At 42.7% G+C, this 144,179-nt stretch overlaps 1 protein-coding gene across 2 annotated transcripts; it reads right to left on the reverse strand.

The window, feature by feature from the left end:
* Window positions 1-1,186: 1,186 nt before the first annotated feature.
* On the reverse strand, window positions 1,187-85,144 carry cep120 (centrosomal protein 120). Of its 2 annotated transcripts, XM_067983038.1 has the most exons (21): window positions 84,978-85,144; window positions 82,932-83,088; window positions 82,478-82,592; window positions 80,692-80,833; window positions 71,720-71,880; window positions 69,359-69,556; window positions 67,857-68,081; window positions 66,039-66,261; window positions 64,921-65,028; window positions 62,409-62,583; window positions 58,725-58,874; window positions 57,733-57,915; window positions 53,820-53,916; window positions 47,196-47,357; window positions 46,100-46,189; window positions 30,374-30,466; window positions 18,243-18,404; window positions 15,659-15,781; window positions 12,536-12,634; window positions 5,542-5,687; window positions 1,187-3,913 (listed from the first exon to the last, which is right to left on the reverse strand). In XM_067983038.1, the coding sequence occupies exons 1-21, from the start codon at window positions 85,024-85,026 to the stop codon at window positions 3,679-3,681; spliced, it is 3,093 nt and encodes a 1,030-aa protein (XP_067839139.1). In that variant the 5' UTR covers window positions 85,027-85,144; the 3' UTR covers window positions 1,187-3,678. The 2 variants fall into 2 exon arrangements, with proteins under 2 accessions (XP_067839139.1, XP_067839140.1); XM_067983039.1 differs by lacking the exons at window positions 82,932-83,088; window positions 84,978-85,144 and having other exon boundaries at window positions 80,692-81,312; window positions 82,478-82,567.
* Between the last annotated feature and the right edge of the window lie 59,035 nt (window positions 85,145-144,179).

Below are 144,179 nucleotides of genomic sequence, written 5' to 3' on the forward strand. Positions count from 1 at the left end.
TCCACATGGTTGAGGCAAGACCAAGTATGAGGCTAGTTACTGAATAGTACATAATCCTCCTCCATGAAGTTGCTGAGTCAGAAACTGCAAATAAATCAGCAGACAGGTGCATGCAAAAAACAATGAAATTTGCCGTTTTACTAATCTTTTATAAAAATATTTAAAAAGTAGACTGTAAATCAAAATTCTACAGCATTGTTAATTCTGGGAAGGATTTAATTTTTTTTAAAAATGTAACTAGCGTAGCAAATTCTATAACAGTGATAAAGCCAGCATCGTAGAGCACTTCTGAAGATAAAGTTTAGCATCAACTGAACTTTATACAAAACAGTGGCAAGTATGCATGTCCTAGGACAAGAAAGTGCGATCATTTTGCTCTCTGTGATAACTACTTGTCCATGAACTATTAATATTAATGATATAGTAAATGCTGAATGTGTGAATTGTTTTTAATGCAGTAATTCTGTTGAAGGATTCCACCCCCACCGTGGACGATTTAGAATGGTCACCAAATTCATACTGACGGAGACCATTCAGCCTCTTAGCTCACCCATCCAAAACAAAGAAAAAATTACCCATCTCCATCCCCTCTGCCCCAAACATCATCTACCACTCCCTTGAATAAACTGAATCTTTCGTCTCCACTACCCACAGACCATCCCTAGTGTCGATCGCTCTTTGTGTGAAGTGCTTCCTGACATTGGTTCTCAATTTCCCTTTCACCAGTTTTAATCTATGTCCCCCTGTTCTGGTATCCTGACAGAGCTTTGAAGTAATGCTCCGTCAGTATGACTAACTGTATGCTGTTTTAATATGTTGTATATATCTATATGGTTCCCTTTCAGTAACCTAATTTCCAGGCCACAGAACCCCTGCTGCTTCACGCTTTCTTCATAACTCAATCTTTTGATGCTGGGGATCAACTTGTGCCAGAGATTAGATTATAGCCTAAAATTTATTCCAGGATATAGTTTTCAAATACACTGCAACACTCCATGGGATGATTTTATTCATCCTTGATTTGCCATCAGAACCAGTCACCCCGTATGGATATTGTCAACTGATGTCTGCCATGCCTTGAATTTGTGGTTAAGAATTAAAAGATTGTGAAGCAATCACTGCAAGGTTACTAGGAAGTAATGTAATCAGCTTATAATGATTTTAATTTAATCGATAAAATGTCTTGCACAGTAAAATATTTTATTAAAACTGACATTTATAAAAACAAAGACCAACTCAATAAAAACACAAAAGAAGTGCATTGAAAATCTGCAATTTTAAAATTTTGTTCCGTTATGTTAAACGGTATCAAGTTTCAAGGAAAGTGGCAAACATAAAATCAGGATTAAGACATTGAATTTCACATATAACAATCCTGAAAGACAAGATGCATTTTTTGAAGAAGCAGCTCCCTCTGCTGCTTGGTAATGGAATTTCAAATCCATCATTAATTCTAAGGAGATTTTAATAGCAGGTTTATTTTTTCTGCACGTACTGATTACTTACATATTCTGGTTTCATTGCACACACTCTCCTGTTCAATGCTATAAATGTTAGTTACAATTTTGTAGAATGTGTTTTTATTTTTTTTTTGGGGGTGGGGGGTGGGGGTGGTGAGGGTTCACATCGGAGAATAATTTTAAGTCTACTGTGATGTGCACCATTTCCTGATGGTCAGCCATTTGCCAGATGTCCACTAACGCTGTTCTAAGGTCAGGATAACATTTTCCATTAATATCCCCTTCTTCAACATATGAAATCTAAATTGGGAGATGTATTCTGAAGAATCAGCAAGCTGATAGTATCTAGGCTCATGAACTATTTTTTCTTTGATCAAACCTTTTGTCTGCCTACAGGTCAATGAAGAAATAAAAAGTGCTGGGAACAAATTATTATTTGATAGTCAGTCAATTACAGAAAGTAAGCCCAAGTTTTATAGGAATTGAATTCATAACTGGAATTTTCTTGTGCACATGTGCAAATTTTTGAGACTGACTAGTACTTAGCTGGTATAAAATTATTTTGTCCACATTCCAGCTATTTTTCAAAAGTCACAAAGATATGCTTTAAAATCTTGCAACAGCTGAGGAGGTTAGGGGTAAAGAGTTGCAGTAAAGGAGGAGTTGGTGCTGCTGTAAATGTTTCTATCAATACATGCAGTTTATAATTTCCAGTATTGAAATTGCTAGCAGGATTTACAAATATAAAAGTACTTCCTCACCTGATCATTGTAAAATTCCAGTCAAGAAATTCTAAAGAGCCACACCTCACCTTATTAAATGACATAAATATTGATATATGTATTTCTTAAATTGAGTTTTGCAACAACTGTATCTGTTTTTAAATTGTTAAATGAGTGCTAAGATTTTGGCAAAAATCTGTTAAGCAAAACATATCATAAAATGATATTTTCATTGGCCATGAAACAAAACTAAAATAACTAAATGATCAAAAACATTCAATCTTCATTAAAGACCTTCATTGTGAAATATGTAAATATGTGTAAAATATTCTCAATAGCACAAATGATGGTGCATTACCATCTCCTCTGTGAAATACCAAATATAGTGAGCACCAAGCAATGCTAGTGACTGCTGGGCCCTGTAAAACCTCCCACAATGCATTGATTTGATATCTTCTGCGCAGTAAAAACTAATTCCAAAAAATATCAATTTAACTATTTTCTAGTTAGCTTAACTGTAGCATGTAAGTTATTTTCACATATGACACAAGCATATTTAAATGGTTAGGTGTCTCCTTTAAGGCACCTTTATGCTACATTTTCATATCACACAAGGGAGTCACACTGGAAACATTTTAGAAAGCTTTATGTTAAGGGATTCTATGCTGCAAGTCACAAAAATGGAAAATAAACTAAAACCAAAATAGTTGAATACATTAACCATATAATGTACATGACATAAAAGACTGTTCGACATGATTGATAAGGCAGCTTGTGTCCCAAGTGGAGTTTAAGTCAAATAATAAATACCTGTAAATGTATTGGGTTATTCCTTCGAGATTTATTTATTTGTGCCTTTCAAATCCTGATGATTTAAAAATCTTTTCAGTACTCTGTTCACAACTCAATTGAAGATAGAATCAAAAAGTCTGCTCCTCACAGTTGCAGAACTTAAATGGATTTGAATCCCTGATCATGAATTTATTGCTGTTTACTTTGAAGGAACCTGCTTTGTCTGTTATCTCATATTCTATTACCCTACTTCAAAAATGCATGTTTTTTCTAGATTAGCAATTGTTTTTACTGTGAGGCACTATTATCACATCTGTTCTTATTGACAGCTGATTTTCCTACATTTATAGTGTAAGCTTATCAGCCTAGTGGTGCCTTTCAAGAAAAATGCATAAAATTTACTTGTGTTTAAAGAATTTGAATAAAGTTTACTCTCCAAAATAGCTATTTACAGATCCATTTAAAAATGACTACACACATCTGTAGAAAGTTACTGTACATATAAAACAAAACTTCTAGTTCACTATGAAGCCATTTTTCAAAAACACCCATTAAAAGTTGCATAAAAGTTAAAAAGTAAACCCAATCAGTAGCAAAAGTTTGATTGAAATATTCACAAAATATATGCTATTTTAATACCAAAGGGGCAGATGGAATTATGATTAGGGATTATGCTTTACAAAAATTTCACTGAAGTGTCATTCTCATCTATGACCACCTCTTTTCGCCATAGCTTCACGTATTTGTCTGTCCAGCTCACTGATAATCCGATCCTCATGAGTATATACTCCTGTCCTTAGTAAAGTATCCCTCTCTTCTATGAGCCGTGCAAGATAACTGTCTAATGCCTCATCTGGATGTTGAGTGTGATCTCCAGCATCTCTCCCACAGGCAGGGGCTCGCTGCTCTGAAGGTTCTTTATCTTCTTGTAGCTTTAACCTGATAAATCAACACAAACAATAGGTAACAGAGAATTTAAAAGATCCATGAAAGTAATAAACTGAACTTAGCTCCTACTAGTATTTCCTGTGAGGCAAACAAAAAGTCTAAGAGCTACCTAAAAATACCAAATACGTAAAATAGAATGATGGGTGCAATGAGGCAGCATAGGTTGGAAGACCAATTTACAATGATATACAATGGTGGGAAATGGATTTGATTTGTACCCATCTTTCACCAAGTTCTCGATCTTAGCCACAGCACTGTGGGAAATGAGGGGAAAAAAGCCACCCCATGTCACATTCACATACCTCTTAGCTTGTAGCTTCACAGCAATATTAGCAGAAGCCTGGCATGTTGGCCAAGAATGTAGAGGCTAAGAAGAGGAGAAGGAAATTTTAAAAAGGGGAGTCTCTTCCAGCCCTGTCTGGTTCCCAGTCATGTAAAGCTTTGAATACCCTCATAATGGTTTACTAACCTAAAACACAAATCATGTCCTAATCCAAATATTCTGATGAAAGCCAGATTATGGAAAGATACAGTAGGGGTATCATTCATGTACACAAATTGAGGAATGTCACCAAAATTTAATGTTCTTGGTGTTAACACCAACAACACTTTCCTAGGAAATGGAAGATCCCAGTGCAGCACTCACTCTGTGGGCCTTAAAAAAGTGGAACTCTGACAGAAACAGACTGGAATGTGAAGCAAATCTTCTTTGTGCAAATGATATACAAGCAGCTTGCAATCTACATTGGAAAATGTTATTTTTACACATCTTGCTCAACACTCACCATTGCACTTGTACAAATAGTTAACATCCAACGTCTTAATTTGTCACCAAAGTGGCTGCTTATTTGTACAATTTACACATGAATATTCAGGGTTATAAATCTAGGTCACTATTAACTAAATTATACTCCTGAGCTGTTAGAGAATTTAAACATTCTTATTAGTATCAACAATATAAGGTGGTAACTCGACCTATTCTGTTAGTTTTAAAATGTATATAGCCTCTGGTAGAGGCTGAGGTCTTCATGCAAACTCTTTAAATGAAGGTATTACAGGACACAAGACACTAATACACATGTTATTCATTATTGAGAATGATGTAATTTTAATGGTTTTATTTTGTTGAAGCCCCTATTTTGGACATTGGAAATTTCAGTTATGGAGGAAAAATAACAATTTCTTCCCTAAAAAGAGTTCAGTGATTCATCTTTTTTGTAAACAAAAAGTTAGGTTCTCCTGATTACCAATTCTAAATAACCAGTTTTCATAAATCCTTACTGATTGCTCATCGGCAGTTTTCCAGCAGGTTACCTTTTCATTTGTACGTTCCCTATGGCTTGTCCTGATTGGATATTGTTTTACTTTAAGCCATCAACAAAGTGTTAGACAAAACTGTGACCAAAAAAGCGCACATATACGAGACACTCAATATGAAAGAGATACATGGATAACTGTGTACCTTTCCATTTCTAAACAATTCAGCCCAAAACTTGCTCACTGTGAATGATATGAAAAGAGAACCATGTTCATGAACATTTGCATAGATTGGATGTTTTAGATTTTGTATCTTTAGCTCAAAATAGAACTCAAAATTCTAATGAGATACTTTCTGGTACCTGTTCAGCTCATTCCTAATCTCTTCCAATTCTTGTCGCTCTGTTTTAACTACTTCTTTCTCCTCAGCTGCCAGGTACCGCAGCCTCATATGTTCCAGTTCTTGTTGTTGCTTCCTAAGTCGTGCCATAGCATTTTCTTGCTCACGCTGAAACGAAGAGAATAAATATATTAAAAACATTTAAACTTTCAATTAATGAATTGCTTTTCAGATTCAGCTACTAATAGCACATGAATAATTAACTGGGATTTGGATTTATTCAGCCACCTTTTCATTGGTAGTCTAAGAATTTTGTATTTTTAAAAATCTGAATTACCCAACCTGCTGCAGCTTTTAGGAAGCAACATTATCAGATTTTCAGTATGTAGTAATGAATCAAAAAGTAAAATTCCAATTTTATTATGAGACGCTCCTATTGCACATTATTTCTGAACCAACACAATAAGCAACTTCATAGCCAATTAGATAGGCAATTATCTTAATCGAAGTCAATAATGTGCAAATGGCTCGACATTTTATTCCTGATAGAGTCTATTCATTGTTAAATTAAGCACAAGTCTACAATGAATTCCAAACAGAAGTGAGTCTGTTTCTGAAGTTATTCCACGGTTACAATGGAAAAATAAATGAATAAAATCTTTTTGGTTCTAGTTCTAAGAAATATCAGAAAATAATCAGTATGGTAATGTAGTTCCCTACCAATCAAAAGGCATGGGGGATCAAGTCCCAAGTCTATGTTAACTTAATTAGGAATGCTTGGTTAGTTAAAACACAGTGCCTTTTGAGAACAGCCTGATGGGTATTCATTTCAGATTTTGGTTTGGTAGCGAGGATGGAGAGTGGAAGAGAAAGAAAAAAAAGAGACTGCGTGAAGCTCAATCTTAGCAGCAGCAGCAATGATATTCCAGTTGGAAAATTGTCTGGCCCTTCCAGCACAAGGTTATTAACTAGCAAAATCAGTCTTTGCTAGAAGGAGAAAGAAAATGGAGAGCAGAAACATCTCACATTCTTAACTTTGTGTAACTTATGCATAATGCAAGTCACAAGTTTTCAAAATGAGGTGTTATGGGGACCCAAGAGTTCTAAATGCTGTCCATCTGGGATGGTCATTCTATGCACTAAGAGCACACTAGAAAATTCTATATTCTGTGTTTGTATTTTTCAGATTTTTTTTTACTACCACATTATTTCTGTATATTAATGAGACACACTGTGATAACAACAATGATTTCCTTTAGGCAGATGACACTATCTTTCAGAAGTTCTAACAGGGATTAACCAAGATTGTGTCAATGTTTGTAGAGGGGCCCCAACACTGAAAAGTTTGAAAACTGATTTAACAGCTGACAATAACCTCAATAGAGATAGTAAATTTCTGTAATAGGTGATCTGGGAAAAATATTTAATCTATTAATGTACATTGAATGACACCATCATTATTTCAAATAAACCATCCAAGTACAGAATTACATTACTTCATCTACAGCACTGAATCACACTGAAATGTTGCTTCAGATTCACTACAATCTTAAAGAATGCACAAAGCAAGCTAGAGTGCCATTAGACCCAAGTGTTTGGTTTTCTGTTTTTGGTGGGGGAAAAGATGAGGTCAACATTTTGTTTTCTCACTTTCACCACCACAGGTGTCAATGCTGCTGAAAATACAGTTGAACAGATGACTTAATACATTTAACCTCATTAACACCTTTAATTATTAGTAATACTGCAGTTACTGGATACATATGGACCAGAGATGCAACTCCAACTGAAAAGAACTTATTTAACAGCAAAGTCAGGGGAACCATATATGATAACAATATTGGTACCTAGTTTATTTTCCAGCTCACATAATTCACCTGCATATGCATCATTTCTTACTCTCTTTCCCCATGTTCATTCACTCACAATATTGACATTTATATCACTATGGTTCTCTGCCATGACAATATTTTAATACTTCATTATTTCTTACATTTAAAAAAAAAAGTTGCTCAGTAAAAATCCCAAAATATTTTCAAGACCAACAACAGTCAAATCTGTTCCTTTATAGGAAAACTTTCCAATGCCCTCACATCACGTATTACTATTTCCATGAAATGCAAACACATCACGCTTTTGGCAGGGAGACTTTTCAGGCCTCAACCAAGAAATCTGAAACACTGGCTACCTTTTTAGTATCTGTAAGGATCCAGAGTTACTTCAAAATAACAAATCAGAATAGTTAGCAATAGTAAATTAGTTGATATTATTTCCAAAGCATTGTGAAAATAGTTCATGCTGTACTTTTTTGAAATGAGAAATTTAGCTCAGCATCCTATCAAAATGGGCAAAACATAATTTCTGCACTGTCATTTCTATGATTCTAACTCAAAAATCACTACAAACCTCTAGGCTGCAGTTTTCAATACTGTGGATTTAATCATTTCACAGTGGTAAAACCCCTAACAGAATGTTGTTAACCATACAACTCCACCAGCTGAATTATTTACATATGTTTACAAACAAAAATCACAGTGAATGTGCACACCATACTTAACATCTCCAAGACCACCCTCTTCAAAGTCTTACAGTAGGAATTGCCATGATGTTTGAAATGGTTATAAGGTCAAATTTTTATGTTGAGATTTATTTAATTCCAAAAATGTTGTAGAAATGCAATGTAACTGATACTAGAAGACATCTGCTGGTGTTAGAAACTCGCTATTGAAATGTTCAATCACCAGGCTTTGAAGTCACTGAATGCATTAAAAAAATGTTTAAAGTAACATTAACAATTAAAACACAAGACTGTCACTACATTAAAAAACGGAATCCTCGCTTACAGGTGCCACTGTTAAGAGGTCTCTCTACCAAGTAAATAAACATCTTTACTTGACAGTGCTGCCCATAAATCTGAACAGGAGATGTAAACATGCGCACATTAGACTAAACAATGGCCAAACACTGGCCATTGCACACTGATTGCTGTGCTGTGGGAAGAACCCTTGGCAGAAACTGAAAAACTCAAGTGTAGTTTTCTGAAAATAACCCAGAGTTGACAAGTGGGTAGGAGGGCCTGGATGACTTCAAGACATTGTTTTTACATAAAACTGGACCTTAAAGTGCTTTTTAAGGAGATTTACAACAGATCTTTGGCCAAATTACTCAGAAATTAATCAGTTTAATTATTCAGTGGAGAAAGTTTGGGGGGGGGGGGAAGGGGGAAGAGAACAGACAAGATATTAGAGCTGCAAGGAAGGAATATTTTCAGTTTTCAGAAATCACTGCTTGCAAATTCACTTTCTTTTAAAAAAAGTGCACTGCAGGAACAAAAGTAACACACAAAATAAACAGACTACTCCACCAGCATACGGTATACACTGTTGTGGTCCAAATAGTTATTTCAAACTAGCAATTGTAACAAATTTGCCTTCATATTGATGTTATGGCACAAAAAAACCTCAAAAATACATCACATTCAATCTCAAGCAGGCTGCAGCTGGATATTGTCATTAACATTTTATTAGGAAATTGTGATATTTCCTTCTTTGTGCAATAGTTTATGGAAATGTTTTGACAGAATACCGCAAAGATTTGGGAGTTTCAAGACACTGGCTGAGATTTCAGACCTACCGCGGTTCAGTAAGAATTTAATGGCTTGTGGGTGTTGTGGGGAGAGAAAGGGGCTAATCTTGTTTTGACACTGTTTTCATAAGAAAATTAAAACAAGATTTATGAAACTCTTGAAAGCACAAGCCAAATGAGAATTCTGTAGCTGAAGAAATCCTCTTTTAAAAGAAAATGTTGCAACAAATACAAGTTTTGTGGGTCTTAATCCAGAAAACATCAAACACTTGTTCATATAATGCATACTAATATACTGTCTGCAGTGTGGCCACAGTCAGTTGAATATCATTTTTTTACACAAACAAGATGGTGACAAAGTTGGGAGACACTTCAGAAACTTGCTCCATGAAGTCACCTGGTGGTCAGAGCCTGCAATTATACCGTGACAAAGCAAATAGCAAAACTGAAGGGGAAATATTGACAATTGAGTGATGAAAAAAAGTGAGAAGAAATAATATTTGTAGACCAAGTGTGTGATGTACATTAGATTTTTGGATCTATAGATACAAACTATAAAAGGACGCCTACTGTTCCACCACATTGATGTTTGGCCCAGATTTTAAGCTGACAAGGCAAAACGAAAACTTTTTTCCCCCCTTCCCCTCCTGAAGGCATCAACTGCTTGCATGGGTTGTGTACCACAAGCACCATTCATCCTTTAGTACTTCGCTAAAGTGCCTATTATGCATGTGAGCCTGGATCCTTGTGTTGGTAGCCCACTCAACCACATGGGAAGTTAAATCACAGCTGAGCCAATCATGTCATCTTTTGATGTTCACATGCATGGACATTCCATAGCTATTGCTATGCAGCTATCAAGTTATCAAAAGTGATATTTACGGTGATTTTTCACTCCTTAATCCTGGAGTCGTAAGGCCAAATGTAGCTTGTCTACTGCCACCTCAGCTGAGGTAGCTACCTCAGCACAAACTGGCTATGCAGTGTAAATCCACTGACTCATCAGATTAATATATCTTACACTTAATTGAAGAAAAAAGTCATAAAAACTATGAATAAATGTTTAAATACATCCACCGTTTTTAAAAATCAGAATGTTGTGGTGTCCATAAACTAATTCTTGCATACCTCAGTAGCTGAACGGTCTATGCATTTGCTCAAAAATATGAACTACAACCTCACAAAACATTGTTCACCCAAGAAAAAAAATTTTTGTTGCAGACCCTGAAAATATTTTTAAAATTCACAACTTTTTTTTTAAAAAATGGAACACACACTATTTTTCTATAATTTGTAAATGTACATCTGTTCTAAAGCATTTCAGTCTTTGCAGCATTTTACTGCACCAAAAACACTCCAATTGAAGGCTGAATCCTCAAAGCCATCTTCATTAATGACTTCCTAAGGCAGAAATTTGAAATTAAATCTTAAACAATATTTATCAATTATATACAATGCTAATCATTTTACAAATGTAAGGAATCTTACAACATCAGGTTATAGTCCAACAAATTTATTTTAAAATCACAAGCTTTCGGAGATTATCTCCTTCGTCAGATGAATGAATGAAAAGGTTCTCAAATCGCATATCTTATACTATGTTGGGACAGCATCACACCAATCAAAAGGTGTCGTTGTTATTCAAACAGGCCAGTCACGGAGAACAGCACGTCCCAGTACACTAGATATACATTGTGTCTATTACACAGGCAGGCAGAAAGAAACTCAAAATGGCAGAGAGAGAGAGAGAGAGAGAGAGAGAGAGAATTTTAAAAAACATATAAATTTTTTCCCCCTTTTTGCTGGTGGGGTTACGTGTAGCGTGACATGAACCCAAGATCCCGGTTGAGGCCGTCCTCATGGGTGCGGAACTTGGCTATCAACTTCTGCTCGACGATTTTGCGTTGTCGTGTGTCTCGAAGGCCGCCTTGGAGAACGCTTACCCGAAGATCGGTGGCTGAATGTCCTTGACTGCTGAAGTGTTCCCCGACTGGGAGGGAACCCTCCTGTTTGGCGATTGTTGCGCGGTGTCCGTTCATCCGTTGTCGCAGCGTCTGCATGGTCTCGCCAATGTACCATGCTCCGGGGCATCCTTTCCTGCAACGTATGAGGTAATCAACGTTGGCCGAGTCACAGGAGTATGAACCATGTACCTGGTGGGTGGTGTCCTCTCGTGTGATGGTGGTATCCGTGTCGATGATCTGGCATGTCTTGCAGAGGTTGCCGTGGCAGGGTTGTGTGGTGTTGTGGACGCTGTTCTCCTGAAAACTGGGTAACTTGCTGCGAACGATGGTCTGTTTGAGGTTGGGTGGCTGTTTAAAGGCGAGCAGTGGAGGCGTGGGGATGGCCTTAGCGAGATCATCGACACGGATACCACCATCACACGAGAGGACACCACCCACCAGGTACATGGTTCATACTCCTGTGACTCGGCCAACGTTGTTTACCTCATACGTTGCAGGAAAGGATGCCCCGGAGCATGGTACATTGGCGAGACCATGCAGACGCTGCGACAACGGATGAACGGACACCGCGCAACAATCGCCAAACAGGAGCGTTCCCTCCCAGTCGGGGAACACTTTAGCAGTCAAGGACATTCAGCCACCGATCTTCGGGTAAGCGTTCTCCAAGGCGGCCTTCGAGACACACGACAACGCAAAATCGTCGAGCAGAAGTTGATAGCCAAGTTCCGCACCCATGAGGACGGCCTCAACCGGGATCTTGGGTTCATGTCACACTACACGTAACCCCACCAGCAAAAAGGGGAAAAAATTTATATGTTTTTAAAAATTCTCTCTCGCTCTCTCTCTGCCATTTTGAGTTTCTTTCTGCCTGCCTGTGTAATAGACACAATGTATATCGAGTGTACTGGGACGTGCTATTCTCCGTGACTGGCCTGTTTGAATAACGACGACACCTTTTGATTGGTGTGATGCTGTCCCAACATAGTATAAGATATGCGATTTGAGAACCTTTTCATTCATTCATCTGACGAAGGAGATAATCTCCGAAAGCTTGTGATTTTAAAATAAATTTGTTGAACTATAACCTGGTGTTGTAAGATTCCTTACATTTGTCCACCCCAGTCCATCACCGGCATCTCCACAATCATTTTACAGTGTAATTGTTAGTTGAAGCCCTGTTTGGAGCGGAAAAATAGATGACTATTTTATTTGACTGTTTAAAATAGTGCAGACTTCATAAAAAAAGCAAGGAAGTTACCAAAAGTGTTCATGTTGATACATATTAAAAAATTAGTTGACACTGCATCAAAAAGGATAATTTTGCTACAAATCCAATACCGACAATCTTGGTGGCAACTTTCCCAATTCAAATAGATCTTTTCGCTTCGAAACATGGAACTTAGAAATGATCACTTAAGCCACAGTTTACACATCGGTCACCTTTGAAAGGACGGAGAAGTAGGTTACCTGTTTTAACCGTGCTAACTCTTTCAAGGCTCGCCCCCACTGCTGTTTATAATGCAGCTTGGATTTTGTGGCTGACTCCAATTTCCTCTCAAATTCCACCTAATAAAAAGGTCAAAGATTGAAATAATAAAGTTGATGTTGTGATATCATCACCAGAAAACTATTTTTGCCTTCAGAAAGGATATCTTAATATTCCAGGAGAATCGACATTCTGGAATAAATGGGATGAGTTTTTTTTTTAAACTTTTGCATACCATCCGCTTCAGAAGTAATGAATTTCTTGTAACTTCAGACAGCTGAAATAAACATTTCACAGTCAGTAAAGCAAAGGAACTATAATCCGATGCATTTATACTTGGAGGCTCCAACTGTTAACATTCCAGATTAGTAATTGTTTTCCAACCTTAAAAGCTCTTGAAATAAACTTTAGAAATCTGCAGAAATTGGAACTTCAGCAAAAAATTGAAGGAGACTGCAATATTTTTGCCCTCAAGGCTGGACATAAGTCAAGCTGGGTGCGGCAGATCAACGATGGATAAATGTGATGATGTTGATCTAGAGACCAGCTTTTTCTTAGTTTTCATCTTTGGAGAGTTTTTTTTAGTTAAAAGTGGAGAGAAGAAAAGTCTTTGGAACAGCTACCACTCAGTACATTAAATTTGGCCTGAACTGAAGCAGCAGCCTAAAAGGTGGCTGAATGACTTCCTTTTATCAGTTTGCTCAGAAATTGTATCAAATATAGAAATATATTGCTTACTGCATTTCAAAATATTTCTACACCAAATATGTTACAAAGATGGGATGTGACACTGCTATTAATTGAAACAGTAAACAAAATCATGATCATAGGTACAATACTGATGACATAAATTACTATTCCAGAGAACAATTCCATTCCTTCCTACAAAATGCAAGGTTACTTTAAGATGTGCAGGTAGAAAACAATTCAGACATCTCCTTTGGAACTTAAACAACCCTTCCCTCCCCCACAAACCACAAATTTATCGTGGCTGGTAGTGATAACTCATTTTACTCCAGCAATGACCCAAGAATAGATGAAGCCTTCAAATCACTTCATTTTCTTCATCTACATTTGTTACAATTTAAAATGGGTAGCAACATTTTATAGGAATGCATGGAACTTGAAAATGGAGGCATAAATACAAGCTTTACAGATGCAGTACTATAATGTCACTTGGTAAAATAATGAAACATAATTACACTATGCCTCAGAAAGCACAAACTATGTGTAGAACAAATAGGAAATCAAAATATAACAAATTGAAGCATGATATATAAAGTTGAATATATCCTTCTAAAATTAGGGAATTTTCATTCCTCTATCAAGATTTTGGCAAAAGTGAGCACATTTCTAAACATCTATACAGTGCATAATTAAAGGCGAACGTAAAGGGAAACGTTAATGATGAACTAATAAATTGCTCAGGTAGTCTGGAGCCTGGAGTTAAGTCTCTAATTTTTACTATGGCCTACAGTGAGGTGCTGGAATTGCTGTTCCCATTCTGAAGCAGCATGCCCTCTCTGGTCCCAACTCAGATGGTGGCAACATTTCCTCAAGTGGATCCGAGAGTCTTAACTAATGAGGAAGTAAACTAACCATTGTTCAAAAAACAAAAATTGATGGATGCATAAAACAGACTGGAATTATACACCACCTGATACACAAGAATGCCTGGAGTGAGTTTTAATCTTGGGCTTAGTATGCTTTGCATTCAAAACAGGACCTGTGTCCAGGGACATACTGGCACTTTTTCATCATTGTGTATCTGAAACAACTTTGCATCACTCTGAAGTTGGCAGTGTAAGTGCAGCCTTATGTTGGTGTCCAGCTTCTGTCAGTAGTACTGATCACATGGAGGAACAAAAACCACAGACAAGCACTAGAGAAGGACCATACATGTGTAGTGTCCCAAAAAGATTGTGAAAGAAGGAATGAGTCAACAGTAGCTCCAGGATGAGAGCAAAGCATATGGCTGAGGGTTGGTGACGGGGAAGAAATAGAACAGGAGACAGGGGCAGGTTGGGGAATTAACATTTCCATGCTCTAAGTTCCTAAAATGGCAGGAAGGGGAATTTTTTTTTAAAATGGCGGGGGGGGGGGGGGGGGGGGGAAATGGAAAACTATCTTGGTATCTGACAGCTTTATTACATTTTTGTTTTGAGAGATATGTTTTTTTTTATAAATGTGGATTTTTTGAGAGTGAAATGCATTGCATTTTTGGTTTGCCTAAAATTTCACATTCTCTAATAAGCAGCCAATGAGCATGCTTCATTCCCGTATAGGCAAGTAAGGCACCTTCCCACACTATACAGACATGTCAGACAAGCGCTAGATGTAAAAAAAATGTTCCATAAAGAAATTATTATGATTCACCAAGTCTTTCAGCCCTAGATACCAGCAAAATGCATTTGATCAGCTATGCAAGAGGAAAAATATATTCTGGAAAGTGCTCAAACCTAAACGGAAATCTAATATTCATCATTGTTAAATTGCAGCTTCTTGGAAGAGAATACCTACATTCAGTTTGCTTACATGATCTGTTTTATGAATAACCTACACCTGAAATGTAGTGCACTAATTTCAAAGAAAAAATGTTTCATGATATTTAAAATGAAAAATAGAAAACAAAATAGCTATTTTGAAAAAAACGGCACTACGAATTCCAAATCTCCTTAAAGTGGAGTGAAAATCAATATCCTTATGTTCATCCCCATGAAGGGTTTCTTTATATCATTCTAAAAATTCAAGTCAATCTATCTGGATTTTATTCTCCAGGGAGATAAGATTTAATGAATGTAAGCACAAAAATGTCTAATCATTTGCTGTTACTTTAGTTATTTTCCTATCCAGCTTGTCTCATCAAGAAATGACATTTTGCAGAAGCAATTTAGTTCAATAGAACATCCGAAAGAAGCATTTTTGAAGTTTAAGTTAATCACTCCCTTTTTAAAAATAAGCCACAAAAATATGGGCTGGTTAAAGATTTCCTAAGTTTAGTCTCTGAGCAAAAATATATCATATATATTATATTATATAATATAATATGTACATGCACACACACACGCATATTTGTAAATTGTAGACATCCAAATGCATTCTACCTTTTCAAGAGTTAAAAGATTGATCTCTGACTGAAGTCGAATTTCAGGTTTGCTGCTCTGCTGCTCCTTGTACTGATGGAACTCTTTTTCAAGCAGTTTGTACTTCTGTTCTGCTTCATGGAGCTAGATAGAATTCATGGAAGGAAAAAAAAACTTTCAAGAAACTAAAGGAAGTCAGCTTATCCTTTAGACACTAAACAGACTCTCTAAAAATTCACATTCAAAATAAATGGACTTTTAACTCAACTAAAGTACATACAGACTAACAGCAAGAAATCTGAACACCGATCAAGCTCTGGTTTGAAAATGGGTGAATCATTTCTTTGTTTACATCCTGCTGACAATGCAGGCGAGGATACAAAGCAGCGACACATAACTGGCTAATCCTTCTACAGCAGATCATTATTTATCCATCTATTCAGCTAACACTTTTTGTCGGTTTACACAATATTACCATCATTTTTAACGTTTGTACTGTACAATATCCAAGTGTAACTTAATCAAACAGACCAGCTGATATACTGAGAACATGGCTTTTAGAATGTTATTCTTCTGGGAAAATGAAAAATTGTTCTTCAGCCAACAGTTGAGCAATAATTTAAGAAGTGGAGCACAAAGATTTTATTGATTAATGACTTAATGCTGAACACCTCTGACCTTATAACATACACGATGAATTCCAGAAAAAGAACCTGTTTTTGAACTCTTGGCAGCAGTTTAAAAACTGAACTTGAAATTAACGCACAGTTTGCAGAGATAAAAATCTACGTTGCTGGAAAAACTTTCTGCAATTTAGCAACCATTGAAATGTATCTGAATACAATCCAAAACAATAGATCATCTGACAAAAGTATCATGTTGAGCATGTTACCCAATATGTGCAGCAGAATTATATTTTTAAAAATGTAGTTAAGGCTATAAATCGCACTTCTTCACATTTGCAGCAAGCACAATGTAATTGCCTATACTAATCGTGAAACCCAGAAGGGAACAAGAGCATTTAGATTCGGTTCAAAACAGTCAGAAGCTGATTTAACATTCAAAAAAGTACTTGGTGAATAACCTGACATTTTATATCCAAATGTCACAAAATAAACTGACACTGAAGACAAGAAGTGAAAATGTAACCAAGGCTAGGGCAGCTCAAATTTAATTTAATTTCCGGTGCATGCAATCTGGATAGCAGAAGCTTAAGTAAGGGCACCGTAAGACTCTACTTCCTAACTGCATAAGAAAACAACCTGGGCAAGTCAGGCCCATGTCATAGCAACTACGCTCTGTAGAGAGGCACTGACCTGATCAAAGAGCAATAGTGTAAGGCTCTGTTCCAAGTAATAAAATACAACTTTTAAAAATGTTAATTGGGATTAGAATTTTATTGCTTCACATAGCAATTCTCTCATCTTGTGCTGACTACATAGTAGCAGAGAGCTCTCCTGACAACTACATAGTAAAGCCCTCTATTCCTTTATAGATTTTTGTACAGTAGGTTAGCCAATTTGATTTTTCTTAGTTACTTCCTGGGTTGGGTAGAGTCTGCACAGTGCCTTAAATACGAACTTCAGATGAAGGTGAAGAAAATAATTTTGTCCCATGACAAATCTGTGGAGCTCACTCACACTTGATTAATGAGAACTAACTCGCATTTATATAGTCCTCAGGATGTCCCAAAGTGTTACACAGCCAATGAATTACTTTTGAAGTGCAGTGACTGTTATGTAGGCAAATGTGGCAGCCAAGTCACACACATCAAGATCCCACAAACAGCAATAAAAAACAAGCAGTTAATCTATTTTTAGATAATGTTGGTTGATGGATGGCCATTAGCCAGGACACCAGAACTCCTATACTCTTCAAACAGTGGCATGGGATCTTATACATCCACCTGAGCTAGCAGACAAACTTGGATGAAACTCCTATCTGAAAGCTGGCACCTCGATAATTCAGTACTCCCTCAGTACTGCAACAAGCTATAGGCCTAGAATCTGTGCTCAAATCATGGAGTGGGACTTGAACCCATGATTTTCTGACTGGCAAGAGTGCTACCTCTAAGTCAAGATGATACTGAACCTACAGAATGTTGGTTTCTCAGGTGAGAAATGTTAATGACCGTACTGGGTACAAATGTACAACTAAGTTCTGACCTTAAGATTAGATATTGGTATAAAAGTAGTCTGAATGTATCTATAAACCTAGTGATGGTAGTCACGGGACAGAATGCTGAAGGTACTCTGGTAGACTAGGTATTAGCCCTTCATTGAATAGGCATTGAAGATGGGAAAGGCTTGGGGAATATCAGACAGTGGACATTGACACCATGCTGTTGACATCAAGCTGCATGCCAAGCTGATTAGAGCAACTGAAACCTCTCAGATCTGGATAAATAAGGACAAAGTAACAGCAAATTCAATTTAAAAATGGAAATATGGAAGGAAGAAGGTACCATTAATAAAAGTAATACCCATAAGTACGACAAAATTCAAATTGTATGCTTGATTGACAAGAAAGATGAGAATAAAATATGAACTTATCATAACAAACAGAATTACTAATGCCATAAAAACTTAGCAACCATTTTTCTTACCTGCTGCTGTAAGCGTAACTTATCTTCTTCCAAGTGATTCAACTTTAATCTTTCCAATTCCACCTGACGGACAGAATCTTCAGTGGTGCGTCTTGTGGTGTCTTGCATTTCTCGCATGCTCCGATCGTGATCATCTTGTAACTCTTTCTTCAGCCTCTGGAGCTTTACACAGAATAAAATAATTTTTATTTTGAAAACGCTGATGCCCATAAAATGACAAACAAGATGATTCACAAAATACATACTTATTCATACATCAACCTACTGGTTAGGTAAGCTGTCTCCACAAACTGCAAAAGGGAGTCAACCTACAATCCCAGATTCTAAACGTCAAAAGGTATATTGGTTCCTATACTCTTCTTCCCAAATAAAAACAATGTCAGGCAGGAGAAATAGCCTTAGAATTGCCCTAAATGTGTCCTCAAAATGGAATCAGTAGTTAGACTGAATGCTGGGAAAGGAAAGGTCTAATGTTAATTAAATCACAAAGGCTTAATCTAACAAAACATCTGATTTCTTCAATAATTGGCAAGAAAAGGTAAATTCATTCACTCAGTAGCTTAAGCAGATGCTGATGGGAGGTTGGTGGTATAATTACTAATATAATCTGAACTGATTGATGTAAGCTCTGATCATAATATAATTAGGTTTAATCTTATTGGCCAATTCAAGGCTACAGCCAATCTAATGCTGGTCCCAGATTTTAAGAGGGCTAACTTTACAAAAATGGCTGAAGATCCAGCAAAAGTTGACTGGGCAACAATCAGAATGAAGCCATGTATGTCGCAGTGGTTAAAAGGGTACATGGTAAAACAAAACCATTATGGTTGACGAGGAATATACAGAGGCAAATTCAATTGAAACAGAAGGCATTCGACACACAAGGCATTTAACTCGCAGGAGAACAGGGAAAAGTATTGCATGCAATTAAGGAAAACAAAAAAAACAGCAGCTTACATTTATATAGTGCCTTTAACATAGCAAAACATTCCTGTGAAGCGCCTTGGGATGTTATCAAACAAAATTTGACACTGAGCTGAAGGCACAGCTACCAATGGTGGAACGATTAAAATTGGGGATGCGCAAGAGGCAAGAATTGGAGAAGCACAGAGATCTCAGAGTTGTAGAGCTGGAGGAGAGTACAGAGAGAGGGAGGGCTGAGGCCACGGAGGAATTTGAAAACAAGAATGAGAATTTTAAAATTGAGGCGTTCGCGGACCAGCAGCCAATATAGGTCAGCGAGTACAGGGGTGATGGGAGAAGGGGACTTGGTGTGAGTTAGGATACAATCAGAGTTTTGGATGGAGGAGGGAGCTCAAGTTTATTGAGAGTGGAAAATTGGAAGCCAGCCACAAAGCATTGGAATAGTCAAGTCTAGAAGTTACAAAAGGCATGGATGTGGGAGCAGGAGGTGGATCTCACGGTTAAGATGAGCTCAGAGAGGGTATATGGGGAGATAGGAGAGAAACTAGAGAAAGATGTGAGTTCAGGGTTAGAGCAGGGGGAGAACCTTAGGAGAAGTTGGCCTTGGTGGGCTAGGAGAAGGGAAGGAAGCAGCAGAAGCTGCTGAATGGATGGTCTCAATCTTAGTGACAAAGTAGTTCATGAGCTCCTCGCAACTGTTGTTGTAGGTGAGGATGGAGGAGGCAGGGGAGAGGGATTTAAGAAGATGGTTTGTAGTGGAGAAGAGAAGCCGGGGGTTATCCTTGCATTCCAGGATGATCCTGGAATAGTGGGCAGTATTGGCAGAGGAGAGCGGGACCCGATAGCGCTTTATGTGATAGCCAGATCTGGCAATGAATGGCTAAACCAGTTGTCTGCTATAAACTTTCAAGTCTGCGTCCCTTTGACCTAAGGGAGCGGAGATGAGGGCCATACCAGAGGGAACCGCCAGGGTGATGGTTTTAATGGGGACAAGGGCATCAAAGGTGGAGGTGAGGGTGTGATTGAGTAGATTGGTAGCTGCAGAAATGTTGGATTGCATGTGATTAAAGACGACAAAAACAGCCATAAGATTAGCCAAGCAATCTCTGAAAAAGATGATGGTGGAAAATTGTGGCAGTAACCACAAAAGTTTTTTTTAAAGCTATGTCAGTAGTCAGAAGACTAAAAGGAACGTATAGGGCCACTAAAGGATACTGTAGGGCAGATTCAAACTGATTGTCAGGTTATGCCAGAGCTGCTAAATGACTGCTTTAACATCAGTCTATACTCCTGTAGATTATGCTTATGTTCCAGATGAGGGGTACTTAGTACTGAATAGCATTATTATTAAAATAAAAACTAATGTTATTTTGGATAGATTAGGAAAGCTCAAAATTGATAGGGCTCCAGGTCCGGATAATATCTATCCAAGGGTGATTAAAGAGATGGGACATGTACTCTGTGAGCCCCTTATCCGTTTCTTCAATAGATTCAGGGATAGTTCCCGTAAACCGGAAGCTAGCTCATATTGTCCCCTTTTTTGAAAATGGGAACTAATCAGAGTCGGAGAACTACAGGCCTATCAGCCTGACATCAATTCTTGGGAAGATGCTAGAAGGGGTTGTAAGAGATGCCCTTTTTGATCACTGGGAAAGGGAAGGGGCCATTACAAATTCACAACATGGCTTTCGAAAAAATAGGTGGTGCCTGACAATTTTGAGTTTTTTGAGGATGTCACTAGGGTATTGGATGAGGGCAATCAGGTAGATATAGTCTACCTGGACTTTCAGAAAGCCTTTGATAGGGTACCTCACACCAGGTTACTTCACAAGATAGAATCTTGTGGTATCAGTAGAAATTTGACAAGCTGGGTTAGGAATTGGTTCCAATCACACAGCCAAAAAGTTGTGGTTAATGATTATGGTTCAGCATGGAGACATATTACTTGTGGTGTCCCCCAGGGATCGGTCCTAGGCCCACTACTCTTCACAGTCTTTACTGATGACCTGGAAAGTAGTGTTGGGAGTATGGTAAGTAAGTTTGCAGATGATACCAAAATCTGTGCAAAGATTAAGACGGTAGAGGAGTGCAATCAAATCCAAAAAGATTTACATGTGCTAGGGGAGTGGGCCACACATTGGCAAATGGCAATTAATTTAGATAAATATGGTGCCATGCATGTTGGTAGGGCCAACACAGAACACACATCATCTGCAGGGAACAATACTGAAAGAGGTTGAGAGAGAAAAAGATCTTGGTGGTGTTGTGCACAGATCACTAAAGGTTCACGACCAATGTAGAGACCATAAGAGATAGGAGCAGTAGGCCATTCGGTCCCTCGAGCCTGCTCCGCCATTCAATGAGATCATGGCTGACCTGATTTTTACCTCAATTCCACTTTCCCGCCTTTTCCCCATATCCTTTGACTCCCTTGCTGATCAAAAATTTGTCTAAGTCAGTCTTGAATGTATTCAATGACTCAGCCTCCACAGCTTTTTGGGGTAAAGAATTCCAAAGATTCACGACCCTCTGGGAGAAGAAATTCCTCCTCATTTCCGTCTTAAATGGGCGACCCCTTATTCTGAGACTATGCCCCCTAGTTTTAGATTCCCCCATGGGGGGCAACATCCTCTCAGCATCTACCCTATCGAGTCCCCTCAGAATCTTGTATGTTTCAATAAGATCTCCTCTCATTCTTCTAAACTCCAATGAGTATAGATCCAACCTGAACGATCTTTCCTCATAAGACAACCCTTCCATACTTGGAATCAACCTAGTGAACCTTCTCTGAACTGCCTCCAATGAAAGTATGTCCTTCCTTAAATAAGGGCACCAGAACTGTACGCAGTACTCCAGGTGTGGTCTCACCAGCACCTGTACAGTTGTAGCATGACTTCCCTGCTTTTATACTCCATCCCCCTGGAAATAAAGGCCAATATTCCGTTTGCCTTCCGGATTACCTGCTGCACCTGTATGTTGACTTTATGGGCTCGATTTTAGGGTCGGGTGACCTGCGGGTTTCCAGCGGGGGGGCCCCGAAAATCCCGATCTCCGGTCATGTGACCGGATCGCGACGAAATCCCGGCCACTTCCGGGTACCGCGCTGACGTGCGGGGCTGCGCGCGCAAGCCCCGCTGGTGGGAATCCCGCAGGCAATTAAAGCCAGCGGGGTTCCACTTGAGAGTACTTAACTTGCTCGTTGTGGTCAGTTAATGAGCTGAAGCAGCTGTCAAAAGAGGAAGTGTGGGATTTTAGGTTCAAGGCAGTGAGTTTCCCACACTGGGGGAAACAGTCTCCATCCAACCAGGCGTGTTGCAGCCAGCAGCCTGTGGCAGGTGCCAAGGTGCGCTCCACGGGGGAGAGCCCTCACCCACGCAGGAGGCCACCCCGTCATATAGGGCAACCCCTGCCCTCCACCACCCCCCGCCAAGCCAGAGGACAGACCGACACGAGACCGCAGCCCCAGTCCGAGGAACCACACACCTACCCTGCACAACCCCTCAGACCAACACCTGCCAGTTGGGTGGTGTGTGGACACCCTCGGAGGACGAAGAGCATGACCAGCACCAGCAGCCTCGCAGTCCACGCCGTCCGCCGCAGAGACGTGGATCCCCCCAACACGGTGTTGTTGCACGCCCACCTGCACAGCAGGAGGGAGGGCTACCGCAGAGAGACACGCGTCGCAGAGGGCACTACCCTCGCCACAGGGTCCACAGACAGAGGCGCAGCTCCCCGGACCTCTCCGAGCAGCAGTGCACAGGGAGGCGCAGATTCGCTCGACATGTAGTCGTGGAGATCTGCAGCCTCTTTCATGCCGAGCTGCTCCTGGCTGGCCCCAGCACCAACTGCTTACCTGTCGCTGGCAAAGTCACCACTGCCCTCCACACCTTCTCCTCCGCATCCTTCCAGGGTGCAGCCGGCTACACCGCCGATGTCTCTCAGTCGTCTGCGCGGACGAGCCCTGCAAATACACCTGCACCTACTCTGCAGTAACACGATGGGTGGCATCAGTGGTGGGTCCTCATAGTGATACCCAGGAGCGGGCATTATTGGACACAACGGACAGGATTCGCGGAGACATGGCAGTGGTGGTGTCAATATAATGTGTGCTGTTTGTTGCTCTGAAATTCAATATGGGTAACACCCATGACAAACCCTCAGACACCCTTGTGCACCCCCTTCATGCTGACGCGACGTTTGCCTTACGCTGCCTACTGCACATATGTGATGCATGCCCTGTGGCTGCAGCACAGGTGGTGGCAGGTTGAGTGAGGCTGGCCGTGAGGGAGATGCACGAGAGGGTGAGTATGGGATAGAGCCATGAGATTGTATGAGGATTGGGTTGCGTGTTAGTGGCAGGATGAGTACTGGCGAGGTGAGTAGGTGGAGGTAAGATGAGGACGGGGTGTGAGTGGGTATGAAGGGTGATGTGACAGAATAGTGTTGGCGGTGCTGAAGGAGATTTGGGGTGGGGGCAGTGTTGTGGCAGACGGAGTGTAGGGGAAAGACTTTGTGTTCTCACTGTGGCGGACCTACTGCGGTCATTGCAGCGCCTCCTGCACTGTATGCAGGTGGGCCATATGTTGGTGGCGCAGGTGACCCCCTCTGCCACCTCGAGCCAGGCCTTCTTGGTGGCAGAGGCAGGCCGCTTCCTCCCGCCCGCCGGGGGGAAGATCTGTGTCCTCCCCCTCCTCCTCACCCCATCTGATGATAGCTGGGGTGAGGCATCATTAAACTGGGAGCAGCCTTCCCCCTGGGCTGCTCCATGCTGCAATTTGTCCCATTGGTTGCAGCATCTGTCAGTGGAGGACTGCCCCTTTAACTAGAGAGCCTCCAGCTGACAGATCGTACTGCGCAGGCCAGCGCCGTGGACCCCGGAGGAGCAGGTAATTGATTCCGATTAGTGTGTTGCCTGCTACGATCGCGTGGGCAACCCACTAATTTCGCCGTCCGCGTTTTCGACGCTCCTGGAGGACCACCCGCTGGGAACCCGCAGGCCTGCTAAATTCGAGCCCTATGTGTTTCATGTACGAGGACACCCAGATCCGTCTGTACCGCAGCATTTTGTAGTATTTCTCCATTCAAATAATATTTTGCTTTTTTCTTCCAAAGTGGATGACTTTACATTTTCCCACATTATATTCCATCTGCCAAATTTTTGCCCATTTGCTTAACCTGCCAATATCCCTTTGCAGACACTTTGGGCTTGATTCTACCGGCGGGTTTCCTGTGCGTTTCCAGCGGGGGGGGGGGGGGGGGCCCCGAAAATCCCGATAACCAGGCACGTGACCAGATCATGCCACGATCCCGCCCACATCTGGGTTCCCCGATGACGTGCGGGGGTGCCTGCGCAGCCCCCGCTGGTGGGAATCCCGCAGGCAATTAAAGCCAGCGGGATGCCACTTGAGTGTATTTATTTTGCTTGTTCAAGTCATTAACTGACCTGATTAAGGGACTGTGTGTGATTTTGGAGAAACATGGGACTGTTTCACACACTGGGGGAAACAGTCCTAGTTGAACTGGACGTGTTGCAGCCGTCAGCTTGTGGCAGCTGCAAAGGTCCATTTGAAAGGTGGGGTTGGGGGGGGGGGGGGGGGGGGGGGTGGGGGGAGACCCTCACCCATTGCAGGAGGCCGCTCTGTCACTTAGGACAAAGTGTGGCCTCCACCACCCCCCTCCGGACGGTCAAAGTCACCAACCTGCACACTCACCCCGGGGTCCGGAGACATGTGGCTACCTTGCGGACCCCCTCAGATGTACATATTGCGGATGGGGGCCGCCGTAGCTGCAGTCGTGACCTCCTCGGAGGGTGAACAGCATCACCAGCCTCGCCATCCGCCTCCGACACGTGGAGCTCCACAACAGAGTGCTGTGACACATCCACCTGTACAGCAGGAGGGAGGGCTACCGCAGAGAGAGACGCGTCGCAGAGGGCACTACCCTCGCCACAGGGTCCACAGACCGAGGCACAGCTCCCCGGACCTCTCTGAGCAGCAGTGCACACGGAGGCGCAGATTCACTCGACATGGAGTCGTGGACATCTGCAGCCTCTTTCATGCCGAGCTGCTCCTGGCTGGCCCCAGCACCATCTGCTTACCTGTCGCTGCCAAAGTCACCACTGCCCTCCACAACTTCTCCACCGCATCCTTCCAGGGTGCAGCCGGGTACACCGCCGATGTCTCTCAGTCGTCTGCGCGGAAGAGCCCTGCAAATACACCTGCACCTACTCTGCAGTAACACAATGGGTGGCAACAGTGGTGGGTCCTCATAGTGATACCCAGGAGCGGGCATCATTGCACAAAACAGACAGGATTCGCGGAGACATGGCAGTGGTGGTGCCAATATAATGTGATGTGAGTTGTTCTGAAATTCAATATAGGTAACACCCATGACAAACCCTCAAACACCCTTGTGCATCACGACACGTTTGCCTTACGCTGCCTACTGCACATATGTGATGCATGCCCTGTGGCTGCAGCACAGGTGGTGGCAGGTTGAGTGAGGCTGGCCGTGAGGGAGATGCACAAGAGGGTGAGTATGGGATAGAGCCATGAGATTAGATGAGGATTGGGTTACGTGTTAGTGGCGGGGTGAGTACTCGCGAGGTGAGTAGGTGCAGGTAAGATGAGGATGGGGTTTGAGTGGGTATGAGGGGTGATGTGACAGAGTGGTGTTGGCGGTGCCGAAGGAGATGTGGGGTCGGGGCAGTGTTGTGGCAGACGGAGTGTAGGGGAAAGACCACGTGTTCTCACTGTGGCTGACCTACTGCGGTCATTGGAGCGCCTCCTGCACCGTATGCAGGTGGGCGATATGTTGGTGGTGCAGGTGACCTCCTCTGCCACCTCGAGCCAGGCCTTCTTGGTGGCAGAGGCAGGCCGCTTCCTCCCGCCCGCCGGGTGGAAGAGCTCTGTCCTCCCCCTCACCCCATCTGATGATACCTGGGGTGAGGCATCATTAAACTGGGAGCAGCCTTCCCCCTGGGCTGCTCCATGCTGTAATTTGTTCCATTGGTTGCAGCATCTGTCAGTGGAGGACTGCCCCTTTAACTTAGAGAGCCTCCAGCTGTCAGATCGTACTGCGCACGCGCAGCCCGGCAGACGTGCAGACCAGCAGCGCGGAGCCCGGACGAGCAGGTAAGTGGCTCCAATTAGTGGTTTGCCTGCTACGATCGCGCGGGCAACCCACTAATTTCACCGAGCGTGTTGACCACGCTCCCGAAACCCAACCCGCCGGAAACCCGCAGGCCTGGTAAAATCGAGCCCTTTGTGTCCTCATCGCAACTTGCTTTTCCACCTATCTTTGTATCATCAGCAAATTTGGCCACAAGACACTCTGTTCCTTCATCCAAGTCATTGATATATATTGTAAATAGTTGAGGCCCCAGCACTGAGCCCTGCAGCACCCCACTAGTTACAGATTGCCATTTTGAAAATGACCCTTTTATCCAGACTCTTTGTTTTCTGTTAGTTAGCCAATCTTCTATCCATGCCAGTATATTACCCCCAACACCATGAACTCTTGTGCAGTAATCTTTTATGTGGCACCTTATCGAATGCCTTTTGGAAATATACTGCATCCATTGGTTCCCCCTTATCCAACCTGCCCGATACTTCCTCAAAGAACTCTAATAAATTTGTCAGAAACGATTTCCCCTTCATAAAACCATGTTGACTCTCCTTGATTGTATTAGGAGTCTCCAAATGTCCTGCTACTACTTCCTTAATAATGGATTCTAGCATTTTCCCAATGACAGATGTTAGGCTAACTGGTCTATAGTTACCTGCTTTCCGTCTCACTCCCTTCTCGAATAGGGGTGTTACGTTTGCGGTTTTCCAATCCGCTGGGACCTTTCCAGAATCTAGTGAATTCTAGATTACAACCAATGCATCCACTATCTCTGTAGCCACTTCCTTTAAGACCCTCGGATGCAAGCCATCAGCTCCAGGGGACTTGTCAGCCTTTAGACCCATTAGTTTACCTAGTACTTTTTCTCTAGTGATAGCGATTGTTTTTAGTTCCTCCCTCCCCTTTGCCCCTTAATTTTCTACTATTATTGGTATGTTATTAGTGTCTTCTACTGTGAAGACAGATACAAAATATCTGTTCAATTCCTCTGCCATTTCCTTGTTTTCCATTATTATTTCCCCAGTCTCAACCTCTAAGGGACCAATGTTTACTTTAGCTACCCTCTTCCTTTTTATACACTTGTAGGGAAACTGTAGCTAAAGCTAACAAGGTATTTGGTTCTATTAATACAACCCTTCAGTATAAATCAAAAGACACCATTTTGACACTATACAGGTCGCTGGTCAGACCGCATCTGAAGTACTGTGTCCAGTTTTGGTCCCCCTGGTGGGTGATACAGGGGCTTTGGAAAAGGTCCAGAGTTACAAGAATCATTCATAGCTTAAAGAACCTCAGCTACTCAGATAGGATCAAGGACCTAGGTTTATTTACTTTAGAGCATTGTAGACTTAGAGGTGACCTGATAGAGGTCTATAAAATAATTCGGGCTGGATAGCATCCCTGTTGATAGATTATTCAAGTTTCACAGACTGGGGATGAACAGGGAACTATGGAAGAGTAGGAATAGACTGGATGTCAGGAGGTTCTTCTTTTCCCAGAGAATTGTGAGCCTCTGGATTAAATTGCTGGCTGGGTGCTGACCCTCTGTATGCCTTCAAGAGGGAGCTGGACCGGTTCCTGACTGGGGCAGAGATCACATCACATAGAAGTTAAGTGTCATTATAGGTATCACTTGGTTCATGTGATCTCCTGGACTGCTTTCGATCGCCTGAGGGGGGGTCGGAGGGGAATTTTAGAGGTTTTTTTTAAACCGTATTGGCCCTGGGTTTTTTCTATTTTTTTGTCTCTCCCAGGAGATTACATGGCTGCGGGGGTGGGTGCAAGGCAGTGAGGGAAGATGTGTTTAGCCATAATGATCCGGCCATCATGGTGTGGGGCAGGTTTGATGGACCAGCTGGTCTTTTCCTGCCTGTCAATTTCCTAAGTTCACAAGACAGTTCAGCAAGACAAATTTAGGCATCAGTAACTCTTAGGCAGAGTCGGTAGCAAACCCCAGACGGGTCCTTGACAAGGAGGTATGGTGAAGGTGTTGTGGATTCATCTGGTGCTCTTGACGAATACTCTCGTCAAGGCATCAATTCGAGTGTTCTTAGTGATTTGCTTTATACACCATTCAGGCAGTCAGAGACCCCAGTCCGGCAACTCATCTATCTCCCTACTGCTTCACCATGATAATTCAGGAGGAGGCAGCCTTGCAGCGTAACCATACAGGCTGTGTTAATTTGCAGTATTCAAATAATTGCATTTTCCAGGAAAACAGAGTGAACAGAATCCCAATTTTGAAATGTAATTTCAGTATGGTTAGGAGTATTGAAAAACTGTCGGTGAGCTATTGACATCAGAGCTACAGGAAATTATTCTCTCAAAACTTGAAACAGAAGCCATATAGTCATTTATCAAAGAGGAAATGCTGAAGTTGAAACAATGAAGAAAATTTCATTTTTAAAAAATTAAACAAGGTAACTGAATTATCTTACTGTAAGCAAAATGAAAATGTGCACATTATTCCAGAATTTGTTGATGAAATAAAGGTTTGATTTTTCAGTTCTGTTTTCTTAGGTATTAAGATATGGGAATGCAAACTTGAACAATGTATAATTTTAACACTGAGTAAGTTTCCATCTTGCATCACAAATTCTGGAAGAAAAATGCTTTCTTGCTGAATGTAATCCCTAAATTTTGCATTTTTTAATCTCAAATGGAAAGTCATTTTTACACAATGAATACTTAAATGACAATTGGTGTCGTCAGGGATTTGAAAGGCTAATTCTACATTTTATTTGCTTTACATTATGGGTGAATAAAATACTGTGATAAACTTTTGCACAGTGGACTTGATTAAGTAGACATGAGCACAACAATAAAGTTTGTCATGCCTCAAAACATTCAGTTACTATTAGGTACAAGATTGATTCACAAACACATAACCACATTTAGTGACTTACCAAATAATTGTGGTACGAGAATGAGGAAAGGAAAACAATCTTATCCTAAATAATCTTAGATTATAGTGAAGACATATTCACCTTAATTTTGATTTGCTTTTAACCATATCAGATGTTAAACTGAAGCCCTGTTTGCCGATTCAAGAGGATGCAAAAGGTCCTAAGGCACAATTTGAAGAGCAGGGGAGCTCCCCAGTATCTGATCTGGCCAACATTTATCCCTCAACTAACACCAAAAACATTAACTGGTCATTACCTCATTGCAGTTTGGGGGACCTTGCTGTGTGCAAATTGACTTCCACGTTTGCCTAAACAACAGTGGCTACACTTCAAAAATAATTCATTGGCTGTGAAGCATTTTCAGGCATTGAGAACAATATATACATATATAAAAATGCGGCACTATTATCGTCAAGTCCCCCACCATCAACATCCTGGCGGTCACCACTGATCATGAGCTTAACTGGCCATATCAGGCAGTTAAGAGGGCTGGAAGAGTAACGCACCTCCTGACCCTTCAAAGCCACTCCACCATTAAAAGGCTCAAGTTAAGAGTGTGATGGAACACTCAAGAAATTCAACATCATCCATGACAGAGCAGTTCATTTCATTGGTGCCCTAAATTCAGTATCCATCCCTTTCACCACCAGCACACTGTGGCTGCAGTATGTACGACCCACAGCATGCATTGCAGAATTTTACGAGCTCACTTTAACAGCACCTCCCGGCCATGTGACCTCTACAACTGAGAAAGGCAAAAGCAGCAATGTCATAGGAACACCATCTCCAAGATCTCCTGCAAATTACGCACCATCCTGACTAGGACATAGATTGCCATTCCTCCATAGCTGGGTCAGTATCCTGGAATTCCCTACCTAACACCATCAAGGACTGCAATGAATCAAAAAGGCCCACTACCACCTACAGGGGAACCGGGGAATGTGCAATAACTGCCAACTTGCCAGCACTGCCCAATTCCCAAGAAAAAAATAACAATTTTTTTTAAAAAGTCTTTCTTTTAAAGTATTATCAAATTAAATTATGATGTTACATATGCATATAAAGTAAAAGATCATATCATGTTCATAAAGCAGCTGGAAAGGTTTCAACTAAAACTGTGGTTAAATTATTTTACAGCCTTCAGTACCGTAAAAAATAAATTTTAAACACAATTACCTCTATTTCGCCATTAGTAAGCTGCCGCTCTCTTTTTTCCAGATCTGCCAATGTTTTTTGTAGTTGTTCCTCAAGCACAGCATATTCAACCACCTGTCATTAATCACAAAAAATACAAAGGTGAAGTTCCTTTCCAGTATAAGCAATCTACAAAACATATTGCAATGTAAATTTACAAGTCGTATCTAGACAAGTTGTTCTCCACCTTTCAACTCCCTCTCTAAAAAGCAAGACAAAAGCCTCGTTTACAATATCTGTTATTGAGGCGATATGCTTAAACATCATAACGAAACAAATAAGGGAGGTAGGGAAAAAAAAAGGCAATATTAAGATTTGTAAAAAAGGGTCAGACTTGTTGATCTTGATATACCTTCTTCCTGTTCCTAAACTTTCTCATCACTAGCACTTGTAACCTGCCTGTAACAGAGACCAATGTCACCTTTTTCCACAAGATGTTTTGAATTACCCTGTATATTTATACCATCCCTCTTGCAGTGCTGGCTAGGAATTTCAGGCGTCAAGCCTATTTTTAAAAAAAGGTCTTTAGGGGTCTACTGTACCTTCTAGGCATTTTATAAACTTAAGCAGGGCTCATTTAAAACTATTGAAAGTGCGGATGCACTTGTCCATGGTCTCAACAGATTTACAATTTACTGGCCAAAGCTGAGCTCTGTACACAAGTGGAACTCCACAACTCTTCCTATAATTAATGATGACTTAAGTCCAGATCAGCACGAGCTTAAACCTAAATATCATAACCAGTCTTATAAAAATGCTGACTTGACCTGTGTATTTCTAGCATTTTTTGTTTTTAATTTCAGATTTTGAATATTTGCAGTTTTCATTTCTATTTTATTAGCACAAACCTAAATGACTAGTTAAAAAGGGTGTTATTGCAGGACATATAATTGTTCAAATAGAGGCTAACTATAAGGCAGCTTTGGTTCTAAAGACCAAACACCAGTATAAAACAGGTTTCAGCTGTTTAGCAGACATTAAGCAGAGGCCCCGTCTGCCCTTTCAGTTGGATATAAAAGATCCCGTGGCACTATTTGAAAAGCAGAAGTTCTCCTGTGTCCTGATCAATATTTATCCCTCAAACAACGTTAAAACAGATGACCTGATCATTTATTTCATTGCTGTTTGTGGGACCTTGCTGTGCACAAAATGGCTGCCGCATTTCCCTACATTACAACAGTAACGACATTTTTTTTAAAAGTACTTAATTGGCTGTAAAATGCTTTGGGACGTCCCGAGGTCGTGAAAGGCGCGATATAAATGCAAGTTTGTTCTCTCATCATTCAACTCTATTACTGAAATTACTAACTGAAGCAGCAACGTACAAGACCCTCGACTGTTCCCATCACAGCAGGCAACCAATTTACTGAAAAATGGAATTTTAAAAACACTCACATTGAAATGATCATGTTGACATGTTTAAGAATGGGAGGGAGAAGAAAAAGGGTATGCCACACACCACAATGTATTACCAGGACCACTGATTTAGTGATTGGACAAGGTAATAAAAACTGAATTTACCCTGTATTTTGGATTTGTTTACAGAGCTTTGGAGATTAAATTACATGTCACTGTTTTCCCTTGAAGTGAGTGAGTGGCCTAAACTATTACATGGTCCTTCAACAACGTTTTGAATTTTTACCTAATCTTATTTAAAGCCCAAAATACGCAGTAAAATGATAGGAAACAAGCAGCAGATTGGAAGTAGGTATGTCGGGCTCAGGAGCAGTAGGGATCAAGTTGTAGGGTTTAGAAGTATTAGGGAGGTGGCCCTGGGGTTATGACAGCACGAGGAGAATACGGAGTGCTGAAGTGAGTCAGAGGGTGAATCAGAGCTGAGTAGGGTCCCAGGATCTGGTAGTACTGGAAGGGAATGGGGAAGAAATGCAAGCTGGGAGCACTGGGAAGATGGTCCACAGCCTAGGAGTACAGAGCAAGTGGGATATTGGGGTCCAGCAGCAAGATCCAACAGCAGTCAGGGATGGGAACTAGGGCCTGGCAACTTGGGAAAAGCTAATGTCTGCCACAATTGATGTTGGCATCTGAACACTAGAGGGGTGGGCAAATCAGGCTGCACTGAGAGGGGGTGTACAGGGTAGTTTCAGTCGTGTTAGTCGGGTGGTCATGTGAGGACCAGGGCAAGGGGGAGGTAGGCTCTAAGTGTGAAAATGGGACCATGGCCTTGGATTGTGGGAACACTGTGATTGGGGTGATAGTTTTAGGAAAGGGAGGTGAATACTGATGGGAAGATATGGAAACAGAACAGTGCTTAGGGAGTTAATGGGTCTGGGAGTATTGGAGCAGTGGACAGCATGCTGAGGGGTCTGGGAGCAGAGAGAAAGTGAGGCTTGTGTGTTGAACTACTGGTAGGGATTGCCTTGACAAGAAACAAATTTGAATTTATATTGTCCCTTTCCCATCCGTAGGTCATTCCAAAGCGCTTCATAGGTAATGAATTACTTTTGAAGGCTTGTTTTGTGGGCAAACATGGCAGCAAATTTACACTCAGCAAGGTCGAACAAATAGTATCACAAAAATATAAATGCTTAGAAGCCATTTGACTGATTGTGTGTGTAGGTCTTTGCCAAAGCAATCCAAAACTAACCCCGCTATGTCACATTCTCCCCATAGTCCTGTATCTTCCGCTACATCAAATACGCACTGAATTTTCCCTTCAAAGATTCTATGGTTTCTGCCTCAACCACCCACTGTGGCAAAGCATTCCATGCTTTTCTAAGCTTTCTCCTTACTGACAATTTTAAACTCAAGCCCTCTCATCTCTGACTCCCTGAGAGGAAATTGTCTTTCCTTATTCAGTTGATCATAACTTCAGAAAATCTTTTTAAATTCTTCTTAGCCTTCATTGTTCCAGTGGAAACAGTCCCAGGATCTCAATCCTCTCTTCATAACTGAAGTTTCCTATCCCTAGAATCATCCTGGTGAATCTATGCTGTTTGCTCTTATTGCATACAATACTGTAACTGTGGCTTAATCAATGTTTTGTATAAATTAATCATATCTTCTTTACTGTTGTACTGTATGTACCATTTATAAAACCCAAAATTCTATTGGCTTTTTTTTTTAATATAACCTACTCGCACTTTCAGGGAAGGATGTATTTGAACTCCCATGTCCCTTCGTTCCTGCACAGCATTTAGTGTATTTTCATTGTTAGACTCCCATTTCTGTTTTATTCCCCAAAATGTACAACCTCACACTTATCCACATTAAACTGTGGCTGCCACCTGTCTGCCCATTTCCCTAAACTGTGCATCTCTTCCTGACTATTATTTTTAACCATCCTCATTATTTGTCAAACCTCTCTTGTGCCATCAACAAATTGAGATTATGTTTCCCTTGTGCAAGTCCAAATTATTTACATACACCAAGAACTAAAGCGGGGCTTGCACCGATCTGAGGTACACCACTTCCAACTCGTCTAGTCCACACAACAAATATTTACCCTAACTCTGTTTCCAGTCCATCAACCAATTTTCAATCCACGCTACAACTATGCTTCCTATAACATATGCCTGAATTTTTAAAAGAACTTTCCAGACTGCTAATTGAAAATCTTCTGAAACTACATATACACTACATGTATCTAATCAATCACTTCTTCAAAAAACTATTAAATTTGTCAAGCACAACTTGCCTTCAACAAATCTGTGGTGACAGTCCTTGATGAAGCCCTGAATTTTTAAATGCTCACTAAATTTATCTTGAATTATGGATTCTAAGAGTTTTCCCACAAATAATGTTAGACCAATCAGCCTATAGTTACCAGGCTTATTCTTCACACCCTTCTCAAAGGTATTGGGCTCAATATTAACAGGGCGGCGGGTTCTCAGCAGGGGGTCGAGTGGGCACGTGGGTAACACGCCCGGTGAAATCATTGTGCTCTGCACGCAATTACTGGATAATTGGAGCCACTTACCTTTGCTTCCGGGTTTCCCAGTGGTAAGCTGCGCGGCGGGCGGACTGCGCATGCGCATTAAGGTCTGTCAGCTGGAGGAGCTCTATTTAAAGGGGCAGTCCACCAATGCTCCTCAAGCAGCAAACAACCAATGCTACACCATGGAGCATGCCAGAGGGAAGGCTGCCACAAGATTTTCAGACTGCTGCTGGATCGGGTGGGGAGGAGGAGGGAAATATTTTTCCCGTCTGATGGGAGGAAGTGCCCTTCCTCCACCACGAAGAAGGCATGGCTGGAGGTGGCCGAGGAGGTCAGCAGCTGCGGCAATGTGGCATGAACCTGGGTCCAGTGCCGGAAGAGATTTAATGATCTAACCAGGTTAGGCAAAGTGAGTATACTTACGCATTCTCCCACACTCCGTCTTCCACATCACCTCCACCACCACACAACCCCTTCTGCACTGGAACCACAACGCTCTCGCATCACTCCTCACATCCACTCAACTATAATCCTCACCTTGCCTGCGTGTACTCACCACCCCTGTCCCCATTCGAACACTACCACGCAACCCAATCCTCATACAATATCATGGCTATGTTGCACACGCACCATCCCATGCATCTCCCTCACGCTCAACCCCACCCACACCAATGCATGCAGCGGCTCACCATGCAACCATCACTCAATCATGCCTCTGTGTTTTGCCTTGATAGGAGAAGAGATGCCAGAACGCCCAGGAAAGGGCACGGACCGGAGGGGGCCCGCCACACCAGGTGGTCCTAACGGACACGGAGCATCAGGCGTTGGACATCAGCCGCACGCTGGAGTGCCTGTCCGTAGTGGATGCCGAGGCTGGGATTGCACAAACAGCCGGTGACAGAAAGCTAACACTCAGCACTCATGACAGCGAATGATCTTAGCATCACTTGGCATCTGCAGCACCTCAACATCTGTCCACATGCCTAATATTGCTTTCTGTTCTCTTGCAGGGCCATCTGCGAGGGCTGTGAGCGTGGAGGGCGATTCCTCAGAGGACCTGCTGGTCTCTGAGGGTCCATCATCACATCTGAGCCACGCATCCACCAGCGCAGATACATACACCTCGGTGGGTCCCCGTCCTCACTTAGTTGGGCTTGCACACGGTGAGTCACCACGCACACGTGAGCACGAGCAGATCCTGGTGGCAGGGGCAGCAGTGGAGAGTCCGCGTCGATGGGAGCACTCTTCTCCAGTCTCTGCTCAGCTGGACCCAGATGCGGAACCCTGGGAGGCAGCCATGAAAAGGAGAGTCATCGAGGGGCAGCAGCACATTGCTGACGTGCTGGAACAGGTGCCACGTGTACTCTCCACAATCGCGCAGAGGATGGAGGAGTCCAACTCCTGCATGAGGGGAATGGTGGCACAGGTACAGGAGGGTATAGGAACATAGGAACAGGAGAAGGCCATTCAGCCCCTCGTGCCTGCTCCGCCATTTGATAAGATCATGGCTGATCTGTGATCTACCTTCATATACCTGCCTTTGGTCCATATCCCTTAATACCTTTGGTTGCCAAAAAGCTATCTATCCCACATTTAAATTTAGCAATTGAGCTAGTATCAATTGCCGTTTGCGGAAGAGAGTTCCAAACTTCTACCACCCTTTGTGTTTAGAAATGTTTTCTAATCTCACTCCTGAAATGTCTGGCTCTAATTTTTAGACTGTGCCCCCTACTCCTAAAATCCACAACCAGCTGAAATAGTTTCTCCCAATCCACCCTATCCGTTTCCCTTAATATCTTATAAACTTCGATCAGATCACCCCTTAACCTTCTAAACTCGAGAGAATACAACCCCAATTTGTGTAATCTCTCCTCGTAACTGAATCCTTGAAGTCCGGGTATCATCCTAGTAAACCTACACTGCACTCCCTCCAAGGCCAACATGTCCTTCCGAAGGTGCGGTGCCCAGAACTGCTCACAGTACTCCAGGTGCGGTCTAACCAGGGTTTTGTACAGCTGCAGCATAACTTCTGCCCCCTTGTACTCCAGTCCTCTAGATATAAAGGCCAGCATTCCATTAGCCTTATTGATTATTTTCTGCACCTGTTCATGACACTTCAATGATATATGTACCTGAACCCCGAGGTCCCTTTGGACATCCACAGTTTTTAACTTTTTACCATTTAGAAAGTACCCTGTTCTATCCTTTTTTGATCCAAAGTGGATGACCTCACATTTGTCTACATTGAATTCCACCTGCCACAGTTTTGCCCATTCACCTAATCTATCAATATCACTTTGTAATTTTATGTTTCCATCTACACTGCTTACAATGCCACCAATCTTTGTGTCATCGGCAAACTTAGATATGAGACTTTCTATGCCTTCATTTAAGTCGTTAATAAATAGTGTGAATAATTGAGGCCCCAAGACAGATCCCTGTGGGACTCCACTAGTCACATCCTGCCAATGTGAATACTTACCCATTATCCCTACTCTCTGTCGCCTTTCGCTCAGCCAATTTCCTAACCAAGTCCGTACTTTTCCCTCGATTCCGTGGGCTTCTAACTTAGCTAACAGTCTCTTGTGTGGGACCTTATCAAATGCCTTCTGGAAGACCATATAAATAACATCCATTGACATTCCCCTGTACACTACTTTAGTCATCTCTTCAAAAAATTCAAACAGGTTTGTCAGGCACGACCTACCTTTCACAAATTCATGCTGACTCTCCCTGATTAACTGAAAATTCTCGGTGTTCAGTCACCCTATCCTTAATTATAGACTCCAGCAATTTCCCCACAACACATGTTAGGCTAACTGGTCTATAATTCCCCGGTTTCCCTCTCTCTCCTTTCTTAAAAAGCGGCGTGACATGTGCAATTTTCCAATCTAGAGGGACAGTTGCTGAATCTAGAGAACTTTGAAAGATTATAGTTAGAGCATCTGCAATGTGCTCACCTACTTCCTTTAAAACCCTGGGATGGAAACCATCTGGTCCTGGGGATTTGTCACTCTTTAGTGCTATTATTTTCATTACTGTTGCTTTACTTATATTAATTTTATCGAGTCCCTGTCCCCGATTCAATATTAGTTTTCTTGGGATTTCCAACATGCTATCCTCTTTTTCGACTGTAAATGCTGACGCAAAGTAATTATTCAACATGTCCGCCATTTCCCCATTGTCAATGACAATATCCCCACTTTCAGTTTTTAAGGGGCCAACACTGCTCCTGACCACCCTCTTTTTCCTAATATAACTATAAAAGTTCTTCGTATTGGTTTTGATATCACTTGCAAGTTTCTTTTCGTACTCTCTTTTTGTAACTCTTACTATCTGTTTTGTGACCCTTTGTTGATCTTTGTATCTTTCCCCTTCGCCAGGATCTGTGCCATTTTTTGCCTTTTTGTATGCCCTTTCCTTATGTCTTATACTGTCCCTTACCTCTTTAGTTGTCCATGGCTGTTTTTTTTGGCAAGTAGAGTTCTTGCCCCTCAGGGGTATAAACCGGTTCTGTATCTCGTTAAATGTTTCTTTAAACATTTCCCACTGATCATCAGTCATTTTACCCATTAACAGATTTGCCCAGTTTACTGTGGACAGTCTCTGTCTCATCCCATTGAAGTCGGCCTTACTAAAGTCTAGACTCTTAGCAGCTGATTCACTTTTTTCCCTTTCAAACACTACATTGAGCTCGATCATGTTATGATCGCTATTGGATAGATGTTCACGCACAGTTAAGCTGTTAACTAAATCTAGTTCATTACTCATTACTAAATCTAGTATGGCTTGTCCCCTTGCTGCCTCCAGGACATACCGCTGTAGAAAACTATCCCGGACACACTCAAGAAATTCACTATCTTTCTGACAGTTGTTAGTCTGCTTTCCCCAATCTATGTGAAGGTTAAAGTCCCCCATTAAGACCACTATGCCTTTGTTACACGCTTGTCTAATCTCTGCATTTATACAATCTAGCACTTCAGAGCTGTTGCCAGGGGTCCTATACACAACTCCCACAATAGTCTTAGATCCTTTCCTATTTCTCAATTCAACCCATAAAGGTCTCTGTTGGTTGCTTACCTCTCGTTATATCCTCCTTTATCATTGAAGTGATTTCATCTCTAATCACTAAGACTACTCCTCCCCCTCTTCCATTTTCCCTATCTCTCCTGTAGACCTGATAACCCGGTATATTTAGTTCCCAATCCTGACCATCCTGCAGCCATGTCTCAGTCATAGCTATTATGTCATACCCTCCAATTTGAATTTGAACCTGTCGTTCATTTAATTTATTCCTTATACTCCGTGCATTTGTATATAGAACTCTTAGTTGGGCAACACACCCTAGCCTGACCTTCAGCTTTGATGCTGGGTTAATCGCTTTACGCCTTCTAGTTTTCACTTTATCTGTAGTGTCTAAAATACACTTTCTTTCTGCTGCTCTACGCTTTTCCCTTTCACTTGTTCTTGAACAACTGTTTGTATTACTTGTATTGTAAATTTCCCCTGGGTCTTGCCCTCTCTTGCTGCTCTCAACTTTACTCCCTTCTGACTCCCCGCTAAGGTTCCCATCCCCCTGCTACTCTAGTTTAAACCTTCCCCAACAGCACGAGCAAACACCCCCACGAGGACATTGGTCCCGGTCCTGCTTGGGTGTAACCCGTCTCGCTTGCACAGGTCCCACTTTCCTCAGAACCGGTCCCAATGTCCCAGGAATCTAAATCCCTCCCTCCTACACCATCCCTGCAGCCACGCATTCATCCTGTCTATTCTCCTGTTCCTATACTCACTAGCATGTGGCACTGGTAGTAATCCGGAGATCACTACCTTTGAGGTCCTGCTTTTTAATTTATTTCCTAACTCCTTGAATTCACCTTGCAGGACCTCATCCCTTTTTTTAAAACCTATGTCATTGGTACTGATATGGACCACGACGACTGGCTGTTCACCCTCCCCCTCCAGAATGCCCTGCAGCCGTTCAGTAACATCCTTGACCCTAACACCAGGGAGGCAACATACCATCCTGGGGACACGTTTACTGCCGCAGAAACCCTATCTGCTCCCCTTACAATTGAATCCCCTATCACTATAGCCCTGCCATTTTTCTTCCTCCCCTCCTGTGCAGCAGAGCCACCCGTGGTGCCACGAATTTGGCTCTTGCTGCTTTCCCCTGATATGCCATCGCCCCCAACAGTATCCAAAGCAGAATATCTGTTTGAGGGGGAGATAGTGTCGCAGGGACATGAAGGCATCTCTGAGATTGTGTCGCGGTTAGGTGTGGGAATGTCTGCGGTGGAGGAAAGGCTAGCCTCCCTCGAGCGTCAAGCACGGCTCAACAATGAGTCCATTCAGGCCCTGACAACGGCCGTTTGGATGCAGGGTGAGCAACATTCTGCCGCCTTGAACAGGCTGACAGATACTTTACAAGTGGCCTTCCAAGGCCTCACACAAGTCCTCCAAACTGCCGTCCAGCAGGGTGGAAGGAGTGATGTGGGCCTGGGCCATGAGAGGGATGATGGTGAAAGGGGACATGGAAGTGGGGACGCCACTCAAAGCACTCCCACGTCTCACCCGTTGCCCCCCTCAACCAGTACCCGCAATGTTGCCCCCTCTCCAGGTGGCCGAGTCTGCCCCTGCACAGGTGCAGGTGGAGCAGTCTTTGGAGGGGCCCTCACGGGCACCCAAACCCAGAGGGCGTCGGCCCAAAGCATCTAATCGGTCAGGGCATGGACAAGAGCAACCTGCCACTACCTCTGCTGCAGCCACAGGGGTAGCACCATGTAGGGGTTCCTGGAAATGAACGGCGAAAGTTTTGTGAGCACAAAGGGAATGCACAAGGGTGTCTGACGATTTGTCATGTTTTTCATTTCTTTTGTTTTGTTTCACATGCACAATAAATCTTATTATTATCACCACTACTGCCACGTCTTGCCCATTCTTGACTGGCTTGTGGAATGGTCCCTTTCATGGGGTTCACCATGAACACGCACACTTGATGCCACCCATTATGTCACCGCAGAGTGGGTGTAGGTGTATTTGCAGGGCTTTTTTGTGCAGACGACAGAGACGTCAGCGATGTCCCTGGTGGCATCCTGGAAGGATGCGGAGAAGTTGCTGAGGGCAGTGGTGACATTGACAGCGACAGGTAAGAAGATGGTGCTCGGGCCAGCCGGGAGCAGCTCGGCATGAAGGAGGCTGCAGATGTCCACGGCTACATGTCAAGTGACTCTGAGCCTCCATGTGCACTGCTGCTCAGAGAGGTCCAGGAAGCTGAGCCTCAGTCTGTAGACCCTATTGCGAGGGTAGTGCCCTCTGCTGCGCATCTCTCTCTTAGGTTGCCCCCCCTCCTGCTGTGCAGGTGGATGTGTCACAGCACTGTGTTGTGGGGTTCCACGTGTCAGAGGTGGACGGCGTGGCCAGCGAGGCTGGTGATGCTGTTCGCCCTCCGATGAGGTCATGACTGCAGCTACGGCGGCCCCCATCGGGAAGTTTGAGGAGGTCCGCAAGGGAGGTAAGTGTGCAAGTTTATGCATTTGATTGTTAGGAGGAGGGTGGTGGAGGCGGCAAAACTTTGTCCAAATTGACAGAGTGGCCTCCTGCAATGAGTGAGGGTCTCCACCCCAACCTGTCAAATGGACCTTTGCAGCTGCCACAGGCTGATGGCTGCAACACATCCATTTGAACTGGGGTATTTCCCCCAGTACGGGAAACAGTCCCAGTTAATTGCAAAATCCGATCCCTCCTAAAATATCAGGTCAATCAGGTCTGTAAACAACCTGAAGTACCTGTTCAAGTACTTTAAGTGGCACCCTGCCGGCTTTAATTGCCGGCGGGAGTCCCACACGCGGGGGCTGCGCGCGCATGTGAGCGCGTCACTGGGGAACCCGGAAATGGGGCAGGTTGGAGCCGGGCTCCGGACCCGCCCCCGGAATCCCGGATTTTCGCAGCCCCCCCCCCACCAACCCACCTGATCGCGGGTGCGAAAATAGAGCCCATTACATCAGTTACTCTTCAGTCCCATTGTATAAGTTGCATGTTTAAAGGATTGAAAAATTGTGGCCAGAGCATCTGCTCAGTCCTTTCTGGCTTCTTTGTACAGCCCAGGGTGCATACAGAGTCCAGACGGAGTTCCCCTCCCACAAGAAACATTTCCAGTTCTACAGTTATCTCCATCAATTGTTTCATATCCTTCTCTTACAGACCCACATTCTCACTTCCACCATAATTTATAAAAAGTGATATAAACTATTTAATATCTGTGCCATATATTCATCCTGAGCTATCGGGGGTTAAATTGGTTAACCCCTGAAAGCGGGCACGGGGATCACTGTGCGCGATTAACCCATGCCCGGTCATTGAGATGCAGGCAGCACGCAAGATTCGTGTGGACTGGTGATTTCTATCCTTGCTGCATACAGCCAGCCCTACCTGCATTGCCCAGATATTATGAGTGGCTACCACCACTTAAAGGCAGCCTGCACCTCTTAAAGGGAAGGCACCTTTTGCGTGTAGAAGCACTGGGGCTGCAGGAAGTGGTGAATAGTGAAGTGAATCCATGCTGCAATATAGTGATGATGTGGAGATGCCGGTGATGGACTGGGGTTAACAATTGTAAACAATTTTACAACACCAAGTTATAGTCCAATTATTTTATTTTTAATCCCACAAGCTTTCGGGGGCTTTCCCCTTCCTCAGGCAGTGTGGAAATGACAATTTCGAATCCTTTGCATATTAAGATCACAGAACAAAGCCTGGTGATTACTGCCCGTTGCCAAGGCAATCACAGTGAGCAGACAGAAAGGCGTCATCTAAAAGGCCACTGAATATACAACCCCCCAAAAAAAGAGAGAGAGATAAGGAAGACAGTCAATGACCAGTTATATTAAAAACAGATAACATTTGTTCACTGATGGGGTTACGTGTAGTGTGACATGAACCCAAGATCCCGGTTGAGGCCGTCCTCATGGGTGCGGAACTTGGCTATTAATTTCTGCTCGACGATTTTGCGTTGTCGTGTGTCTCGAAGGCCGCCTTGGAGTACGCTTACCCGAAGGTCGGTGGCTGAATGTCCATGACTGCTGAAGTGTTCCCCGACAGGGAGAGAACCCTCCTGTTTGGCGATTGTTGCGCGGTGTCCGTTCATCCGTTGTCGCAGCGTCTGCATGGTCTCGCCAATGTACCATGCTCTGGGGCATCCTTTCCTGCAACGTATGAAGTAGACAACGTTGGCCGAGTCACAGGAGTATGAACCGTGCACCTGGTGGGTGGTGTCCTCTCGTGTGATGGTGGTATCTGTGTCGATGATCTGGCATGTCTTGCAGAGGTTACCGTGGCAGGGTTGTGTGGTGTCGTGGACGCTGTTCTCCTGAAGGCTGGGTAATTTGCTGCGAATGATGGTTTGTTTGAGGTTGGGTGGCTGTTTAAAGGCGAGCAGTGGAGGTGTGGGGATGGCCATAGCGAGGGTACTCTGTTGGTTGCGTCCCGTGTTAGTCACTGAAGAGACTACACGATAACATCAACAAGTTTCATCCCACCATCAAGCTCACCATGGACTACTCCTCAGAATCAGTTTCTTTCTTAGACACACGAATCTCCATCAAAGACGGGCACCTCAGCACCTCACTCTACCGCAAGCCCACGGACAATCTCACAATGCTCCACTTTTCCAGCTTCCACCCTAACCACGTCAAAGAGGCCATCCCCTATGGACAGGCCCTGCGAATACACAGGGTCTGCTCAGACGAGGAGGAGCGCGATGGACACCTACAGACGCTGAAAGACGCCCTAGTAAGAACGGGATATGACGCTCGACTCATCGATCGACAGTTCCGACGGGCCACAGCAAAAAATCGCATAGACCTCCTCAGGAGACTAACACGGGACGCAACCAACAGAGTACCCTTCGTCGTCCAGTACTTCCCTGGAGCGGAGAAACTACGTCATGTTCTCCGCAGCTTTCAACATGTCATCAATGATGACGAACACCTCGCTATGGCCATCCCCACACCTCCACTACTCGCCTTTAAACAGCCACCCAACCTCAAACAAACCATCGTTCGCAGCAAATTACCCAGCCTTCAGGAGAACAGCGTCCACGACACCACACAACCCTGCCACGGTAACCTCTGCAAGACATGCCAGATCATCGACACAGATACCACCATCACACGAGAGGACACCACCCACCAGGTGCACGGTTCATACTCCTGTGACTCGGCCAACGTTGTCTACCTCATATGTTGCAGGAAAGGATGCCCCAGAGCATGGTACATTGGCGAGACCATGCAGACGCTGCGACAACGGATGAACGGACACCGCGCAACAATCGCCAAACAGGAGGGTTCTCTCCCTGTCGGGGAACACTTCAGCAGTCATGGACATTCAGCCACCGACCTTCGGGTAAGCGTACTCCAAGGCGGCCTTCGAGACACACGACAACGCAAAATCGTCGAGCAGAAATTAATAGCCAAGTTCCGCACCCATGAGGACGGCCTCAACCGGGATCTTGGGTTCATGTCACACTACACGTAACCCCACCAGCGAACAAATGTTATCTGTTTTTAATATAACGGGTCATTGACTGTCTTCCTTATCTCTCTCTCTCTCTTTTTTTTTTGGGGGGTTGTATATTCAGTGGCCTTTTAGGTGACACCTTTCTGTCTGCTCACTGTGATTGCCTTGGCAACGGGCAGTAATCACCAGGCTTTGTTCTGTGATCTTAAAATGCAAAGGATTCAAAATTGTCATTTCCACACTGCCTGAGGAAGGGGAAAGCCCCCGAAAGCTTGTGGGATTAAAAATAAAATCGTTGGGACTATAACTTGGTGTTGTAAAATTGTTTGCAATATAGTGAAGCATGGTGATGATGGGAACACTGGAATTTTTAATAAGCAACAACTTGGCTGCTCAAAGTTTGCTGGATTTTTATATTTTCAAGATAAGATACGGGTCTGAACAGAGATCAGAAATCGCACAACTAAAATACAGATTCAGGTCCCGTCCTTATGTTTACAAACTGTTGAATTCCTTCAAAACATTGAATAAAGGTTGCTCAGCATTACACCCCCCATCATCCACCTACCAACAAATTCTTTCAATCAGTCCTCAACTCTTCCAATCAGATGTTTCATCTCACCCTCACACATTACCACTCTTGCAAGCTGCACACCCACAACACTCAGGTCACACATTGCCAGCTATTCAATCATGACAGCCACATCACCCAAACATCTTGCAGGACATTCACTAACACACTGCCCGCTTTCTTGCGGGAGAAGGTGGCGCATCACAGAAGGCAGCAAGTGGCAGTGGCTTCACGGAACATGAACTTGCTGTCCTCTCAGGATGACAGCATTCCTGTCCCACCCCTGCCACTTGCCAGTGCCCTTGCTGCTGCCTGTCAGCCAGCCAGCCCACACCCTCTAGAGTACTGAAACTTTATTACAGGAACATAGGAACAGGGGTAGGCCATTTAGCCACTCAATGAGATCACGGTTGATCTGTGACCTAACTGCATATATTCACCGTAGCGCCACATCCCTTAATACCTTTGGTTAACAAAATCTATCAATCTCAGATTTAAAATTAACAATTGAGCTAACATCAACTGTCATTTGCAGAAGACAGTTCCAAACTTTTATCACCTTTTGCATGTAGAAGCATTTTCGAACTTCACTCCTGAACGTCCTGGCTCAAATTTTTAGGTTATGTCCCCTCGTCCTAATATTCAAGTATAGGAGACCTCCAAAAACAGGTACAAATGCATCAGCAGCTAGATGCAATAATCCAGCAATGAACCTGTAACTCCTGCATGATCCCTTTAAATAGCACTGATGTGTGTGTGTGTGTGTGTGTGTGTGTGTGTGGGTGGGGGGGGTCCTCCATGCCGTGTAAGACCTGTTCAGCTGTGCAAGGTTAAGACAGGGCGTTGGCTGGAGCATAGAGTTCCCTTTAAATCAGCATTGCACACTGATCTATTACATAATCTCCCTATTTTACATGCTGCCGGCATTCGTTAATTGCATGTGTACAAATACCTTTACCAATATGGCGTCCTGCGCACATCACGCCAGAAGCGTGCACACTCATCGCGGACGCCATTGTGGGTCCTTAGGAGTTCACGTAGCGCCTATACAATGGGCGCTTCGCACCCCAATTTAGTCCCCATCATATGTTTTCTATTCTTTTATAATTAATTTCATAAAAAGTGTCATTTGTTTTTCTGGTGTTGGTTGAGGGAGGAATGTTGGTCGATGGAGGAAGATTGGTCAGGACACAAGGAGAATTCACTTCTCTTTTTAAAATAGTGTCATGGGATCGTACGTCTAACTTAATAAGCAGATAGGTCTTGGTTTAACATTTCATCCAAAATATAGTGTTACAGGGTCTGGGAGCTGGGGTGTTATAGTCAGGTGTGTCTGGGAGAATTGGAGAGAGCAGTATTGAGGTTCGGAACTATTGACTGGGGGAGGAAGGAAGGTGGAGAATAAAGGTTATAAGCCTTCTTCAATCCCCCCCCAGCCCTCCCCAGAAAACTTTCTAACAATCATTTACCACTGAGCTGGGAATCGAATCACTGTTTAAAACACAGTATAATTGTACTGTATGTTAGTACAGACAGTAAAAATGCACTATACTATTTAAACTATGAACACACAGCTCAGTGCAGGGAAAGCAGTTACTAACAACCTGCCAGTTCCCAGAAAGGCCCTAATTGCCAAGATCTTGGTCATGACCCAGGAATCAGCTTTAAGTTCTTTAAAGCACTTGCAGCTACTTTGGTATCATGCAACATCTCTGTCCTGCCCCCTTACCTTTTTCTTCACAAGTGCTTCTCTCTCTCTGTCTCTCCTCTTCCATTCCTCAGCAAGGGCCTGCATGTGAGCCAGTTCTTTTTGTTTCAACTATTGGCAAGAAACAAACACTAATATATTGGTCATTCACACAAAAAACAATGAAATATGCACACTACAGTAACACCACACAGAGTTACATTGAACGTGCAGCACAAAAACAGGCCATTCAGCCCAACAGTCTATGCCGGTGTTTATGCTCCACATGAGCCTCCTCCCTCCTTCATCTAACCCTGTCAGCATAGCCTTCTATTCCTTTCACCCACGTGTCTATCTAGCTTCCCCTTAAATGCATCTATGCTAGTCGGCCCAAGTACTCCTTGTGGTAGCAAGTTCCACATTTTAAATAGAGACAGAGTACAAAAGCAAGGAAGTTATGCTAAACCTTTATGAAACACTGATTAGGCTGCAGCTGGAGTATTGTGTCCAATTCTGGGCACCACACTAAGAAGGATGTCAATGTTACAAATGGAAAGCCAAGTGGTGAAGGATAAAATAATAGAACCTAGTCTTTAGTTGTTTCCAAGCTTTTATTCATAAAGGTTCCCCTTACACACACACACCACACCATAGATAAGCTCTCCTATAAAAAGGATACAAGAGATTCCCCAATTGATAGCCACCACCTGAGTACAATTAACACTCACTGATATAAATCATACAATTAACAGCCAAGGCCTTAGAGAAGGTCCAGAGGAGATTTACTAAAATAGTATCAGGGATGAAAGACTTCCTAGCCGGTGGAAAGCAAGATTTATTCAGGCAATTATCCCAGGAGGTGGGTCTTAGAGATGAACCTGGTGAGAGGGTAAGAAAATAAAAAAGATTGGGAAATATTTAACTCTCCTAAAGTTACAAAATATTTACATTACAACTAAAAATTGACAAAGCTCAATTATATTTGAGTTGATTCAATGTGGAGCTATTATATAGGCCTCAATTATGACAGTGCTTCAGATATGCTTTTCCAAGTATCATAATTTGCCAACAGATGCCATTTTGGCAGCAAGTTACTCTTTAAATTTGCATTTGTTGCAAGAAAAAAAAAAGGATTTACCTGGTTCTCAAACAAATCTTCCTGCACTTCTTTCCACATTTCCAGCTCTAATGCAGCTTTATACTCCATCGTCTCACGTGGCTCAGGTTCAGGACCCGGCTCTGAAGCCTGCAGAGGCTGAGCTGAAGGATCAGGCTGTTGTTGGTGTCTAATATTTGAATACTAAAAGTAAAAAAGATATTTATCAATTACATTTACATTTGTGCTCCAAGCAAATACCAGTGAACATAGGAACAGGAGTAGGCCATTCAGTCCCTTCAGCTTGCTCTGCCATTCAATTAGATTGTGGCTGATCAGTTCCTCACCTCCATCTTACCCGCCTTGGTTACATATCCCTTGATACGCTTACCTAACAAAAGTCTATTTATCTCAGTTTTGAAAGCTCCAATTGTCCAGGCATATACAATCTTTTGGAAGAGTTCCAGATTTCGACCAACCTTTGTTTGAAAACGTGCTTCCCGATTTCCCTCCTAAAGGCCCTAGCTCTAATTTTAAGATTATGTCCCCTCATTCTTGATTCCCCATCAGATGAAATAGTTTCTCTGTATTTACCCTATCAAGTTCTTTTAACATTTTAAATACCTCAATCAGATCACCCCTCAATCTTCTATACTCAAGGAAGTACAAGCCAAGTTTATGCAACCTGTCCTCATAATTTAACCTTCTAAACTCCAGTATTATTCTGGTGAATATGTGTTGCACCCCCTTCAAGGCCACTATATCCTTCCTGAGCTGTGGTGCCCAAAACCAAACACAGTACGCCAGAAGGGGTCTAACCGAGGCTCTATACAACTGAGGCAGAACTTCCTCTCCTTTGTAATCCAGCCCCCTTGAGATAGAAGCCAAAATTCTATTCCCCATTTTAATTTGGTAGTCCAGCCCATCCTGCCTATCTTAACCTCTTCTCAACATGCTTTGCAAAGAGTCTAACATAGAACTAAAAAAACTTATTGTTAATGCTCCCATTATGCTTTACAGCAGCAAAGTAAGTATGGTAAGAGAAGCTTTACTGATGCAGTTAAAATTGCTGAACTGTGTGACAGTAGTGCCCAATATGTTTACCAAAATGACAATGGATGCATTTGAAAAACAATTAATTGGTTATGATTTGGGATGGCTTGAGGATGCGATAAAACACTACATAAATGCTAGTTATTTCTTTCTCCAGTGAAAGCAGCCTTGTTTTTTTAATAAAAAAATTACCAGCCCCATTGTGTCATTTGTGGAACTACCTGACAGTACAGATGGAGCTGTCTGATAAACAGGAAAGAGTGTCTTCAAATGCTCAAATTTAGATTCTAGCTCACATTCATAGCATAAATGAGGTAACCTGGTATGTATTTGCATCTTATTGCAGTTATGTCAAAGGGTCCTTTAATAGAGTTAGCACAGTTATATTTTGGACAGTAGTTATTTATCGTAGAATGGTTACAAGTACAGAAGGAGGCCATTCAGCCCAAGCCAGCTTTCTGAAAGAACAATCCAGCTAGTCCCACTCCCTGGTCCTTTCCCCATAGCCCGACACATTTTTTCTCTTCAAGTATTTATCAAATTCCCTTTTGAAAGCCATGACTGAATCTGCCTCCACCACCCCCTCAGGCAGTGCATTCCAGATCTTAACCACTCGCTGTGTAAAAGAGTTTTTCCTCATGTCGTCTTTGGTTCTTTTGCCAATCACCATAAATCTATCTCCTCTGGTTCTTGAAACCTTCGGAATGGGAACAGTTTCTCTCTATCTATTCTGACTAGACCCTTCATGATTTTGAATACCTCTATCCAATCTCCTCTCAACTTTCTCTGTTCCAAGGAGAACAACCCCAGCTTCTCCAGTCTATCCATGTAACTAAAGTCCTTCATCCCTGGAACCATTCTAGTGAATCTCTTCTGCACACTCTCTAAGGTCTTGACATCCTTTGGAAAGTGCGGTGCCCAGAACTGGACACAATACTCCAGTTGTGGCCAAACCAATGTTTTATAAAGATTCATCATAATCTCCTTGCTTCTGTACTCTATGCCTCTATTTATAAAGCCCAAGATCCCGTATGCTTTTTTAACCGCTTTCTCAACCTGTCCTGCCACCTTCAAAGATCTGTGCACATATAACCCCAGATCTCACTGTTCCTGTACCCCTTTTAGAATTGTACCCTTTAGTTTATATTGCTTCTTCTCGTTCTTCCTGCCAAAATGTATCACTTTGCACTTTTTTGCACGTCACATGTCAGCCCATTCCACCAGCCTGTCTATGTCCTTTTGACATCTATCACTATCCTCCTCACTGTTCACTACACTTCCAAGTTTGGTGTCATCTGCAAATTTTGAAATTGTGCCCTGTACACCCAAATCGAAGTCATTAATATATAATCAAGAATAGCAGTGGTCCTAGTACCGGCCCCTGGGGAACACCACTGTAACACCTCCCTTCAGTCCGAAAAACAACCATTCACCACTACTCTCTCTTTCTTGTCACATAGCCAATTTCACATCCACGCTGCCACTGCCCCTTTTATTCCATGGGCTTCAACTTTGATGACAAGTCTATTTATCAAACGCCTTTTGGAAGTCCATATACACTACATCAACCCTCTGTTATTATGCTACTTGGGCCACAGAGGTTGTTTCCTTAAATATGACTATCTTTCTCTCATTCAGCTCCTTTCATGTTTCCTTTTCCTCTCTTTAGTCCAGGCAGCAATTTGGAGCAGAGTTGAGAGGACATACTGAGAATTCCCAGTGGCCAGGCACCGTCCCTCCTGTAAATTTCATTGTCAATTACACAGACAGACAGAAAGAAACCCAAATGGCAGAGAGAGAGAGAGGGAATATTAAAAACATAATTTTTTTTCCCCTTTTTGCTGGTGGGGTTATGTGTAGCGTGACATGAACCCAAGATCCTGGTTGAGGCTGTCCTCATGGGTGCGGAACTTGGCTATCAACTTCTGCTTGACGATTTTGCGTTGTCGTGTGTCTCGAAGGCCGCCTTGGAGAACGCTTACCCGAAGATCGGTGGCTGAATGTCCTTGACTGCTAAAGTGTTCCCCGACTGGGAGGGAACCCTCCTGTCTGGCGATTGTTGCGCGGTGTCCGTTCATCCGTTGTCGCAGTGTCTGCATGGTCTCGCCAATGTACCATGCTCCGGGGCATCCTTTCCTGCAACGTATGAGGTAGACAACGTTGGCCGAGTCACAGGAGTATGAACCATGTACCTGGTGGGTGGTGTCCTCTCGTGTGATGGTGGTATCTGTGTCGATGATCTGGCATCACCACCAGCATCAACCAAGCCTCCCCCGGTACCACGGTTACAACCACAGGGAAGTCTATCGTCAATTTGTCCGACCACACCCTTCAACCAGACGAAATCGAGGTTCTCAGCCGAGGGCTCAATTTCTGCCCCACCACCAAAATGGACCGCATCGGTCTCGCGGCGGACACAGAGGAATTCATCAGGAGAATGAGGCTCCGGGAATTCTACCACAAACCCCAAGATTTCAACAGCGAACCCAATGAGACAATCAATGATCCGGAACAACAGACAGAGGGATCCACGGTACAGCAACCGAAGAGGAAAGAGTCAAACTGGACTCCTCCGGAGGGTCGCTGCCCTCAGCTTGATATGTATGCCCAAGCTGTCAGGAAATGAGTCAATGCCAGATTCATCAGGCGCACTCAGAAGACAGTCCAGAATGTCACCCGAGCACAACGCAACGCCATCAACGCTCTCAAGACCAACCGAAACATCGTCATCAAACCAGCGGACAAAGGAGGAGCCATTGTCATACAGAACAGAACGGACTATTGCAAAGAAGCATACCGACAACTGGACAACCAGGAACACTACAGACAGTTACCCGCAGATCCGACCAAAGAACACACCCACCAGCTCAACAAACTGATCAAGACCTTCGATCCAGACCTTCAAAGCATCCTACGCACACTCATCCCACGTACTCCCCGCATGGGAGACTTCTACTGCCTCCCAAAAGATACAAAAAGCCAACACACCCGGATGTCCTATCGTATCAGGCAACGGAACCCTGTGTGAGAACCTCTCTGGATACGTCGAGGGCATCCTGAAACCCATCGTACAGGGAACCCCCAGCTTCTGTCGCGACACTACAGACTTCCTACAAAAACTCAGTACCCACGGACCAGTTGCACCAGGAACACTTCTCACCACGATGGACGTCTCGGCACTCTACACCAGTATCCCCCACGATGACGGCATCGCTGCAACAGCCTCAGTACTCAACACCAACAACAGCCAATCTCCAGACGCCATCCTACAACTCATCCGCTTCATCCTGGATCACAATGTCTTCACCTTCGATAACCAGTTCTTTACCCAAACACACGGAACAGCCATGGGGACCAAATTCGCACCCCAATACGCCAACATTTTCATGCACAAGTTCGAGCACGACTTCTTCACTGCACAGGACCTCCAACCAACGCTATACACCAGATACATCGACGACATTTTCTTCCTATGGACCCACGGCGAAGAATCACTGAAGAGACTACACGATAACATCAACAAGTTCCATCCCACCATCAAACTCACCATGGACTACTCCTCAGAATCGGTTTCTTTCTTGGACACACAAATCTCCATCAAAGACGGGCACCTCAGCACCTCACTCTACTGCAAGCCCACGGACAACCTCACGATGCTCCACTTTTCCAGCTTCCACCCCAACCACGTCAAAGAGGCCATCCCCTATGGACAGGCCCTATGAATACACAGGATCTGCTCAGACGAGGAGGAACGCGATGGACACCTACAGACGCTGAAAGACGCCCTCGTAAGAACAGGATATGACGCTCGACTTGTCGATCGACAGTTCCGACGGGCCACAGCGAAGAATCGCATAGACCTCCTCAGACGACAAACACGGGACGCAACCAACAGAGTACCCTTCGTCGTCCAGTACTTCCCCGGAGCGGAGAAACTACACCATGTTCTCCGCAACCTTCAACATGTCATCGATGACAACGAACACCTCGCTAAGGCCATCCCCACGCCTCCACTACTCGCCTTTAAACAGCCACCCAACCTCAAACAGACCATCGTTCGCAGCAAGTTACCCAGTTTTCAGGAGAACAGCGTCCACGACACCACACAACCCTGCCACGGCAACCTCTGCAAGACATGCCAGATCATCGACACAGATACCACCATCACACGAGAGGACACCACCCACCAGGTACATGGTTCATACTCCTGTGACTCGGCCAACGTTGTCTGCCTCATACGTTGCAGGAAAGGATGCCCCGGAGCATAGTACATTGGCGAGACCATGCAGACGCTGCGACAACGGATGGACGGACACCGCGCAACAATCGCCAGACAGGAGGGTTCCCTCCCAGTCGGGGAACACTTCAGCAGTCAAGGACATTCAGCCACCGATCTTCGGGTAAGCGTTCTCCAAGGCGGCCTTCGAGACACACGACAACGCAAAATCGTCGAGCAGAAGTTGATAGCCAAGTTCCGCACCCATGAGGACGGCCTCAACCGGGATCTTGGGTTCATGTCACGCTACACATAACCCCACCAGCAAAAAGGGGGAAAAAAATTATGTTTTTAATATTCCCTCTCTCTCTCTGCCATTTGGGTTTCTTTCTGTCTGTCTGTGTAATTGACACAATGTATATCCAGTGTACTGGGACGTGCTGTTCTCCGTGACTGGCCTGTGAATAACAACGACACCTTTTGATTGGTGTGATGCTGTCCCAGCCTAGTATAAGATATGCGATTTGAGAACCTTTTCACTCGTTCACCTGACAAAGGGGATAATCTCCGAAAGCTTGTGATTTTAAAATAAATTTGTTGAACTATAACCTGGTGTTGTAAGATTCCTTACATTTGTCCACCCCAGTCCATCACCGGCATCTCCACATCGTAAATTTCATGGACATTTTTGATGCAAGGTACAAACACACTGACAGACAGTGGCCACAACCGATTTGTTTTGTGTAGTTTGCAGACATTAACTACGTCTAAATTATATTTTAGTTAAGACTTCAGTCAAGCAGTTTTATAGCATTATGTGCTAAGCCTGTTGCCAATGATATTTTAAGATAGGAATTTTATACAGTTTTTTAAAAATTTGTTCATGGGATGTGGGCAACGCTGGCAAGGCCAGCATTTGTTGTCCATCCCTAATTACCCTTGAGAAGGTGGTGGTGAGCCGCCTTCTTGAACCGCTGCAGTCCGTGTGGTGAAAGTTTTCCCACAGTGTTGTCAGGTAAGGAGTTCCAGGATTTTGACCTAGTGACGATGAAGGAACAGCGATATAGTTTCAAGTCAGGATGGTGTGTAACTTGGAGGGGAACGTGCAGGTGGTGTTGTTCCCACGTGGCTACTGCCCTTGTCCTCCTAGGTGGTAGGGGTCACAGGTTTGGGAGGTGCTGTCGAAGAAGCCTTGGCCCAGTTCCAAAAATCTGTTTCCACAAAATGGAAGCTGGCAGAATTACCTTGTCTAGTTATTCTTGCCGTGGCAATCTGCTGGTCACATTCACACTGCCGTATTTAAGCAAACGCAGATCAAAACTTATAGTACGACATCCATTTCTCAATCAACATCAAAGCATCCAAGTCTGAATTTATGCAAGGATAGCATGGCTTACCTGAGAAGAATCAGACACAGTGACATGTTGAGTTTTCACAAAACTATAATCCTCCAGGGTCATGGAATAATACAGTTCAGCAATTTTGTTGCTTGGCCTGTTAAAACAGTAGAATCATTGAAAATAAGCAACTATCCTCACTAGATGTGCAGTTTTAGCATACACAAATATCATTCAGAAATTCTAAAATAAATCAATGTCTAAAGATTACAGTAAATGGGGGACAAAATACTCCAAAAATTACCCTCCTACTTCCCAGACTCTAATTTTATCACTATGATTTCAGTATATTATTTTCCAAAGTTTACATGAATGACATCACTCTTGTCACAATGTAACTAAATCCCTTTCATACAGTTAAGCCCTACAGTGAAAGTATTAAAATGCATTAATAACACTCCTGTCACAATGAAACTGCTCCTTTTCAATAACAACTTGCATTTATACAGCACCTTTAACGTAGTAAAACATCCCAAGGCTTTTCACAGGAGCGATTATCAAACAAAATTTGACAGCGAGCCACATATGATATTAGGACAGGAGACCAAAAGCTTGCTCAAAGAGGTAGGTTTTAAGGAGCGTCTTAAAGGAGGAGAGAGAGGTAGAGAGACAGAGGTTTATGGGGGGAATTCCACAGCTTAGGGCCTAGGCAGCTGAAGGCACCGCCGCCAATGGTGGAGCGATTAAAATCGGGGATGCGCAAGAGGCAAGAATTGGAGCAGCGTAGAGATCGCGGAGGCTTGTAGGGCTGGAGGGGAGAGGCCATGGAGGAATTTGAAAACAAGGATGAGAATTTTAAAATAGAGGCATTCCTGTACTGGGAGCCAGTGTAGGTCAGCGAGCATAGGGGTGATGGGTGACCGGGACTTAGTGCGAGTTAGGATACAGGCAGCAGAGTTTTGGATGAGCTCAAGTTTATGGAGAATGGAAGTTGGGAGGCTGGCCAGGAGAGTATTGGAATAGTCCAGTCTGGAGTTAACAAAAGGCATGGATGAGGTTATCAGCATATGAGCTGAGGCAGGGGCAGAGACACGCGATGTTACAGCGGTGGAAGTGGGCAGTCTACCAGATTGTAGCTACTTGTTCTTTTCCCCCCATTGCTTCCAGGCTCTCTGATCTCTCTCCCTCAACACCAAGCATGGAGAAGTATTTTTCTACACACATTTCTCATACAAGGTAAATACATAATAAGGTTTTCCACCAAACAACCATCTTGATCCCAAATAATGAATGTATAGTTACCGAATTAAACACAAGGCAAATATCATTGGTCAGACATTCACTAATATTATGTGCCTGTGAGGTGTCCTTCAGAAAAGACAGAGGTATTAACAACATCAATTTCATAAGTAAGTCTCACCATACCAGCATTTTTAAAAAATCTCTACTGTGGTGCTGTCTATCCAGACTCTTTCCATTTTGTGGTAGACCTTGTCCTTGCACAGTGAAGTACCTCTGCAAATTTTTTTATTTACCAAAAAATTTGTGGTCGAGTTTACAAGTCTTGCCTTCTGCAGGTGGATAGAACATCCTGAGAGAAAATGTGTTGGTTATCAGAGCATGGACCCTGCCGGTGGTGTCTCCTCAGTAACTTTGTCTCAAGAAAAGCATCTTAAACCAGCAGCTGCCACCTTTTACAAGTACTTGATTGCCTTATGTTGAATCTAAAGTACTTTCTGGAATCCTGAAATAAATGTACAATCCTCAAAGTTTATATCAAGCTACGCCGACATATCATCTGACTTATCAATGGTAATGTTACCATCTTAAAACCCTACTTCACAATGAAATAGTTCAAGACCCTTGAGTCCAGAACAGGTTAAAATTTCCTGTCCTCTTGAAGTTTACGCAGAAGTGAAAACCTTAGTCTAAAGGGAGCTTTTTTTTATTAAAAAAAAATCGCACGAGAAAGCAGGCCTTCTTAGTGTGTCGTGTCAAAAGTGCCAGCCCAACTTGACCTCCAAAAAAACTTTTATTCCTCTCAATCATTTCTGAGCAAGCCCTATATCAAGCAAAATGCAAATTAATGTCCAAATTAACTAGACAGGCTAAATTAACTTTTTCAAGTGCTGCTGACACTCACAAGAGACAGCGAACTGAATTAAACTATGCTTCAGACATGGTCATGATACATAAGAGTAGGAAAGATTACCTGACCAATGGCTCTCTCTGGACATCGATTTCTTAAAAATGATAGTTTGTGTGATTACCCCAATTGACAGCTGAGTATTATGATTAGCATATAATGAGAATAAATGAGCACGGTTAAGAAAGCTTCCCTCTTCTCTTCACCCACTTACCCCTACCCAGCAGTCAACTCATGGTGGAGTACACCATTCCACAGATTGTAGCAACCTTCCAACACTTCTGCCAAATAGTCATGCTTTATATGTTAAATAGCAAATGTCAGTCGGCTGTTTGACCTGGTGTCCAACAGATCTCCTTGAAGAAATGGAAACATTGGCCAATTTCTCTGGTCCCCAGCCAGGATTGCCACGGCCCTAGTCTTCTGCCGACTCCCTCCTAGTTCAGATAAAGCTAACTTGGTACACTTTTGAAATACTGATAAGTGTTTACACATTTCCTTCATTGCCAGGCCTGATCAATTTGTTGATAAGCCAGCAAGCAACAACTAGCATCAAGGATATCTGTAGAGTCCTGCAGCTGCATCATTGGAAAGATTTGTGAGCACTGCCCCCTTGTGCAATTCTACTGAATATAAATAGAAACATTATAACACTACAAGTGACACTGAAAGATACTTGCATGATCCTTTCCAGTGATGGTTTGGAGTATAGATCAATTCTGATCCAGCACAGATATTATGAAAACATACAAACTGGCAAGTATTAGGTCCTTGACAATTGACAGTGCAAGGCCCGCAGGAAGCGAGCATACAAACGGAAATGTAAAATAACATCTCTGCATGCTGATTCCAGCCATAATTTGTATCTAGACCTACAAAACCCTGTCCATCACTGCACATCAGTACAGCTCAGTACTGTAAAAATATAAAAATTTGAACAAGTTAAATTAAATACTTTCATTAAAGGTTGAGGGGCAGGTGATTTTGGTACCCTGGTCGCCAAAGATTTTTGAGCTTGCTAAAATATGTCATAGGAAACTGCCAAAATGAAAAGAAGGTTGAAGCACTTATTAAGCAAGGCAATAAGGATAAAGGCACCAGAATTTGTTCAATCCCTATTTAAAATGCTCTTTAGACTTAACTATTCCCTCCATGACAGTCCTTTTTCTACTTTTCAGATTCAACTCAGGAGCTTAACCCAAGATTGTGCATGGTATTTGTTAAGGTAAGTCTATGAACCATTTGTATTGTGCACTTTTGAAAACGTTATGGTGTGTGAAGTTACGTCTGCTGGGAAGCCAATGAAATAAGTTAGTAGCTGGAGAATCTCAACAGATTTGACAAAATGAAACCTAGGCAAGAGAATATAAACAAACCACTGCACCACGGCAAGAAAAATTGAAAAAGGTTCAGTACAAGACAAATGAGAATGCACCAAGACTCAAAAATCAAACTATGTTGAAGATAAGCGTTGCTAAAAAAGAAAAAATGAATCAAAACACTTACTTTGTGGAAGACACTCACATTTCTGGCAGATAATGAGGGAAAAAAAAAGTGACCCAGTGACATTCATGGTGATATGGTACAAAAACGGCAGTGCAGATCATGTGACATATCTAAGATTACGCTGGAGAATCTTAACAGTAAATAAAAAACCTGCATCGCTGCGATTTACTCCACTTGTCCGTGAAAGACAAAAATAGGATGCAAATCACATTTTTCTAAAAGTAAACTTAAGCTGCTATATTATGTGCGTACAGGATTTGGGAATGAGACATTATAACTTAAGTTAATCATTTTTAGTATTATGTCAACAATCATACTTGCCCTTGTGTTGCTACAACTGGAATCCTCTCACTGTAGGTCTGACGCCAGCACTGATCTCCGGATGGGCCCAAAAAGCGGGCTTTATCTGCTGTCACAACATTTGACAATTTCAATCTTGCTACTCCCAATAGCAAGTCTTTAGTCATTTTATCTTTGTGCCACACTTCAACCAACAAAGGTAACCTAAAAAACATTGAACAAATCTGAGTATATAGCAACTATAACACGCAACAGTCTGTTACATTTTTATTCCTTTTTTTTCTTCACCTCCTTTAAGGCCAAGTTCCAATGACGACAGAGTTACAATCTGAAATTAATTCATTTTAAGACAACAAAAGCTCACCGAGTAACTAAGCCACAGAGATGAAGAAAATGCTAGGTTCAATCCTCAATCCATATTAGGTTACCTAATCTTGGATAGTGGTAGCAGAAGGGGCCTCAGCACCTGTTGCTTAAAAAAAAAACTGGCCTCAATCGCTACTCAATTACTACTCCTAGAGAGCAAAAGAGCGAGAGCGCGTGTTTGTTTGGGGGGGGGGGGGAAGAGAGAGGGGGGAGGGGGGTGAAAGAGTAGCAGCAAACATGTCCCCAAAAGTTGAATAGCCCACCAACACGGTCAAGATTCACATATGAATAATGGTCACTTCAGTGTGGCACTAGAAGATAACTGGCATATATGAAACTATCCCAATAAGGAGTTAACACCTCCAAGGGAGGAGAGGAAAGGAATTTGACAGGTTTTTTTTTGACATCTGAAGAACAAAACCATCTGATACAAATAACATCTTTCAAAATTAATACCATATCTAGCCATTAGTTTCCATTGCATTTTTCTGCTTTGTTGGTCTAAATATTTTTGGTAGTGTTACAAGGTGTGTCAGGATACCCAAAAGAAATATATATTTCAAGACTGGCAAGGTAAGGGTAGTTTGCAGCTTTGTCGTTATGTGGGCTAGAATAAATTACATCAAAATGGTGTTGGACAATGGTACCTGAAAAAGGTATCCTGCAGTTGATGAGGTAGTGCTGCAAAATCAAATGCACAGAACGATTGAGGAAAGATCACTTCCATGTTTTTCTTAACTTCCACTGGAGGATTAGTCATGATTGGGGCCGCAGTACCAAAAAATGGGTAGGAGTATCTGATCAAATAATTGAAGGAAAAAAATGTTTAACAGTTAGGACACCATGATATCTTCACTAGAAACTAAATAGACTTGCATCCAGAGATTTATCAACTGAACTAGAACATTTTTAGATCTGGTTCAACATTTTATTTAGTCTGAGAAAATATACACTGCATCCGTTAGTCAGCACATAATCTTTTACCTCAAGCCTGGTTTAACCATGGGCTGTTTAAGCATTTAACCAGAGTAAAAAGTTACAGTACAGTAAAAAAAAATTAGATTCATAATGTAACTAAACTTGAACAACCATCAGCTCAGTGTGCAGCAGTGAAGGAGGCAAATGAGATCTAATGGTGTGTAGGCAGAGACAGACATCTTGGCATTGGAACGAGAGTATAAAGGACAACAAAACAAATAAGCATCTAAGCTAAAAGGAGTGACTAAGGAAACTAGGAAAGTTTACACTGGAGAAAAGAAGGCTAAGACGGAACCTCAAAGTTTCCAAGATTCTACAGGGTATGGATAATTGATTAATACATTGTTTGACATAAGTGTTTGTAAACTTCATCCCAAATATTTATTTGCTCAACATCAAGAACCACTACCAGAAGTGAATCTCACTCATTCAAGAGGGAACTGGATAGTTTTTTTTTTTAGGTGAAAGAAGCAATCGAAGTTGAGTACTTCTGAATTTTGGGCTCAAGCAGTTGGCCCTTTCCAATCCTATACAAAGAAAAGATTACAAACGCTGGAAACACAGCTCATCAGCCAATAGCTGTGGAGTGAACAGAGGGGCAATATTTCAGGCCACACCCAGCCCAAAATTTTGACAAGTCTGTTCTGACTGATCCAGTCTATTTCCAGTATTTTCTGTTTTCACAAGATAATTACAGATGAAAAAGGCCATTTGGCTCATTTTAGTTCATCTATCCAGAATGGTCCTAAAGTCCTCCCACTGCAATATCCAATTGGTTCTTAAACAATTCAAGCACTTTCACCGTTCTTATTCTATCCACAAGTCCTTTACATGAATTGATCACTCTTTTGTGAAGAACTTCCTGATATTAGTCCTAAATTTGCCTTTTACCAATTTGATCTCATGGGCCCTTGTCCTACACTGGCAATTTAAATTAATTTTCTGCATTTATTATCTTATATACCTCTAAGAACACTTGTCAGAAACCACCTTTCAAGGCTGGACAGCCTAAGTTTCTCTTGTCTTTCATCCTAACTGACCTCTAATCACTGGATCAGCTCCACTCTGCACTGCCTCCAAAGCTCGAATGTATCCCCTTTGTCTCAGTAATCAGAACTGGACACAGTATTCAAGATGCGATCTGACTAGTGCTCTGTTCAGTATTCTACTGATTTGGCTACGTAGTAAAACATTCTATTAGCTTTATTGATGGTTGCTTTGCATTGGGTGGACATGTTTAGAGTCTAAGATAAAAGTCTCTTCCAACCTCATCCATAACTTTTTCATTTATAGAGTATGTGTGTTGCCCATTTTTCCTTCCTATGTGCAATACTTCAAATGTGCAATAATTTTTACCTACTTACATATTTTGTCCAGCTCAATGCCTAATTTCTGACCTACCTCCATCAATACCACTGCCCCTCCAGTTTTGTATCATCTACAAATTTGACCAATTTACATTGTATTTGAGTCCAAGTCACTGATATAAATTAGAAATGGTCATCCCAACACCGATCTCCAAGCACCTCACTCAGTACTTCCCCCATCCTGATGCAAATCTATTTTTCTACCTCTCGGTCAATTTCTTATCGACATACAAGATTTACCCAGAATTCCCACAGCTTTGACCTTGACTAATAGTCCTTTGTGTAGAATCTTATTAAATAGCTTCTGAAAGTCTAAGTACAACAGATCATATAGCTTACCACAGTGCAGTTGGGATGTCACTTGCGCAAAGATGTCAAGCAGGCTGACCAGTCAGGAACTTCCCTTTCTTTAATCACTTCAGTTTGGGCTAGATTCAAACCCAAGCCCCAGAGGTAAAAGATTATGCACTGACCAATTGCCCTGCTACACTACTTAATTCCCAATTCATGCCCTTTTAAGATACAAGGAAGCTTTCTGTGTCATGGCAGAATATTTTTTTTAACATTCACTTTGCACACCAATTCACGTTGGCATTGCGTACACCTCAATAAAGAGTCATGGACCATTTGCTGGTTGTGTGGGGACTTTAAAATTATTTTCCACTTTCTAAAAGGTTAAACTTAGCTTGAACTCTTGCACTTTTGTGTTATAGCCACAGGTCAACTTACGAATCAAATTATTAATTTACATTTATTGCAGAAAGCAATTAGAAATGGAGCCAGTTCTATTGGCTAACCTTTTCACACAGTAGTCCAGATTCAAATCTCAAATTAATTTATGCTGTCACAGCTAGCAAGTAGGATAACAACACCATCATATTATTATACAAAGCAAAGCCTTAATTAAGATTCATCCATCACTTTCTACTTTTTGGATAGCATAGTTAATCTTTGAGTTCATTTAATGATATACGTCAAAAAGGAAACACTTTTAAAAAGTTATTGCCAAATTACATGGCAACATTTTGACTTAATAGCACCAAGCAGTTAAGTTATCCTTTTTAACAACTAACCATTGGCTGTCAAGCATATAGCTATACACATAATTGCCAATGATTACTCACCTGCTTGGTGCTATTAAATCCAAAGTATTAACTAAAGAAATCACTCAGGAGATTCTCACTTCATGAAGAATTAAATATATATAATTTTACAAGCACTTTAATATCGGTCGGAAGCTCTCGTGCGTTCGCGTCTAAAAGCTTCAGTGCATATTAATTACAGGAGCAACCCCACAGAACTTTCAGAGCAGAGCATTCCTATTAATTCCATCCATAACAGCAATTAAACCAACCATCAAGAACAAAAGCCATTAAATGATATTTCACTTCTATTTATTAACATGCGGCTTTTTCTGGCAAGTTACCTCTTAATTTTTCCATTCTCCCCTAAGCTATAGTTAAGATGATGGCCTGGCAAATCACACCTAAACTCTAATACACTGTTCTGTAATCAGTTAATAACCAACTTTCCTTTTCTGTCTGTTAAGAGCCTGGCTCCTCTTCTACCTGGAAGTCATCCTCCAAGCCAGTCAACATTCAGCTTCAGCAAACACATGAACTGTAGCTTTCTCAGCTAGTTCCGAGTGGCCACAATTATTGTTGTATCCCGATATGGATATTAGGTGCAGTATCACATGATTCTCTCCGCTCCCTGAATCCCAGTCCCTTTTGTACACCATCTATTCTTTTGAATGTGGAAGGCATCAAAACAACTTTTATATATCTATACTGATGCCTATACACAGTCAGCAGTGCAGTGGACAAAGTGGACAGTAGAGATGATTTGTGTTGACGAATAGGTGTTAACAGATGTAAATCAGCACTCAAATCAACAGTTAAATATTGTTATCTACATTGCTATGACTGGAAGTGCTTTTGCACATTGCAGATAATGAGACACAAACATAAATAGAATGAACTTTACCTTACTATACAGTTTATGGCAAAACTGACATTCAGCTGTCCTATACTTCTTATGTCCAGGGCAAAGCAGTAATGGTGAGCTGATGCTGGAATGGAGATTTTTGGTGCTGACGTAGAATCAGATAAATTGGAAATGGGAACTGGACCAAACTGTGATGCCATTGCAGAAACTGGTACTATTAGAAAGTCAAAAAATACACTAAATATTTAATGTTTTGCACCTACCACAGTGAAAGGAGTCAGTATCATGCAACAGAATACCTTAAAAACTTCTACCAAAGTCTTATAATCAAGCACTCTTATGCCAGGTACATTATGGATGTTGTAAAGCTTGCTGTATACTATAGCATAACTTAAGGTTTATGAAGTTCTCAGAAGAACTAATGGAATCACCAGGCACCTTTTACCAGGTTGCAGTTAAACTACTCATGGTGTAAAGCTCAAGCAGTATATTAACTTATGGAGATGGTCTCTCAACTCTGGCTTCAGCAAATTCAAGAGTCAGATTGGCAAACTGACTTCCAAGTTATACTGCTACTTTTACATTAATATGTACTCAATCATTTTGTATCGACATCAGACATTATAATGACAGCTTTAAGTTCCTTCCTAAAGCATACTTTTCACTAAGCATACAAAATATTGTCCATTACAAAATAATTCATGAAAATCCTGAAGTCAAATACCTGATAACTTTTTTATTGGCCTGTTAATTTAAAATTCATCACAACTGAAAGCAGTTTAAGTGGACTATAGTTTTCCTTTTAGACTTACTTAAAGACAAATCAGTAACTTGGAACATGTGGCAATGCCTGCCCCCTTCCCAGAAAGCAACCTCACTCAGGAACATGGCACTGCATTTAAAATCTTAGAATCTGATAATCAACAAAAATTAAATGCACTGGATTTAAAATGACAGACACACACATCTCAAAAGACATTGCTGGTCACATACCAGATTTGCACAATATTCTGAGAATAACACACATGGAAGTCCATTAGATTTTCATGACAATAATTGATCTACAGACTTACTTCCCTACTTTTGTGAAGCTGCCACTCACACTATGATGCACGAAGAACATACAGCAGAGTGTAATTTGGGACTTCATTACACATTTAACAAGTAAACAAGGCAGTAAATGGAAGTTACACAACTTCTATCTTTTTCCAAAAAAAAACACATTATTAAGTACTGTCTCCTCAAAAGACTTCCCTTTAGGCTAAGAGGGTAATCAATGAGCAGACTTTTCTACAACTGCTGAAAGGCCTACTCTGTGCTTCACTGTCTAGAAGTACATTTGCAAGGCAAGGCAACGCAACATGAGCCGATAATTCAAAAATTATAAAATTTAGCAGGTATGTTGTAATACAATGAAACTTACTTGTACACCTTGGGACTGGAAAGAAATCTAACTCTTAAGGTGTCCTGATATTCAGCACAAATGAAAGAAATTTAAAATGATATCCTGCAAAGCAGGTTCAGATACAGTAACTGTCCAAGAAAATATGGATCTCTGTAGCAAGGATGTAAAAAATATCTTACTGTATAGAACTATTAAAGCTTGAAGAGTAGAAAAAGATAGCCTTAAGACACAGTGATAACAAGTGACACAATAAACACTTTCAGCCTAAAACACAACTTAGTTCAGGCATTTGCTTCTTTTGGCCAATGTTTTAACATTATTGCACCATTCTCAGCCGAGAGGGAGGTGGCCCTCCCTTTTCCAATGCCTCTTCCAAGTGCACTCAGTCAATAAAAGCAACTATTTGCCTTCCTTTCTTAGAAAGCCTGCTCATTCAGCTCCAGAAAGTTGCTGAGATTAGGAATTCATTAGATATGAATCTGCTTTCAACCATGGTCACCCCCCCACCCCCGCAATTTTCCCTCCTCCTTTAGCAAAGGTGTTGGCGCTTGCCGGGTTACAGTCCCACTGGAAGCTCGATGTCCACATGTAGACACTTTCTGGCAAGGGCAAATCAGATGCAAGAACCCTAACTGATATTACCTCTTCCTAGTCTAGGACAAATTATAGTGCCACGTGTGCTACCCCAGCTGAGATTAGTTAACTCAGCACAGTTTAGGAATTTGGTGCTTCTGGTCTATGGAGTCTTGTGCATTCTACTATCCTTACCGTAGAACTTTTAAATATACAACAGATTTAGTATTTGATAGGTAAACCATAAAAGTAAGACACAAATGCATGTAAAACCACTGATAAATGTGAGCGCTCTCCCATTCCTTATTTTTTCTCCCAAAATGTATTAACTCACATTTATCCACATCAAATTGCATCACCACAAGACTAATATATTGCAACAGTATATTAACTTCAACTACTTCCAATTCTCACGAAAGGTCATCAACCTGAAACGTTAACTCTGAATCTTTCTCCACAGATGCTGCCTGACTTGCTGAGTATTTCCAGCATTTTCTGTTTTTATATTACAAGGCATGACTTGAGACCTTTTAAACAATTTTATATAAATAGCCAGACAGAACTGAATCTCACCTTGAGAAGGTTTAACAGGTTGAGATGAATGTGCCTTAGAATAAAAAGCTGATCCAGCTTGCTGTTCAAAGTGTTGTTTGCCTATATCCACATCAGAACCAGGCATCACTGCAAGAAAGAAAAAGGTAACGTTTATCAATGGAAATATATATATATTTTGCCTGAAATTCAATTCAACTGCCCTCTGAATGGCATCAGCAATTTCCGACAAGCTATAATTAACTGGATTTGCCCATTTAGGGCATTGGGACAGGCCAAGTTAAAAGCTAAGCATCACAACAGTGTTGAGCACCATCACAGACATCCGGTGGCCATTTCAAGTTATGCCTTGTAATATAAAAACAGAAAATGCTGGAAATACTCAGCAAGTCAGGCAGCATCTGTGGAGAAAGATTCAGAGTTAACGTTTCAGGTTGATGACCTTTCGTGAGAATTGGAAGTAGTTGAAGTTAAACAGTTTTGAAGCAAGTACAGAGCCAGGGGGAGTGGAGGGGGTGGGGGGCAGGAAGAGGAGGAGAGGAAAGAACCAAAGGGAATGTCTCCGATAGGGTGGAGGGCAGGAGTGATTAAATGACAAGAGGGATGATGGTGCAAGATAAGGAGGGTGGTAATGGGACAAGTAAAGAAACAAAAGATGGGTCTAGAGGAGCTGTAAATGGCAACATTACTAGCACTTGCTGTCCGAAAAAAATGGAAGCAGCCATTATGATCCAAAGTTATTGAAATCAACGTTGAGTCCAAAAGATTGTAAACGTGCCTAATCGAAAGATGAAGTGCTGTTCCGTTTGTCATTTGATCACTCCTGCCCTCCACCCTATCAGAGGCCTTCCCTTTTGTTCTTGCCTCTCCTCCCCTCCCCCGCTTTCCCTGGTTCTGTACTTGCTTAAAAACTGCTTAATCTTCAACTTCTTCCAGTTCTGACGAAAGGTCATCAACCTGAAACATTAATTCTGTTTCTTTCTTCACAGATGCTGCCTGGCTTACTGAGTATTTCTAGCATTTTCTGTTTTTATTTCAGATTTCAGCATCTGCAGTATTTTGCTTTTGATTTAAGCCTTGTGATAGTTCGCATTAAATCACAGCAGTGCAGGAATACATTATTTCTAGGTTTTGCTCACCATTTTGGGTCTTTTTGTTCTCTTCTTCCTGCAGACTATTCGCCTCATTTTCTGTTGCCTGATCTCTGCTGGGAGGGGAATCACTGCGCTCAGGAGACATGCTTCCAGCATTAACAGTCTTGGGCCTTTGTTCAGGAATGGAGGACTTAACAGTTTGAGGAGAAACAATTCTCTGCATCACTGGAGACTTGGGTTCAGGCTCTGTTTTAACTGGACTAGATGGCTTTAAAAAAAAATATTTAGTCAACAGCAGAAAAGACAAATTCCAAGTAGCCATATCATATATACCCATAATCATAATGTACAAAAACTCAGACTTAAAATGAGGACTGAAAATTCAGCATTGAGCAAGTCCATTTATCACTGACATTTAGCTAATTAGATATCACATCACTTCAGATGAGCTTTAAATCTTGATTAATTCCATTAGCCCATCAGAACATTTACAAGGCAATTTTTTTAAACTTCAAAACTATTCCTGATTATTGCTCATAGTTATCAAATACTTTTTCTGCATTCAACTCCTTTTTACGAAACATATCTTTGCTGCATGTTCTTTTAGTCCATTGTCTCCTTTTATACCACTTCAGTTTTTTAAAATAAACTCAAGTCCCATTGCTATAAGCCCAAGTGTCAAAGTTGTTTTTTTAAAAAAAGCCACTTTATTTTGAAGCAGTTTGATTGTTGGGGAGGACCGTTGCTATCATCTCTTACTTGGGCAATGTAGGAAGGATGATCAAGTGGAGAGGACTTATCAGTTAAAGCATGGTGCATGCACAATTTTTGATGGACTGGACTAAACGTCCATCCACAAGCTCCTGCAGTGTGCCTGGGTTGCCTCAGATGGTTGACTGACAGCACTCCCTCTGAAATATGAAAGTATTAATAAATGTGTGGGCAACACCTTTAAACTGGATTACAATGAAGGATAGGATGAATTTGTGCAAGCATGTAATAGCCACATACTGTGTGTTTCACACAGCACATAAGTGTCTTGATGCCCCAAGACTCAGGATTTGAACAAGCTTATTTGGAATGTTCCTTAGTTAAAAAGGTATATTTTAGAATTATTCAACCACCTCTTTGGCTCAGAAACTGGAGATTAAGGCAAATCTCCACTTTACACCCATTCCACAAGAATAGTTTTTTTTTATCATCCAGTAACCTAAAAGTAGACTGTAGCAACAGCAGTGTATGTCTGATATACCTTTGATAGCATTAATTTTTAAAATGCCCACTTGAGCAATTCGAATCGGGGTGGCTCAGACTCGAAAAAATTGCTAACCTGATACAAGGTTTATTGCTCCCTAAATACCCAAAACTCAACTAGGAACCATTTATCCGGAAAAGGGATTTCTTAAGATATTCATTCATCACCATTGATAATCCTAGTTAAAGCTAAATATTTCAGTAAGTGGTACATTATAATAATTTTATGTAGTATAGTTGATCTCCCGTGGCATGCAGTCAATACCAGTGTAGTCTTCAGGGGGAGCAGGGTTACAGGGTGGGAGATAATTGGGCTAAAGTACACAGCTACATTGCAGTCTTCATTTTAATGTCATAGATGTATTCTTATTTTTATATTTCAATTCTAAATTCCTATCCCATTTATAATGGAAACCGTAAAGTGAACTTGTCATGTTGTAATTACATATCTCTGATCCTCCCCACACAATTACAATCCACAGAAAAGACCCAAAGAAACCATTATTGCTATCCTTACACATTTATAATAATGAACATTTGACAGGAAATACCCACGAGAGATAATTGTAGCCTCAAAAATGAAACTGAAATAAAGCACACAGTAACTACCTGAGAATTTACTCCTTCTTTCCTAAGAGTTACTGACACTCCCACAGTAGGGGACAACTCAAGTGGCAGAGGTGGCACCTTTTGTTTTGCTTTGTTAGGTGGCACCAAAGTAAATGCTCCTTCAACTGTTACAGGATGCTGATCTATTTCTTGGTCCCCTTTTAATAATCCTGCAAATGAGATCTCTGTGCTGCCCAGTGACCTGTCTCCACAGCACAAATGAATCTGAAGTTTAAAATAAAAGATTCACAAATCATTAAAAGTAGCAACGTAAATTAACAAGGCTATAAAAATGCAAACAAAGCACTGGGGTTAATTTCTAGAGGAATAGAATTGAAAAGCAGGGAAGTTATGTTAAACTTGTATAGAACCTTGGTTAGACCACATTGGGAGTACTGGGCACAGCTCTGGTCTCCATATAACAAAAAGGATATCGAGGCAGTGGAGAAGGTACAAAAAAGATTTACAAGGATGATACCAGAACTATCAGGACAGACTCAACAGGCTAGAAGGATGACCTAATAGAGGTCTTTAAAATTATGAAGGGGTTTGATAGGGTAGACGTAGAGAAGATGATTCCACTTGTGGGGGATTCCAAAACTAGGGGCCATAAAAATACGATAGTCACTAATAAATCCACTACAGAATTCAGGAGAAACTTCTTTACCCAGAGAGTGATTAGAATGTGGAAATTGCTACCACAAGGAATAGTTGAAGCGACTAGCATAGATACATTTAAGGGGAAGCTAGACAAGTACGAGGGAGAAAGGAATAGAAGGCTATACAGATAGGGTTCGATGAAGTAGGGCGGAAGGAGACTCGTGTGGAGCATAAACCAGTTGGGCCAAATGGCCTGTTTCTGTGCTATAAATCCTATGTAACCTGAGGTCACTCTTCCTCACTTACTGGTTAAACCATACTTGTAAAAGCATTGACAGATTTAAACAACAAGTTGTTGAACAGCAGCAACAATAACAATGCTGCATAAAGGCATATTAACATAACAAACATTCTAAAGCGCTTCACAGATAAGCATAAGGAAAGAAAGACGCGCCTGAAAGTTTGATCAACGAGATAGGGCTTCAGAAGATTTTTTGTTTGAAGACATCATGGGGGAGAGGGAGATGTCAAGTCAGAGATTTAGGGAGGGAATTCCAATGAGCAAGACCCTGGGAACTAAAGGCTCTGCCACCAATAGTGGGAAGAAAGGGAGGGGGAATGCACAAAAGACCAGTCAGAGAAACAGTGTTCAGGGGTGGTGTGGGGGAGTAAATACAAGGCTGGAAGATATTGCAGATAGAGTGGGGTGAGGCCATGGAGATAAACGTAGATACGGTGAAACAGTAAGTAATTTACTCAACAATGTTTGGTCAGCTCCATTAATCTGGACATGAAATTAAGTTCAGCCAGAAGACAGGATTAGTGAACATACAATGTATTATAAGTTAATAATTTTGTGATTACTGTGCCTTGTGAACTGAAGTATAGAATATTAAATCTACCTGGAGACTTGATTGTGAAGTTAAGAATAGCCGGAGAATTTCTAGTCTACTACGAATCTTCACCGAAGCTCGTTCAGGTGCAAAATTTGGGTTGATCAGATCAGTGAAAGGATCATTGGTGACATCATTTCCCAGCAAAGTGTAGTAAAAGAAAAATTCAGGTCTCTCATCTGGAAGTTTGATTGTACTAGGAATCAACTGGGAAAAGAACAAAGTTACATTACATATTAATTTTTGCAAAGACTGGCTTTTCTTATATAAATGTCCACATTATTAATTGAAAAATTATGAACATACCTTTAATGCAACATTTAGTAGCTGCAGAGCTAATATTTTAACTGTAAAATCAACAGTAGTCAGCAATCTCCTCAAATATATCCATCATAGAATGGTTACAGCACAGGAGACCATTCGGCCCATAGAGTCCATTCTAGCTCTTTGTAAGAGCAATCCAGTTAGCTCCATTCCCACGTAGCCCTGCAAATTTTTTCCCTTCAAGTATTTGTCCAATTCCTTTTTGAAAGCCACAATTGAATCTACTTCCACTATGCTTTCAGGCAGTGCATTCCAGATCATAACTGCTCGCTGCGTAAAAAAAGTTTTTCCTCATGTTGCCTTTGGTTCTTTTGCCAATCACCGGAAATCTGTGTCCTCTGGTTCTCAGCCCTTCCGCCAATGGGAACAGTTTTTCTTTATTTACTCTGTCAAAACCGGTCGTGATTTTGAACACTTCTATGAAATCGCCTCTCAACCTTCTCTGCTCTAAGGAGAACAACCCCAGCTTCTCCAGTCTATCCACGTAACTGAAGTCCCTCATCCCTGGAACCATTCTAGTAAATCTTTTCTGCACCCTCTCTAAGGCCTTCACATCCTTCCTAAAGTGCGGTGCCCAGAATTGGACACAATACCTCAGTTGGGGCCGAACCAGTGTTTTATAAAGGTTCAACACAGCTTCCTTGCTTTTGTACTTTGTGCCTCTATTGATAAAGCCCAGGGTCCTCTCTGCTTTTTTAGCCACTTTCTCAACCTGTCCTGCCACCTTCAAAGATTTGTGCAAGTACACCCCCAGATGTTTCTATTACTGCAACCCCTTTAGAACTGTACCATTTAGATCTTATTGCCTCTTCTCGTTCTTCCTGCCAAAATCTATCACATCGCTGTGTTAAATTTCATCTGCCATATGTCCGCCCATTCCACCAGCCTGGCTACGTCCTCTTGAAGATTATTACTATCCTTCATACCTGTTTACTGCACTTCCAAGTTTTGTGTCATCTGCTAATTTTGAAATTGTGCCCTTTACACCCATGTCCAAGTCATTAACATATATCAAAAAAAGCCGTGGTCCTAGTCGATCCCTGGGGAACACCACTGTATACCTTCCTCCAGTCCGAAAGACTACCATTAACCACTACTCTGTTTCCTAGCAAATTTCGTACCCATGGTGCCGCTGCCCCTTTTATTCCATGGGCTTCAATCTTGATGACAAGCCTATTATGTGGCACTTTATCAAACACCTTTTGAAAGTCCACATACACATCAACCGCATTGCCCTCATCAACCCTCCCTGTTACCTCATCAAAAAACTCAATCAAGTTAGTTAAACACGATTGCCTTTAACAAATCCGTGCTGGCTTTCCTTTATTAATCCACACTTGTCCAAGCGACTACTAATTTTGTAGCCGATTATCGTTTCTAAAAGCTTCCCCACCATCGAGGTTAAACTGACTGGCCTGTAGTGGCCAGTTTATCCTTACACCCTTGTTCAAAAAAGGGTGTAACATTTGCAATTCTCCAGTCCTCTGGCACCACCCCTGTATCTAAGTAGGATTGGAAGATTATGGCCAGCACCTCTGCAATTTCCACCCTTATTTCCTTCATCAGCCTAGGATGCATCTCCTCTGGACCAAGTGACTAATGTGTTAGTTTCAAGACCCATTTATGGTTCCAACATGGGCTTTATATCCACATAACGAAATAGCTTCCTTTTGTTTTGGTAGTTTATAGCAATCTTCAATTTGTGCAATTTTTTTAAACCACCATTCTAACTCATCCATAAAGTGAAGAAGCCATGGGTCTTTCACATTACAGAAGAAACTGCCTCAACTCACATGCAAGTTAGGCACACTAGCTTTCCAGTTGTCTTTGAAGAAAATGTCAAATTTTGTCTTGGTTCAAAATATAATCAGTGAGTTATATGCCGAAGTTCTAAACCATACAAGTTTAAATTAATCTTATTCTGCAGATTTGAGTGTGACGAATTTATTTACATTCTGCAACAGGTAGGATGAAGCACCTGTTTCAACAGTACTGTTACCTGATTAACATTACAACTCCTAACGCAAGATGATTTTTTTCACCAACCTGTTCTAACTGTGTTGCAAATGCAATGGTCACAGAAAGCACAAAGAAGTCAGTGCAATTTTCTGCAGGCCCAATCTGATAATAACTTTCTTCCTCATTCAGAATCGCTGTCAGAGTCTTTGGGTTCAGATCCAAAAAGGGATATGGCGAAGTTTCTATCACTATAAAATATGAAAATAGTTCAGTAGAGATTTTGATTTTTCTGCTTTAACCTACAGCTTTATGACTTTAAACCTAATCAACAAAAGTTTGGAAGAAAATAAAATGAACATGTTATATTTATTTGTAAAGAACAGAGTACACATTTTGAGAAGTAGTTCCTCTACAAGTTCAATTACACTATTCACATCACCTAAAATACTTTAAACAAGCAATTGAGTTCCAAGTCCAAAAGCAAACATAAATTGAAAAAATGTTCTTAAGCATACACATCCGAAACATCATAATCTGTCTTCTCTTCACAGGTGCTGATTAATCAGCTGTGTATTTCCAGTATTTTCTATTTGCATTTCCCATTTTTCTTTATTTTTATAACAAAAATAGGTTTCACTTTTTACACAAGCATATAGATACAGTACATAAGGAACTGTGGTTCGCTCTACAGAATTTATAGTTTACAAAACAACAGAAAGGGTGAGAAACAGGAACACCATCAAAACATTAGACTTGGATGGGAGTGTAGAATTTGAATTGAATATGGAGTTTTCATGTGGGATAGGAGTGTGGAGAAGACCACAATTGTTTGACTGGAGTTCTCCAAAAGGAAAATTTGCAAGAAAAAAAATCAAATGTAATTTTATATACAGAAGCAGCTCAATCAATAGTTCGAATCATAAGGTTAATTATTTCAGGTAAATTCAATTTAAAGCACAAGTACCATAATGGAGACAAGAATGATGAATAAACAAAATAAGAGTTTTGGTTTAGTCTTTCTATGTAGGAACATATAGATGAGGTTAACATATGGCGGACTTATCAGTCTTGCTGAAAAAGACAGACAAAAGGGATTTAATCTTGTTCCAGCTATAATACCAACATGAAAGCTTGTGTAGATACAAGCAAATTTGATACATAAAGCTTCTGATACATTTGTCCAGGTCAATAAAAACATTCAAGAATGCATTTATTTTCTCTAGAACAGTTGTCAGCAAAATTCAATTTTATATATTGATAAAAATAATGTGATAGATGCAACTTATGATTAGTCTAGCTCAATAAAAGGCAGAGACAGTCTCTAGTTTTGTAGGTGATAAGTGTAGCAAGATCCTTAAAACAAAACATTAGACTAATTCATTCACCATATACAATTTTGCAGACTTTTCCAGCTAAAAAAACAGTTTTTAAAATGATTGACAGGAACAAGTTTATTTGCTATGATTGGTCTGTGTTTGAGGATCTTAAAATTGTACTTAAGGTTGAAAATCATACACCCAAGCTGGAGAAGACTTTGGGAAGAAGTTTGCAGAAGGTTTTGAAGACAAAGAATAAGACTGTCAAGCAGGAAGATAATAGAAGTAATGGAAACCAAGTGAACTATTCAATACTGTAGCTAATCGATGACTACACAACAGATCATACCTTTTGTAATAAAAAATGTCTGTTGGAGACTTAACCTGAAGTCTGGGTCCTATTAGTATTGGGTTAAACCCAACTAATGCTACAATGTAGTACAATTGAGATTCTGTTGATGCTATCGGTTAATTTTACTATGATCATTGATACTGAACCTTATGCTGAAGTACCATACATCAGCTTTTGAGCCATGTCCTTGAGGTCTTCAAAGTATGGTAAAGTTCATCGTATAAATTTGCAATATTACGTTATACTCACAGTAACCACGAACTGAACATTTCTTTGAGTTGGTTGATGTAGGACTCCCAACCCTCTTACCCAGTCAAAACAGTATAAAACCCGAGACATAACAACAACTTGCATTTATATAGCGCCTTTAACATAATAAAATGTCCCAAAGCACTTCACAGGAGCGTAATCAAACAAAACTTGACACTTCACATCATGGAACAGTTATGGCACAGGTGGTGGTTATTCGGCCCTTCGAGCCAATGCTGGCTCTTTGTAAGAGCAATCCAGTTAGTCCCATTCTCCCGCTCTTTCCCCGTAGCCCTGCAAATTTTTTCCCCTTCAAGTACTTATCCAATTCCTTTTTGAAAGCCATGATTGAATCTTCTTCCACCATCCTTTCAGGCAGTGCATTCCAGATCATAATTACTCGCTGCTTAAAAAAGCTTTTCCTCATGTTGCCTTTGGTTCTTTTGTCGAACACCTTAAATCTGTGTCCTCTGGTTCTCGACCGTTCCACCAATGGGAACAGTTTCTCTTTATTTACTTCATCTAAACCCTTCATGACTTTGAACACTTCTATCAAATCTCCACTCAACCGTTTCTGCTTTAAGAACAACCCCAGCTTCTCCTGTCTATCCACGTAACTGAAGTCTCTGGTCCATGGAACCATTCTAGTAAATCTTTCAGGCACCCTCTCAAAGGCACTCGCATCCTTCCGAAAGTGCGATGCCCAGAATCGGACACAATAATCTAGTTGTGGCTGAATCGGTGTTTTATAAAGGTTCAACATAACTTCCTTGCTTTTGTACTCAATGCTATGTTGATAAAGCCCAGGATCCCGTATGCTTTTTTCACCGCTTTCTCAACCTGTCCTGCCACCTTCAAAGATTTGTGCACATATACTCCCAGATCTCTCTGTTCCTGCACCCCCTTTAGAATTGTACTATTTAATTTATATCGCATCTCCTAATTCTTCCTGCCAAAACGTATCACACTGCACTTCGCTGTGTTAAATTTCATCTGCCATGTATCCGCACATTCCACCAGCCTGCCTACAGAGTCCTCTTGAAGTCTATTACTATCCTCTTCACTGTTTACTACACTTACAAGTTTTGTGTCATCTGCTAATTTTGAAATTGTGCCCTTTACACCCAAGTCCAAATCATTAATACATATTCATAAAAGCAGTGGTCCTAGTACTGACCCCTGGGGAATACCACTGTATACCTTCCTCCAGTCCGAAAAACAACTGTTCACCACTACTCTGTTTCTTGTCAGTTAGCCAATTTCATATCAATGCTGCCACTGCCCCCTTTATTTCATGGGCTTCAATTTTGCTGACAAGCCTACTATGTGGTACTTTATCAAACACCTTTTGAAAGCCCACATACACAACATCAACCCTCTCTGTTACCTCATCGAAAAACTCAATCAAGTTAGTTAAACACGATTTGACTTTAACAAATCCATGATGGCTTTCCTTTATTAATCCATACTTGTCCAAGTGACTATTAATTTTGTCCCGGATTATTGTTTCTAAAAGCTTCCTCACCATCGAGGTTTAACTGACTGGGCTGTAGTTGCCGGATTTATCCTTAACACCCTCTTTTGAACAAGGGTGTAACATTTGCAATTCTCCAGTCCTCTGGCTCCACTCCCATATCTAAGGAGGATTGGAAGATTATGGCCAGCATCTCTGAAATTTCTACCCTTACTTCCCTCAGCAACATAGGATGCATCACATCTACTTGTGACTTATCTACTTTAAGTATAGCCAGCCTTTCCAGCACCTGCTCTCTCAATTTTTAGCCCATCCAGTATCTAAACTACCTCCTCTTTTTCTGTGACTTTGGTAGCATCTTCTTCCTTGGTAAAGACAGATACAAAGTACTCATTCAATATCTCAGCTATGCCCTCGGCTTCCATGCGTAGATCTCCTTTTCGGTCCCAAATCAGCCTCACCCATCCTCTTACAACCTGCCTATAGAAGACTTTCGAATTCCCTTTTATGTTAGCTGCCAGTCTATTCTCATACTTTCTCTTCGCCCCTCTTATTTTCTTTTTCACTTCTCTTCTGTACTTTCTATATTCAGCCTGGTTCTCACTTGTATTAATCAACCTAGCATCTGTCATATGCCCCCTTTTTCTGCTTCATCTTACTCTCTATCTCTTTCATCATCTGGCTGGCTATACTTAAAGTAGGAACATTTACCTGAGGAAGGAGGAAGCCTCCGAAAGCTTGTGAATTTAAAATAAAATTGCTGGACTATAACTTGGTGTTGTAAAATTGTTTACAATCTTTCATCATCCACAGAGCTCTGGCTTTGGTTGCCCTACCTTTGCCCCAAGTGGGAATGTACCTAGACTGTGCCCGAACTATCTCCTCTTTAAAGGCTGCCCAATGTTCGATTATAGTTTGCCTGCCAATCTTTGATTCCAATTTACCCAGGCCAGATCCGTTCTAAACCCACTGAAATTGGCCCTCCTCCAATTAAGTATTTTTACTCCAGATTGGTCATTGTCCTTTTCCGTAACTAATCTAAACCTTATGATACTATGATCACTGCTCCCTAAATGTTCCCCTACTGACACTTGCTCCACTTGACACAACTCATTCCCCAGAACCAGATCCAGCAATGCCTCCTTCCTCGTGGGCCGGCAACATAATGATCAAGAAAGTTCTCCTGAACACACTTCAGAAATTCCTCCCCCTCTTTGCCCTTTACACTATTACTGTCCCAGTCGATATTAGGATAGTTGAAGTCCCCCATTATCACTACTCTATAGTTCTTGCACCTCTCCGTAATTTCCCTGCAAATTTGCTTCTTTATATCCTTCCCACTAGTTGGTGGCCTATAGAACACATCTAGTAGTGAAATAGCACCTCTATTGTTTCTTAACTCTAATCAAATAGATTCTGTCCTTGACCCCTCAAGGAAATCCTCTCTCTTCAGCACTGCAATATTCTCCTTAATCAATACTGCCACCCCAAATCACCCTCCTTTTTTTCTTTGCTTATCTTTCCTGAACACCTTGTATCCAGAAATATTTAGTACCCAATCCTGCCATTTTTTGACCCAGGTCTCCGTTAACACCACATCATATTCCTATATGGCTATTTGCACCTGCAGCTCACCAACCTTATTCACCACGCTTCGTGCATTTACACACATGCACTCTAAACCTATCTTAGACATTCTTGTATTCTCTCTTAGTCTGATCCCACCTAATCCTGTACTATTTCTTACTCTAGTGCTATATGTCTCTCCCAATCCTTTAAGCACCTTGTTTCTCCTTTCTAATGCTACATCCTGGTGCCCATCCCCCTGCCAAATTATTTTAAACCCTCCCCCACAGCACTAGTGCACCTCCCCTCGAGGACATTGGTCCCAGCTCTGTTCAAGACGGATGGGTTGCACTTGAACAGGTCCCTCCTGCCCCAGAACTGGTCCCAATGCCCCAAGAATCTGAAGCCCTCCCGCCTGCGCCGTGTCTCTAGCCAAGCATTAACCTGCCTTATCTTCCTATTTCTGTACTCACTAGTGTGTGGCACTGGGAGTAATCCAGAGATTACTACCTTTGAGGTCCTGCTTTTTAATTTCCTCTCTAGCTCCTGAAACTCCAGCTGTAGAACCTCATCCCTTTTCTCTCCTATGTTGTTGGTACACACATGGACCACAACTTCTGGCTGTTCCCCCGCAGAATGTTCTGCACCTTCTCGATGATGTCCTTTACCCTGCCACCAGGTAGGCAACATACCATGCGGGACTCACATCGATGTTCATCAGAAACGCCTCTGTCCCCGACTATCGAATCCCCTATAACTACTGCATTTCTACACTTCACTGTACCTGCGCAGTCCTTTGCCCCATGGTGCCATGCTCAGGACTGCACTCCTTGGAGGTATTGTCGCCCTCACTGCTATCCAATGCTGAATACCGATTTGAGAGTGCCACAGACCCAGAAGATTCCTGCACTGCCTGCCTCTTGCAATCCTGAAATCTCTGTGGCTGCGGGGTGACCACCTCCTGGAACGTACGATCCAGGAAACCTTTAGCCTCCTTTATGCTCTGCAGTGACTCCAACTGCCCCTCGAGCTCAGAAACCCTCAGCTTGAGCAACATAGAGAGTGTCCTGAAGTTTCCACATGGCGTAGGAATTGCAGGCAATGGGTCTCAGCTGCCCGTCCATTATATTTAGAAACCTTTTTTCTAAACTCCCTTTAGATACTCTATTATTAATTTACTTACATAAGGATATATTAGGGCAGGTGACCAAAAGCTTGGTCAAAGAGGTAGGTTTTAAGAAACGTTTTAAAAGGAGAGGGACACTGTGGGAATTTCAATTATATTCTTCCAAAAACAAAATCTGTATTAAAAATAACTGGTCCCCACCCCTCAAACCCCAGGCAGCAGAACTACACAACTGGAGATTTAAAAAATTTCAACTAAAAATCTTAATATCCATTATCCTATACAGTTACATCTATAACCCACATGTAGCCAAATAAACTTCCCAGAATAACATCAAAACCATTGAATTTGGATATAATTTTAAATACTAACACCTTAATCTATTTAATAGACAGTAGCTGTGGATAATCAATCATCAATTAATCAATCATTTCAGACCTCAAGAATAATTGTCTTTTTCTGTGTCAAAATAAAGCATTCCTTTATTCTTGACCGCAGCAAACAGGCTTGCAAAATGTAAAAAAAAGGAAGCTCTCCTATCTCACGTAAGACAGGTATTCATTTTGAACTGTGAGAAAAAACAGCAGAGAAACGAAACTCCCCTGGAGTAGTTCAGGGGGGTTGCACGTCACCAATTTTGACTGCTGTATATATGCTACAAACTTTTTTTTTGCTAAAAGGTGAAAGATTTAAAGGAAAGGAAGCAGAAAAAGAGAGAAAAAAATAAATGAAGATGAGCAGAGCTGGCTTGTACTTATCTTGCATATGGATAAAGGTTGAGACAAAACAGACAATATACCTTTTTTACAATATACCCGGGATATGTGCAAATCAGAATCCAACCTCTATGTAAACATTTCTATTAAATGTGGTAAAAAGCTATGAGTAATGAATAAACCTGAAGGAGGAGATAAGCTACATTTTTTTTTAAAAAAAGGTTCATGCCAACAATTTACACTAAAACAAGAAAAAAATAATTTAAGTCCAAATTATACCTCAACAAAAGTATTTAATTTGTCTTCTGATTTTAGTTATGGCATGTGATTCCTAGCTTTAGACATCAGACAAGATATTCCCTCCCAAAATGTTGAACTAATACTTCACGAATATTTCCAAAAGTGCCATTTTAGAATCACGACAACCATGTTAAAATTCTCCCTCCATAATTTTCATAAGATTGATTCAGATGAAGGCGGCTTTTCAGCCGATTTGATCTCATCTTTCCAGAATGTCAACCCTACCAAGTTCAAGTACTAAATCTAGTTGTTTCTCAAATAAGTCTAATATCCTGGCCGCAATTATTCTTCATGGTACTCTGTTTCAGGTGTTGGATCACATTAGAACCATAGGAGTTTAAAGCACAGAAAGAAGCCTTTCAATTCATCATGTCTGAGCTGGTTCTTTGCCAGACCAATCCAAAACTAATCCCACCGCCCAATTCTGTCCCCGTAGCCTTATATCATTCTCTGCTTCATTCCATGCTCCAGCAACCCTGTATAAAGAGATTTCTCCTAGTCTCTTTGCATTCAGACAATTTTAAATAATAATCCCTTATCAATGACTTCCCAACCAGGGGAAATAATTCTTTCCTATTCATTTTACCAAAACCGTAATAATTTAAAAAAACCTCCATTAAATCTCCTCAGCCTTCTCTGCTTTAATTGAAATAGTCCCACTATCTCGAGTCGCTTCTCACATCTATAAGTTCTCATCCCTAGCATCATGCTGGCAAATCTACGGTGCACACTCTATGACTTCAATGTCTTGTCCAGTAAACTAGCCTAATCTTGTGCATTAAGAAATGTTTCCTGGCTTCTTTCTTAAATTTACCTTCTCATCCCTGGTGCATCTCAAAGTAACATTGTGGAGTTACTTTCCTTATTCCATTAAGTATCTTGTATATCTCTACGGTCCCCTCCAGGCTGAGGAATCTAGCTTATCAAGTCACTGCTCATAGATCTTCCCTCTGACACAGATCACTGCCAAACAAATCTTTTCATTGCTGTTAGCATGATGTTCTCGCTCCGCAGAATATCAAAGGCCCTACTGTCAAAGGGGCAATGACGGCATCTTCTAGAGTAGTTAACTCCCCACATAATGAACAAGTAGCAACAAAATTAGTGCAGACAGAGAAACAGAAATGAAGGTGGACAAACCATGCACAATCAGCACCAAGATCGTTTTTTGTATTTGTTCTCTGGATGTGGGAGATAAAGGAAAGGCCGCATTTATTGGCCACCTCTAATTTCGGTGAGGTGGTGGTGCTGGGTCTTCCTAAACCACTGCAGTCCTTATGATGGTGCGTCCACAATGGAAATAAACCAATAAATTATCGAGAAAGACTGTTGGCCATTCAACATGTACGTTGTCTGTAAGTTGTTCTCAGTTATATGAAACAAAATAGTGAAGATTGCTAGAAAAGTTGACAAAGAAGGAATTCCCCAAGAAAGTGACCTACTTGTCATCATCAAACATAATTCTAAAAAGTCCATTATCTGCCCAATCATATAACACTACAACACAGTTTGGCAGGCTAAGAGAGAAAACAATCTCTTGCTCCTCGACTCTACATAGTCCAAAGCCAGGCAGACTGACAACGGCAGGAATAGCATCAGAACAGTTGCTAGTATTAAACCAGAACTCTACATTCCTCGAGAGACACAAGTGCTTCAGCAGTTGCACCCCAATATTCTGCGTCAATTTAAAACACCTACATGGAATACCAACGTTACCCACGGACACAGAAATCCAAATGTAGATTTAACAGGTCACTCACTGAACCAGGATTGCTTGTATAAAATGACTTGCCTTTCAGATCCAAGTTCTGGGATCAGACCAAAGGTTTGTGTGTTTAAACCCTTGGAGATCAGTGGGTGGTTTTGCTGTTTGTAGTCTTAAAATGATGCTTATTTACTGAAATGGAGACAGCAAAGTTCAGTTAAGAGAACACTATGAAGTAGTAAGAAATATACTTACTTCTTCCGTCTCTTGGTGGTGCCTCTCTGGCTTTAAAACCTTCCTCTTGTGGTTTAGCATCAGTCTCCAATACAATGCCAATCTTGATCTCAGGTTTATTTTTTGTGTATTTGCTACTAAGCAAGGGATACCATTTGGGTGTCTACAGTAAAAATTTCAAATCATAAACACACTTTGCAATCAGAACAGCAAACAACATTTCTGATTTAACAGGTAGTACAGATGGAAACAAAAGTACTATTTGCTGCATTTTCATTGAATATCCCCTTATACAAAGTCAAATCTCACCGCTATACTAACTATTTTCAGAGAAACAAAAATCTTAATTTATTAAAAATAGAACAAATGGGATCTTCATATACTTCAAAAATAAATCAAGGATAAGCTTATCTGAAGAACTCTAGTAACCAATTTAAATGAAAAAAGTCAAAACTCAAAGTGGTAGTTTCCTGGTTACAGTTGCTGTCATCTTCACATATCCAAAGTTAGGCAATGAAAGGGGAGACTTCATCACACAATAAGCAGCCTTGATGCTGGTGGTGATCAAAAATATTTCCACGCCAGGCCTTGGAAATACGAAGACAGAAGTGCCACTAACAAGACCAACCACTCGGTGGTGAGCTTTAAAAAAAAAATTTACAAATTTAAAAAAAGTTACTGCCTGTTTGTATTTTTTTTAAAAAAACAATACTTGCAATATTTTATGCTGGAGCATTCTTCTAAATATACATCTCAAGAGTGATATTGATGGGAGAGGTCCATGGCCTAAACTATCCCATCCACCCCCCGAACCAAGAATATTATGGATTCAAAGGTTGGATAAAAAAAATCACTGCAATTCAAAAATATAATTGAATTCTGAACGTGATTAATGAAAATGTCATGTTTGTAGATCGATACATGAATGGACAGACCCATAATTTACAGTGAAATCATAACCCAAAGATTTTGATATCAAAAATGAAACATTAAAAATCAGTTATACATGAGCAGTTGCAGGATTTTTTTTTAAAACTATTTAAAAGAAAATATTTTACTGTTCTTGCAGGCAACATTTTTAGAAGTGACTAAATAAAAACTAGACATAACTGGTTAAATAGCAGCAAGTACACGGCTGCTGAAACAACAAAAGGATAGTCGATTACAAGTATACAAAAATCTTTACATCATTGCCCAGCAAGCATTAGCTATTAAACTTACCTTTGTTTTGTCAGTTCTATAGATACCAAATGAAAGAGCAGCTAAAAGTTGCATCTTCCTTTTTAAAAAAAAACTTTCCTTTTGTTCCATTTCTGCCTTTTATTTTCATTTTTTAAATATCTGTAACTAGTGGTATCCAACCAATTTTTGATGGTTCCTCTGTGCAATTAAATCAGTCTCTACAATGAATGTTTGACATTTTTCTTATTAATGATCAGCAAATACTAATTCATTGCTGAATCTTTCATTTGGTGCTTGGACTGAAGCATGGCCATAATACTTCTAGACAGGCATCACTGACACAGGCTTTTATACATATGTGAACTGATTTTAAAAAAACATCTGGATCAGAACTTCAACTCTAAATTTACAAGTAAAAGTGGGCTACATTCACAGTTAGTAACTTTCTTATGTCACTTATAAAATATGCTCAGTTTTGTCCACACAACTTTGGGGGGGTGGGGGGACACAAATTTTAAACAAGTAAAATTACCAGATGACTAAGCCCACATCCTAAGAACAGTTTGGCACATCTTGAACTATTTGCTCTGTGTCTTAAATGTTGAGAAAACACAAGCCAACATACCTGCTTAGTCTCTTGAACAGACCTCAGATCCAATATTATGTAACCCACAGATTCCTTTGCTAACGACAGAGAATCTATTGCATAACAATATAGCTTGATGGGTGTGCGCTGCAACCTACAAAGGAAACAAACACCTTTATATTAGGCAAGCTTCATGGTTTTTTTAAGCTAATATCAATAAAGTAGATAAAATGTAGACAGTACCATTTAGTACATGCACATTTCCATCAATGCACAGAAAGCCAGACTTATCTAATGTGCCTGAGATACATAAAAGTTCAATAATTTTTAACTAGTTGCAGGAGGAATTATGTGTTCAATCACTAGCTTTCATCTCCCACATAGTTCAAATACAGGCAATAGAGACAAAAACATTACTTCCATTCCTTTTTTAATTGAAGATTTTTTTTTTTTTAAAAAGTCCTTTATCAAGGTTGTTTTATTAATACTATACCTGTGCTGATACAATGATTTTCTGTCAAGTTCCCAGGCAAGTTCTGTAACAAAGTCAGGCTGACATTTGTGGTCAACTGGGTCTGTGGCCAGCAACTCTCCGTCAAATCGGGCTTCTACCACAATTTTGTGCCGAGGACGTTTTGGAAAATGTCGCCCTAATACAGACAGTCAACAAGATCAACATTAAAAACGAGTCAAGGTTCCTGGATTCACAATTCTCTCAGGAACAACGCCAAGCACGTATAACACTCAGATATAATTGTGTCCAACCTTTTGGAACAGGGGCCCAAAGTACAATTAACAATTCAGTTGCATATGATTGAATCTCTGGAGTCAAGCAGTGTTCTGATTAAACACCATGTCCAATTTGCAATCTAATGTGGCCTTTAGGTGCCATTTAGAGGCAGTTTTAAGCTGTGCACCAGTACTGGCTAGGAACTGGATTAGAATACCCAAACTCATCTCTCAATGGACCTTTACTGACAGCAGAGTACGGAGACTTATCTAATCAGGGACTTGAACCTGCATGACTGGGGGTTATAACTCAGGTCATCACTGGATAGCTCCATCACTATCTAACTTGTCAGTGTCTTCAATGGTGATGCTGGGTGCAAAACTGTGTCCCATTCTCCAAACCTGACATCACTAATCCACGGTCAATATATACATTTCCGACTAACTTCCACTGCTGGAACACGTTTCAAAAACATTTAAAAAGACAAAACCTCTCAACCAGAGGACACGAAAATTCATCAATCTGATCTATTTCCCTCTCATATCGACAGCTGACGGAGTTTAACCGGTAAATGTATGTTTTTCAGGGAAGTGTCGGCATCAGTTTGTCCTGTTCTTAAGCGACACCCACTGAGACAAGTGGACACGCCGGGGTGTCAGGGCCGGTCTCAAGGGGGTTAAATATCAGGAGAGCGGCAGAGCCGAGAGAAGTCTCCCGCCCGAAGCTTCGGGTCCCGGGGAACAGACTCGGCAGCGAATTGACTGATGAGACAAGCGGGACCAGTGAGCCGGGTCCGGGGGGGGCCTGAATGGGGACCAGTGACCCGGGTCCGGGGGGGGCCTGAATGGGGAGCAGTGAGCCGGGTCCCGGGGGGGGGGGGGGGGGGGAGCAGTGAGCCGGGTCCCGGGGGGGGGGGGGGGGAACCAGTGAGCCGGGTCCCGGGGGGGGGGGGGGGGACCAGTGAGCCGGGTCCGGGGGGGGACGGGGGGGGACCAGTGAGCCGGGTCCGGGGGGGGACGGGGGGGGACCAGTGAGCCGGGTCCCGGGGGGGGGGGGGGGAACCAGTGAGCCGGGTCCCGGGGGGGGGGGGGGAACCAGTGAGCCGGGTCCGGGGGGGGACGGGGGGGGACCAGTGAGCCGGGTCCCGGGGGGGGGGGGGGGGGGAACCAGTGAGCCGGGTCCCGGGGGGGGGCCTGAATCAGGACCAGTGAGCCGGGTCCGGGGGGGGGGGGGGGGACCAGTGAGCCGGGTCCCGGGGGGGGGGGGGGGGGGGGGACCAGTGAGCCGGGTCCCGGGGGGGGGGGGGGGACCAGTGAGCCGGGTCCGGGGGGGGGGGGGGACCAGTGAGCCGGGTCCCGGGGGGGGGGGGGGGGGGACCAGTGAGCCGGGTCCCGGGGGGGGGCCTGAATCAGGACCAGTGAGCCGGGTCCGGGGGGGGGGGGGGACCAGTGAGCCGGGTCCCGGGGGGGGGGGGGGGGGGGGACCAGTGAGCCGGGTCCGGGGGGGGGGGGGGGACCAGTGAGCCGGGTCCGGGGGGGGGGGGGGGGACCAGTGAGCCGGGTCCCGGGGGGGGGGGGGGGGGACCAGTGAGCCGGGTCCCGGGGGGGGGGGGGGGGGGGACCAGTGAGCCGGGTCCCGGGGGGGGGGGGGGGGACCAGTGAGCCGGGTCCCGGGGGGGGGGGGGGGGGGACCAGTGAGCCGGGTCCGGGGGGGGGGGGGGGACCAGTGAGCCGGGTCCCGGGGGGGGGGGGGGAACCAGTGAGCCGTGAGCCGGCGGCCCCTCTCTCTCTCTCTCGGGGCCGGATTTACCTTCCAGGACAGAAATCACAATCAGCAGCTGCTCCGACCTGGAGCCCATGGTGAGCGAGTGTCTCTCTCAACCCCGGCTCCACTCCCTCCGCCTCCTCCACCGCCCCGGCCCCGCTCGAACGGTTTCTACCCGCTTCTCCATCATCTTTTACCGCCTCAGCGTTCAAAGAAATCAACTTCCGGTCCCAACGACAAACGAGGCCTCACCGGAAGCTGCGGATTAAACCCTGGTCCCAATCACAGCGCCACCTGGAGGACCAGGGACGCGTTGCAAGAAATATCAACAACAACTTGCATTTATATAAAGAAAGACTTGCATTTATATAGCGTCCTTCACAACTCCAGGACGTCCGATGAATTACATTTGAAGTTTGGACATTGTTGTAATGTAGGAATGTTATAACGAAACATCCCAAGGCACTTCACAGGAGCATAATTAGACAAAAATTTACACCAAGCCAAAGAAGGAGACATTGGGACAGGTGATCAAAAGCTTGGTCAAACAGGTAGATTTTTAGAGGTTCTAAAAGGAGGAGAGAAAGGTTTTTTTTTATTCGTTCATAAGAATGTGGGCGTCGCTGGCGAGGCCAGCATTTATTGCCCATCCCTAATTGCCCTTGAACCGCTGCAGTCCGTGTGGTGACGGTTCTCCCACAGTGCTGTTAGGAAGGGAGTTCCAGGATTTTGAACCAGCGACGATGAAGGAACGGCGATATATTTCCAAGTCGGGATGGTGGGGAACGTGCAGGTGGTGTTGTTCTCATGTGCCTGTTGCCCTTGTCCTTCTAGGTGGTAGAGGTTGCGGGTTTGGGAGGTGTTGTCGAAGAAGCCTTGACGAGTTGCTGCAGTGCATCCTGTGGACGGTACACACTGCAGCTACAGTGCGCTGGTGATGAAGGGAATGAATGTTTAGGGTGGTGGATGGGCTGCTTTGTCCTGGATGGTGTCGAGCTTTTTGAGTGTTGTTGGATCTGCACTCATCCAGGCAAGTGGAGAATATTCCATCACACTCCTGACTTATGCCTAGTAGATGGTGGAAAGGCTTTGGGGAGTCAGGAGGTGAGTCACTCGCCGCAGAATACCCAGTCTCTGACCTGCTCTTGTAGCCACAGTGTTTATATGGCTGGTCCAGTTAAGTTTCTGGTCAATGGTGACCCCCAGGATGTTGATGGTGGGGGATTCGGCGATGGTAATGGGGTGGTGGTTAGACTCTCTCTTGTTGGAGATGGACATTGCCTGGCACTTGTCTGGCGCGAATGTTACTTGCCACTTATCAGCCCAAGCCTGGATGGTGAAGAAGCAGAGAGGTTTAGGGAGAAAATTCTAGAGCTTAGGGCCTAGATGGCCAATGGTGGGACAGTCGGGGATGGACAAGATGCCAGAGTTGGAGAAACGCAGAGTTGTCGGAGGGTTTTGGGGCTGGAGGAGGTTATAGAGATAGGGAGGGGTGAGGCTGAGTGATTTGAACATGCGAATGAGAAGTTTAAAATGGAGGCATTCGGGGACCAAGAACCAATGTAAGTCAGCAAACACAGGGTTGATGGGTGACGGGACGGTGCAACTTAGGGTACAGGCAGCAGTTTTCTCCACCCTTATCACCTTCTCTGAGCTAACTTTTAAAGTTTTCACAAGGTCACAAAATAATCAAGGATGGGGAAGGCCGTTGCGCCCATTTTAATTTATTCACCCAGAGAGATCCCAATGTCTCACATTGTAGCATCCAATAGTTTCTCAAATGATTCCAGGGCTTTTGCTACCACTACTGTATAAGATAGGGATAGGTCCACTAAGGGATGAGCAAGATAAACTCACAGGAGATGATGATAAAATGGCAGGGATACTGAATATATACTTTGCCTCAGTTTTCATTGAAAAGGCTAACAAAGAGGAATTGACAATAGTAGAGGAAATCAAGAATGACATAACAACTTTTATGATAGAAAGAAAAACGATACTAGACAAACTAGCCAAACTTAAGGAGGACAAAAACTGGGTCCAGATAGATTGTATCCTTAGATACTCAAAGAAACTGGGGAGGAGATAGCAGAGGCACTAGTATCCATACATAAAAAATCATTATAAAAGGGTATAGTGCCAGAGGATTGGCGAACAGCAAATGTAATTCCTATCTTCAAAAAGGGAGAAAGAACTAATCCAGGGAACTATAGATCAGTTAGCTTTGTCAGTGGTGGGAAAGATATGAGAATCTTTGCTAAAAGATGGAATTCTCTACTCCAGGGGGCTGTGGATGCTCATTCATTGAATATATTCAAGGCTGAGATCGATAGATTTTTGGACTCTAGGGGAATCAAGGGATGTGGGGATAGGGCGGGGTTGAGGTCGAAAATCAGCCATGATTTATTGAATGGTGGAGCAGGCTCGAGGGGCCGTATGGCCTACTCCTGCTCCTATTTCTTATGTTTCTTATCTCATGAGATAACAAAACATTTAGAGATAGATAATATAATAAAAATATTCAGCATGGATTTCTAAAAGGAAAGCCAGCCATGTTTAACCAACCTTATTGAATTCTATGAAGAAGTAACAGAAAGAAAAGACAAGGGAAGTGCAGTGAATGTCGTACACGTGATTCATTTTGTTAGGAGGAATATGGAGGCCACTTATTCCTTGGAAGGTAAGAAACTAAATGTGGTAGAGGAGCAAAGAGATCTGGAAATACAGATACATAAATCGTTAAAAGTAGCAACACAAGTTGACAGGCCATAAAGAATGTAAACAAAGTATTCAAAGGTTCATTTCTAGAGGAATGGAATATAAAAGCAGGGAGGTAATGTTAAATTTATATAGACTTGGTTGGACCACACTTGGAGTACTGTGTGCAGTTCTGGTCTCCATACTACAAAAAGGATATTTTCTAAGTGCCCTGTCACTACGTCTTTAATAATGGATTCTAGCATTTTTCCTCTTATTGATGTCAGATTAACTGGCCTGTAGTTCCCTGTTTTCTCTCTCCCTCCTTTCTTGAATAGCGGGGTTACATTTGCTACCTTCCAATCCATGGGGACCTTTCTAGAATCTAGGGAATTCTGGAAGATCAAAACCAATGCATCCACCATCTCTGCAGCCACCTCTTTTAAAACCCTAGAATGTAGGCCATCAGGTCCAGGGGGTTTATCGACCTTTAGTCCCATTAATTTTTCCAGTACTTTTTCTTTACTAATCTTAATTGCTTTAAGACCCTTGGTTCTCCACTGTTTCCGGTATGTTTTTTGTGTCTTCTACTGTGAAAACAGATACAAAATATTTGTTTAACGTCTCTGCCATTTTCCTATTCCCCATTATAATTTCTCCTGTTTCTGCCTCTATGGGACCCACATTTACTTTTGCAATCTCTTTCTTTTTACATACTTGTAGAAGCTCGTACAATCTGTTTTTATATTTCTTGCTAGTTTATTCTCATTTTCAATTTCCTCCCTCATTATCAATTTCTTGGTCATCCTTTGCTGACTTCTAAAACCCTCCCAATCCTCAGGCTTACTACTCTTTTTGGCAACATTGTAAGCCTCTTCTTTTAATCTAATACTATCCTCAACTTCTCTAGTTAGCCACAGTTGGATCATTTTTCATGTGGAGTTTTTATTCCTCAAGGGAATGTAAATTCGTTGAGAATTATGAATGATTTCTTTAAATGTTTGCCATTGCTTATCTACCATCATATCTTTTAATCTAATTTCCCAATCTACCTTAGCCAACTCGCCCCTCGTACCTACGTAATTGGCTTTATTTAAATTTAAGAGCCTAGTTTCGAACTTAACTACATCACTCTCAAACTCAATATGAAATTCTATCATATTATGATCACTCTACCCCAGAGGATCCTTAACTATAAGTTTACTAATTAACCCTGTCTCATTACACAATACTAGATCTAAAATAGCCTGTTCACTAATTGGTTCCCTGACATATTGTTTTAGAAAACTGTCTCAAGTGCATTCCATGAACTCGTCCTCCAAACTACTTTTGCCAATTTGGTTTGCCCAGTCTATATGAAGATTAAAGTCCCCCACAATTATTGCATTACCCTTGTTACATACTCCTCTAATTTCCTCTGTCCAACACTATAGCTACTGTTAGGGGACCTATAAACTACTCCCACCAGTGTTTTCTGCCCGTTGTTATTTCTTAGCTCCACCCATACTGATTCCACTTCCTGATCTTCTGAGCCAAGACCCTTTCTCACGACTGTCTTTGTCTCATCCTTTATTATCAGGGCTACCCTAACCCACCCCCCACCCCATCCAACCTTTTCTGTTTTCTCTATTTTTTAAAAAAGTCAAATACCCTGGAATATTTAGTTCTCAACCTTGGTCATCCTACACCCACGTCTCAGTAATGGCTACTAGATCAAGCCCATTTATCTATTTGTGCAACTAATTCATTTATCTTTTTACCGTTGCTTCATGCATTCAGATATAGTGCCTTTAATTTTAACTTTTCACTATTTTTCCCTGATATGACCTTAGTCACTAATGCCCTATTACCTTTGTTAAACTCTCTATCCCTTCCTGAAACACACTACTTATTTACCACTCTACAGCCTTGACTTTTCTCTGATGTATAAATTTACCCTTACCTGAATCTTCCCTCCCACTTATTAGTTTAAAGCCCTATCTATCATCCCAGGTATGCGATTCACTGGAACACTGGTCCCAGCCTGATTTAAGTGGAGCCCGTCCCAATGGAACAGCTCCCTCTTTCCCCAGTACTGGTGCCAGTGCCTCATGAATTGAAACCCCTACTTCCCACACCACTCCTTCAGCCACGCATTTAACCATCTAATCTGTTTGTCCCTATGCCAATTTACGCTTGGCTCAGGTAGTAATCCAGAGGTTCTGCTTTTTAATTTGGACTGTAGCTCCTCAAAACTCCCTCAGCAGAACCTTATTTCTAGTTCTACCTATGTCGTTGGTTCCTCTGTGGACCACGACAACTGGATCCTCCCCCTCATGCTTCAAGTTCTTCTCCAGCCACGAGGAGACGTCCTTAATCCTGGCACCGGGCAGGCAACACAGCCTCCGGGACTCCCGGTCGCGGCTGCAGAGAACAATATTTATCCCCCTGACTATACTATCCCCTACACTACCACATTCCTTTTTATTCCTCCCCACTTGAATGGCCTCCTGTACCATGGTGCCGAGGTCAATTTGTCCATCCTCCCTGCAGTCTTTGTTCTCATCCACACAGGTAGCAAGTGTCTCGTACCTGTTGGACAAGGGCAAAGGCTGAGGCTCCTTCCCCACTGCATCTGGCGTCCCCTTATCTGCCTGACTCGCAGTCACATCCTCCTGTCCCTGACCACTGACCAAGTCTAAACCACTACCTAACCTAAGGAGCGTATCTGCCTCCTGGCTCAAAAGTGTCCGGGTAACTCTCCCCCTCCCTGATGCATCGCAATGTCTGCAGCTCGGAGTCCAGCTCAACAATTCTGAGCCGAAATTCCTCAAGTTGCAGACACTTGCTTTTACACCTTTTTATCGGTAGTTTTGCTGACTGCAATGGGAGATTGATAGTTTCTAAACTTTCTGATTAATAGTTTTCGTTCCACATGTTACATGATGATTGAACACATTCTGTACCTGTCCATTTGTGATTGGTCATTATTTTAAGAAAATGTTGTTTGAGCCAATGAAGTGAAAGTATGACATACAATTTGAGCCAATTAGTTGCAAGTGTGATGCTTTTTAAAAGTGTCACTTTGAGATATGACACCTGAGGTATGATGGGAACAGACGCATAGGGTGGCAGACCTTTACCTGCATAGAGATTTTAATCGATTTTAACTCTTATTTTTCAAATTTATTTATTTAGTAACAGAATAAGGAATATTGTAACATTACTGAAAATTTAGTAAATTTAAACAACATGACACTTCTGTTCTTTGAGTCTTCTTCATTCACAGGCTTCAATTAGCAGTTCTATTTTAATAATAATAATTGCAACATATGTTCATTTAACAGGTAACCCCCTACTTTCAAGTCACTGCAGCAGGAAATGTGATTTTAATCTGTGGTGACTGTTCTCTGCACTGCCAGCACAGTGTACATACAAGGAGTGAGAGAGCGGATGCCTGAGAGAGATGAGTGGGCGACTGTGAGCCAAAGACAGGTGAGCAGAGCTGGCCATAATCAGAAGCAGATGACTGTGCTTCTCATATTGAGCGACAGAGCCATCCATAATAATTATTTTCATAAGAGATGATCTCCCTACTTTCAACCTCGAAACAGTGACCAATATTTCTAGTCTTATATGCAGAGTACATTTAGGACTTGCAGTCTTCTGCCTTTAACTCTTAAAATAGCAAATAAGACAAAACAGCTCCTTTATAGGTACAGTTTTATACATAACAATTAAACTTTGATATAGAGCCATCGGTTGTTTTGCTAAATGAGGAATAAGTCCTCTACTTGCTGTAATCAGCATAACAACAGTATTCATAAATATAGATTTAATCTTGTTCCTATTAAACTAATTAACAACTAATTATGGCCTTCTCTCTTAGGCACTTTGATACATTAATTATCTCTGCCATGCTTGTCATCCATTCCTTGCTATCTCTAATACTCTCTAATAATTTTTACTGTGACTTCGCACTGGTTCTTTTTCCCCTTCTTCTGTCTTGATTATGATTTTGCCTTGTCAGCTTTGTAATTCACTCTTTGGACTGGTAATTTTCCTAACTATTTGTCTTAATTTTCATTCCAATATTTTCCTTTGTATTTACTCACTATATTTACTTCTGTTTCTTCTTATTGACTATTTTCCCATTCTGTACAGCTTCCATATTACTCCTTTTGCCATTCCAGAGGTTGCATTTGTTTCCTTGATCCATCAGACCTCCTGTGCCCTTCCCTTCTGCCCAATCTGCCCAAACTACCTTCTGTTCACCTCCTTTCTGTCTTTTTGCTCCATTCCATTCCTTTCTCAAATGGCAGAATTCCAACCTACACCTTGACTGGCTGCCCAAGCAACAGCTTTTGTTTGCATTCTTCTGCTCTTAAAGCTATTTGAATTTCTTTCATTTTACCTCTATCTTTTCTTTTGCTTATTTTATTTTTCTAGCAGCTTACCTAATCTGTTTATTTACTTTTTTCTTTGCTGATTTTCTCTCTTTTTCCTCTCCCAGTGATATGGAATGTTGAAGAAATCAGTGAAGTAGTAAGCAGAACAGATCAAGTGTAGCTGAGTGCAGAACTGTTGACACATGCTGAGCTACATTTTTACATGAACCAGTCACCCTCTAGTACCTCACCCAAGTGGATATTATTGTGTTAATGCTCAGCACCACAGAATAAGGACAGACACAAAATCGAATTTGACAATTAGGTGGGGAGGTACTAAACGTGAACAGCAGTGCAGAAAATCGGAGTGGAGACTGTCCCTGGCACTTCTGGGTGGCCAACTACAGGAGGCATTTGCAGTGGTTTCAGAGCAGTCTGTGTGCCGACTCTCTCAGCTGTAAGTGTCAAGCCAGATCAATTAAATGCAAAAAGGGAGGAAAATTAACCAAATATTCAAATTTTAAAAAACTGTTATGTGGGGTGTCTATCAATCTATTATCTTCCATTTTTTGGTGCAGCGAAATATTACTGATGATAGTTTTGGAAGCTCATTGCAGATAAAACTTACATTTTGTGCTGAGGCCAAGAAGTTGTCAGATAAACGTTCTATTTATAAATGTGGTACTGAGCTGAAAAGTGAAAAGCTAACAGTAGATAGCAGTGCTGCACATTTGTAATTTGTACTTTTCCCAATCAATCACCTCTGCAGCATTTCATTATCATCATCAATGTAGCATTCAAGGCTGCCAGACAGATAACGCTTTGAAAGTTGGAAAGAATAATGTATTACAATATTTTACGCATGATATTCAAAAGTAAAATGTTGTATTGTATACCTATAAGAAATTATTATATTAAAGGATTGCAAATGTTCAGGGTTGATATCAACAGAGAGCTTTTCATTTTAACTCTAGATCACAGTTGTTATTAGCACTTTTGTTGCCTGGTAAGTATTTTTTTTACAAGATGCTAAACACCACAATAAAATAATAGGAGTATTGCACCAGGAACAGCAAACACCTTAAAGGATTGAATCTACAATTTGCCCTTCAGTCGACCCGCGTATCCTGAGTTCCCCAACACAGGACAAGCAGCCATCCATTACTATCCAAATGAAGAGGACTAATTAGAACTAATGCTCAAATGCAAATTAGGTTAATTACAAAATAAACTTTCCCCTATAATTCACAAGGTTTAACTTCCATCATTCTGAAACTTAATGTAATTATAAAACTATTAGTAATGACATATTAATAAATTATGTTAATTGTTGTCATTTCCATATGCAAATCATGTTGATAAGAAAACAGATATTTTTTTCTTTAAAAGAACATCTTAGGATTAGAGCCTAATGGTTTTTTCTTTGAACGTTTATTAAAAATTTACCCTGTATTTTTTAAAATATTATTTAGTTACAAAATGGAATGCAATGGTTCCCTTTTGATTGGGCCTGCAATTTTCAGAGCTAGATGCTCACACATGATGATTCAATTTGCAACCTTGTCTTCCCAGCGTTCTTTTCCTCTTAAAGCTAGTTTCAGTTGTTTGGGTTGCATTTTCAATGTATTTGTTTTTTGCCTGGAAGCATTTTGAAGGTTGTGCACTAATCTGAAGCATGCCAGGTGTGAAATGCATGGGGATTGTGTGACCCCATTGATCATAGCTCCTTTTGCAAAGGATTTTTTTTTGTTTTCTGTGCTACCTTTTTGCACAATCATTACTTTTGCTGTGCTGCACTTACTTCAAAAGTGACAAAGAGCTGCAGCAATATAAGTTGAACCTTATATTATGAGTTCATGAGGATAAGACTCACTGACCTGATATGAGGGTGATGAAGGTAATAAAATAGATTTTTGGTGGCTAATGCCTCAAATCCACTGCAACAAAATCTGAAGCTGAAATATCGTCTCAAAAAAAGCACCAGTCCCCAAAAGAGCCACTGGGCGACTCATGTAAATGGGGTCGGTGAGGCACACCTAACTCCTCCAACCCATTTCCCCAACTTCTGACCCAAACCCTTCCCAGCTAGCTACTACCGCTATATAAGTGGCAGTGGGAGCTACAGTAAGATACCCCGAGGAAGATACTGTGCTGAGGACACGATTTTCTATCTGCTACAAAAGGTTGGTGTTAGATTGCCTGCATATTGATCTTTTTAGTATTTTGGAAGTTCAGTCAGGACTTTTACTGCTAATTTCACTCAGCTATGCTCAAAGTACTGTATTGCAGTGTTACATGGATTTCCAAATGGGAATACCTCTATACTTATGCTATGAAGAGGAAGAAGATGCAAACATGGCAGAGGCTAAATTAGAGGCTCTTAGAGTCAGGCTTCACAAAGGTATCTCTTCCCTATGTGCTCATACCCACTCACCTCAGATCTACAGACCATGGAGGTCTTACTTAGACTTTTCTAACTATCAGTGTCCTTCCAAAGCTGGAGGTTATTCAGGAAATATGTCAACTGCTGGTTGAAGACCTGCAGCCACCTTCCACCAAGGAAGCAGCATTATCTGCACCAGTCAAGATCACCACCGTCTTGAACTTCTTTACATTTGCATCCTTCCAGGCACCATCATGTGACCTCTGTCTCACAACAACAACAACAACAAAAACAACTCACATTTATATAGTGCATTCAATGTTGCAAAACGTCCCAAGGCGCTTCATAACCTGTCATATGAGGAGAGGTTGAGCAGAATGGGCCTATACTCTCTGGAGTTTAGAAGAATGAGAGGTGATCTCATTGAAACATATAGGGCTCGATTTTAGGGTCGGGTTTCCTGCGGGTTTCCAGCGGGGGGGCCCCGAAAATCCCGATATGAGGTCACGTGACCGAATCACGCCGCGATCCCGACCACTTCCAGGTTCCCCGATGACGTGCGGGGCTGCGTGCGTGGCCCCCGCTGGTGGGAATCCCGCAGGCAATTAAAGCCAGCGGGGTTCCACTTGAGAGTACTTACCTTGCTTGTTGAGGTCAGTTAATGAGCTGAATCAGCTGTCAAAAGAGGAAGTGTGGGATTTCACCTGCATCGCAGCGTGTTTCCCACACTGGGGGAAACAGTCTCTCTCCAACCAGGCGTGTTGCAGCCAGCAGCCTGTGGCAGGTGCCAAGGTGCACCCCACGGGGGAGAGCCCTCACCCACGCAGGAGGCCACCGCGTCACATAGGGCAACCCCTGCCCCCCACCACCCCCCGCCAAGCCAGAGGACAGACCGACACGAAACTGCAGCCCCAGTCTGAGGAACCACCCACCTACCCTGCACAACCCCTCAGACCAACAACGGCCAGATGGGTGGTGCGTGGACACCCTCGGAGGACGAACAGCATGACCAGCCCCAGCAGCCTCGCAGTCCACGCCGTCCGCCGCAGAGACGTGGAGCCCCCCAACACGGGGTTGTTGCACGCCCACCTGCACAGCAGGAGGGAGGGCTACCGCAGAGAGAGACGCATCGCAGAGGGCACTACCCTCGCCACATGGTCCACAGACCGAGGCGAAGCTCCCTGGACCTCTCCGAGCAGCAGTGCACACGGAGGCGCAGATTCGCTCGACATGTAGTCGTGGAGATCTGCAGGCTCTTTCATGCCGAGCTGCTCCTGCCTGGCCCCAGCAACAAGTGCTTACCTGTCGCTGCCAAAGTCACCACTGCCCTCCACAACTTCTCCTCCGCATCCTTCCAGGGTGCAGCCGGCTACACCGTCGATGTCTCTCAGTCGTCTGCGCGGAAGAGCCCTGCAAATACACCTGCACCTACTCTGCAGTAACATGATGGGTGGCATCAGTGGTGGGTCCTCATAGTGATACCCAGGAGCGGGCATTATTGGACACAACAGACAGTATTCGCGGAGACATGGCAGTGGTGGTGCCAATATAATGTGTGCTGTTTGTTGCTCTGAAATTCAATATAGGTACCACCCATGGCAAACCCTCCGACACCCTTGTGCACCCCCTTCATGCTCACGAAACATTTGCCTTACGCTGCCTACTGCACATATGTGATGCATGCCCTGTGGCTGCAGCACAGGTGGTGGCAGGTTGAGTGAGGCTGGCCGTGAGGGAGATGCACGAGAGGGTGAGTATGGGATAGAGCCATGAGATTGTATGAGGATTGGGTCGCGTGTTAGTGGCAGGATGAGTACTGGCGAGGTGAGTAGGTGGAGGTAAGATGAGGATGGGGTTTGAGTGGGTATGAGGGGTGATGTGACAGAGTGGTGTTGGCGGTGCCGAAGGAGATGTGGGGTTGGGGCAGTGTTGTGGCAGATGGAGTGTAGGGGAAAGACTTCGTGTTCTCACTGTGGCTGACCTACTGAGGTCATTGCAGCGCCTCCTGCACTGTATGCAGGTGGGCGATATGTTGGTGGCGCAGGTGACCCCCCTCTGCCACCTCGAGCCAGGCCTTCTTGGTGGCAGAGGCTGGCCGCTTCCTCCCACCCGCCGGGTGGAAGATCTCTGTCTTCGCCCTCCTCCTCACCCCATCTGATGATACCTGGGGTGAGGTATCATTAAACTGGGAGCAGCCTTCCCCCTGGGCTGCTCCATGCTGAAATTGGTTGCAGCATCTGTCAGTGGAGGACTGCCCCTTTAACTGGAGAGCCTCCAGCTGACAGATCGTATTGCGCATGCGCAGCCCGCCCGACGCGCAGACCAGCAGCGTGGACCCCTGAGGAGCAGGTAATTGATTCCTATTAGTGTGTTGCCTGCTACGATCGCGCGGGCAACCCACTAATTTCACCGAGCGTGTTGACCACGCTCCCGAAACCCAACCCGCCGGAAACCCGCAGGCCTGGTAAAATCGAGCCCATAAGATTCTGAGGGGGCTTGACAGGGTAGATGCTGAGAGGTTGTTTCCCCTGTTTGGAGAGTCTAGAACTAGGGAGCATAGTCGCAGGATAAGGGGTCAGCCATTTAAGCCTGAGAGGAGGTGGAATTTCTTCACTCAGAGAGTTGTGAATCTTTGGAGTTCTCTACGCCAGAGGGCTGTAGATGCTCAGTCGTTGATTATATTCAAGGCTGAGATAGACAGATTTTTGGACTCTAGGTGACTCAAGGGATATGGATATCGGGCAGGAAAGTGGAGTTGAGGTTGAAGATCAGCCATGATATAATTGAATGGCGCAGCAGGCTCAAGGGGCCGTATGGCCTACTCCTGCTCCTATTTCTTATGTTCTTATGATATGGACCTCATTGTACCTGTTGTCCCCTTCTATCTGTGGGAGACTTACTGGAGACATCAACCATGAATACAGGAGATAGCCCTAATCAGCAATCAGATACCCAAATCTGAGTTATGAAGACTGGCATGGTGGATTGTTGCATGATGATAGCGTCATGGTAGCTTCCTGGGTATCAGGTATTAATATGCAGAATAAGGTGAGTGACATCGCAAACCAGCTGGACATTAATAGAATAAAAACCTTTCATATTCATAAAATTGAAAGGGTTGTCATATGGAGCTTTGAGTGCAACATGGGTTACATCAATTTCTCCTTCCACCCTAGTTCTAGACTCTCCAGTCAGGGAAATAACCTCTCAGCATCTACCCTGTCAAGCCCCCTCAGAATCTTATGTTTCCATGAGATCACCTCTCATTCTTCTAAACTCCAAAGAACTATAAGAAGTGTCACAGGGCAACTATAGGAATTCTCAAGTCCCATTTTAGGTGCGTGAATAAATCTAGTGGAGTCCTGCAATATATCCCAGTGAGTCTCAAGGATCATTGTGGCTTGCTGCATTCTACATAATACTGTAATAAAGAAAAGCTTGCTGCTTCTGGAAGCTGAAAGTGATGACAAAGGAGAGGAAATGGAAGAACCTCCATCCTTGCAGCATGTTGACATGAAAATTGTAAAAATTAAAATAGCTAAGGATATCATATTAAAAAGAATTAGGAACCTTAAAATAGATTGGGCCGCTGGTCCAGATGATATCCACCCGAGGATGCTAAAGCAGATGGGACTTGTGCTTTGTGAGCCCTTTACTTTCTTCAGGCTAAGTAAACTCTGGTTCCCCCTGTCAGAGTGACAGAGTGCTGCTCCAAGATTCTGATGTCTTGGCAGCGTGGGCAGTTCTGTTGCACTGCTACAGGTGCAGGCCCCCGCCCCTATATTTACAGGACTTCATCATTGAAACGGGAAACTTTGTGAATATTACTCCTTCTAGCCATTTTTCGACAAGTAAATATTGCTTTTCTGTGGACAAAAAAATGTCTCCCTTTAAGGGCAAACATTCTGCCTTTAACTGCTGCTGACTGGCCAGATTTTGTGACTGGCAGCCAGCCAGTTTGCAGGACCGACTTCCTGTGCAACGTGTTCGCGAACGTGCCCGTGACACAGTTGTGCACAACTCCAATTTTCTAGGATCACAAAATCAACAACTACTTGCATTTATATAGCACCTTTAACATAGTAAAATGTCCCAAGGCGTGTCACAGGAGCATTAGCAAACAAAATTTGACACCGAGCCACATAAGGAGATATTAGGACAGGTGATTAAATGTTGCTTTGGCAAAAGGTTCAGGTACCCTGGATACAAATTAAAATTATGGAATATAATTGAGAACTTCTTAAAGGAGAAGAGAGAGGTAGAGAGGCGGAGCTTAGGGCCTGTGCTGCTGAAGGCACAGCTGCACAGGCCCTAAGAGCAATGAAAATCTGGGATGGGCGAGAGGCCAGAATTGGAGGAGTGCAGAGATCTCGGTGGGTTGTAGGGCTAGAGAAGGTTACAGAGATAGGGAGGGGCAAGGTCACGGAGGGATTTGAAAACAAGAGTGAGGATGTTGCCGGACCGGGAGCCAGTGAGCACAGGGGTGATAAATCGGGCTATATTATCCTCTTCAATTATGTTCCATAATTTTAATTTGTATCCAGGGTACCTGAACCTTTTGCCAAAGCAACAATTTGCCTGGATAAACTTTGTCACTTTAACTTTAACAGCAACACAACAGCTTGCATTTATGTAGTGCCTTTAATAAAACAAAACATGCCAGGGCACTTCACAGAGGCATGAGGAAGACAGTTGATGAGTCAAAGAGGAAGAGATTAGGAGGGGTGACCAAAAGCTTGGTTAAAGAAGTGGGTCTTAAAGAGGATCTTAAAGGAGGAGAGGAGTGGAGAGATAGAAGGGTTTATGGAGCGAATCGAGAGAGTAGGCACAGCTGGCAGTGGTGGGGTAAAGGAGGAGGGGATGCACAAGAGGCTGAAGTCAGAAGAATGGAGAATTTAGAGAGGGTTTTAGTGTTTGAGGAGTTTACAGAGAAACGGAGAGTTGAAGCCATGGAGTGATTTAAATATAAGGACAAGAATTTAAAATTTGGGGCATTGAGGGATTGGGAGCTGAATTAGGCCAAAGGTGAATGGGGTGATGGGCTAGTGGGACTTGATGTGGGAAAGGATATGAGTAGCAGAGTTTTGTACGAGCTAGAGCTTATGGAGGGTGGAGAATGGGAGGCTGGCAGGGAGAGCATTTCAACTATCAAGTCTGGAGGTGTCAAAAGCATGTTTGAGCAGCAGATGGGCTGAATTAAGGGCAGAGGTGGCAACAAGCATTCTTAGAGATGGAGAGGATATGGGGTTAGAAACTCAGCTCAGGGTCGAACAGGATGCTGTGTTTGTGAACAGTCTAATTCAGCGTGACCGTATTTAACAGTCTTTAAATTTAAGTTTTGTAGTGTTTTGTTTCGGTCTGACTTTCAGGGAATGTTAGAAATACTCAGAGGTCAGTAGCCTTATTCTGCAACTACTATATTTGTACTTTAATAATACAGCAGTACAGTACATTATATCTTAATGATTACTGACAATCCCAATCCCAGTCCAGGAAATAAACTACGCCACAATATTTTCAGCATCCTATAATAATCAATTATGAAATAATATTTATTTAACATATTAGTAAAATAGGTGAGATTGCCATTTCCACAATTTAGAACGTTATACAAATAACTGGATATTGTTTGGGGCAGAATCTTACTGTTGTGAATTAATTTGGTAAATTAAGCTGATTGGTAATTTATAAATCACATGTAGATACTTTACTGCACAATTTCAGCAGCATACATTTTACAATCAATTTTATGCTTTAAGACAGTTTATACTGCATGTATAATTTGTAAGAAGCTAAATGCATTGCTAGTTACAATATATGATAAATGTAGGGTTCTTTTGCTTGAGAGATTTAAATTGTTTTTTCCTGGAAGAATTTATATTTGGAATTTGTGTACCAGTTACTGGAACAAAGCACATTATTACCTTTTAAAGCTGTTATCAGTTAAACTCAGGTAAATACTAGAGGGATACAGAGAGGTATCGGTGACACAGTGGAGCATTTTTTCACTAATGCAATGATACTGAGCTCTTATTTTTCTATCTTTATAATTTTCCAATATTTGCTGGAGCGCCAGTCTGGCAGCTTTTCTGTGATGCAAATTAAGGATTAAAATCAATATGGAGTCCTTGCTCCTTTTGGTATTGTTTTTTAATGGTGTAAATTTAATTCTACCTAATCGCCCAGTCCTCCATGTGCAGTTAAGCGGTTGGGTGGCTGTCCTGATCCTTGGCTTTCTCCCAATGCCAGTCCTGCATCACACACTAGAGGACACAAGACAACAGCTCCAGCATGATTTTCCCTTTGATTTCCCCTTAGGGAAGTGAGTTCACAGCAGAATAAACCTGCATTCCCCACTCCTTCCACTGGTTTCATTATGCTGCTTGTCACTAATAATTTTGCTTCTAGACACATCGGGGGGAATTCTCCTCCGTGATCCCGTCCGATTTCATAAAATTCAGGTGGTAGATCTATTCCCTCCCCGCCTGAGGTCCCGACAGATTTCTCTGAACTCCATCACATTTACTGGTGCTCCCCAGGGCTGCCATGTGGAAGGTAGAGGTAGGTCCTCGGGAGCAGCGATAATACCCAAATAAAGGCAGAGGCTGAGGTCTTCAGTGGGGAACCTTGTCTGATCTTCCTTGTTGGATTTTCTGGTGGAGCTGCAGTGTTCCTGATGCAGCACCACCGGAGTTTCCTTATTGGCAATGATGAACACCTGTCAGCAGGAATCCCACCAAGAGCCTGTCATAAATCTCTAATGAGCCTCAACCTAGAAAAATCGATCTGGGCTGTGGCAGACACAGTGGGGCGAGTGGAAGTACCACCCCATTGAAGCTCCACCCCAAAAGGGAAAACCCATTTTGTTTCCAATATTTCATCCCTTTATTTCTCTCCTTTCATCTGATCCTCTCCTGAAGGTGTCAATAGCATACAGTTCCATATCAAAAGTTGCTCTCCAGCACTTCACTCAAGTGTCCATTCTTCATATGTCAGCCTGGTTTACAAAGGGTAGATTTTCCAATCCCAGCACAGACAAGCCAGGACCAGAAAGTTGCATGCACACCGCTCACTGAACTATTCAAAGGCTGACCTTGTGCTATTTTGCAAGGTTGGATAATTTCAATGATTTATATGAGCTCTTGGCCTAACTTGTGCAAGTTCTGTTTACTGGTGCCTCTTGGAGTCAGCATTCTAACATTTGTTCCTTTTCTGTAATGCTGTTGGGAATTTTAACTACTACTGCAATGGAAATAAAATTTAGGAGAGATGTAAAACATTTGCTATCGCCCATTTTACATTATCGCACAAAGTCAAAATTACCCTCTTGGCCTGATGGTATGAAATTAGCTTGTCCACAATTTTAAAGGAGGTATTATCCTTTTTAAAATAAGTGGGTTAATGCCTCGATTAAAATAGTGGAAAAAATAATTTCATAGGAACGTGTTAAGCATTTTATGTATGCTAATAATGCAGAGTGTAATTTCTACTAGTTGATCTTTCATGGAGCAGCTCAGAGAGAACAATCAAAACTTGCATGTGACCCTTTTTGTAACTGTCTCTCCTGTGGTTGTCTACTGTTAGCTAATTGTTTCTGTCTACATCAGGTAGGATAAAGCTTGTACCTTACATTGCATGCAGTTTAATACAGAATTTAATTTATTTGTCATGTAGTTAAGAAATAAGCAATGAGGGATCTAATTTAATAATTTGATTGCTGGGCAATATTAATTGTAATGAAGCGGCAGAATAAAATTAATTGGGAAAAGCTGGGGGACAAGTGAGCAGTTGGTCATGTAAGCTATTTTATTGTCTAAAGTTTCAAGTTGCTATTACAGTTCCAAGGATTCGGGGATGATGAGTGGTTAAGTGTGCTATTTTAGTTGCTAAATTTGGAAGCAGGGATTACTGTTAGCAGCACAAGCAGTCAGGTGGCTGATTTTATTACTAGTTATTATTATTTATACTAGTCTATCTCTCGTGGTCTCTCATATCTGTCGACTGTCTTTGCATTGATGTTTCTCTTTTTCTCTTCTCCCTCTCCTTTTCACATCTCCCTCTCTATCCTTTTCTTCTTCCCTTTCTGGTGGAAAGTGGTGGGTGGTTTGGTATGGTGCACTGGGAAAGGAGCCACTAATGGCTGCATGTTGCATTTGGGTACAGATTGTGAGAAAAATGTGGCCCTTAGCAACCCTTTATATCCCCTCCACTCCCCAATCACTCAGGCTTCCCGTCGCCCCTTCTCTTCTATTGCATCAACTACACCATTGCCTTCCCCCTACGCCCTTCTCTTCCTACCACCCACTCATTTCCATTACTAACCCAACCTCTTCCCCTTTGGTCTATCTGCTCAACCCATGTATCCTTCCATCCCCTTGGTCTGCTGTCACTCACCTCATTTCTAACTCTCCATCCACCCCTTTGGTCCCACTCACTCCCGCCAGAGGCCAGAGTTCCCCTCACTCTCGCCAGAGGCCAGAGTTCCCCTCACTCTCAACCTGTTTCCTTCTTCCACTCTTCCCACTTTCCCCTTTTCCCCTTTCTCTCCCAATCTGTTTCCCTCAACAGTAGCTTTGTTTGCTTTCAAGATTCAGTTTGTTAAAAGAAGAGATCAAGTTAGAATGATGAAAAGTACTCAAACTGCCTTTCTCTCATTCTTTCTGTCTGTCTCTTTCTCTTTTTCTCATAGTTGTTAGCAATTATAATCTCTGTCTCACAGGTGCAAGCTGTAATGACATTAAGCTTGTCTAACTATCATCAAAACATGGGTAACATAATTAGCTGGTTGCAACAATCAATTGGCATTTTAAAAAATTAGCATAAATGGTACCCTCTGCTTGATACACATTCTGTAGTTTATAGAATATAAAACAAAAGTTACAACAGGGGACTAATCAGTACACTGTCATTTTCTCTCTCTCACACACACATACACAATACAGCCTCTCTTTTTAAAAAAAAGACTCAATATAAATTTTATCTCAATCAAGCTTTTGAATTTGTACTACAGCTTTTCTTTAAATATTTTTGAGAAATAGCTCAGCAAAAACTGCTAGAATTATTCCATCAGTACAGATGAATGAACTGATCGATCCTAAAAAATGGACATACTCAGACTGTGCAATCCAAATTCAACTCACTGTGCCACAGCTCTGGACAAAAATATCAGTTTAAAGCCCAAGCATTCAGGATAGGCAAAAAGCAATAGACGACCCAAAAGACAATGGATAAATGGAAACATGCTATTGTGAAATATGTAATTTTAATTTTTTTAAATTTTGTTTAAACCCTTATTGTAGACATTAGAAATTTCAGTTACAGAGAAAAAAATGACATCAAAAATTTTCAGCTTAAAAATTTTCAGAAAGCTTTTTCAGCGATTTATAGGGAAAAGATAATACAATACCACATTATGGCTAGATTGTGCAAGTTTACAGAGATGGTTTCCATTATAAATGTGGACATAGTGATTTAGAATGGAAAAAATGTTCACACAAAAATATAATGAAAAGAATGACAACAGGAAGTAAGATTTTATAGACAGGAAGCATGTACAGAAGTAAATTTCTTAATAAGATATAGATATTTTTGGCCAGCACGTTAGTGTTATACAAATAAATTTACAAAATTATTTGGGATCAATTTTATTATGTAAATGAAGGCAACAGTGCAAGGGATGGGTCATTCTATTAACGGCCGAGGCTCCTCACTCACACAGGGAGCAAAAGCAGGATCAGGCAGGCAATCCAAGGTTAGAACATTTCATGTTCATCAGCAGTACAGGGAGCAGAAGTAGGAATGGGTATATGGTCAGAGGCCAGACACCTGAGACCTATTACTGGCACAGAAAAATGGAAGGAGGTGTGGCCAGAAGGATCAAGGTCAGACATCCGAGACCCATTATGGAGTACAAGCAGGAGCAGGAGGGGATACAGGGAGGTTGCCAGTTAGGGCAGCAAGAAAGACAGCAGGCAGGAATAAGAATTTTTTAAAAAATTAATTCTTAGGATATGAGATTCGCTGGCAAAGTCAGCATTTATTGCCCACTCCTGGTTGCCCTGAGAACGTGATGGTGGGCCTTTAACCTGAACTGCTGCAGTCTGTGTGATGAAGGTACTACCACAATGTTGTCAAGTAGAAAGTTCCAGGATTTTGACCCAGTGACAATGAAGGAACGGCGATATATGTCCAAATCAGTATGGTGTGTGACTTAGAGGAGAACTTTCAGGTTATATTCATGGTATTCCCATGCACTTGCTGCCCTTGTCTTCTAGATGGTGGAGGTCATGAGTTTTAGAAGTGCTGCTGAAGAAGCCATGGTGAGTTGCTGCAAAACATCTTGTAGATAGTACACACTGCAGCCACGGTACATCGGTGGTGGAGGAGTGGATGTTTAAAGTGGTGGATTGGCTGTCGATCAAGCGGATTGCTTGGTACTGGCTGGTGTTGAATGTTATTGCAACTGCACCCACCCAGACAAGTGGAGAGTATTCCATCACACTTCTGACTTGTACTTTGTAGGTTGTGGAAAAGCTTTGGGGAGTCAGGAGGCGAGCCACTCGTCACAAGAGAAGTTAGAAAAAAATTAAAACACTTACTGAAAACTTGTCTGGAGGTTCAAAAATGGACGTGGGAGAGGAGCAGTAGAACCGCCTAGCAACAAGAAAAATGGAGATGGAAGATAAAGTTTGGTGGGGCAACAGTGCCAAATGTAATGGTAATTATACGTCCCTTAAAAATAATAAGCAGGCATTGCTTCCAGGTATGACATCCAAGCATGGCACCAAGTTGTAGCAAATGCTTGATACAGGAAGTTAGTATGACAAACAGGAAATGAACACTAGATACGGGACTTTTAATATATTATGTATGGTTTGATTTTTTAAAAACGAAAAATGTAATACTAAGCATAATCACCAGGGACAAGAGAGGTGTTGCAGAAGGTGGCATACAAAAAAAAGATAGGCAATTTTGTCTTTGGTTCTATATGGTTCAAAATAATTAATGTAGCTGCATGTTAAAAATTGAACGAGCCAGCTGTATCTCTGGCATTTCTTACTGAAATTTCCTTTGTTTTTTCAGAAAGGTGGTCTGTGGATGGATAATTCACATTGCTGATAGCAAATAGCATTTTTCAATTTATTCAATCTAGATGTCTGCCCCAAATGTATTTTTCTCCTTATTTCATGTCCATGTCTGATTGCCCAAAACACAATCCATCATTTGTTTTCACAGGATCCTCAGTTTATCCAGGTAATAGGGTCTAAAAATGTAGGCCCTGAAAATCCACAGGCCAGTGATCCCTAAACTTACACCAGGATCACTCCACCAGAAACCTTTTCCACTGACTCCAATGAACTTCCTGGAGTCGGGGGCCATTTCCTAATTTCCTTGACAAATGGTGAGTGCCCAGCCACTAGGTGCTTATTTAGAGTGCCTGCCATATGAAACAGAGGGTTTACCTCCCTCCCTGAAAGATATTGTAGCTGGTCTTACAGCCACATAAAAATTCCTCAAAAAAATTTGGTGGCCCATATCTTTGTGGGTCCAGGCTACAATCTCGGCCTAGACACATAGGTGGTCTCCATACCTGCCACTAGATCAACTGCTACGCCTGATCTCACCATACCCCAGGTCCCTTTGAGAGCTGAGGTTGTAGGAACTACAGAAATAGGGAATCCCAAGTCCCCAACCCTCACCCCTCCCCAACCTTTCAACATTGGCCTTGTAAAGGGTGGGTGGAGACTTCAGCTCCACCAGGCCATCCTGGAGAGTTTGTTGCAGGACTAGGCATTTCGAGTCCCAACCTAGATTCTGGCCGTCCTGGCGTACTCCCATTCAACTTACTGTGGAAGTGTGCTGGAACAGCCACAGATTTTCAGGACTGCAATTTCCAACTGTTGTCATGTGATTAAAGACAATTGATTTGTATTGTATGAATATTGAGAAGGAATATGATTCACAGAATGTTCTCCAATGACTAACTGAAATATTAGCCTGCTCAAATTCTGTTTGTTAAAGAAAATCCTCAAAGAGACTGCTTCGATATCAAAGAGATCCAAAGTTTAAATGTGAGGCCTGCAGTCATTTTTCAGTTTTCTATTGATGATGTTGCTACACTGGACGAGGCTGGTTAGAGCTCTATGAGTATTTACGTATGTATTTAGCAACAGAGATTGTGGGGGAATTTTAACTCCCCCCACCCCCCTGACACCACCACCACCCGCCGCCCCCCCCCCCGCCGTTGGACAGGAACAGGGTGTGCGAGGCATAAAATTCGGCTGGGTGTGCTTAGCAGCCCGTTCCTGCTTACTTCTCACCCAGCATCATTTTAACAGCGTACGCTTCCCAATTGGCCAAGGCTCCCAATAAAGGCAGGTGGGAGTCTCGTGAATTGCATGCAAACCGGGGTCAATGAAGCAATTAGGACCTCTGACATGATCTTAATGACAAAAAGCAGAAGTCCTGCCCACCTAGCAAAAGTGGCTGAACAGGCAGAAGGCTGCAGGATTTAATGAGTTAATATGCTCCAGGCACTCAAATCATTGGCATCTGTATGCTAGTGAGCTTTTTGGAGTTGGAGTGATTTATCACTTTGGATATTGCTTCTTTGTGATACTTTCTTTTGCTTATTCACCCTGAATAAATAGTGAAAGCTTATTACGTTATTATCAAATTCAGAAAATGTAAATCTTACTAGGTAAGAAAAATGCTATGAAATGACCAAGGAGGTTATAATTAGTTAAGATCCTATTTTAGTAACCATAAATGCTAATTGTATTAAATTATGGAAATGTAGCATGTAGAAAACAGCGCACTTTAATTATTTCATTAACATTAAAGGGGTTGAATGACTGCAACTGAATCTATACCAATGGACTTTGAAGCAAACTGATATTGCAGCTACTGGAAATAAAGGGACACTCAGTGACAGTAAATACAATGGGGGGTTAAATTGGATAACCCCTGAAAATGGGCACAGGGATTGCGGTCCGCGATAAACCCGCACCCGTTCATTGCGCTGCAGGCAGCATGTTAAATTGGTGCTGCCTGCTGATTTCCAGGATTGCTGCATGCAGCCAGCTCGACCTGCGCTGTCCATTGGCTGCATGCATCAGCAGGTGGCCTGATATTGTGAGTGGCTAGCGCTACTTAAAGGCAGCCTGCATCTCTTAAAGGGAAGGTGCATTATGGCTGCAAGAGGTGGTGGGAGTTCTTTGAAAACTGAATCTGATATTTTGAGGAATGGCTGAACATCTGCGAGAGCATGCACCAAGCTTTTCTGATAATGCACTGGAGGCCTTAGTGCAAGAGATGGAGAGAAGGAGGGGCATCTTGTATCCGCAGGTGGGCAGGAGGCCCTCCAGACATTTGCTCAAGAGGCAGTGGAAGGAAGTAGTGGAGGAGGTAAATGCCAGGAGCATAGCCCCAAGAACATGGATGCAGTGCAGGAAGAAGTTCAATGATTTAACACAAGTTGTCAAGTTGAGTGAGTTCAAGTTTCAAGTGACATATCCTCCCAACTGCACTACAAGCATCATCCACAGCTCAATGCACTACACCCCCATCACCCACCGACCAATAATCTCTATCAATCAGTACTCAATCCTTCAATTCATATGCTTTATCTCACCCTCACATACTTAGCACTGTTGCAAGCCTCACACCCACAACTCACAGGTCACACGCACTGGCAGCTATTCAACCATGACAGCCATATCACCCAAACATCTTGCAGGACACTCACTGACACACTTCCCTCTTTCTTGCAGGAGAAGGTGGTGCATAACAGGAGGAGCAAGAAACAACTAGAGGAGGACACGCGCGCCTATACATCTTAACTCCCATGGAGGATACAGTGCTGCCCAACATGGGAATGGCCATCACTGCGGCTGTGGCCACTGGCGATGCTGGAGGCATCGATGATGAGGGCCTCTGCATATCTCCTTCTCTTTTCCCACTTCTCCCTCATCCCACAATCTTTTCTGACTCACGTTCTGCAGATGGTGGAAGCACGCACATCTTACTTTCTCCTCTCCCCTCACCACAACCTAAACCTTGTCCCTTTGTCATTTCACATACTCAAGAACTGGAACCTTCCCATTCAGAGGAGGCAAAGGAAGAAGACAGTGATGATGAACAGACACCGTCACTTGATCTTACACTCACAGCCACCAGCTCAGATATTGACACTGCGCGTACTTTAGAGACTAGCATAGAGGAAGGATCTGCACGTGTTGAGACACTGGGCACAAGTGTGCAGGATCCAGGGTGGGGGGAAAGGATACCGCAGGTGCAAGCTCGCCGGAGGGTGAGGTTGCACACGAGTTCTGCTGCTACAAAAGAAGGCTGATGGGCATACACAACCAAATGCTTGGTGCACTGGAAAGCCTGCCAGAAATTCTGCGCATAGTGTCAAGGAGCATGGAGGATGACCGATGTCACAGCTTCCATTGCAGCACAAACAATTTCCATTAAAGGTCTGACTGCTGCCTTGCAAGCTCAGACTGCTGCTATCATGACTCTGGGTACCACTGCTGAAAGGGGCTTCCAGGGCGTCACAGCAGTCGAGCAATCTGTTAACCAACAGATCACCAGGATTGCTGAGGCACTGCCCCAGGGGAATGGCAGTGGCTCCATGGAAGACAAACCTGCTGTCCTTTCTCTGGATGACAGCATTCCTGCTCCAACTCCTGCCACTCCAACAGTGCCCTTCCTCTTGCCTGTCAGCCAGCCAGGCCAGACTGCTGCATCCCAGGCCGAGATGGTGCAGACTGAAGCCGGGCCCTCTAGGCCTAGAGCTGCTCGAGGTCGTCCTCCAAGGCCTTCTGCAGTCTCCTCAGTTGAATATCAGCAGCCTTCCACCACCCATGCTCCAGCCACTGGGGATGCACCTCGTAGGAGCACCAGGAAAGGTAAAGGCACATGACCGACAGGCACTAAGAATGAATAGTATCAGTTTGTTTGCATAATTTCACGTGTTAATTTATAAAAGTGGATTTGAATTTGCATTTTGTGGTGGTTTTTATGTCTGCGGTGAGGTAAGGGAAGAACCAATGTGTAATGATAAGGAAGATGATTTGATGGTCATGTGAGAGAGGAAAGTTAAGGAGTGTGGGACTGTTGGTGAATGGGGAGGTGTAGTTGAGGTTACTGGTGTCGCTCATGTATAGCCCTGGCAGAAAGGGCCTGTCTACGTTGTATTCTCCCTTCCTCTTCTTCCACGTTCTATTGCACTTCCTCCTCCTACTTCTCCTCCTCCACCTCCTCTTCCTACTCCTCCTCCTGTTACTGATGCTCCTCGGGTTCTCGCCTGATAGACAGTGGCAACAGCTTATTCCCTCATAATGGCCAGGTTGTGCTACGAGAAATCTTGATACCCGCTCAGCTGAATACTGCAGAGCTCCTCCAGAGCGGTTCAGGCAGTGGAGGCATTGCTTGAGGACGCATATGGTGTGCTCTATGATGTTCCTTGTGGCAGAATGGCTCTTGTTGTCGGCCTGCTGTGCACATGTGCACGTGTTCCTGACTGGAGTCATGAGCCATGTCATGAGGGGATAATCCTTGTCAGCCAGTAGCCAACCTTTGACTTGCCGTACTGGTTAAAATACAGGTGGAACAGTGGACTGCCGCAGAATGAACGAATCATGACTGCTGCCAGGATAGCAGGCTTTGACCTGCATGATGCGCTGCCTGTGGTCGCACATCAACTTCACATTGAGGGAGTGGAATCCCCTTCTGTTCATGAATATTCCTGAGTTCAGATGAGGATCACACATGGCAATATGTGTGCAGTCAATGGCACCCTGCACCATGGGGAGGCCTGCAATGCAAGCAAAACCTTGAGCTTGCTCCTCCTGATTGTCTCTGGCAAGAGGGAATGAAATGAATGTGTTTCTCATTGTATAAAGAGCCTCAGTGATCTCCCTTATACTGCAGTGCACTGCAAACTGTGAGATGTTGCTTATATCTCCAGCAGCAGCCGAAAAGGAGCCAGAGCCATAAAAATTAACAGCCACGGTCACCTTGACAGGCACAGGCAATACTGTCTTTGCCCTGCTTTGAGGCTGCAGTTTTGGCTGCAGCAGTTGACAAATTTTAATCATGACCTCTTTTGTGAACTGAAGACATCTGATACACTGGTCGTCACTGAAGTTGAGGTAAGAGAATTGTTCCTTGAAGACCCTCCTTGAATATGGCCTCCTGCTGATTGTCCTGCTCCTCCTCCTCTTCCTCCCTCTTATAGCAGCTAGTCCTGTTCTGTGTGGCCTCTCTTCATTCTTCCAGTCATGTTCAATTCCCAGAGGAAGCGGTACCAGGCCACCCATGTCTGAAAGCAACTTTTTTTGGTACAATATTTTAAATGACTCAAAGAGTACATCAAAACCAGCCAGACCACTCTCCCTGTAGACTATTGAAACTTTATTCAATTGTAAACAATTTTACAACACCAAGTTATAGTCCAACGATTTTTATTTGAAATCTACAAGCTTTCGGAGGCTTCCTCCTTCCTCAGGTAAATGTCAGGAGCTCCTTGAAGCCTACGCATTTATACATCACAGAACAATACATGGTGTTTACAGATTGCCCCTGCAACTGCCCGTTGCCAAGGCAATCACCGTGTTCAGACAGAGAGGTGTCACCTACAGAACCCCCGAATACACATTCAACAAAAAAACAAACAGGAAAAAAAAAGAGAGAGAGAGAGAGGCAGAGACATCCGGAAGGCAGAGAAAGTCAGCAAATGACCCATTATATTAAAAACAGATAGCTTTTGTTCGCTGGTGGGGTAACGTGTAGCGTGACATGAACCCAAGATCCCGGTTGAGGCCGTCCTCATGGGTGCGGAACTTGGCTATCAATTTCTGCTCGACGATTTTGCGTTGTCGTGTGTCTCGAAGGCCGCCTTGGAGAACGCTTACCCGAAGATCGGTGGCTGAATGTCCCTGACTGCTGAAGTGTTCCCTGACTGGGAGGGAACCCTCCTGTCTGCCGATTGTTGCGCGGTGTCCGTTGTCTCTGCCTCTCTCTCTCTTTTTTTTTCCTGTTTGTTTTTTTGTTGAATGTGTATTCGGGGGTTCTGTAGGTGACACCTCTCTGTCTGAACACGGTGATTGCCTTGGCAACGGGCAGTTGCAGGGGCAATCTGTAAACATCATGTATTGTTCTGTGATGTATAAATGCGTAGGCTTCAAGGAGCTCTTGACATTTACCTGAGGAAGGAGGAAGCCTCCGAAAGCTTGTAGATTTCAAATAAAAATCGTTGGACTATAACTTGGTGTTGTAAAATTGTTTACAATTGTCAACCCCAGTCCATCACCGGCATCTCCACATCAAACTTTATTCAAGGAGAGGAAACCTCCAAAAACATGTATAATTGCACCAGCAGCCGGAAGAAATGATTCAGCAACTAAACTGTAAGTACTTCATGATCCCTTTAAATGGCCCTGGTGGGAGATCCTTCATACCTTTTAAGTCCTGTTCAGCTGTGCGAGATTAAGACTGGGCATTGGCTGGAGTATGGAGTTCCAAAATAGCAGCATTGCCTTCAAATCAGCATTGCACACTGATCCGTGTCATAATCTTCCTTACTCTGCAGGCTGCCGGTGGTCGTTAGGTGCGCGCACAAACCCCTTTACCAAGATGGCGTCCTGCACACTTCCCATCGGAAGTGTGCGCATGCATCTTGAACCTCATTTTGAGGACTGAGGTGTCTGCTTAGCACCTTAAATTAGGTGCTACGTGGCCAAATTTCACCCCCATGAACATCTAAAAAGGAAGGATGAAGGAATTGGCAGCTTTAGGTAATCTGTTGCTGAAAAAGTACTTGATACTACAGTATCCTACTACTTATTTCAGATTTCAAAATGTGTCACTGATAATGGAGGTCACCAATCAAAGAACCAGAGTGTCAAAGCAATGAATACCAATAAGAAGGGAATATCCACAAGGGTGATATCTGTTTTCTTGTCCTATCTGCACCTGTAAGCAGGGATCACTATGCAGTGAGTCATTTCACATCTGTATCACCTTATTCTTTCAACTTAAATTTGTTTCTTCCCCTCCATTTGTAAGGAGAGTGTTCTACGCATTCTTTCAGACAGTGGAGTGTGAAAATAACTAAAAGATGGGGTAATTAAAAATAAATTATATTATTTTAATCATAAATGCTGTCTGACAGGAAAGTTTGAATTGATTGAACAAAGTGAAACAAAACACAAACATTTAAGAATGACATATAAAACAACAAAAGTTTTTCTTTCAACTTATTTTAAATGCAATAACTATATATTGTTACACTGGTTTAATATAATGATTGTTGTTCAGAAATAAACTTTAATAATCTAGGACAGAAGTATGATTGGCTTATTTCCCTCAGGACTGACACGTAATCCTCGGGAACTCTAGAATATACCGTTACTTTGTAAGTTGCTAAATTCATGGAAGCTTTATATAACAGATGGGAAGTGGTCAGGTTATTCTCCTCAGTCCTTCCATTTGTTTCTCAATCACCTCAGTCAGGATCTGTGTACAACTGGTCAAGGCATGCACGATTGCAGGTTAAAATTGCGCTGGGGTCCTATTCACATCAGAAGACTCCAACTTTTGCATATTTACGCCTGCCTGCGATGAAAGCCACCAAAGCCTCCCAAAATCCTGATTAATTTGGCGTCAGACAGGGAGGTAATACTCTGCCCGACTTTAACCCCCCACACAACCCATTTTTGTCAGATATGGGGGTTAAAATCAAGGCCAAAATGTCCAACTAATGCAGAGCAGCAATCAACAAAGCCAATAGAATGTTTAAGTATATAGCCAGAAACAGTAGAATATATTCAGAGAAATTCATAATCAAACTGTACAGGGCTCTGGTCAGACCACACCTTGAATTACTGAAGTAGAAATTTGTCTCGGGTGGTAGTGCAAAATGCTTTGATAGCGAATCAGCAGCCCATTGTACACTCGGTCTGATTTTCTTTTCTATCGACTTCAATGGAAAAGGAAATGGGCCGGAGTGTAAAATGGCCACCAATTCTCTATCACCCACTTTGTGCTGCCGCCTGAGCCAATTTCTACCCCATTGTGTCCGGCTCTGGCCACAAGAGAGACACAAGAGAGATATTCAGGCGCTGGAAGCAGTGCACAGAAGAGCCTTGAGTCTGATCCCGAGACTCAAAGAGATCAGTCATGAAGAAACTTGGGTTCTACAGCCATCCTTGAAAGGAGATGTCTGAGAGGTGATTTGTACATGCATGCAAGATTGTTAGCAGTATGGAAAAGGTAAATCCAGAGAACTGTTTTAAGTTAAACTCCGAGAGTAGCCCAAAGGAGTCACAGTTTTAAACTAGTAATAAGCAAATTTAGGTCTGATAGCAGGAAGTTCCTCTTTACACAAAAAATGATGAACGCACAGAATGGACTCTCAGAAAAAGTAGTGGATGCAAAAACCCTGGAGTCTTTTAAGAACCAATTGGATGCTGAAATGAAGGAATGTTTGTGTCTTCTGGATAGATGAGCTGAGATGGGCAAAACAGCTTCACTCATCTGTCATTATCTTGTGATCTTGTGAATTTAAAATTGTCTTTTGCTTGAAAAATATTTGAATTACCCAGTTGTATGCATTAAGCAATTTTAATAAAACAGCACAATTTGAATCAACAGATAATATGAATTAAACAAGTTTGAATTAAAAGCTGTAGATTGCAATGGAATATGCCTTGCTCACCAGCTGGAACATGCTAGCTAATTCTTTTACAGGTGTAGATTGTTCCATATGTGACAATTGGCTAAGTTGTGTGATGCCTGTCTTGTGGAAAATTTTAAAAGCACTTGAAAATGCATCTTCTGGGAGTTTGCTGTTACACCAGATGGTGGGCAAGGCAGACATTCTTTGAGTTATCTTCGGCAAATTGCTGCTTTCCCTCTAAGTTATGAGAGTAGCTGCCACAGTGGGTATGTTATCAAGTACCAATCAGCAATTTCTGGCCAAACTACCCAGGGGACTGAACGGGAAACATCCATGATTCAGCATTTCATTAAGAAGCAAAGCTGGCTGTATCATAAATTGACACACAAGAGCACCTTTTCCTTTGAAATATTTCACTTTTTTTTACTGTAGTTTTAAGTCTGTGTGGTACAACAATGCAGTGCAGTAGTGCCTCAATGTGCTGTGCCATGGAATGTGGATTTACACCCTGAAATTGTCCATAAGTTCCTGAACATAGCTGTGCCATCAGAGACACTCATTAGGGTGCTTCTACAGTGAGAATTTTTCACAATCCTACTTGTAGTCAACTACAGATGGCATTTGGGGGGAGTAGGCCTACTTGCCTTCTTGGCTAGGTAATGGAGTGTAACCCAAGATGCACTCATATTGGTGCAGGCACCCACTGGGCATGAGCAAATTGCCTGACTCTGAGAACTCCAGTGGGGCCAGGCTCACGGATCACTGGCGCGGTGCTCTGCTGTCATATCAATGCAGCCTTCTGGCCCTGACAGAGAAACCTGAAGTGTCATTTAGAAATTTAAAACATGTCAATAATTAAGTGAACGATTATACATTCTGTTTGAATTTTCTGATAAAAATCATAATTGAAAAAATATGAATTTTAAGTCAGCTAAGCCTGCATAGATATTTTCTCAAGTTATATTTTAAGATCATAATCATCAGCTTGTTGTGACAAGAAATGAAAGGAAACCTATTTCTGTATGCATCATGTAATTTTGCACTGAATATGTTGGTGTTAATTTTTGCAGCCACATTTGCAAAGTATCAGATGATTATTTTTCACTCTTTCCCACATTCAGGTCACATTTATTTAAATTGCTCCTAACACTTTCAGTAAACTTCAAGAGAAGAAAAATGACAAAGTACTTCTATTTTAATTAATCAGAACCCACATTTATTTTCTCAATTCAAGGGGTGTGATTTACATATATAACATAAATCGGCTGGGGTGGACATGGCATCCACTTCGTCCGCCCAATGATGTCAGCGAGATGCCCGATCAATTTCCATGGTCAGGCCATTTGCAGTGACCAGGCAAGCTGTCAGTGTGAATGGCGCGGCAATGGGCAGCTTGCCATTTGAGAGGGTGGAAAATCCACTGAGGCAACCAATCATCATGGGTCTACAGCAGTACCTTAAAGGGGAGGGTGGAAGTGTTGAGAGTGAAACAGAGCAGCAGTTTTCAGCAGCAGGGACATTTTTGTAGCACCCATACCAGGAAAGAGATGAAATAATGGATGCCTTTGAGGCTCAAAACACACAAGAGACTGCAGAAAAAATGACTGCCAGACCTGCTTCTAGCTTTCCATGATTACAGGATCCTTTTAAATACCCCTGGAAATGGCCGCCTCCATTAAGGAGCCTTCTGGATGTTTCCCTTGCGCAGTCATCAGAAAAGTCTAGATTTGCATTTAAATCTTGGAGTAAGTCTTGAATTCACACATTCTGACTCAGAGATCATCACCACCTACAAGGCACAAGTCAGGAGTGTGATGGAATACTCTCCACTTGCCTGGATGAGTGCAGCTCCAACGACACTCAAGAAGCTTGACACCATCCAGGACAAAGCAGCCCGCTAGATTGGCACCCCATCCACCACCCTAAACATTCACTCCATTCACCACCGGCGCACTGTGGCTGCAGTGTGTACCATCCACAGGATGCACTGCAGCAATTCACCAAGGTTTCTTCGACAGCACCTCCCAAAGCCACGACCTCTACCACCTAGAAGGACAAGGGCAGCAGGCACATGGGAACAACACCACCTGCACGTTTGCCTCCAAGTCACACACCATCCCGACTTGGAAATATATCGCCATTCCTTCATCGTCGCTGGGTCAAAATCCTGGAACTCCCTTCCTAACAGCACTGTCGGAGAACCTTCAGCACACAGATTGCAGCGGTTCAAGAAGGCGGCTCACCACCATCTTCTCAAGGGCAATTAGGGATGGGAATAAATGCTGGCCTTGCCAGCGATGCCCACATCCCATGAACGAGCAATAAAAAAAAAGTTGAGTGCTACCAACTGAGGTGAATGAGCACATTGAGCACATGCAATACTAACTGTAGTCTATAATTGATGCTACAATAATGATAAACACCTGCATTCCAATTTTCCTTGTACACCTGGTGTGAGATGTGCCGAATTTTTAAACGTGTGGTTTTGGGCATAACAAGGAGTTAATGATACTGACAAGTAAGACCCATATTTCCATTTGTAAATTATTTAAATCAGGCCCCAAGAGGAATTTCCTGAATGTGGGTGAGGTTCCCGTACACACCTCATTCATATAAAATGGGCACATGATAGATAATCAGGCCTGTCCTGCTTTGGTATGCCTCTTAAAGCAAGGTTGCTGTTGTTTCATTAAATGGGTTGCCCAGGGTCTTTGTGAAAGAAAGCTGATACAGAACCAATTTATACCCCTAAGGGGCATGAATTCTACTTACCAAAAAAACAGCCATGGATAACAAAAGAGGTAAGGGACAACATAAAACTAAAAGAAAAAGCAGATAAAAAATGCAAAAAATAGCACAGATCCTGGTGACTGAGAGAGATACAAAGAACAGCAAAGGGTGACAAAACAGGTAGTAAGAGCTACAAAAAGGGAGTATGAAAAGAAACTTGCAAGGGATGTCAAAATCAACACAAAAATTGTTTACAATTATATTAGGAAAAGGAGAGTGGTCAAGAGCAGTGTGGGACCCTTAAAAACTGATAATGGTGATATTGTAAATGAAAATAAGGAAATGGCGGACATGTTAAATAATTACTTTGTGTCAATATTTACAGTGGAGGAAGAGGATAGCATGCCCGACACCCCAAGGAAACTAATTTTGAATCATGGACGGGGACTCATCATAATTAATGTAAGCAAATTAACAGTAATGAAGAAAATAATGGCACTAAAGGGTGACAAATCCCCAGGACCTGATGGTTTCCATCCCAGGGTTTTAAAGGAAGTAGGTGAGAACATTGCCGAAGCCCTAACTGTAATCTTCCAAAGTTCTCTCGATTCAGGAAATGTTGCTTTAGATTGGAAAATAACACATGTCAATTGCTATTTCAGAAAGGTGAGAGAGGGAAACCAGGGAATTATAGACCAGTTAGCCTAACATCTGTTGTTGGGAAATTACTAGAGTCTATAATTAAGGATAGAGTGACTGAACACCTTGAAAATTTTCAGCTGATCAGAGAGCCAGCATGGATTTGTAAAGGGTAAGTCATGCCTGACGAACCTGATTGAATTTTTTGAAGAGGTGACTAAAGTAGTGGACAGGGGAATGTCTATGGATGTTGTTTATATGGACTTCCAGAAGGCATTCGATGAAGTCCTTCATAAGAGATTGTTAGCTAAAGTTGAAGCTCATGGAATTGAGGGCAAATTATTGACCTGATTAGGAAACTGGCTGAGTGGCAGGAGACAGAGAGTAGGGATAATGGGCAGGTACTCAAATTGGCCGGATGTGACTGGTGGTGTCCCACAGAGATCTGTGTTGGGGCCTCAACTATTCACTGTATTTATTAACGACTTAGATGATGGGATAGAGAGCCATATATCCAAGTTTGGCAATGACACAGAGATAGGCAGCATTGTAAGCAGTGCAGATGGAAGCATAAAATTACAGAGAGATAGTAATAGATTAAGTGAATGGGCAAAAATGTGGCAAATGGATTTCACTGTAGGCAAGTGTGAGGTCATCTACTTTGGACCTAAAAAGGATAGATCAGAGTACTTGCTAAATGGTGAAAAGCTCGAACCAGTGGAGGTCCAAAGAGACTTAGGGGTCCATGTACATAGATCATTAAAATGTCCTGGACAGGTACAAAAAATAATCAAAAAGGCTTTTGGAATGCTGGCCTTTCTATCTAGAGGACTAGAATACAAGGGGGTAGAAGTTATGCTACAGCTATGCAAAGCCCTGGTTAGATCAGACCTGGAGTACTGTGTTCAGGTTCTGGGCATTGCACTTTAGGAGGATATATTGACCTTGGAGGGAGTGCAGCGTAGATTTATTAGAATGATACCTGGACTCCAAGGGTTAAATTACGAGGCGAGATTACACAAAGTAGGGTTGTATTCCCTGGAATTTAAAAGATTAAGGGGTGATTTGATCAAAGTTTTCAAGATATTAAGGGGAACTGATAGGGGAGTTAGAGAGAAACTATTTCTGCTGGTTGGGGAGTCTAGGACTAGTGGACATAGCCTAAAAATTAGAGCCAGGACTTCCACGAGTGAAATTAGGAATCATTTCTATACGCAAAGGGTGGGAGAAGTTTGGAACTCTCTTCCACAAATGGCAGTTGATGCTAGCTCAGTTGATCATTTTAAATCTGAGAGTGATAGATTTTTGTTAACCAAAGGTATTAAGGTATATGGGGCTAAGGCGGGTATATGGAGTTAGATCACAGATCAGCCATGATCTCATTGAATGGTGGAACAGGCTCAAGGGGCTAAATGGCCTACTCCTTCCTATGTTCCGATGTGCTTGTTCCCCTCAGTGCTCTGGGAGTCACCTGTATATAGCCGTGAAGATTCCACTCACTTCATGATGTTCTGCATTTGAATTAATCTTTCCTGCATTTCTGAGCCAGGCTGAGCAGCAATCTATATGGTACCATGCTGTTGTCAGTCTGTTGGGAGACCATGAGAGTCCTCACTGACATCTGTTAGCTCCTGAGCCTGGAATTCAGGGCATTGAATATTCAGCTGAAACATAAACTCTTGCATCACTAGGAAAGTGGAGGAGGTGAGCTAAAAGGGGGGGAAGAGAAAAGTGAAAGGAGACTGTGATGGTGTGTAGGGGAGGGTGGGGAGCAAAGGATCATAACAGTGCCATATCAATGGAGTTGGTGCAGATTCTGGAGTGACATACACGACAGGAGTAGAGAATCTGCGGGTCATCTGTGATAATGAACGTGAGGGAAGGCTGAGATTTCTGGGGAAAAGATAAAAAAGCAAGAAAAACATCAGATGAAAAGGAGAATGAGAACATGTCAGTGTTAAAAGTAGAAAAAGATGAGACTGGAGGGAAGTATAGCGAAGGAGAAACCAAAACAAGAAAAGGAAAAGAAGGAGAAAAAGAGACTGAGAGCATAAATAGGAAGGAAGACTGAGCATAGACAGAAAATAAGGGAGAAGAAAATAAATGCAGCTGCAAGGGCGAGAGAGCAAGAGCCCAAAGTGTAAGAGAGAGAGTAACGGTTTGCTATCTGCCAGATAATGAGAACAAACAAGAAATGGTGATGCAAAACTGGTCAGATTTCATTAGGGATCTATATGTTGTACAAAAAGCACTCTCATTGGTGTATTGCAAAGCAGTAATGCAGCTAAAAATTGAGATATCATCAGTGAACTGCTGGATTCTCAGTCTTATAGTTTATGAAATCCTTTTAACCTGTCATGTATATTATGTCATACTGCATGTTGTGTGATATTCTGCATACACCACATGTTGTTACACGGGTGCAATTTTGGATTTAAAGTGACCACTGTTATCAAACAATTCTTCCTAATATTCTGAAGGTGTGGGGACATGTCTCCCTTTCTACATGAAATTAGCCATAATATTATTTTCCTCATCTGCTAGGTAGGAGACCTTAATGAACATACAAAATTCAATATTCATATTAAATGTAGAAGTTAAGTGGTGGAAGGGGTGATTACTCATTGCTTTGCTTCCTCTCAATATATATGGTGGGAATCTGAGTTCCCGTGTCCCGCCACAGTTCCTGCCTCGGTCGGGACTCTTGCACAGGGGCCTGTCAGTGCGGACTGCACGGTGTGCGGATATTACACAGTGTGCTGAGAGTTCGGTAAGTGTGGGAGTTTGGTGAAGTGGGGGAAGGAGGTGCTGCTTTGCCTTGCTTTTCCAAACTTTTCCTGCAGAGCGGTAGTGGACCTGAGAGTATAAGACTGAGATTGTGGAATAAAAGCAGCAGCAGACCTGCACCAAGAGACAACTACTGTGCGACATCACAGGGACTTAACTCCTGGACCTAAGATAAATAAGAAGCAAAAAGTAATCCAAGTGGGACGTCACCAAGGAAGAGGTAAGTGATTGGCTGGTGAGTATTTTCCTGCTGAATTTGTCTAAGGTTAGAGTTTGTGGATTCTCTGGTCTCTGTTGTGTCGTGGGGGACTGCTGTTCAGCAAGGGCCCTTGAGTATACCTTTTTAATTGAAGTGAAATTGGTGGGATTCATTTAATTTGAATTAATTAGTTAAAGGGTAAGTCATGTCAGGACAGCCCAGCCCCGTGTTATGCTCTTCCTGCTCTATGTGGGAAATCAGGGACCCTTCCGGTGTCCCTGACGACCATGTGTGTGGGAAATGCATCCAGCTGCAGCTACTGACAAACCGCATTGCGGCACTGGAGCTGCGGATGGATTCATTAAGGAGCATTCGCGATGCTGAGAACGTCGTGGATAGCACGTTTAGTGAGATGGTCACACCGCAGGTAAAGGTTGTACAGGCAGGAAGTAATTGGGTGACCACCAGGCAGAGTAAGAAGAGCAGGCAGGCAGTGCAGGGGTCCCCTGTGGCCGTCCCCCTCTCAAACAAATATACCGCTTTGGATATTGTTGAGGGGGATGACTTATCAGGGGAAGGCAGCAGCAGCCAACTTCCTGGCACCAGGGGTAGCTCTGCTGCACAGGCTGGGAGGAAAAAGAGTGGAAGAGCTATAGTGGTAGGGGATTCTATCGTAAGGGGAACAGACAGGCGTTTCTGTGGCCGTAAACGTGACTCCAGGATGGTTTGTTGCCTCCCTGGTGCCAGGGTCATGGATGTCACTGAGCGGCTACAGGGCATTCTCAAGGGGGAGGGTGAGCAGGCAGAGGTCGTTGTCCACATTGGGACCAACGACATAGGTAGGAAGGGAGATGAGGTCCTGCATCAAGAATTTAGGGAGCTAGGTAGCAGATTAAAGAGCAGGACCTCAAAGGTTGTAATCTCTGGATTACTCCCAGTGCCACGGGCTAGTGAGTATAGAAATAGGAGGATAGAACAGATGAATGCGTGGCTAAAGAGTTGGTGCAGGAGGGAGGGTTTCAGTTTCCTGGATCACTGGGCCTGCTTCTGGGGAAGGTGGGACTTGTACAAGTCGGACGGGTTGCACCTGAACCAGAGCGGGACAAATATCCTTGCGGGGAGGTTTGCTAGCACTGTTGGGGAGGGTTTAAACTAACTTGGCAGGGGGATGGGATACAGAGTGGAGCTACAATAGGGGGTGATGTGCAGCCAAATATAGAGAAAAAAACAAGTCAGCTTGGAAGACAGGGCAAATATGTGAGGGCAAGGCTGGATGGCATCTATTTTAATGCAAGGAGTCTTGCGAATAAGGTGGATGAACTGAAGGTGTTGATAAACACATGGGAGTATGATATTGTTGCTGTCACAGAGACATGGTTGAGGGAGGGGCAAGACTGGCAGCTCAATATTCCGGGGTACAGAATCTTCAGGCGAGACAGAGGGGGAGGTATAAGAGGAGGGGGGGTCGCAATATTAATTAAAGAATCAATTACTGCCATAAGGAGGGATGATATATTAGCAGGTTCCTCTAATGAGGCCATATGGGTGGAGCTTAAAAACAAAAAGGGGGCAAGCACTTTGATGGGAGTGTACTATAGGCCCCCAAACAGTCAGGGGGAGATCGAGGAACAGATATGTAGGCAAATCTCAGAAAATTGTGCAAATAATAGGGTAATAATAGTGGGGGATTTCAACTTCCCCAATATTAACTGGGATACTCAGAGTGTAAAAGGCTTAGAGGGTACAAAATTCTTAACGTGCATCCAGGAGAGCTTTTTGAGCCAGCATGTAGAAAGTCCTACAAGAGAGGGGGCGGAACTGGACCTAATTCTAGGGAATGTGGCCGGCCAAGTGGAAGAAGTGCTAGTAGGTGAGCACTTTGGTGACAGTGACCATAATTCGGTAAGATTTAAGGTGGTCATGGAAAAGGACAGGGAGGGGCCGGAAATAAAGGTTCTAAATTGGGGGAAGGCCGATTATAGATGGGTTGGTCAGATGGGCGGAACAGTGGCAAATGGAATTTAACCTGGAAAAGTGCGAGGTGATGCACTTTGGAGGGACTAACAAGGCAAGGGAATACACAATGAATGGGAGGACTCTAGGCAAGACAGAGGGTCAGAGGGATCTTGGTGTTCAAGTTCACAGATCCCTGAAGGCGGTGGAACAGGTAGATAAGGTGGTAAAGAAGGCATATGGGATACTTGCCTTTATTAGCCGAGGCATAGAATATAAGAGCAAGGAGGTTATGATGGAGCTGTATAAAACACTGGTTAGGCCACAGCTGGAGTACTGTATGCAGTTCTGGTCGCCACACTACAGGAAGGATGTGATCGCTTTGGAGAGGGTGCAGAGGAGATTCACCAGGATGTTACCAGGGCTGGAGCGCTTCAGCTATGAAGAGAGATTGGGAAGATTGGGTTTGTTTTCCTTGGAGCAGAGGAGGCTGAGGGGGGACATGATTGAGGTGTACAAAATTATGAGGGGCACAGATAGGATGGATACTAAGGAGCTTTTTCCCTTCGTTGAGGGTTCTATAACAAGGGGACATAGATTCAAGGTAAAAGGCGGGAGGTTTAGAGGGGATTTTAGAAAGAACTTTTTCACCCAGAGGGTGGTTGGAGTCTGGAACTCACTGTCTGAAAGGGTTGTGGAGGCAGGAACCCTCACAACATTCAAGAAGCATTTGGATGAGCACTTGAAATGCCATAGCATACAAGGCTACGGACCAAATGCTGGAATATGGGATTAGAGTAGACAGGGCTGATGGCCGGCACGGACACGATGGGCCGAAGGGCCTCTATCCGTGCTGTATAACTCTATGACTCTATGACTCTATGAATCTATGACCCCACTTGGACTGCAAGAGAGCCATTGGGCCAAGGATTTTCGGCCTCTCAATCTGCAGCCTTCCCTTCTTGTCATTGAATATGTCTTTGTCTCACAGCTGTATGCTCACCTCTCGGACAACTCCCTGTTGGAATCCCTTCAGTCTGGTTTCCGCCTTGTCAACTGCACCAAAACTGCCCTGGTCAAAGTCACCACCAATATCCTCTGTGATTGTAATCGTAGTGCTTTATCCAATCTGCAGCATTCAGCACAGTCACTCACTCTACCCTCTTCCATTGCCTGTCCTCTGTGGTCCAGGAGTGGAGATTAGCAGTGCCCACTCTGCCAACCTTACGCCAGTGGAGCAGGACCAACAATTTCCATTCTGCATAGCAGGTTCATTGCTACAATGGTTTTTCAGGACTGTATCTGACCTAATCAAATTGCCTGAAATCAGGAGAGAATTTATTAAAGTTTGACCTGATTGGATCAGAAATGTGACAGGTAAAATTTTCTGATGTGATTTTCAAGCACCTGGAAAGCACAGAATGAAATACTGTAAGTCATTAGGCCAAAATGAGTAAATGTTGGTGACATTTGAAAGGGTAATTTCTGATCACATCAGCAACAATCCTAACAAAATAATAATCTGACAGCAAATCAGCTGGTTGTTTCGTGTGTACATTGGAGCTCTGGCCTCACAGTGGTTCCTGGGAATTGTAGTCTTGTTGAGAGGGCACATCAGAGCATATCACAAGGCCTCCAAATGTAGGAGTCAACTGGTCAGGTGGGGATCATAAAGTACAGGGGGAGAATGTGCAACCAGAGTCCAGGATATTCAGAGGCCTGCTGGAAAGAAGGGGGAAAATAGTAGGAAACAAGTTTCTGAATTTTTACAAACTTTTTGGGTATTTGTCATTTGATAAATTTTATTTTTACGGATCTATAGTGGAGTGAGTAAGGATGCTAGCATTGTGGTTGGAAAGGATTTTTTTTAGTGAATTGTTATGGGGAGAAAATTGAAGTGGGGAGAAAGGTTTTGGGCCGGAAATTGCTCACATCAGCATGGCAATGTTCGCAGCAGCACCTGTGAATAAAACGTACGAATTCACTTCATGCAGATCCGTAGCGTAGACTTGCGTGATTTTGAAGCTTTGAAAAAAATCGCGACATCAGCCCAGCCTCTGAACAGCGTGGGTTGATTTGCATGGGAAATGTCTGTGAGAATGGAAGACACGCCCACAAAATCTGTCATGAAGAGAAGTCACGCCCACAAGCAGGCAAGTAGAAATCATTCATTTGAAGTAAACTTCGATATGTCAGTGTAAATAAAAATTGAACACATTGTCTTAAAAAAAGGCCAAATAATGATTTAATTTAATGAAACAGACAGAAGTTAAAAGTAAAAAAAAATGTTTTTAAAAACTTTTAATGATCAAAAAGTATTAAAATAAGAATAATATGATATTCCACATTTTTAAAATTTAATTTTTATCTTTTTCGCAGTCATTAGGAGTCATCGCGCTTTTAAAAAGTAGTGTAGAGCTGATATTTTTTAGGGTACCTTTTGGTGGCATAAGTATTTTCGTTCCAGTTGGGCAGATGGGTAAGTTTACGATTTTTGAATGATTTCCATAATTGTAGTATACCATGCCCCTTTAATTTGCAGCTGTCAACCAATGGGCAAACCGATGGGAGCAAGTTCACGATTTCCGGGTTTTAGTGTGTGTGTGTACGCATTCGTGAACTTGCTTCCTGATTCGCCGGTGGAAAGAGAGGCCGCCATTATGGAATGGCGTCCAGAGGTGAGCGATTTCTGGCCCCATGTATTATAAGCATAACATTTGTGAATATCAAAAGTATGGTGAAAAAAAGAAAACAGCCATGTAGAAAAAAGAAAAATATAGTGACTTAAAAACTCAACCAATGAGAAATTCGAAAATGAACCGATGTGGACAACAGGCTTGATGGCTCAATTGTCACAATGTCAATGACAATGCAACGTACATGACAGACACAAGAAATTTTATGAAGATTTTTTTCTCCCCATACTTCTTGTGGTAGTGCCTGATTTGTGTATTGAATAGTGTTAGTAGCCTGTTGGTACCTTATCCAAGGCCTATTCTTCACATGTGAACCTGAACAGTGAGCATGAGCAAATTATTTGACCACAAGGGAAACTACAGTCGAGCCGAATCCTGTCTTTAACCAGCATCCACACTGGATGAAAACTAGGAGTATGAACTCACCTTTTCATGGCACAGCATGTTGGTGACAACTGGAAACATAAAAGAACTCATTATCTGATACATACGAATCAATTAAAAATATGGTAAGCCTCACCTGTCAAAGGTCCATCATGTAAGCATGAGAAAACAGCAGTGCGTATGATTCCATTATCTCTGTAATAACAGAGCCACATACATATATCCTTCCTTTGAACAATAAAGGAAAGCTATTCCTTTCAAAAATAACTCTGTTCTAATTACCATGCAACCACATGATGTAATAATTTAATCATTGTTCTTCCAATTATCCTTTCACTAGATTTGTACTTGGAAACACAACTTCCCACCATCATCAAGGGATTGAGATAAATATTGTTTTTTTTTCGAGCTAACTTCTAAGTTATACCACAAACCTCAGAACAGCACACAATAAAATCATTATGTAGTATAATAACTAAACACATTGAAGCTGGTGAATATATTCATTGAAAAATGGCTCGAGCACACCCATAAATGACTTGGCCCGGGGCCTTGTTGTTTATTCAGTGTGTGGGAGTCATTTATTGCCTCATAAACTTGGAAGGTATCATGTGCATATAAATTAATTATACACTTCTGCCCACTTTACTGGTGTATAGTAATTTTATAAATACTTAAATAATAATAAGTACATATTACCTATAAATTAATATAACAATGAAAGAATGATTATTAGTTCTTGGATATATGGGCACAAAATCAATAATGATTGTACTGTAAGAAAGCTGTCTATTGTTATGCCGTTCTCCAAAATATATTCAAATTTTCCCAGATATGTGCTGAAGCAAAATTGATTATTTTTCTGGATGAGGTGAACCAGGGGTCATGAGTCTGAAGCTGACTTCATGATGAGTGTTTTTACAGGAGGAGCTATGAATCTGAATGAATTTTATAACAGATTGGAAATACTTGAAAACAAAATACTGTAGTTTACAGTTTGTCAGATCTTGATCCAGAGATAGCAGCCTAGAGATTTGATCACATCCGAAAACGGGCACGGGGTGGGGGGGCATGCTCTGCATGCGCCTGTTCATGTGGGCACAATGGCTACAGGAAATTGGTGCTGGCACCTCATTATCATGGGTCAGGCATGCAGCCAGCACTACCCGTGCTGCTTATTGGCCGCACGCCTGTTTGGGGGGCCGGGAAATTGGGCATCCTTGATGCTACTTAAAGCACCCAGCACCTCTTAAAGGGGAGGTGCACTCTGGCTGCAGACAGCAGGGAACTCTTGTGAGCAGAGAAATGGCTACAAGACCTGTAAATCAGGCACCCAGGTTCTCCGATGCCACTTTGGAGGCCTTGATCCGAACGGTGGACAGGAGGAAGGTGATCTTGTTCCCCCAGAAGGGCAAAAAGCCCTCCAGGAAACACCCCCATTGCCAGTGGGAAGAGGTCGCTGAGGAGATCAATGCAAGGAACTTAGCCCCTAGGACATGGCTGCAATGCCAAACAATGTTTAATGTTCTCAGCAGAGTTGTCAAGATAAGAATCCTACCTCTTACCTCATCTACTTTCTCCTCATACCTGCACCACCTGCAGCCCCACTACAATACTCACAATACTCCCCTCCCCCGCTTCCATTTACTCTCCTACAATCACTGCAAAACACTTCACTTCACCTCCTTCCCCTATTACCCACATACTCTGCACTTCCTACTCGACCCCTCATTTCCCCACACTTCACATCTTGCACACATCTGCATTATTCCACCATGACAGGTACATTCCCAAAACAGCTCACAAGTCTATTGCTAACACACTCCCTTGTTTATTACAGAAGAAGATTACACACAACATGAGGCAGCAGATGCCGACCAGAGGAGAACGTGTTGGACATACTAGCAAGGGGACAAGTCATGGCTGCGGCGAGTGGCAATGCTATCTCACATTCTGCATGACAAACTGCAGTCACTGATCTCTCTCTCTGCTGTTCCTTCACATAAAAGCTAACCCATGTCCCTCTCTTTCATTTCAGGTGCTGCAAATATGCCAGTGCGGTGTCACTCGATCTGACCATAGCAAGAACCAGCTCAGAGACTAGCACCACATTTATTTTAGAAGCAAGGCTAGAGGAGAGTGAACCACCGGGCACAAGTGTGCAGGAGCTAAGGTAGGGGGCTAGGACACTCAAGTGCCTGCTTATCAGGAGGCAAGATCACATCCTAGCTCTGCTGCAGAGGACTCAGGTGCTGACTTCGAGAACCCAGGCTACCGAAGAAGGCTAATGGGCATATACAATGAGGTATTAAATGCACTGGGCAGCCTGCCAGCGAGCTTGCGCACATTGGCTGAGAGCATGGAGGCGTCCAGCTCCAACTTGTGTCAGAGCTTCACGCAAAGCCTGGAGACTATTCTGACCAACATGGAGAGAATGGTCAGCTCTATGAACACGACAGTGGGATCCACCATGATGAGGCCTCTGGTGATAGCTCAGACTGCTGCCATGGAAGTTCAGACTGCTGCCATCTTAGTTCTGGAGGCCAGCATTCGCAGAGGCTTCCAGAGTGTCTATCACTCTTGCAATCTGTTCTCGTGCAGAACCATAGGAATACTGAGGCACAGTCCAAGGAGAGTGGCCTTTACTCCAATGGACAGGCACCTGCGGTCCTCTTTCAGGATGACAGCATGCCTGCTCCTCTGCCACCCACAGCAGCACTGCCCTTGTTAGTGCCACACAGCAAGTTGGGCCACACTGTCCCAGTCCACACCGCAGTGCTGTAGTTTGTGGCCGGGATCTCAAGGCTCAGAGCTGCTTGAGGTCAGCCACCACGGACATCTAGTATCCTCAATTGAAGATCAGCAACCTTCCACTTTCCAAACTGTAGCTACTGGGGGTGCACCTCGATGGAGCACTAGGATAGGAAAACAAGCACACAAGACAAGCACTAGGGGGTTGCATAAGGGTGATTCTTAATTCTCCTAGTTAACTGTTATTCAAATCTGAATTGAGTTGTGGAAGTAAAGTTTCTGTTTTCTGGATTTAGATTTGGTGTTGATGTTCATATTTGTAGTCAGTTGAGGGCAAGACCCATGAGACTGGACTGAAGAAAGGCAATCAGATGGTTGTAGTGAGGATGGTGGTGATAAGGTTTGCGGGACTGTTGGCGTATTGGGGATAGGAGGGATCATTTAGGTGAACACTCTTGGGTTAGTTGCTCTCCAAGAACTCTGGCAGCTTGAGGCACTGATGGTTGGTGCTACTCCTGCTCTTCCTCCGTGCTGTTCTTCCTCCTCCTCCAATTCTTGCAGCCCAGGTAATGGTAAGGGCTGATCTCTTAGTATTGCTAAGTTATGCAGCATGCAGCATATAACCACAAATCTGGAAACACTGCAGAGCTCCTCCCTAATGGTCCAGGCAGTGGAAGCCTTGGTCTGCTCGATGAGATTTCTGGTGACGGCATGGCTCTCATTGTAGGAATGCTCTGCATCTATGCCCAAGTTCCTGACAGGAGTTATGAGCCATGTCTGGAAGGGATATCCATTGTCACAAAGTAGCCAGCTGTGACCGAACAGCCTTGTTGAAATAAAATCAGAACAGAGGATTGGTGCAGGATAAATGAATCATGACTGCTGCCAGGAAACCCGGCACAGAGCTGCATGATGTGCTGCCTGTGGTTGCAAACAAGCTGCATATTCAGAGAGTGGAGTCCTTTTTATTGAGAAAGATGCCAGGTTGGTGATGGGAAACATGCAGCGCAATGGTGGGTGCAGTCTATGGCACCTTGGACTCTAGGGAAATCTACAATGCAGTTGAAGCCTAGTGCTCTCTCGCACTGCTTCACTCTGTCCATTGGAAATGTGATGTATATATTCCTCCTGGTGTAGAGAGCCTCAGTCACTTCGCTGATACAGAAGTGCACAGAAAATTGTGATATGTCGCTGATGTCACCTGCTGCAGCCTGGAATAACCCTGTAGCATAAAAGTTAACAATGACTTTGACAACCACAGGTAGTGAGGTCTCCTTGAAAAGTGCAGGTGCCTTACACATTTCTTCTTGGTGAAGTTGAGGTTTGAGAAGTGGTCCCTGAAGACCCACTGTAGATATGGCGTCTTGCGCATTGCCCTCCTCTTCTCTCTTCTCCCAGCTGCTTCTGGATTCTTTGTGGCTCCCCTTTCTCCTCCAGCCCCAAAGGCAGACATACCAGACCACCCATGACTGGAATAAATTTCTTGAAAAGCAGACAAAAGCAGTTCAGCATCAGCGTAAATTCCCAGATGTCACAATTCACTTGTGAAATGCAGACAATACCACCAAAAGTTAACTATTAGCTTGAGGACAAACCAGCAACTGGTGTGTTTGGAGGGGATGAGCCCTTTAAATAGCCATCCTGCAGGGTCCTTGCTGACTACTAGTGCCATGAGTTGCTGGGCGAGTTTATCAAATGGCGAGTCAGGCGCTGGGGCAGATTAATTTCACAAAAGGGTCCTACAACCAACGTGGCACCCTTATTTTAATAATATAATGAGCTTTCTGAATTATTCTGGCGTATGCCCTGGACGCCTATGGAGCAGCCCAATCCAATATGGTGGACAGCACACTTCTAGCATGGGACGGGCGTGCATGCATCGCCCGATATATTGGGCCCTTAGGTGCCCATTTTACACCTGAAAAATGGGCGCGGTACGATTGAATTTCTAGGCCAGCAATTTTTTAACCATAACAGGACGAGATGATAGATGATCAAATTAATCTCAACCACCTCAGTTCACCTCTAGAAACCTAAATTTGATCCTATTCAGAAATTATAGAGGCCAGTATTATCAGACGCTGAAGCCTGAGGTCTGCTGTGTGCCTCTTGTGTATTATGCGGATAATGTAATAGTGAAGGATTTGTGGTGCTATCAGCCTATGCACCAGGTGTGCACAGAGCTCATTAACGCCTAAAATAGGTGTTTATGAGGTTCTTAGCCCATAATGCAGTCTCTGCACCTGAATAACACTGCATTCGTTCAGTGCACATATGAAACTGGCGTTGGATAGGAAGTCCCAAAGTCAACCACTTTAGATCCTCTTTATTAGAAGGGGGTTTGCTTGGTAGTTGTATCAAGTGAGTGTATTTTGACCTTTCTTTTTATTAACACTTATTTTTGTTATTTACAAAGGGAGCGTGAGAGCAGCAACAGAGCCTATTGGGTGACCCAGAGTAGCAGATTTAAACAGAGTGTGAGAGCAGCAGCAGAGCCTATGTGGAGACCCAGAGTAATAGATTTAAACAGAGCATGAGAGCAGCACCAGAGCCTATCGTGAGAACCAGACCCTAACCCAGAGGGGCAACAAGCAGAGAGGAAAACTCAAAAAGTGACATCATAGTGAGCACACAGCGAGGAGCGGCGGAGTCGAGAAATTAGTGCTAATTGTTTATTAAGTATTAAGAGCATAATATCCTTTAAGGCCGAGAGTAAGTCAGTGTAAGTATTTAGTTTACTGGTAAGTGTTTTAATGGATATTGTGTTTCGTGGTTAGTGTTTCTTTGTGGTTGGTTACTGAATTTTTAATGGTTAGTGTTTTAGCGTCAGGTAAACAGTGAAATGCCTTAAAGCTAAACAAACAGTTTACATAACTAGCTAACATGGCAGGACAGCTGGGACACATCGCATGCACATCCTGTACCATGTAGGAAATCCAGAACATTTCGTGTGTCCTGGAAAACCACATGTACAGGAACTGCCAACAGCTGCTCGAGCTCGAGCTCAGGGTTTCTGAGCTTGAGGGGCTGGCGTCACTACAGAGTATACGGGAAGCTGAGAGTTTTGTGGATAGCACGTTTCAGGAGGTGGTCACCCCGCAGCTACAGAGAATTCAGGCAGATGGGGAATGGGTGACCACCAGACAGATGAAGAGGAACAGGCAGGTAATGCAGGAGTCCCCTGGGAGTGTGGCACTCACAAACCAGTATTCAGTGTTGAACGCCTGTGTGGGTGTTGACACCTCGGGGGAGTGCAGTCAAGAGCAAATCCACGGCACAGAGGGAGACTCAGCTGCACAAGGGGCAAAAAAAATGCAATAGTTATCGGGGATTCGATAGTCGGGGGATAGACGGGCGTTTCTGCAACCGCCGACGTGAGTCCTGCATGGTGTGTTGCCTCCCTAGTGCCAGGGTAAAGGACATCACTGAGAGGGTGCTGAACATTTTGAGGGGGGAAGGGGAACAGTCAGAAGTCGTGGTCCATGTGGGAACCAATGACATAGGAAGAAAAAGGGTCGAGGTCCTGCAGTCAGATTTTCAGGAGTTAGGGAGGAAGTTAAAAAGCAGGACCTCAAAGATAGTAATCTCTGGATTACTCCCAGTGCCACGCTCCAGTCAGTATAGGAATAGTAGGATAAGACAGGTTAATGCATGGCTGAAGCAATGGTGCAGGAGGAAGGGCTTCAGATTCTTGGGGCATTGGGATCTGTTCAAGATGGATAGGTTGCAGCTCAACAGAGCTGGGACCAATGTCCTCACGAGGAGGCTAACTAATGCTGTGGGGGGGGTTTAAACTAATTTGAAAGGAGGATGGGCACCAGGAGGAAACACTAGAGCGGAGAAACAAGGTGCATAGATGACTGGGAGGGACAAGTAGCACTGGAGTAAAGAGTACAAAAATAGGAGGGATCAGACAGGGGGCAAATGCGATGCAGCCTAAGATGAGGTTGGATTGCCTGTGCGTAAATGCATGTAGCATGGTAAATAAGGATGGTGAGCTGCAGGCACAAGTGCCACATGGGACTCTGATATAGTGGCAATGACAGAGACCTGGCTCAAAGAAATATTCTTGGCTACAAGATATTCAGGAAAGATAGGGAAGGAAAGAAAGGAAGGGGTGGCAGTATTGATCAAAGAAACTACTGTAGCACTGGAAAAGGATGATGTAGTTTTGGGGCCAAAGACAGAATCTATTTGTTTGGAATTAAGGAACAATAGAGGAGCTATTACACTACTGGGTGTATACTATAGGCCACCAAATAGTTGGAAGGAGATAGAGGAGAACATTTGCAGGCAAATTACAGAAAGATGCAAGAACTATAGAGTAGTGATAATGTAGGACTTCAATTATCCCAATATAGACAGAGACAGTAACATTGTGAAGGGCAAAGAGGGGAAGGAATTCCTGAAATGTGTACAAGAGAACTTTCTGGTATAGTGAGTTTCCAGCACAACCAGGAAGGAAACAGTGTTGGATCTAGATCTGGGGAAATAGGTGGGGCAGGTGGAGCATGTTTCAGTGGGGGAGTATTTGGGGAACAGTGATCATAATATCATTAGGTTCATAATAGTTACGGAAAAGGACAAGGAACAATCAAATGTGAAAATGCTTAACTGGAGGAGGGCAAATTTCAGTGAGTTAAAAAGGGATCTTACCCGAGTGGATTGGAATCAAAAATTGGTAGGCAAAACAGTAATTGAACAATTATTTCAAGGAGGAGATGATTTGGGTACAGAGCAGACACATTCCTACAAGGAGGAAAGGAAGGGCATCCAAAGCTAGAGCTCCCTGGATGACTAAAGATATAGAAATTAAAATGAAACTGAAAAAGGAGGCTTATGATGAATGTAAGGTTCATATTACAGTAGAGAACCAGGCTGAATACATAAAGTACAGATGAGATCTAAAAAAGGGAATAAGAGGTGCAAAGAGATTAGCGGCTAACATAAAAGGGAACCCAGAAGTCTTTTATAAACATATAAATAGCAAAAGGGTAGTCAAAGGAAGCATGGGACCGATTTGGGACAAAAAGGAGATCTTCTTGTGGAGGCAGAGGGGATGGCTGAGGCACTAAATAAATACTTTGCATCCGTCTTCACTAGAGAAGAGGATGTTGCCATTTGAGCAGGTAGTAGTGATATTGGATAGGATAAAAATAGATAAAGAGCAGGTACTTAAAAGATTGGCGGTACTCAAAGTAGAAAATCACCCTGTCCAGATGGGATACATCCCAGGTTACTGAGGGAAGTAAGGGTGAAAATTGCGGAGGCTCTGGCCACAATCTTCCAATCCTCCTTAGAAATGGGGATAGTGCCGAAGGCCTGGAGGATTGCAAATGTTACACCCCTGTTCAAAAAAGGAGAGAGGGATAAACCCGTCAATTGCAGGCCAGTCAGCCTAACGTCGGTCGTCGGTGCTGGGGAAACTTTTAGAGACAATAATCCGGGACAAAATAAATTGGCACTTGGAAAAGTACAGGCTAATAAATGAAAACCAGCACGGATTTGTTAAAGGAAAATCGTGTTTGACTAACTTGATTGAGTTCTTTGATGAAATAACGGAGAGGGTTGATGAGGGTAGTGTGGTTGATGATGTGCATATGGACTTTTAAAAGGCATTTGATAAAGTACCACATAATAGACTTGTTACTGAAATTCAAGCCCATGGGATTAAAGGGACAGTGGCAGCGTGGATACGAAATTGGCTAGGAGACAGAAAGCAGAGAGTAGTGGTGAATGGTTCTTTTTCAGACTGGTTGTAATCTTCCAGAATTCACTTGATTCTGGAAAGGTCCCAGCGGATTGGAAAACCGCAAACGTAACACCCCTATTCAAGGAGGGAGTGAGACAGAAAGCAGGTAACTATAGACCAGTTAGCCTAACATCTGTCATTGGGAAAATGCTAGAATCCATTATTAAGGAAGTAGTAGCAGGATATTTGGAGACTCATAATACAATCAAGGAGAGTCAACATGGTTTTATGAAGGGGAAATCATGTCTGACAAATTTATTAGAGTTCTTTGAGGAAGTAATGGGCAAGGTGGATAAAGGGGAACCAATGGATGCAGTATATTTGGATTTCCAAAAGGCACTCGATAAGGTGCCACATAAAAGATTACTGCACAAGATAAGAGCTCATGGGGGTAATATGCTGGCACGGATAGAGGATTGGCTAACTAATAGAGAACCAAGAGTCTGGATAAAAGGGTCATTTTCAAAATGGCAATCTGTAACTAGTGGGGTGCTGCAGGGCTCAGTGCTGGGGCCTCAACTATTTACAATATATACCAATGACTTGGATGAAGGAACAAAGTGTCTTGTGGCCAAATTTGCTGATGATACAAAGATATGATGTGGAGATGCAGGTGATGGACTGGGATGGACAAATGTAAGGAATCTTACAACACCAGGTTATAGTCCAACAATTTTATTTTTAAATCACAAGCTTTCGGAGATTATCCCCTTCGTCAGGTGAGTGAATGATACAAAGATAGGTGGAAAAGCAAGTTGCGACGAGGACATAAAGTGTCTGCAAAGGGATATTGACAGGTTAAGCGAATAGGCAAAAATTTGGCAGATGGAATATAATGTGGGAAAATGTGAAGTCATCCACTTTGGGAGGAAAAATAAAAAAGCAAAATATTATTTTAATGGAGAAATACTACAAAGTGCTGCGGTACAGAGGGATCTGGGTGTCCTCGTACATGAAACACAAAAAGTCAACATACAAGTGCAGCAGGTAATCTGGAACGCAAACGGAATATTGGCCTTTATTTCCAGGGGGATGGAATATAAAAGCAGGGAAGTCATGCTACAACTGTACAGGGTGCTGGTGAGACCACACCTGGAGTACTGCGTACAGTTTTGGTGCCCTTATTTAAGGAAGGACATACTTGCATTGGAGGCAGTTCAGAGAAGGTTCACTAGGTTGATTCCAGGTATGGAAGGGTTGTCTTATGAGGAAAGATTGAACAGGTTGGGTCTATACTCATTGGAGTTTAGAAGAATGAGAGGAGATCTTATTGAAACATACAAGATTCTGAGGGGACTTGATAGAGGAGATGCTGAGAGGATGTTACCCCTCATGGGGGAATCTAAAACTAGTGGGCATAGTTTCAGAATAAGGGGTCACCCGTTTAAGACGGAAATGAGGAGGAATTTCTTCTCCCAGAGAGTCGTGAATCTTTGGAATTCTTTACCCCAAAAAGCTGTGGAGGCTGAGTCATTGAATACATTCAAGGCTGAGTTCGACAAATTTTTGATCAGCAAGGGAGTCAAAGGATATGGGGAAAAGGCGGGAAAGTGGAGTTGAGGTAAAAATCAGATCAGCCTTGATCTCATTGAATGGCAGAGCAGGCTCGAGGGGCCGAATTGCCTACTCCTGCTCCTATCTCTTATGGTCTTATGGGAAGTATACAGTGGTGTTCCCTAGGGGTCAGTATTAGAACCATTGCTCTTTTTGATATATACTAATGACATGGACTTGGGTATAGAGGGCATAATTTCAAAGTTTGCAGATGACACAGAACTTGGAAATGTAGTAAACAGTGAGGAGGACAGTAACAGACTTCAGGAGGACATAAACAGACTGGTGAAATGGGCAGACACATGGCAGATGAAATTTAATGCAGAGAAGTGTGAAGTGATACATTTTGGTAGGAAGAATGAGGAAAGGCAATAGGTGCAGAAGAGATTTGCTAGAGTGGTACCAGGGATGAGGGACTTCAGTTATGTGGAGAGACTGGAGAAGCTGGGGTTGTTCTCCTTATAGCAGAGAAGGTTTAGGGGAGATTTGATAGAGGTGTTCAAAATCATGAACGGTTTCGACAGAGTAAATGAAGAGAAACTGTTTCCAGTGGCAGAAGGGTCGGTAACCAGAGTATTGTATTCATGTGATTTATATCAATTAGTGTTAATTGTATTGAGGTGGTACGTATCAATTGGGGACTCTCTCATATAAATGGATAGTAATAGAGAACCAAGAGTCTGGATAAAAGGGTCATTTTCAAAATGGCAATCTGTAACTAGTGGGGTGCTGCAGGGCTCAGTGCTGGGGCCTCAACTATTTACAATATATATCAATGACTTGGATGAAGGAACAGAGTGTCTTGTGGCCAAATTTGCTGATGATACAAAGATATGATGTGGAGGTGCAGGTGATGGACTGGGGTGGACAAATGTAAGGAATCTTACAACACCAGGTTATAGTCCAACAATTTTATTTTAAAATCACAAGCTTTCGGAGATTATCCCCTTCATCAGGTGAGTGAATGATACAAAGATAGGTGGAAAAGCAAGTTCAATTACTGTTTTGCCTACCAATTTTTGATTCCAATCCACTCGGGTAAGATCCCTTTTTATATCCATTTATATGAGAGCTTATCTAGGATTTGGAGTGGGTAATGTGAATCTCTGTGAATAAAGGATTGGAAGCAACTGAAGATCAGACTCTACTATTCTATCCTTCATCACCTGATTTATTATTGAATACAGATTGAAGGTGATCGGCAAAAGAGCCAGAGGCGACATGAGGAAACATTTTTAACGCAGTGAGTTGTAATGATCTGGAATGCACTGCCTGAAAGGGTGGTGGAAGCAGATTCAATAATAACTTTCAAAAGGGAATTGGATAAATACATGAAGAGAAGAATTTACAGGGTTATGGGGAAAGAGCAGAGGAATGGGACTAATTGGATAGCTCTTTCAAAAAGCCGGCACAGGTACGATGGGCTGAATGGCCTCCTCCTGTGGTGTACCTACTATGATACTATGAACCATGCACACCTTCTTAAAGTTGTGCCCCTCTTCCAACTGCACGTATTTGTCAAGGGTAATGCAAATTACACTAAACTGTGTTTGTAGGCAGCCCCAATGAAGTCTAAATCCCCGGACTTAGCAGCTGATGGAGCCCTCAAGCAACTTCACTAATTCCACCTGTACTTGCTCCTTCTCACTTGTCCTCTGTGCCTCAAGTGCTTCCTCCTGCAACTCATTGACTGTGGGTGGCTGGGTGACACAGGGTGCTATGAAGTGTTAGGTTGATGACATTGGATTCTGCTACCTTCTCTTATTAGGCACCTGTTAGGTCGAGGAGCAGAAAAACATATTTTAATATGCTGGCAGTAAGACTCTCTTTACGTAGAATTTACAACACAGAAAAAGGCCATTCAGCCCAATTCATCTATGCCGGTGTTTATGCTCCACACGAGCCTCCTCCCACCCTACTTCAATTACAGAATATTCTTCTATTCCTTTTTCACTCATGTACTTGTCGAGCTTCCTCTTAAACGCATCTATGCTATTCACCTCAACTTCTCCATGTGGTAGCATTAAAAGAGACTTGAAAGGCAAGATGTTCTAGTATGTTATGCTGCAGGGTATGCCTACATGCTAGGAAATGAACGAGTCAGGAAGGAGAAGAAAATGAAAAACAAAGGATGATACGTGCCTTGATGACCTCATTCTTAGCCACTCCCTAGAATCATAGAAGAATCATTGAAAATTTACAGCACAGAAGGAGGCCATTCAGCCCATCGTGTCCGCGCTGGCCGAAAATGAGCCACCTAGTCTAATCCCACTTTCCAGCACTTGGTCCGTAGCCTTGTAGGTCACAGCACTTTAGGTACACTTTTTTGCTTACAGACCTAGAATATTCAATTTCCTCTCCTATAGTCCGTGGTCTGTGTGTGCTGTCATCTGCTACGTGCAGCCTTTTCCCGCAAGTAGATGGAAAAGAGACACATATTGGAATGAAGAACCTAAAATAAAATATTTGTCACCCAATTACCCAGCCTAGTAGCCAATTTATGTGAATGTAGGAACCCATTAGTGTGCAGCAGATACCCTGTGTTGGCGTGGTGCTTGGTGTTTCTTGCTTGACACGTTTAATGGGCCCCAGGGCAAACACATTTGCATGGCAGTAATACAGAGTGCCTGGTGAAACATGGATAAGCATGTGCATTTGGGAGCTATGTGAACAATTGACAAAGTGCTGTGCATTTTGCCTATGGGATGCTTTGCTAAGCTTACAGTGAAGTGCTGTTAACGTAAATTATAAAACAACCATGTAAAGTTAAACAAAGTGTGAGGAAACGTACCTTAGTAACCTTTCTGAGACCAGAGCATTTTCCATAACTCCATAATGTGGAGGGATGTGGGCACTGGCACTGTGCTAATTCTGTAGCCCCCAGGACTGCTGACCAGTGCTGGAAAAGTTTAAGGACCTGACCACGACAGCAAGGTAATGCACCAGCTACCCTCCCTTTTCTTCCTGGGCACCCTCAGCAACAGCACACTCTTCACCCTCTAAAAGTAACAGCTGGATAATTAACCCTTCACAAGCACTCTGGTTAAGGAGGGGGTCTAAATCAGGTCCTTACAGTATGGCTACTTATCTTCCCAAATCAAAATGACTTGCATGCACAACACTAAAATCCTTTCTTCCACATTAACAAGGTGATACAACCACAACTCTTACTTCAGTGCTCGTGCCAACTGGCACACACCCCACAACTGCTAGCTTTCCCCTAATTTACTCAATCTTGTTGCAGGAGAAAATGGTGCAGAATGTTCATGACAGACGGGCGCCCAACCTGAAATGCCTCACACCATACAAGAAACAGGTCATGAAGCTCATGGGGAGGCACTCTGTTCTTGCTGTGGGAGACGACAAGGTTGAGGGCATATTGCTGGTGCTAGGTTAGTGATTGAACACTATGTCATGATATCCATGTGAAGATCTACACAGCCACAAGCTTCCATCTCTTTTTCTGTCTCCTTAATCCCAGGTAATGCTCATGCCTTCTTAGCTTGTACTCTCCTTTGTTGAAATGGAAGGCACAGGAGAATGAAGAGGTGTAGATGATGATGTGGAGGAAGATTAGATACAGAGGAATAGAGATTAGTCATGTGATTCTTCTCTGCACCATTTTCATGGTTTGAGTATTTCCGTTATATTTTGGAGACTGAACACAGTACTCAAGATGCGATATCACAAACTGGGTGCATTGGGGCCGAAACCAGTGAGGCCTTCTTAGTACACTTTCCTAATGGTAAGTTCAAAACATTTTCGCATTTTTAGGTGCTCGGCTGCTTTTTTTTCCTGCATTAGTTGGTTTTGCTGGGAAGGCCTGCATTTTGCAATTTCTTCCCCCTACAGTACGTTTCTTCATTATTCTTGCTAACTACTGGCTTTAATGTTGCACCTTACCAAGAACACGCTGCATAATTGAGACAAGGAAGAAAAGTTCAGATGGAGTCAATAATTGCAGGTACAAACAATGAGGAGTACACTTACACTCACCTTTCTCCTAAAACCAGCAAACTTCTTCATTTTCAGCCAGGTGCAAAGGACCTGGGTGATTGCATGGATGCGGTCAGTGACCTCACTTTTTTATTCATTCATGGGATGTGGGCGTCGCTGGCAAGGCCAGCATTTATTGCCCACCCCAATTGCCCTTGAGAAGGTGGTGGTGAGCCGCCTTCTTGAACTGCTGCAGTCCGTGTGGTGATAGTTCTCCCACAGTGCTGTTAGGAAGGGAGTTCCGGATTTTGACCCAGCGACAATGAAGGAATGGCAATATATTTCCAAGTCAGGATGGTATGTGACATGGAGGGGAACATGCAGGTGGTGTTGTTCCCATGTGCCTGCTGCCCTTGTCCTTCTAGGTGGTAGAGTCGCGGGTTTGGGAGGTGCTGTCAAAGAAGCCTTGGCGAGTTGCTGCAGTGCATCCTGTGGATGGTACACACTGCAGCCACGGTGCACCGGTGATGGAGGGAGTGAATGTTTGGTTGGTGGATGGGGTGCCAATCAAGTGGGCTGCTTTGTCCTGGATGGTATCGAGCTTCTTGAGTGTTGTTGGAGCTGTACTCATTCAGGCAAGTGGAGAGTATTCCATCACACTCCTGACTTGTGCTTTGTAGATGGTGGAAAGGCTTTGAGGAATCAGGAGGTGAGTCACTCACTGCACAATACCCAGCCTCTGACCAGCTCTTGTAGCCACAGTATTTATGTGGCTGGTCGAGTTAAGTTTCTGGTCAATGGTGACCCCCAGGATGTTGATGGTGGGGGATTCGGGCGATGGTAATGCCATTGAATGTCAAGGGGAGGTGGTTAGACTCTCTCGTTGGAGATTGTGATTGCCTGGCAGTTGTCTGGCACGAATGTAACTTGCCACTTATCAGCCCAAGCCTGGATGTTGTCCAGATCTTGCTGCATGCGGGCACGGATTGTTTCATTATCTGAGGGGTTGCGAGTGGAGCTGAACACTCTGCAATCATCAGCAAACACCCCCATTTCTGACCTTATAATGGAGGGAAGGTCATTGTTGAAGCAGCTGAAGATGGTTGGGCCTAGGACATTGCCCTGTGGTACTCCTGCAGCAATGTCCTGGAGCTGAGATGTTTGGCTTCCAACAACCACTACCATCTTCCTTTGTCCTAGGTATGACTCCAGCCACTGGAGAGTTTTCCCCCAGATTCCCATTGACTTCAATTTTATTAGGGCTCCTTGATGCCACATGGTCAAATACTGCCTTGATGTCAAGGGCAGTCACTCTCACCTCGCCTCTGGAATTCAGCTCTTTTGTCCATGTTTGGACCAAGGCTGTAATGAGGTCTGGAGGTAATGCAACTTGCCTTTGTGCAACTTGATGCAACTTGCCTCTGTGTTTCTACTGGAAGGTGAGAATCCCTACGTGGTCAGTTTTTAGTAAAATATTAAAATGCCTACGTGGCAAAGAAGCAGAATGCAAAATGGTTAGAAAGGGTTAATTAGTTAGTAACTGAGATTGATACAGGTGGCCTGGCCCTCCTGCTGGGCCATATGTTTGCTTCGTCAGCAGGCCTGCATTGTCTTATCAATGATAGGTCTTTGATGTGAGTCAAGGACTGGTCTGAATGTCTCCATGTTTATGGCAGATCAATATAGGTAACGAGCTTAGCCAAAGTTGAAAGACATTCCAGGTTGGGAGATAAGGAACAGAAGGAACAGGGAAGAACATTCCAAGTTGGAAAGTGAGGAAGTATCCCCTTTGATGTCTAATAGCAACATGGTCAGCACATGGATTGTCTATGATTGGCCGGAAATAATGTAACCCCGCATGGCAGCCTGTGCCCGGCTTATGATTGGTGTTGACTCTTGTGTTAATGATGTTCCAACCTCTATGGATTTGTATAAAGGTATGAGTCTTTGTCTTTGTCTTTGTCTCCTTATTCTGTTAGAATCGTTCGGATTCTCTCAGGAATCTGAATTGAAGCTACAGACTAAGATCTGCTATTAAAGTTGTTTGAACTTTACGGTGTACTCGAATCAATTCTTGCTGAACCAGACTGAGGGGAAAGAATCCGGTTCGTCAAAGGTAGTTTTCAACCCCAACATAGATCCACCCTCTTTTGGTACATCCCTGCAGTAGGACCTCCAGCTCGTCACAGGAAAGGGAACAGTGTTACCCATACATCTCCACTGACATTGTGATCAATTACTTCATTTTTCTGACCCCACCACAACTTGCCCTTTGATTGCTAGCTGCATCCCTTTAAGAACTGCTTCCTGGCCAGATTTTCTTATTCACAAGAATAAGAAGTGTGCTGCAAACCAAGCTCTCTTACCAAGCTTTTCCTGTAATTAGCAGAGGGGCTCCCATTGCAAAATCGGGCAGGTCAACCCACTGTGCTATAGGCGCAGCCCAGTCTGCGAATTGGGCCAGCACAACCCAATTTTTGCCCAGCACAATCCAATTTTTGCCCTACCTGGAAAATCAGGGTTATTATGCAACATCCATTTTTTGCAATGTATAGTACCTTGCATTTATCTGAATTGAATTTCATCTTGTAGGTTTTATCTTACTCTTTTTGTCGGTCTTTGGCAACTTCCTCCGTTTCAACTCCTCCCACCCCAATTTAGTATCATATGCATTTGGTCAAATTGCTTTCAGTTTCTGAATCCAAGTCATTAATGCAGATTAAGAACAGTGAAGACCCCAAAACTGACCATCGGGCCATTCCACTCAATACAACCCCCATTCTGACATCATGCCTCTTTCAAGTACCTTCTGCTTTCTTTCCTTAGTGACCCCAAGTTTTACCCTGAATTCTTATTGCTTTCAGTTTCAGTAGCAGCTTTTCACAAAGAACATTATTAAAGGCTTTTTGGAAATCTGAGTACACAATGTCATATGTTTTTCCATTGTCCACTTGAGATGTTACTTTCTCAAATAAGCCAGGGAGGTTGGGCAGGCAGGATCTTTCCCTTCTGAAGCCATGTTTGCTGCTATTTACTAGATTATTCTCTTACTGGTAATCCTCAAAGTTGCTCCAGATAATCAATTCTATTATTTATCGGATCTTGATGTTAGACTGATGGCTCTGTCGTTGCCTGGATTAAATTTGTGTCTTTTCTTAAATACGGGCACTACATTAGTTTGTTTCTCATCTTCAACATTCAGTGACTCAATCATTGTCCCCTACCCAAGCCCCTCTGGAGTGCCTGGGGACACCTGCCTAAAAACAAATGTTAGCCTTGAATATGCTAATCAGAGGCCTAATGCCTGTTTTAGGGCCTCCCTGCCAAATTCGGAAAAACTGGATGGAGAATGCGCCAGTCAGTTTTTCCAGGTCTACAGCGGCCTAACCAGTGGTTCTCAAAGGGACCACTGGAGATCGCAGAAGAAAATGAAAGTTTTTGTTTTTTCACTTACCTTAATCTGGAGTCAGGAGGAGCAGGAGTGCTCCTCCTGGCTCCACAGCAATACAGCCACCACTGCCAGCCCAAGCTTGTCCCTCTGAGCCGGGAAAGCCCTAACCGACGAGCTGCATTTGGATGCCTGATTGGCATCTGCAGCTTGCCAGTATTTTAGAAATGAGGCCCGAGGCCCAATTTGTAGTGAGCCTCGGGCCTCCGACATCGGATGCGCATTCTGGGCAGGCTGCCCACTTCACATCGGTTCCTGGTGCAAAACCAATTTTTCCCTCTGTGTTTTAGCTTTTCCCTGATTTCTGTGTAACTGGTCTTTTAAAAGTTGTATAACGGCATATTGTTTTTTGGCGGGGTGAAATCCCAAATCATACTGAACATTATGGTTGCCATCAATTTTTGAATACTCACTTACTATTACTAAATTAAGCTGAAAGCATCCTTTTCTACCTCTCTTGGTGCATTTAATTATAAAACAATCATGTATTGCATTTACCAGGTCTGATTTTAGCCTATTTTGTTATTCCCATTTTGAATTTGGCTGCCTCCCACATTGATAAAACATTCCAAATTTCACATGTCCTCCTTGTCTCTTCATAAATTATTCTGTCCTCCCACTTATTCTGAGGTGGCAGTCTATAGCAACTACCAGTGTTATTTTAGCTCTCATTGTATAAGAAACCTCTGGGAACAGTATTTTGCTGGATAGTTTTCCTTTTTCCTCAAGGTGACTTCCTTTGCCTCCCAAGTACCTCTAACATTGTATCCTTGCTGAACATTATGTAGTCTATTATGTTGTATTTATGTACACTTAATGGCGTAAGCCATCTTTCTATTACATCATAGATTCTCCTACTATGATAGTCTCTGTTCGGGAAATTTGTTACGAATGCTTCTAGTATTCATGTATAAACATCTGAAATGAAGAGTTTTCTCCTTAATGTTTGTTACTAAAAGTTGAATCCAGTTTTTTTTCCTGAGTTTGTGAATTCTAGCTGGTCTGCTGGCCATTGTATGTTAGCATTAACAAAAAATATTAGGCAAGATAAAATGAATCTAGAGAGGAGGCTAGTGGAAAATAGTCAAAACAATGCTTGTTAGGAGTCAAAGGTCAGTTTGGGAACAAATAGGACCATTGCAAGGTGATTTGGGGAGGATTATAAATGATGACAAGGGCATGGCAGAAGAACTCAACAGTTATTTTGAATGTTTTCAACTGTGAAAGGTTAGATCTGCTCCTGGCATAATAGATAAGACTTAAAATCAGATAGGTTGCTTGAAT

Source organism: Heptranchias perlo, chromosome 4 (assembly GCF_035084215.1).
Source record: "Heptranchias perlo isolate sHepPer1 chromosome 4, sHepPer1.hap1, whole genome shotgun sequence".
Lineage (NCBI taxonomy): Eukaryota > Metazoa > Chordata > Chondrichthyes > Hexanchiformes > Hexanchidae > Heptranchias > Heptranchias perlo.

Coding starts and splice junctions, on each gene's coding strand:
- cep120 (XM_067983038.1), bottom strand. CDS start 85,026: ATGGGCTCCAGGTCGGAGCAGCTGCTGATTGTGATTTCTGTCCTGGAA. Junction 62,584..64,920: donor ACCTGTTAAACCTTCTCAAG/GTGAGATTCAGT, acceptor ACTTTCTAATAG/TACCAGTTTCTGCAATGGCA. Junction 30,467..46,099: donor AAGCACTTGTGAAGAAAAAG/GTAAGGGGGCAG, acceptor GATTAATGACAG/GTGGTTGAATATGCTGTGCT.